The sequence below is a fragment of the Setaria viridis genome, chromosome 9, assembly GCF_005286985.2.
Source record: "Setaria viridis chromosome 9, Setaria_viridis_v4.0, whole genome shotgun sequence".
In the NCBI taxonomy this organism is placed as follows: domain Eukaryota; kingdom Viridiplantae; phylum Streptophyta; class Magnoliopsida; order Poales; family Poaceae; genus Setaria; species Setaria viridis.
Genome location: NC_048271.2, coordinates 10572929 through 10714528, shown reverse-complemented (window position 1 = coordinate 10714528; position 141600 = coordinate 10572929). Strand labels below are relative to the sequence as shown.

The following is a 141600-nucleotide window of genomic DNA, read 5'->3' as shown; positions in this document are numbered from 1 at the left end:
TGCTTCCTCTGCTTTTTACAAGTACCATTTTAACACAAGTTACCCCAAAATCCACAATGGCAAATCCTAGAGACCAAATTACAGAGACATTCTATACGACACCGTCATTGCAGAGCGTAGCACGGTCATCTCGCACAGATCACACATTCACACGCCTAACGAGGCTGAGCAGTGCATATTGTAGGTCGATGCAAGAACACTGTTGAGGAAAAGAAAGCATGTGCAGCTTCCCCGAAGATGAGGTAGAAGTTTTACAGTCGTTGAAAGCCCGCACGCTAAAAGAAACGAGGAAGAACTGCCATTCACATGCCCCGAGAACAGATAAGATCTCATCGAAACAGTAGTAGTATTAAACTTGAAGGAGGAGGAGCTGGTCAACCAAGGCAAGCAAGCACGAAAGAAGCGAAACTAGTGATACGGAATCACGTAGCTCAGCCGAAATGTTTTGCGCAGGAAGCAGCGATTGTCGTGAAGCAGAATTCGCGACCCCGTGTACGTAGGGGTCACCTACGGCGATGAACAGAGGTATAACTGACGTGAAGCGTTAAGAGAACGCGAGAACAGAGTCCCTTCCCAGCCCATGTGACGCGGTCGATGGACGCCGGGCGGCGCGCGCACGTCGCGGAGGCAGCGACGACGGGTCAAAATCCCCACGTCCGGCCCGGAGCCTCGCGGGGCGCGAGGGCGCGTGGAAATCGGGGCCGGCCGACGTGCTCGGACGAACCGAATCCTAGGCTCCGGCTGTTACGATTCACGATTTACGTACAAAAAGAGGGAGGGAGGAGGTGCGACGACGGACTCACATGTGTGGAGGCACTCGGAGATGGTGGTGGCGTCGCGGAGGAGGCGGCGGCAGAGCGGGCACGTCATGCAGCGCGCGAGCAGGTCCCGCTTGACCATGACGAGGCCCCCCCTCGGCCCCGCGGGCGCGGGCGCCGGCGCCGCGGCGGGGGAGGGAGAGGACGAGGAGGGACCGGGCCCGCCGCGGCGCCGCCTCTTCCTCCCCCTGCCGGCGCCCCTCCTCTCCTTCTCCTCCTCCCCCTCCTCAGCCGCCGCCGCGGCCACGGGCTCCTCCTTGACCTCGGCGTCGTCAGCGTGGGCCTCGGGCGCCGCCACCTCGGGCTCCGGCGGCGGCGCGGGCGCGGGAGACGGGGCCCTGCCCGGCGAGGTGGGCCCGGGCTGCATGGCGCATGCGGTTGGTAGTCGGCGCGGGGTGGGGGGAGGTCGGGACGGGAGGAGGAGGAGGGATCGAGGAGAGGAGGTGGAGGGAGACCCCCAAGGGAAAAATGCGCTGCGCCTGCGTGCGTGCCTGCGTGCTGAGAGCGACAAAGGCAGGCAGGCGGGCAAAGGGAAAAGTGGGCGGGGCAGGCAAGCCAAGTAGCAGCAAGCGGCGCGGGGGCGGGCCGGCGGGGTGGTCGTTTCACGTTGCGAGCCCGGCCGGCCAACGTGGCCCGGGTTGGAAGCCGTCGTTGTTTATTTCCGCCTCTCTAGTCTCTACAGACTACAACAACTGCTGTTCACCTCATTATTATCCGTCGGATCAGCATCAGCTCACCCTTAATCTGGCTCAAGTGGCGAGATCTGAACTACTTACTCCTAGGAAACGAATCAATCAACGCTATCGAAGTTAGCAGTAGTGTGTGGCAGTCGAAGGCTAGCAGCAGATGTAGGCGTGCAACGTGTGTGCACGTTGCGGCTACAGCTGCGCATACGTACAGCGACCGATCGGGGATTTATGGCGATCCATCTCATCGTACGTGTACGTGTACGCATGTACCCGTGCTGCCGCGCTACGTACAGCACCCCGGCGGTCGGTGCGCGCACCAGAACCCTTCTTCGCTGGTAGCTGCGCACGCGCCACCGGAGGACAAGAGGAAGGTGCCATGCTGTTGTGTACTGTGCACTAGCGGTAGCCATAAATTTGCTTGTGTGTTTGGCTCGGGATCTGACCGGAGGAGGAGGGATAATAATAAATTAATAATCCATGCGATGCGATGCGATGCGACGCGGCAGGAATGGACGGCGTGGCAGGGAGGGACAGGCAGTCCTCGAGCTGCCTGATTGGTGCTGGGGGTGCAGCGCAGAGTAGAAGAATCAGGAGCAGAAGATCCCCCTCTCGCTCGCCGTCACTGCCGTACGGGCCGTGCAGCCGGGCCGTGGGGGGTCGGGTCGCGTCTTGCATTGCATGTCGCATCCGCGGATCCGCCGCAACCACCTGCTACAGAGCCAGCGCGGCGGCGGCGGCGGCGGCGGCCCCTATGCATGGCGCTCGGCGGCAAGTTGGTAAATTTGTGACTCGGTCGGGAAGAACGGGGAGGATTGGACAGCATGACCGGGCCATGTTTGATGTTTCAGCGCGGGCGATCGATACGCCACGAGCCCTGGGTGGGTGCGACGGCCGGTGATGACTTGTACTGGTCTACTCGCAATACTCTGCGACTGACAATTTTCCCCTGCTGACGCCGCCTGCCTGTGTTGTTCCTGTTGTGCCGACCGGTCGTGGCTAATCCTCCGTCGCATCGAAGGTAACGTGTTGTCATGGCCGAATAGGATTTTTCACCGTAACCCCTGGATGAACTTTGGAGGTTCACGAGAGCAAAAGGAACTAAGGATTAGATTCATCCGAGAGAATACTTGAGTTTCGCTTGCACGCAGGCAGGGCAACATGATTGAGAACCGTAGTAGCAGTGGCAGGCTAGCCTAGCGAAGCCAAAGTGCCAAACTAGTACAGCCCGCCCACAGAGAGGGTGCCAACTACGCAAGTGGCAAGGATATATGTTTCACGCACGGAGCAGCAGCCAACGCGACCCAGCTGGAGGGCTGTTCCGTTCCCGGCTTCCCGCTGTATTTTACTTCTGTCGTCGTCTCCCTGTTCGGTGCACGCACTGATGTTTACCAGCACGTCCAATCGTCCATCATGAGTTCGTGACGCACGCATGTTATTCCACGTACTCCCTCTGGTTCGTCTGGTACGATCAGCGAGATCGATCGTAGCAGCAACAGGGGTGGCTACACCGTCCAACGCTTGGCGTGCACGCCGCTGGCTCGTCCTCGTCGTCCTCTAGCTAGTCTCTGCGCCGGGACGACGTGCCTGCCACGCACGCGCGCGTGCTGCGGGGACCGGTACTATATACTGTACCCGCGCTAGGCCTAGGCGCTAGCTACGCTACGTTGGACGTATGTACGTTGATCACCAGCAGAAGCGAAAACGGCGTGCCAGGGCCAGACCCGGCCACCGGGGACGACAGCCCCCTCACGCGCGGCTGTCGTCTATTTCGTGCGCAGAGACTACACGCCAGCGGCTACTACGGCTGGCGACGGCGGCTCTCCTCTGCTCTGCTCGGCGCCGCGGCTCTCCCCCTCCCTGCCCCTGCGCTCGGGTGCAAGCCGGCGGGGCGCGCGCGGTATGTAGCATCCGCTACCGCTTGGGCTGCACCGCACGAAGCCGTATGACCTCCTGCAACATCCCGATAGTCTAAACTTGAACACGCACAGCACCGCTAGGAATAACGACGACGCCTCACCCTCTTGTGTGCATCTCGATCCGCTGCCGACCGATCGACCAGGGCCCCTATCACCAACTCTGGCGCCAACATGACAACACCGTGTAGCCGTATAAGCCAATTCAGTTGTTTAGATGAACGAATCATATGAAGGAAAAAAGGACCGCACCGATTGATATGGCAGAGGAAATTAAGCACGGTAGGAACCACGGTTGGCTAGCTCGAGCCTTATCGGAAGGATGAGATGAGCATCAACGCACCCGAAGACATGGTTTAAAAAAAGAAGGGAGATGAGGGCAAGGGCGGCAAGAATTTTGTACGAGGCATACATCGTGGTACCAAATGTGGCAAATATATGTCGTGGTGGCATACTCGATCCGCACTAGAAAATGTTCAGGCTAGACCGGCCGCTACTAGACGATCAACCTTTAGTACCGGTCAGTAACTCTTTTTTAGAACTAGGCGTCTAACCAGTACCGCTTGGTCGGTACTAAATGCTACGTCATTTAGTATCGGTTAGTTTTACCGACTGGTACTAAATATTTTTTTGTTTTCTGTTCATCTTAATTCGTATTCATAATCATATTCATGTACGAATATCTATTTGCGTATAGTAGTCATATTACGTTAATATATATTGATCTAGCATAGTAAAGGTTACATATATTATATTTATACAATTTATATAAACTTCAAAAGTTACAAGTATCCCGAATATGCACTGCGCGTCGTCATCCGAGTTCCTGATTGGATGAAGTTGACCCACACTTGTTCCATTGTAATAAAATTCTCCCTTTGGATTTACGACCTCCTCCAAAAGAAATCCACATAGTTATTTCTGAATTGCCCTAAGTCATTCTGGGGCGATGAGTTCGTCTCTCATTTCAGAAATCTGTCACGTGCAAATTAACATCATCATTTTAAAGCAATATATGTGCAAAGTGAAAAAGTTATGAATTGTGTTTACGTACTTTGTATTCTTGGACCCTAATTTTCTTGGGACCTGCAAAGCTGTGGATGAACTCACAACAGTAGTATACATATAAGTTGTTTCCACCCTCCTGTCTCAAACACTAAATATGGAAAAATGAGTTATGAAATATTCAAGCACTCGTGTTTTTTAAAGAAATGACACTAGATGTTCAAATTGAATTCATACCGAAAAGTTATCCCTGATATGTAGTTGTTCCTTGAACTGTCCTAGGTGTTTTTTTATGAAGTGAGCCCATACCTTATTAAGCGCGTCTATGAGGCTTTGGTACTCTGCTTTTGGTTTCTTCTTCGGGTCTAGCACCGTGATGTGGCTTCGATCAATCTCGACGGCAAGCAATATCTAGTGGAAGCTGTTCATAACATATACACATACAATGTTAGATATACTTATTATTAACTTGAACGGATGAAAAAAGGGATGAATGACTCACTTAAAGTTGTACGGCTATAGTATGAATTGCATGTGATGCTGCTTATCCAGGAAGTTGAAAATAGTCTTCATGGTTCTATTTGGCCATTTCAGTAAGCATTCCTCGTTTATAACATGCAAGTCCATGAAACCGATATGATAGATATGTTTTCTCCGGTAATGTTGAATCTCCATTCTGCATGATACAAAATAAAAGAGGAGATGAGACAGCGCACAATTAATGTAGGAGCTAGAATATAGAAATAAGAGCAAACAGTTACAGAATCCATGTACATTGAATCCATGCACTAATGAGGGACTTGTCAAGGGCGTCTTGATGGTACAAGTAATGAAGACTTTCAAACTCAATCCATATGTCATCTAACCCTCAAAAGTAATCATAATCTTGAACCCGAGCAACGAACATGATCCATCTATCTGCAGCTGCCTCCATGTACCATTTATGAATTGCATACATTTTCGTTGGCAGGTGAGCCACCAACTGTGGCCGCACAAGAGGTTCCCCCAACTTAAACTCCCATTTACCAGCACCTGGGTGAGTTTGGATATCGTCCGCCCCTAGGAGTTGCTCTTTGGTGAGATTGGTCTCAGCAATCCATTCAGCTAGAATCCCATCTTCTTTTGAAAGCACTTTGAGCGGATCGATCGATTGTTGAGATTGTTCTTCGAGCTAGAGAATGGTAGACCATGATATTTTTTTCTTCTCATATAACTTTGTGATTGAGTGGTTATAGTTTGAGATGGGTCCTTTCACCAGTTTTTTAACCACCAGGGATTTAAAGTATTTCTTCGTTGCTTCATCAATTGGTGGTTCCTCGAGCTTCTTCTTTCACGCGAAGTGACCAGCAACCTCAGCCTTAGATATCCAGTTGCATTCCTCATCTGTGCATTCATATGCCAACTTCGGAGGTGCAGGCTTTTTCTTTCTTAGGACGTGGGTTTTTCTTCTACTAAGGAGGTGGTAGGATCGAAGTCTTAGAGTTTTTATTTTTAGGAAGTGGAGGCTTAGGCAACGATGGACTCATGCTTTGGTCCCTTGTAGATGGTGCATCCCTAGATGGTGGCGTTGGTGATCCGTGCCTTGACCTTTGAGGGGATGATGCGGGAACTGTGTCTGTTTTATTAGACCACGTCATTCTATAGCTTTATTAGATTGTTTGGATTGATTGCTTTCTACGAAATTTCATTTAGGAATGCACATAACTTTATGATTGCCAATCTCACATTCTCTGGTAGAATACCCTCAGTGCAACCGGAAGCAACTATATCATCAGGACATGGCAGTCATGTAACTTTAGATTTGTGAATTTCTTCTCTTTCACATTTATTATTCCCTTGGAGGAGTACACGGACGGGACCTTCATACTATTCAAGCAAACAAACATTCTTTCTTTCTCCTCTTTGTTGATAGTGTAGCTGGCAGGATATAAGTAGTGTTGTCCGTTCTCTCTCTTTTCCAGATGTAAGTCCTCTCATTGTTCCGTATGTTTCGAGTCCTGCCTTGCTTCCAATGTATCCTTTGGCCCCCCATAAACACCGATGAAGCCTAGTAGGTTCACTCAAAGATTCTTCGTCACGTGCATCACGTCAATTGCATTGTGAACCTCTAGAACTTCCAAAAAAAGGTAGCTCCCAGAATATAGACTTCTTCTTCCACATGGCTGCACGTCCATTATCGTCGTTCGGAATATGTTGGCTACCCTTACCAAAGACTACCTTCATATCCTTTATCATAGAAAATACACGCTTTCCGTTAGGGTGCAAAGGCTTAGCACGAGTGTCGGGCTCCCCTTTAAAATACTTTCCTTTCTTTCTTAAAGGGTGATTTGCAAGAAGAAATCGACGATGGCCCATATACACCTCCCTCCGAAAGTGCTTCAAATACATGCTGTCGGTTTCATCTAGATAGTGGGTGCACACCCGATATCCCTTGTTCATCCATCCCGATAGGTTACTAAGTGCAGACCAATCATTGATGGTTACAAAAAGCGATGCTCTAAGAATGAAAATCTCATGATTATCCTCATCCCACACAGGTACACTTATTTCCTTCTAAAGCAGTAAAAATTCATCAACCAATGGTCTAAGGTACACGCCAATATCGTTGCCAGGTTGTTTTGGGCCTTGGATAAAAACTGGCTTCATGATGAACTTCTGCTTCATGCACAACCAAGAAGGAAAGTTGACCATACACAGGGTCACAGGTCATGTACTATAAGCACTACCGAACTTAAACCAAACCTTATATTCCATCAGTACTTAAACCAAACCTTATATTCCTTGCGTCCTTCTCAAAGTCCGGGAATTCTTTGTCAATGTTTCTCCACTAGGAACCATCTGTGAGATGTCTCAACTTCTCATCTTGCTTACGTTCTTCTTTGTGCCATCGCATAAACTTAGTATGCGCCTTGTTTCTGAACAAGCACTTCAAACGTGGTATTACAGGAAAATACCACATCACCTTTGCTAGAACTCTCTTCTTCATAGGCTGCCCCTCAACATCACCTGGGTCATTGTTGACAGGAGTTAGCACGCCAATTTGTGAACCGCAAGCGCACAGATCAGTTGTAGCTTTTCCCTTAGAGTATTCCCCAAGGTTTATCAATTCGTGGAAACAAGATCACAGGATCTAGACTAACTAAGCATCAGGAAATATGATTCGAGTTGCAAAGTGATTGTGAATAGGCATGAATAGACATGGGTAGATAAGAAGCATAGGCAGATATGAACAAGAGGTAACTCATCTAGAGCAAAGCCTAGACTATGCATATGTTGTAGTTCTAGCTAGATGGCAATCAAACACATGGTTCTCATTCAAAGCATCTTTAAATCACCACCTCTAGTCTGACTCCTGAAAACCCCACCTTACACAGCATCAGATCCTGTCACGATCCTACCTATCAGTGCAAGCAGTCTAAGGGCATTAACATAAAGCACATATCTAGCTGTTATAATAGATCAGGCCTGCAATTCTAGTCACCGTGACTACAAAAACACCCTAGATAATCTACTATGTAAATAGATTGTAATAAGCAAACTCATAATAGAAGAAATCATAAAAGGAGACATATAGATTGCTATTGAATCAGAACCAATCTATTACTTCATCATGAATGATTGTTCATCACAAGATCTCCACCGAGGTCATACCCGTGACTTGTGAATCCTAGCTCTAGAACTCCGGTGTGGATCTTCCTGCAGGGTGATCACGTTGGCCAGAACCTAGCCTAAGCTAGCCTCCGGACAATTGCACGGCCCTTAGGTCTCTGTATATGATTGTCCCTCAAGTTCCTCAGCTTCTTCTGCTTTAAATCTGAAGTCCCCTCCTTAGGGGCGCCTAGGACGTCATATTTATACCCTTGGGAAGCCTTGGGCATGCTCCACCTTCCCTTGCACGAGCTGCTTGCTTGAGAGTTAAGCAACCTTGATTTCCATAAAATCAGACTCGCACAGAATTTTCTTTTACGCAACCCTTCCTTTCCTACATCATATCTCCCATGTTCGGACTCCAAATAGGGCAAAATCGGTGCCTAAATTGTGTAGCACAAAAAGATCTTCAACTTTGGTACTTGTTGGTTTCCCTAGAAACGAAGTTAAGGTTCCCAAAATAGCGTCGCAAGATAATCTGTCAGATTTCAAACTTCTCCCCGCAATAGGTATTTCGGGGGCCATATCTCCTATCTCCATAATCCAAATTATCTTTTCCATATATTCAAATCGAAGAGCTCAACGATAGCCACAACTTTGGTAGTCAAACTTTCTTCATTAGAGGTTTTTTATGTCTCCGAATCGTCATTGAAAGATTATGCTATCTTGGGCTGCGTGAATATCTCTAGGATTGACTTGATCTCGTGTATAACTTTCCAAAACTTCAATTTTTTTTCTGCTTAAGGGCGTGTTTGGTGGCCAGCCACAGGTGGCCACGCCACTCACGCCTGCGCCATAGCCTGTGGCGGGCTTTCCAAGCGCCACAGCCTACCGCAGCAAATGCTGTTGACTGTAGCGCGACGTACTGTGCTATGGCGCAAGTACTGTAGCTGTGGCTAGCAACCAAGCAGCCCCTAAGTCTCCTCTAATGTTCTGAAACCTTATTTTCACTTGCATGTGGGTCTGGTTTGACGATAACCTCGGGATAAAGATGGATCATGATAACTTTCCAAAGTGTCGCTTGCCTTCATCATGATCCTGAAGTCAACTTGCCATATCTTGTGAAACTTAACCTCTAAGTCATCTTGGAGGAGTCCACGCTGAAGATGAGCATGGGTGGGACCCTAGGGACCCTAGGCCAATCGACCTGGGCTCCATTGGCCGATTGTCCTAGGCCCTTTTGGGGGCCTCTAGCTTTCCTCTTTCTCTGGATCATCGCTTGTCCCGAACCTCATCCAATTATGCTCCAATTTAGTCCAATTTCCTACTAAAACAGAATGTCCTCTAAAATACAATGCATATGCGAAAACGGCTCGGTTGTTGAGTATGATGAATAGTTATGATATCATTTGTATGCCAATATTGAAGATAAATAGGGGTAAAAGTGTGTCAATAACAAGCATCAATAGTCATCTCGCCTGATCTTATACCACAACGCCTCACAAACATGACAAGCATCCAAGTTCTCATATTCTTCACCGCGATAAAGGATACAATCATTAGGACATGTGTGTATCTTCTGTACATCCAATCATAAAGGGCAAATAACCTTTTTTGCTTCATATGTGGATGAGGGAAGTTTGTTACCCTCAGGAAGCATATTCTTTACGATTTTCAATAGCTCACCAAATTCCTTGTCGGTCACACCATTTGTTGCCTTCCACTGCAGCAATTCTAGTGTGCTACCCAACCTTTTGTGGCCTTGTTTGCAATCAGGGTACAACAACTTTTTGTTCTAAAACTTCTTTGTCTCCTTCGCATTTTCGAAATCTTTCTTTGCATCTAGCAACACCTGACCTAGTTCATCAGCTGGTTCATCTTGTGCAAAATCTTCTTCAGCCTCGCCCATTTAAAAATCTGCAAAGGCAACGCCTTCAGCCCAGTCGGCTGGAATGTTGTTATCATCATCATCTTCTTTACCGTCTTCCATTACAACTTCTATTTCGCCGTGCTTAGTCTAAAGAATATAGTTTTTCATGAAACCCCAATGAAATATGTGGTTGTGTAGAGTTTTTGATTTAGAGTAATCCTTGTTATTTTTGCACATTCTGCATGGACAACACATGAAACCTTTAGGCAACTTGTTGGCCTCTGCCACTTCGAGAAAAGTCTTTAGGCCACTAATGAAAGGCATGGAGCACCGGTCACCATACATCCATTGCCGGTCCATCTGCAAAAAGTTTTTAATTTACTTCTCCATTTGTAAAGCAACAAATGCAATCCATTTGCAAAGCAACAAATGCAAAAGAAAACTTTCTAAATAATATTGTTGACCTTTTATGGACCACTTTCGATGAGCTAATTAAATCCCTACAAATTTTGTGGGGAATTTCGGAAGTAACTCCCTTTGTCCCGAATCGTCGTCAGCTTGAGCTCAACTATGTCATTTATGTAAAGCAACAAAATTAGTTGATTTTTTAACATGGTACTTATGTTATTTGTGTAAAGCAACAAAAATAATTAACACAACACATATTTGTCAACATTCAATACGATTTTCTCAATATCGAACAGACTATGTATAAATTGAAAAACTCTCCATTCATCCTCACTGTAAAAAAGCACAAATTTCTCTAGCTACAAAGCATAAAACGTAGAATACTAATCAAGAGAGAAGGGAGGATGAAGTTGCTAATTTTTAGAACAGTTGGAAGAGTGAAATTCCCACAAATCGTGAAAAAAAAATGGGCAGCACCTCCCCTAGGTCGCTCATGGAGTGAAGAAGCCCGAGCTCTCGGTCAAATGGTTGAGCTCGGGCTTGGGGAGGAAGAAGAAGCTTATTTTATAGTGTGTACATTAGTACCGGCTGGTGGCTCTAGCCGGTACTAAATTGTGACATTTAGTACCGGTTGAAGCTACCAGTCGGTACTAAATGGCTTCTAGAGGAATCTAGCTATTGGACATACGGTCCCCATGCCGCCATTTAGTACCGTTTGAGGCTCCAAATCGGTACTACAGGGACTCCGATGATAATGTGCATAAGGACCGATACTAATGTGATGGACGAATGCTCAGTTTTTAGCGATGGATCGTCACTGGTCAACATCTATAGCAGGCAACGTGTTATCGCTGGACCAAACAAGACAGAACGAGGACCACAGTCTTTTAGTTCACTCTCAGACAACAGGTAGGCATTCTGCACTCCGAGCTGGAGTAAGTCTGTGACTAGCGACACGTACACTAGTCCGCTGGCAACCGGAAGGCCGAATCAGCGTGGCAGGCAGGGTGGCCAATCCAAGACAGACTGCTGTCCGCACCCGCGGTACGTTGCAACAGGTTGCCGCGGCGATGTGTTGGCGTTGCGTTGCGATTGCGACTGGTGCTACCGATAGCCACGTACTGGTACGGCAAAATTATTGTGGGCTGGCAACCGACGTGTCAGCCCGGAAGCTAGCCCTGACGCCGCCATTCGCCACACGAGGGCTTTGACTCGTGCAATCGTGCGGAGGGAAACGATGGCCGGCCGCCGATCATTGCTGGGGCCGCACAGAGCATAGGCCACGGCGATAAGGTATCGGTCGCCGTCACGCCGTACGTGTGCCGCCGGCCCCCGCGGCGGATTCGCGTCACATGGGCCGCAGCGGCTGCTAATTGGTGCAGGCCGCCCGCCCCGCCCGCCGCGCGTGCGAAATGGGAGTTAGGAATGGGATGGGGCGCCGATTTCCTGTGGTTGGGACAATGAGTTTTCGATCCTAGGCATGCACGCATCGCATCGGCATGGTGCTTGCATAGTTCCTCCATTCAATTCACCGGGCAAAGCCGAATGCGTACAAAGCACGGCTGCGCGTCTTGAAATAGCAAAGTATCATCACGTTCGTCGTGCCGACGTGCCCGAAGCCCAAACCCCATTACAATTATTAAGCCAAAGCACTTGCCGTTACCAACAGCTGGCATACTACCTATCAGTACGTACGGCACAGCTCGACGCCACTAACCGAGCACTGGCTAGGAGGATGCTGCAGTTATGTCTACTACCTCTGTCCCAGAAAGAATGTAACTATTGTTTCCCGAGAAGTCAACTAATTTTAAATTTAATCAAATTTATGCAAAATAGTACTAACATACAAAATAGATAAATCATGTATTATATTTTTATACTAAATCTATTTGGAGACGTGAATGTTAGTATTTGTTTATAAATTTGGTCAAACTAGAAACTGTTTGACTCCTCAAGAAGCGAGAGTTACATTCTTTTTTGCACAGAGTACAAAACAGGCAAAGCCTATTATTAGTTGCATGTCACGACTGAATTAGCTCACCTAATCAACTATAGAATATCGACTATAGACTTGTTCATGGTTTTTTTTTTGAAAGCGACTTGTTCATGGTTGGATTAACTAAGATGCGCTATTTCGCAAAAAGAGGAAAACCGACGGCGCGTTTATCTGCGTATTTTAGAACAGTTTTCTTCTTCCCGTTCCAGTGGGCCTTGGCCCATGAGATACCCAACACTTTCGGCCCCGTCAATAAAGCGGCCCAAACAGAGCATGCAAATGGATGCCGCATTACACTGCATAAGCATGTTAAGGTTGTTATAAAAAAAACATGGTAAGATACTCCGTCCGTTTTTTTACAAGCTCTGATACGACTTAGTATGATTTTTCAAATTAAACTTTAACTATTCATTTATCTTATATCCTATTTTATCCGTTTTAAATTGTAGATTATTTTGAATTTTTTAATTCATAGATATTACATAATAATATTTATGAATCTAAAAAATCAAAACGACTTACGATTTGGAACGATGGGAGTATTATTTTAGTTGTAGACTTGTATCACTGCATAATATATATTTGATTACGAATCCAACCATATAAGTTTACATTTAAAAATAAAAAATTGATACGAGTCCTTTTATGAGCTCACTCGAAGCGGTCAAGGAAAGCTAATCATGCAGCTGAATCTGTTCAGTTCGACGTGTACACTTGCAAACTTGTGCTCGGAATTCTGGATAGCGGAAGCTAGATAGCACGGCTGCTGGTGCTGGTCGCCGGTCTCGCCCGGCCGCGTCGTTCTGCGTGGCGACTGGCGGTGCTTGTTCGTTCGTCCTGGCGTTGCCGCTGCCGAGACCAACCACGTGGAACCACTTGGGCACTAGCCGGTAGCCGCCACATGTACGTGTCAACAAGGGGTCCTGCTCCTGCACTCCTAGTAGAAGTCGCGAAGCCGTTGCTCAATTTCACGGACGCGGCTAAGGGACGGAGATAATATGGGAGGGGACGGACCATTCCAGTTTTTTTTTAACGGAATCATCCCATTTCTTGTTTGGATATGTGGGATGGGATGATCGTAATTCACCGTCAACCCGGGCCCCACGCGTCAGCCGCTAAAACTAGAAGGTCCCATGCGTCAGGCGCATCTTCTTCCCTTCCTCGCCGGAGATAGCAGCGGAGCAGCACACACGGACAGATTCGCATCCAAATCAATGTAGCAAAGTCATGTACGAATCGAGATTGGCATGGATCGACTTAGATTAAGGAAAGTTGATTAAAGAAATTCATGGCAATTTGGATTGAATCGGATAGGGGACTTGGGGAGACGAATTGGACAGGGACTGAAGAAGATATACGGGCGCGGTCAATGCGGTTCCGGACCTGCGCCACCCACGCCCGACCGCGCAGCTTGCCGGTGACCGCGCCGCCCGCCTGGGGGAGGCCGCCGCACCCCACCGGATCCAGCCCTGCCCCACTAGCGCACCTTGCTAGCGGCAGCGCCCGGCCATGGAGCTTGCCGGAGCTCGCCTGCAGCGCTGTTGGGCACTGCTAGGGATCATCTAAAAACTAATCAACCTCGAGCAGTGTTTATCGGCAAAAATCAACTAACCTTGCAAGACCAAGAACTCACTTAACCTCGAAGTTTCTAAACAAGCGTGTAAACTGCTTTATCCTCGCATTTTTTTTATTTCGATTCCGAGGTTAAAGATTATTTACTAATGGCTGAAGATATGAACTAACTTTTCCTCGAACGCTCGAATCTTGAGTACCGAGTCTTTCATTATATTTTCTACAGGGTCAGGACTGAGATGTACGTGTCGAGGTTGAAGGCATGAGGCTAAAGAGTCTTCTCAATGCGAAGCTAAGGTTGTGAAACTGAAGACTTAGATAAAAGAAGAAACCTCGAGGTTAAGGGCTCGAAGGCGTGAAAAGCGTGACTGCAAGGAGGTATGAGATGCGTGATTTTGTAGTAGAGTTCAATTTGTACACGTTACCCTAAAGACCTTTATGTACGGCATATTTTAGGAATGTAGTAGGTGAGAAATGGTAGTCACGGTACGTAAAATGATCTCCAAGTCACTATAAAAGGGGAGCCCTACCTCATTGTAGAGGGAGAGTTGTTTTTCAAGAGATTACAAGTTTTTCATCCATTTTATCTGTAGTGCTTGAATCCTTTTTGTAGTGCTTGAATCCTTTTGAGACCAACAAGCGCTCGCCAAGCTCACCCGCAACACCGCCTGCTAGCCTTGAGTAGGGCCGCCGTTTGCCTGCCATCGGCTGACCTCCTCCTCTCGCGCCACTCTTCCCTTGGGTCGCAGATGGAGCCAGACGGTGGCGTTCCGCCCTCGTTTGCATTGGCGCTGCTCGGAGGTCGAGCCGTCAAGGTCCCCATTGCTTGCCTGTTGCGCCCGCCCGAGCTCACCCTCTCGCTGATGCCGCTCGAATTCGTCCTCTGTCTTAACCGCACGAGGCAGATGGAGAAGACGACGACGTAAAAGAAGGACGAGTCCGTCTGCTCATTTTGGGCGGATGGGGTCATCCCGAATCTAACTGATATATTCGATGACCCGTCCTATTTGTCTTCAAACTAAACACTATAAAAAATAGAACCATCCCATCCAGTCCCGTCCTTACATCCAAACATATTCTAAGGGGGCGTTTTCTTCCGGTGACTTATTTTTAGCATGTGTCACATCAAATGTTTAGATACTAATTAGGAGTATTAAACGTAGACTATTTACAAAACTCATTACATAAGTGGAGGCTAAACGGCGAGACGAATCTATTAAGCCTAATTAATCCATCATTAGCAAATATTTACTGTAGCAACACATTGTCAAATCATGGACTAATTAGGCTTAATAGATTCGTCTCGCCGTTTAGCCTCGACTTATGTAATGGATTTTGTAAATAGTCTACGTTTAATACTCCTAATTAGTATCTAAATATTCGATGTGACACATGCTAAAAATAAGTCAGTGGAAGAAAACGGAGCTTAAAATGTTGGGCGTCGCAAGGTGGTGACTATCGTGAGTTTTACCTTCTTCGTACCTGGCAATGGAATACACTCGGAAAATAAGTACAACAACCGGGCATGGCAATTAGATAATGGGACGTACCAGGTAAGTAACTTTTTTTGGAGTCGTGCCAAGCCAAGATTTTAGGTCATTAGCTTAGAGAGCCGAGCCAATTTTTAATAAGCCAAAAGTAAATTTAGCCGGGGCCACTGCCAGCAGCTAGAATAACGTGAGATTGGCAATCCCAAAACAAACCATTTCTCAGGGAAATATCTTCATCGAGGGAGAGGGAAAAGGCGGATTCGAAATCTCTTTCTTCCGTAGCACTTCCCATGGGCAAAACAAGTCAGCGTGGGCCCACCCGAGTACCCGACCATCGTCATTTGTAGGCCTGCAAGGGGAGCGGGTCGCCCCGATCTCGAGGGTGTGTTTGGTTGGATCGTGGTTTTTGGAAAAGTTGCTGTGAGCTGTGCGCTGTGGAAAAGTAGCTGTGAGAAAGCAGCTGTGGGGAAAACAGAAGACCGTTTGGTTAGATCAGCTGTGAAACTGTAGGCTGTAAAGGAAATCATTGTAATGCCCATAAAGGCATGAGGTCTGTTTATATGCAAATTGCTCGTAACAAAATAATGTGTTCACTAATTCGCATGTAAGTGACTATTTTAGAAAGGAAATTTTTTTTTCTATATTTTCATCCATCAAAGTTTTTAAACTGGATAGTTTCTCGTCGACTGAGCCAACGTTAACTAACTGTTGTTGTTTTAGATAAAGATAAGACACGCATATTGATGTACTACGAGAGACGGTTCTTGTCCTTCGATTAAACATAAACACAAGGATTACACTACAAATAATGGATTACACTCTGAAATTCCAATCAAAGAGATGCAACTGCAACATCATCTATCCTTACATCATCCGTCGAATCCAAAGAATTAACACCACTTTTTGTCACAAATTACAACGCTCGATTATCTGGTAATGCAGTTGAACAGTAGCAGACGAGCTCGTCTGACAGCACAGGGAGCACTCCACCTCCTCGGTGATGATCCTCGGAGAGCACTGCACAGCTAGCTCATGAGAGCTGCATCCACAAGATCCAGCACCAACGTACAGCTAGAAGCCCAGCCATATGAGCCTCCACACGCACCTCTTGAGTCCCCTCACAGCACTACAGATCGCCGGCCACAGCACCATGGCCGAGCAGTTTGCTGGCAGCGGCCCATCCTGCACAAGCTGCTAGGGTGAGGTGATAATCACAACAGAGGAAGAAATCGAAGGGGGAAATGGAGTATTAATGATCGAAGAACCCCAGCCATCACCGTGGATTTAGTGCAGCTTGCTTGAGCGCTCTAGGTAGCAGGGAGGGGAAAAAGAAACAGAGGAGCAGGGAGTTGAGCGTGTGTGCCTGTTGGCCTGCTCGTTGGGCTACAAGCAAAGAAGTACGGGTACTAGTGCTTAGTGGAGAGAAGCAGCTAGCACTCCACCTCCTCGGAGAAGCGTGCGAGGTTGCTGGGCTGGAGGCCGGAGGGCGCGTAGGGGCTGGCGGTGGCCTGGCACCGGGTGGCGGGCTGGGACAGGGCGGGCACCGGCCAAAGAAGCCGAGTCCTGGCGGCGACCGGCATCGGGCGATGCCGTTGGGAGATAGAGCGGGCGGCCGGCCGGCCGAAGGGCAGGACCGGCGGTGGCAGCGGCACACATTAGCCGTCAGGGAGACTGTCCGGTCGGGGGCGGAACCAAACGCGGAAAAAGAATAAGAAGAAGAACGAACCGTTGCTCACCCAAAAGCCAATAAAAGCAGGGGAGAGAGGTGCTTTTGGGTTTTTACTACAATGAAAATTGCTTTGGTAAAAGTATCAATAGCTTTGGAACCCTTTGGTTGGCTTTCAGCTTTTGCAAAAGCAAAAGCAGGTTGGAAAGTCCAACCAAAAATATCCTGAAATTTTGCAAGTGGATCAAGCCGGTTCGACCCCAAACCGAGGAGGGGCAGCAGGGGTAATGACTCCATCGACCCCAATCGATCCTAGGGTCGAACCTCACGGCATGGCCCGTCGCTACTCCCGGCTCCTAATTCCTCGTGCTCCTCATCGCTCACCAGATCACGCTCGCGGCAGTCTGGATCGGCCTCCTGGCTCCAGGCCACCAGAAAATGCCTCCCTGCCAGTCTCATCTCATCGCCATTAGGCCATCTACCCCAGGAGCAGAGCATCTCGCCCAAGATGGGACGCGTCACGCGTGGTCCCCGTGCCCCTCTTGCATCCTAATCCTATATTCCTAATCCACGATGCATCCAAATTTTCGAGCAACGTTGCCTGCAGTTGCGAAGGGAACAATGATGTGGTGAAAGCAACAGCTGGTGCTTGCAATCTGTCCCTGCAGTTGCAAAGGGAACGATGATGTAGTGAAATTAAAGCAACAGCCAACAGCTTCCTGAATCTCTCTCTGTCCACGGATGTTCCTTGATAAAATATGTTGCTGAACTTTTAGTCATGTGAAGTCAACTAATCATAATTTTTACCATCTCTTCATCGAAGTCGACATTGAAAATAGTAATAATCGTAAAGAAGCTCTCAGTAAGTGATATGCCAGATAAACATAGAAAACACCTTAAATGTGCTGAAAGTATGACATAATAGCAGTGGTTAGTCTTTGTTCATAGTACCAGCATGTATTGCTGACAACAGATTACCACATCTACTCTTCTTAAAAGGATTAACCTAGCTAATGAGGCCACAAAGAAAACCTCCTCCATATATCTACTCGAACATGTTGTTAGAGTCATGCATTTCAGAAAATTCGTGAGCGTCCTTATGTACTTGGGAAAACCAATAGATAAAAAATTCATGCAGGTTCCTTTTGTTCTTGAGAGCAAAACATAATGTTCTTTAAAGGTCTCTTCCACTCTGAATTTACACTATTCTATCTTTGTTGAGCTTTCGTCAATCGGCATAGGAGCAATAAGGCATCAAGCAAGTGATACTGAAACAAGCTCAAAATTGGAGTCTGAATGCTATTTTGGCGCTACCATCCTAAAGCTTGGAGTCAAACATTGTTTTGTAAAATCAGTGTTACGTTGGATTGGGCTAATACTGACTGTAGGATAGAGTTTTTATTGATTCAGCTTCATGTTATCTTTATGTGTTTTTTTCTCTTAAATGTTCAATAACTGCACGAGAAATAAAAACAATCTTCCAACTTAATGGCGTAGTCTATGCCTAGTTGATCGTGTACCTTGTAGAGCAGCGCAGCCGCGCATGCTGCTGCCTGCTTCGGAGGTTCGGCCCGCGTTGCCCCGCGGGTCACTCTGACGAGAAGAAATCAGGGGCGGATCGACCCTTGACCCTGCATTTGCACAAAGGGTTCGGCGGGGCACTTTTAAGGGGCAACCCAATCCGCTCCCTTTGCAGGCCTAGTCATTTGCCATTTGGGTTTGATACGTGTGCGCACCGACGGGGAGAAAGACACGAAACTCGCTAGAAGTTCCACACGAGTTGTGGACAGAAGCCAGAATTCGGTTAGCTGGGAGGATTACGGCCATTTCACACACACGTTTGGGTTCGCCGCAAAAACGCCTACCAAAACGAGGCCAAATTCGTAAGGAATTCGCCGCCCCGGATCCTGTCAAAGCCACCCCCAGAGCAGAGCGGAGCAAATCCCGGGCGTCCCCCCCGACCGAACGGCTTGCAACTCACGTCTCGTACCTCTCCTTCCTCTTTTTTTCACTGTGCCCCCCGTGCATGCGAAGGGAGAGAGAGAGAGCTCCGTCGTTCGTGGCCGGCGCTGCGCGGGGTAAACCAAATCCTCTCCTCTCGTCCGCTCTCCGCCCCCCAGCCAGCCAGCCATCCGCCCCGGTCTCCTCTCCTCTCCTCGTGCCACGGAAAATGGCGCCAACCCCTCCCCAACCCCAATCCCCCGCGCTCTATTTCTCCCTCGCCTGACCTGGCCCCGCCCCCCAAACCCTAACCCCCCCTCCCCCCGGCCATGGCGTCGCAGCCCAAGCCGCCGCCGCGCCCCAAGACGCGGGGCAACTACAACTGCGGCCGCTGCGGCCAGCCCAAGAAGGGCCACGTCTGCGTCGCCCCCGTCCCCGTCGCCGCCCCCTCCGGAGGTGGAGCCCCGTCCCCGTCCCCCTCCACCTCGTCCGGGGCCGCCAGCGCCAGCGGCGGCGGCGGCGGAGGGGAGCAGAGGCTCCGCCGCGCCCTCTCCTTCGACGAGGCGGGGACCCCGTCCTCGCCGGAGAAGAAGCCCAAGGTGGAGGGGGACGTGGAGATGGACGTGGCGGGCGGCGAGGGGGAGATGGAGGAGGGCGGCGACGAGGACGACGACGCGGCGGTGGAGGTGGGCGGCCGCCCCGTGCCCGGGGAGGTCATGGCGGAGGTGCTGCGCCGGCTCGGGCCCCGCGGGGTCATGGCCGCCGCGGGGGTCAACCGCGGCTGGCGGGACTGCGCGGGCCGGGTCTGGCGGGCCGCCGACGAGCTCCGCCTCCGCGTCCTCGCCAGCACGGGCGCCGGCCTCCTCGGCGCGCTGCTCCCGCGGTGCCCCGCGCTCTCGCGCCTCGACCTCCGGATGGAAAGGTGAGCGACAACCCCGGGCGAATCTGGACGAATCTCGTTGGGAACGGTGCGATTCCTGACGCGATCTGGGCGCGCCGCCCTGGGATCGATGATGCGGTGACTTTTGTCGCGCGCAATTTCGGCTTACGATAATTCAATTTTTGGTTAAAGGCTGCGATTTGAATGGCTAGATTATGTGGTATTTCTGGGTGGCTTCCAGAATAATAAGACGGGTGTCTGATCTGAAGATCGGCCCTGCCACCTTTGGTCTCCAATTGGCTTGATAGGACAGGACAAGGGGATGGTGTGTACGGAATATTTATGTCTGATCTGATAAGGGTGTAGAATTTTAGTTAATGGTGAGGCTATAACAAACACGTGCATCCTCATGCTTTCTATATGAGACCATGCAACCATTGGGAAAAAGCTGTCTGCTTGTCATGTCTTGGATATGTGATCTTGTTCAGCATTTGTGTTTCTGTGAGGAGATATGATCTTGGTGCCCCAGATCATATTTGAGCATTTGTTGGGTCATTCTGCCAATGTCAGGTTCATATAGGGAAGCCTGTCTGTTTCAGATAATCTTGTTGGTGATGCTGCATGATTCGTATTCAGACCTTGCATCAGTGCTTTAGGATGTGAGTGTATGAGTTCACATCCATGCCACTAGCCTATGATGATACAGTATATATGAATACCATCAGCTTCAGAAAGAAATGTGGGACTTTAGACCGCAACAGCCAACAGACAGTGTAGCTTATGCATTGCCGTGATCTGCGGCTCAGTTTACTACTCAAAACTAGTGCAGTAATGTTAAAAACACTGGAATTTGGTTCCAGAAATTATAAGTTTTTTTCTCGAATCAGAAGTAAGGTTGTATAATAATTTGTGCATGGACATCAAATTTAGGCTAATTGTTGCCACTAGTGCTTGTTGGCTATAAGGCTTGCAAACAGGTCTATTTTTCGTGTGATACTTCTTTGTCTTAAAAAAAGGTTTCACTTTGTACCATTTTCAACTGGGCTAACAAGTGCAAACCCTGTCTTGCAGTTATGGTATAGTCTGTCCTTTTTGTTTCTACAATGGAACAATCTGATGCACTTAATTTGACACTGAAGAGGAAAATCAGTAATCTTAGGTTATTTTGATGTGACCATAGTGGAGATAGTTAATGTACCTATGCCGGTATGCGTTTTTTATGGAGAAAATAAGTAATATTTCTAACATGTATAGTATTCTTTTACGTTTGCTGCAGGGATGTTGATGCCACTAAGCTGGCATGTCTTGCATTTTCCTGCCCAAGTTTAAAAACTCTCGAGATTACGATGGCTGCCAATGCAATCAACAGGATGACTGGGTATGTTATGCTTGGTTGTAATTTAAATGATTAACATCAAATATGTCTTGGCTTGTTTCTGATGCTAGGTTCTCAACTAAAATTGCAAGACAATATCAAGGCTCTTAAACAATCGAATATTATCAAGCATAGTTCATATGGATATTGGAAGTCATTTACAAATTTACTTGTGCAGTGCAATTAGTTGATGTGTTTTTCAAGTCATTGCATTAGTCATCGGTTGATTGTGATGCTATGTGTTCCTTGCATAAACCTGTCTAGTTATGGTTATCCTGTGAGCACTAGTCATCTTCATATATATTGCTTTGTAGATTATTATATTTGCGAAGTATAGAAGCAAAATCTGGTTTCTTTTGAACTTTCAGCACCTATTTAAGCTAAGCTGATTTTATTTTGTGCACAGAGAGGATCTAAGTCGTTTTGTTTCGGAGAAGTCTTCTCTGTCAGTCCTCAAAATTGGTGGTTGCTCTAATTTGGATTTTATTAATCTATGCTCTTCAAGTCTTTCAGTTCTTTGGCTGTCAGAGCTTTGTTCCCTTTCAAAATCGGTAATACTGTGTTCTAATGCTATTCACAGTGATAGTAAATTCATTTTCTGCATTAATTCATTGCACGACTATTTCGTACAGGTCATGAACTGTCCTAATATGAGTGAGCTCTCACTGTGCTTTGCACAACAAAGTAATGATTGTACCGATATGGTTAGTTTGATGGATGCCATGGGTCGTACATGCCCTAACTTAAACAAAATGCACATATCATCAAATCAATTATCCAATGAAGCTGTATTTGCTCTAGAGAGTGCTAATCTCAGGTATCTTTATGTTCTACTCTTTCTATCCAACTCTCTTCGGTTGCCAGATCTTTTAATTGTAACATGCGGGGCTCATCAATATTCTAGTTTTGCATTATTTTTCAACTTTCTAATTTTTTTTTAATCTTGTTGTTGCTTCATCAGGGGACTGTGTATGCTATCCTTGATCCTAGGTTCAAAAATAACTGATGCAGCTGTTGCATCTATTGTTCGATTGTGCACAAGCTTGGAGTTGCTTGATTTAAGTGGGTAAGCTCCATTTCTTCACCTTGCAACCAAAATCAAATGGTCAATTATCGCAAAGCTGCTGTGTTATTTTCCAGCAGAAATTACTTATAATTAGCTGATGTGACTATCTGTTTTGATCATACTCCAGATCGAGCATCAGTGATAATGGTGTTGGAATGATCTGCAAGGCGTTCCCTCATACTTTATCAAGGCTGCTTCTTGCTCTTTGCCCGAATGTGACTACACGTAGGGCTCCAATTTCTTTCCACGGTCTATTAGTCCCGCCCCATTGAAAATAACTATCCACTAAGCCAATGTATCAACCATTCCTTATGTGATTTTCTAGGTGGGATTCAGTTAGCTACAGCACAGTTGCCACATCTTCAACTCATGGACTGTGGGATGAGCCTATGCGCTAATTTGAACAATGAAAAGGGACCAATGTTTGGTGACATCAATGGAGGCATTAGAATCATTCGAAAATTATGTGCCTCAAAAAATCAACCTATTCACCAAAAGCTTATTATAAAGCATGGTAATTTGAAGAAACTCAGTCTGTGGGGTTGTTCAGCGATTGATGTAAGCCTTGGAATTTTATTTGCATTGGTACATCCTAATGGTTATTTTATAAAGTCTAACTAAATTCACATGCGGCAGGCTCTGTATGTAAATTGTCCAGAATTGAATGATCTCAATCTCAACTCTTGCACAAATCTACATCCAGGTAGGGATGTCTTTTCATTTTTCTTCAGGTTGTCAAGCATGTAAAATAGTAGTTAAAATTGTTGACAACCATGATTGCTTGCTGCAGAACGTCTGGTTCTTCAGTGCCCAAATTTGAAGAATGTCCATGCAGTTGGATGCCAAGACATGTTGATTGGAGCAATCAGAAATCAAGTAAATCAGGTACACCCTTTGTTTTTTAATAACTGGCTGTCAGCTGAACACACTTAACTAGGCAATCATTTTCTTTAGTAAATATGACCAAGAATGCCCTTCATTAGTATCTTAATTTTCAAGCACTAACAATGAGGTGAAAAATGATGAGGGTTGTTAGAGCTAAGTGCATCTTGGGAAGCATGCCTTGGGGACTAGTGATGTCTGAAATGTTTTTGAACAAAAGCATTGCTACACAAACAACTATTTGAGCACAATTCAAGATCCAGCAGTTAAAATGACCTGGATTGAAATATCATAAATGCATGGATTATTTAGATACACGGTTGTGCATGAGTTGTACTCAACTTGTTGCATTCAAAGCATTTCCCATGTGCAACCATGCATCTAAACCATCCGAAATATAAAAAATTGAGGGAGTACAATAAAATGAGCCTCTCATGGTCATATGGATTTTCCTATTGATCATCTTCCTTTTGCTACTCACTGGTTATAGTAGTGCACGAGCCTGAACATGCAGTATTATTTTATGAACATGTTTACGTTGCTACTTGCTAGGCAGAACATAATTTCCTGTACTAAGACACATGAAGTGGAAAATATTTCTTGAGCTTCTTATAGTCCAGAAATGTTCATCGTAATGGTATATTCAACAAATTAGGCATGTGAAGAATCAAGGCAAGCCAAATAAGAGACTGAATTGAACTGGCATGAAAGTTTGATTTGGAATTGATAAAAAGTGGTAACTCATTTATAATTTGTTGGGAAAATTAATTCATTTTGGCTTTTGATTTTTGGCTCGTTTTTGCCCTCCAGACACTGATAACCTGCAAGCCACAAAACCTAAACAAGCAAATTATATGAACTGGAGTCTAGCATGGAGTGAGCAGCACTGGAGCTGAAGGTGTACCAGGCTTTGCTATAGGCATTCCATAACTTAGAAACCATTATTTTGGCTTTGGTTTCTGTACAATGTAACTGTGGTGTCCCATGTAGTCTGTACTGATGTTGTAACTTAATTCTTTCAACACACTGGAAGCAGCCATTCTGCTCCCCATAGAAAAACACATTGATAGACCTCATTGGTTCAGTTCCAGGAAACTTCACATGGCATCAAGCTCAACACCCTACATCCTGGATAGGCAGGTTATGTAGCACCACTTGTACACCCTAACCATATCTACACTTTTGAGTTATTTCTCCTGTTTTGTTTGTGCTAGATGCCTTGATCTACTGCGAGCGGTGCTATCTACCTTTTGTGACATCTTGTTATCACCCAGGCATTGCTATCTTTCAGACCCATGTTTGTGCGTGGCCATGAGTCACCTCAGGGCCAGCTGCACTTGTGATCAGGTGGCTCTGCCATCCATGGATGTGGACATTACTGCTGGTATATACTTTGTCGAACTGTTAAACATGAAAAGTAAAATATTTGGTTTGTTTTTCTGTCAAATGCTCTTAAAAATGTTTGAATTGAGCATTTGTAAATGGAGAAGCCTCTTCTTGTAAACTGAAATTGAGACCATAAAGATGCTTTTTACCAGAATTGCTCTTTAAGAGAGCATAATGTTGATGATAGAGATAGATTTGGTTACAGATTGAAATTTGTTGGTGCTTATATAACAGGAAACTTGAACCAAGTTGTAGTGTGGTTCAGTAATTTCAAAGTTTCAAACAAAGAGACAAAGCAACTAAACCTAGAAGCTACAATGCCCGCCTCCTAAAGAAAGGGAGGACTCCTATTTATTGCATTCACAAAAATCAACTGACAGTTATGAAACTTAACCAATTTGCTTCGTCTAGTCTTCACGTGAGCTATATTTTCATTACCAGCATAGACTGGGCCCTCTGTCTTCCATTTTTTCCAATATATTGCCAAATTTTCGCCAGGTTCTGAATGAGTTCACCGCAGCTGAATCATCTCTTCCATGCAAGCTGCTAGCAGACGGCTCAAAACGGGTTCAACTTCCCCAGTTCCAACAACATCAGGTAAAACTCCCATCTTGCAGAGCTATGCCTGTCCCCCCAAGTCTCTTAACATTGGTCGCAACTCGCAAGGCATTATCTAGTACCTCTTTTTTTTTTACCAGCCGCCGGAGGATGACAGATTGTTTGAGTCGAGCCGGACCCAGTGCACCGTGCATCTTCACATCACCAGAGCCAGTTAACTGAACAATTGTACACACCCAATTATGTGGATCATGAACCGCATGACATTATTAATTCTTTGTGTAATTGTTGCATTGCCTCAGAACCTATAGTGCTTGTTGTATAAGTTGCTATTTGCTGCCACGGACTTCTATGAATTCCATCCTTTTGTGTTTATATTGTAGAGCAATAATTTGTAACGATGAGCTTGTATTCTCTTGGGAATAATAATGATCCTGGTCCCTAGATCCTCTAAACCGTCTACTATTCTGTTTTTGTTATGAATACTGTTATGGGAAAAAGGCTTATAGAACCATCCGCAAACTTTTTGCCAAGATAATTGGAACTTGGCTGAAGAATGAAAAAGGTAAAATGACCTCCATTGCTTCTACTTCCCCGTTCCAAATTGTAGGTTGTTTTAGCCTGTTTCAAATTGTAGAGCGTTTTGGTTTTATAGGTTCGTATGTGTTTGTATGTATCTAGATATATACTATATTTATATGCACACAAATATCTATGAACTTAGAAAACCAAAATTTTGGACGGAGGTAGTACGGGGGACTATACTCCATATGCATAGTATTCTGCTTTCGTTATTGATTTGTTTAACTGGCAACTTTGAGTTTGTCATAGACAAGTTGTCCTGTATGAAGCCAGCATCGTTTCGCTCTCGAAACACAAACGACCATAACAAATATGAATCATCGGGGTTCACAAACCCACTCGTCGCCGGGAGGCATTTTCCACCACAAACCACAAATCCTATGCTGATTCTCAGCTAGGCAGCAGCGGCAAAGCCGACGTCCTCGGCACGCTCGCAGGCCATGGCTGCCGGGCCGCCGCAGCGGCCGCTGCGCGTCGTGCTCTTCCCGTGGCTCGCGTTCGGACACCTGCTCCCGCACCTGGAGCTCGCCGAGCGCCTGGCGTCGCGGGGCCACCGCGCGACCTTGGTCTCCACGCCGGGCAACGTCGCCCGCCTCCCGCCGGCGCTGGGCGTCGACTTCGTGGCGCTGCCGCTGCCGCGCGTCGACGGGCTCCCCGACGGCGCCGAGTCCACCAACAGCATCCCCCACGACAAGCACTCGGTACTCTTCCAGGCCTTCGACGGCCTCGCCGCGCCCTTCGCCGAGTTCCTGGCCGCCGCGTGCGCCGACGAGCGCCAGAGGCCCGATTGGATCATCGTCGACATCTTCCACCACTGGGCCGCTGCCGCCGCTCTGGAGCACAAGGTACGTTATTCCACTCCCCCCACACGACTATTGCTACTCCATCACTCTCGATTCCGGATCTCAGATCCTGCTTGCTGGGGCTTTCTTCCAGGTGCCATTGGCGGTGTACCTCCCAGCCGCCGCGGCTCTGGTCAGAAACCCGGCCGCCGTCGTGCCGCGCTTCGAGTCGGAGCAGGGGAACAAGCAGTATAATTCCGACCATGGCGGCATGTCCATGTCCCAGCGCTTCTTCTCCACCCTCGAGCGGTGCACGCTCGCGGCGTTGAGGAGCTGCGTCGAGTGGGAGCCCGAGTTCTTCCCGCAGGTGGCGCCGCGCCTCCGCAAGCCGGTCGTCCCACTGGGGCTCCTGCCACCGTCACCCCGAGCGAACGGCGCCGAGGACGCCGTCACCGTGCGCTGGCTGGACGTGCAGCCGCCGAGCTCGGTGGTGTACGTCGCGCTGGGGAGCGAGGCGCCGCTGCCCGTGGAGCAGGTGCACGAGCTGGCCCTCGGGCTGGAGCTCGCCGGGACGCGCTTCCTCTGGGCTCTGAGGAAGCCCAGCGGCGTCCCCGACGACGGCGACCTCCTCCCTCCCGGTTTCCAGGAGCGCACCCAGGGGCAGGGGCTCGTGACCACGGGGTGGGTTCCTCAGGTCAACATACTGGGGCATGGCGCCGTGGGCGCCTTCTTGACGCACTGCGGGCAGAGCTCGTTCGTTGAAGGGCTCCTGTTTGGGCGCCCTCTGGTCTTGTTGCCCATCTTCGGAGACCAAGGGTCGAATGCGCGCCTCTTGGAGGGGAAGAAGGTGGGATTGCAGGTGGCGAGAGATGAGGACGACGGATCCTTCGACCGCCATGCCGTCGCGAGCGCCGTCCGTGCCGTCATGGTGGAGGAAGAAACAAGGGGTGTCTATGTAGCAAACGCACTCAAGGCGCAAGAGATTGTAGCCAATAAGGAGCTTCATGAGAGATACATCGACGAATTTGTACAGCAACTGAGATCGCATACCGCTGATGCCAACTCCACTGCTGCTGTCCCACCTCAAGCTGAGGCTTAGTTCCCCGACAAAATGGATACACAAATGAAGTAATGTCATGTGAGTCGAATAAGAAACTCTGTGCTTGTAGTGTGGTGGTTGTGATGGGCTTTATCTGTGGCAGAAAATCTCAAAGAATTATTTTGAGTTTTATTATGCATTTTTAAAAGAAAGATAGGATCATTACTTATACCAACATAAGATTACGATATGTTTCCATTAGGAAAGTGGCTCTAATATAACGATCTAATATTTATCCAGTAGCTAGTCCTTTTTTTTTATTTTAAAAATAGTGGTTAGTCCACTCTCTACGTCATTTCTTCTACTTTTAGACGTCATAGCTAGCTGTACATATCGTTATTCCCCCTCCCCCACCACCCAGCTTGGCCGCAGTGGCATCACCGCTAGATTCTCTGGTCATCTTCTCTCCACATATTTTTCGTGCCACCGCCACCATCCCTACCCTTGAATGTTGCTAACCATCACAGCCTCAATGCCCCCTATCCAACCACGGTCCTTTGCTGCCCCCGCGACCACCTCCATCGCTTGTCCAACGAGCTTTCCGACAATTCCTCTAGAGCTAGAGGCCACAATCCCCAACCACAAACCCTAAACCCTAAGTTCGGTGGTGTGAACTCAGTCACCGGTGTCCATGGCAAGGTGAGCTCCATCATTTTCATCCTTTCCTTTTTACCAAATTTTGCTCTAATAAGGGATCGACCATGTATGCTTAGGTGTCATGAACACACTTAATTCTAACTGACCAATACAATACTATTAGATATTTAGGCAAATCCACATGATACATGAGTATTTGAGATACAAGTTTGAAGAAGTCTACATTTGTTTCTGATATATCAGACACTGTGATGCGGGAACTGTTTGTAACTGTTTAATATTTTAGACGGGTGTATAAAGCAGTCATGAATTATCTCAAATAAAAATCGTGAGAGTGTGGTGTCGGTCCCTTTAGTCCCTAACAATTGTCTCAATTCTTATGGCATTGTGTAATAACTCTTGTATTTTTGTCAGGTGCGGCGTGAGAGGAGGACAAATTGTTTGGATCGAGCTGGACCCACTGCACCGTACTCCATCCATCAAAAAGACCTGTTTGTTTAGCCTCAAAAACTTGTCGACTGTTTATATAACTTTCATACCATCTAATAAAAACCCTCGTAATACCTTCTGGTCTAGTTAACGAATCAACCATTTACTACCATCATTGATGTCCGAGCCAGATTCGTTAAAGAAGGAAGGCTAATAGGTCCGACAATTATTGCAATCGTGCATGCATAATTAATTCTACTCGGTAATCCATCCGATTAAGAAGAGTTATTAGAGACACTTTGGACTTTTTAGCATTGCTACTATCTTGTCTCAAATTTTCTAAACGAAAAATCTTTATGGAACGGAGGAGAAAAGTCTTTATGGAACGGAGGGAGTACATTTTACTTCAGGGCAATTGTACACAACAAATTATATATGTGAATCGTTGCTACTTTTGTGTGTAATTATTGCTGCATTGCTTGTTGCCTCAGAATGATTGTACAAGTTTTTTGGGTATTGCTTGAAGCATTAAAATGTTAGTCGAATGACTTGTATGAAAAATGAATTTGTTTAGGAAGCAACTTTGAGTTTGTCAAAGACTTGGGCGTTTTGGCACAATATATATACAAATGATTGCAAAAAATCTGAACAATTCAAGTTCTTGGTAACAACTGAATGCATTTAAAAAGATGATCCCACACGCTTCGTCCTTCAGGCAGCTCAGAAATAGAAAACAAGGACACGTGAAGCTCCGTGCACCTCGATTCACACACACTGGGAAGCCGACCTCCTCGGCACGCTCCCACGCCATGGCTGCCGGGTCCTCATCCCCGCCGCCGCTGCGCATCGTCATCTTCCCGTGGCTCGCTTTCGGCCACCTGCTCCCGTACCTGGAGCTCGCCGAGCTCCTTGCGTCCCGGGACCACCGCGTGTCATTCATCTCCACGCCGGGCAACATCGCCCGCCTCCCGCCGCTGCGCCCCGCCGCGGCGCCGCGCGTCGAAAGTTCGACCTCCTCTTGCAGGCATTCGACGGCCTCGCCGCACACTTCGCCGAGTTCCTGGGCGCCGCTTGCGCCGACGAGCGACAGAGGCCCGACTGTATCATCGTCGATTGCCTCCAGCACTGGGCCGCCGCCGCCGCTGTGGAGCACAAGGTTCCACCTCGCTCACACGATTGCTACTCAACGTTGACTTGCTACTTGCTTTGGATTCCACATCTCAGATCCTGCTAACCGGGGCTTTCCTATAGGTGCCATCGGCGATGCTTCTCCCCAGCGCCGCGTATTTGGCTACGAGTCAGAACCTTCACGAGTCGAAGCGGAGCCCGCAGCATCTTTCCAACCATGGCGGCGACATGTCCATCGCCCAGCGCTTCTTCTTGACTCTGGAGAGGTGCACGTTCGCGGTCATCCGGAGCTGCATCGAGTGGGAGCCCGAGTTCCTCCCGCAGGTGGCGTCGCTCCTCCGAAAGCCGGTTCTCCCTCTCGGCCTCCTGCCGCCTTCACCCGACGACGGAGGCCGGGTGAACGGCGAGGACGCCGCCGTGCGCTGGCTGGACGCGCAGCCGCCGAGCTCCGTCGTGTACGTGGCGCTGGGGAGCGAGGTGCCGCTGCGCGTGGAGCAGGTGCACGAGCTGGCCCTCGGGCTGGAGCTCGCCGGGACGCGCTTCCTCTGGGCTCTGAGGAAGCCCAGCGGCGTCTCGGACGACGACGCCGGCATCCTTCCTCCCGGTTTCTATGAGCGCACCCAGGGACAGGGGTTCGTCTCCATGGGGTGGGTTCCCCAGGTCAGCTTGCTGGCGCACGGCGCCGTGGGCGGATTCTTGACGCACTGCGGGCAGAGATCCCTCACGGAAGGGCTTCTGTTCTGGCGCCCTCTCATCATGCTGCCGATCAGGGGGGATCAAGGGCCGAACGCACGCCTCATGGAGGGGAAGAAGGTCGGATTGCAGGTGAAGAGGGATGAGAACGACGGGTCGTTCGACTGCCATGGCATCGTGAGCGCAGTGCGCGCCGTCATGCTAGAGGAAGAAACCAGAGGGGTCTTGGTAGCAAATGCCCTCAAGGCGCAAGGGATTATAGCCGACAAGGAACTCCAATACAGGTACATCGATCAACTTACACAACAGTGACGTAGTTTGATTTGCAGGGTATGTAATTGTCTGCTCAGAGTTTCAAACTCTGTTCATTTTTATGATTTTTTTTTTCCAAATTACTCCCTTCAAATATACTCCTAAAAATATATTTTGGTTCAATTTACCCCGTAAACTATACTAAACTTGCTTCATAATGCAATTTAGTCTTTTTATTTCTCCATACTTGAATTTTTATTTGAGACGTTGTAGGGTGGTAGTGGACATCATAATCTATATTAAAAAATATTTATGATTTATTTATCATTATTTTTTGTATAATTTTGAATCTCAAGGATAGAATCTATTATCAAATATCCTACCCTATCAAAATAATGATAAAAAATTTATCATATATTTTTCTAAACATGTCTTATAATGTCCGCTATCATCTTGCAAAATTTGAACTCAAGACTCCACTTTAGCATAGAGAAAAAAAAGATAAATTGTGTTAAGTGGTAAATTGAACCAAATGGGGGGGGGGGACTGAACGAAGAAATAGTCCTCCAGATCTCGAGCATGTTCAGATAGAGGTTATCATGGATCATGGCTCTCATATCTCCTTCACAATCCAACTTAGCTCCAAATCATATAGTATTTTAGCCCGGCCCTTATTGAACCTGATCCTTAAATTTGTTAGGCTAAATTAAAGGACCCTTTACAACCTCTATGTCCAGCAGATCCCCATTCCCCAATACAACTACTATATTGGAAGAGTTTATAAGAAAATAATGCTCCTTTATTTCAGAAAAATAGAGCTTCAGTAGTCTCCCTTTACCTTTTCCTTTTGCAAATAATTATTGAAATAACCCAATAATTCACCTCAACTTCCTAAATAAAGGAGGAGTTGTGACTTGGATTGGAATGAGATTATAAGACTGCTAAAACAACTCTTCTAGTAACGGTAGTTATTGAAAAATATTTATTCGGGGCCGCAAGATGCTCTAATAAATCCAGATTTTTGGAGGGAAACCAGGATCACCTCCTTAATCACTCCCTTGCTCGCTAATAAATCCAGATTTCCGGAGGGAAACCAGGATGGCATTAACAAAAAGCGTTTTTCTTTTAGCATGTCCGTGCTCCGGAACTCCACAAATAGTAGTGCTGTGGTTTATATTTTTCTAAGAGTATTTCCCGCAGTTCCCCAATTTCCAATTCCCAATTCAACTACCGTATTGTGAGAGCTGGTTAAAAAAATAAGTGCTCCAATCTGATAATTCACCCCAACTCTCCTTAAATAAAGGAGGAGTTGTGACTCTTCCAATACAGTAGTTGGATTGGGATGAGATTATGGGAGACTGCAAAAATAACTATCCCAATAACAATGAAATGTATATTGAGATATTCTCATAAACTAGTTATTGGGAAATATTTTTTGAGAGGATGCTCTAACAACTTCATTCGCTAGCACGAAATGGCTCAGTCTGTAAGTCTGAATGCCACCGTTTAGGTTGATCTGAATGTGGATATTAGATTAAATCACGACAGACACCTTTTCTTTTAGACCATGTCTAAATTCAACATTTTTGACACTTAGATTCAACATTTTGTAAAAACTAATTTCAACACTTAATAAATAGTATATTCCAATGTTCATTAAAAACAAAAATTTAAAAAATAATTAATACTCAAATTGTTTTTTCATTTATTCAAAAGAAAATGATGGTTCAAATGAATTAAAAAATGGACCCACATTTTGAGAGAACAATTTATTAAAGTTTTACATCAAATAAACTAATTAATCACCAAACCTTCTCCCTTAATAATCAAATTATGCATGTGTCCTGCATATTGATTGTCCCCACCACACCAACCCCCACTATCTATGCCATATTCATGTTGTGGTTTAATGCCCATTTATAGCCCATCTAAATGGCCATATGCGTCAATATCTAAACCACCTCTATAGGACAGTTAGGCCCAATAGTACAGTTCCACATTGCCTTTTATTGTGAATGAGCCTCTCAAAAAAAAAAAACCATGGGATGAGAATAAAGAACCAGTTCGGCACTTGGCTCGTTAAGATGCAATTTATTTTATATATATAGCTCGGCTAGTTAATATTTAAAGCTCAAATAAGCTTTGCTTTTTGTTAAAAAGCTAAGCTTGAGTGGCTCGTTTAGAACACAATCATTTAAACTCCAGTTTCCAAAAAAACAAGTATATTTAAGCTCTTCAATAATATTTGAGTATGTTAATGATATCTAAATGTTGACGCAAAATCTGGACTTCAGTCTTCTGCATTGAACAATATGGAGGACCTGGGAGATCTGCTTACACCAGTGTAGGCTCCAAATCGGCTCGCGAAGGTGCAAGGCGTGCCAGTCAAATTGATCTGAAAATTGACAAGGTAAACATTAAATTCCTGAGCCGATCGGCGGCGAAGCCTTTTGAACTCATGGGTAGACGTTCTTAGAATAAACACCAAAACAGACATATATTCAATGTAATCATGTGGTGTAAATAAATAAAGCATTAATGGTATGTGCCATCGGCTGTAGGAGCCGATGGGCTAAGATTAAACATTATAAAACAACAGCCATAAAAGGAGCACTTGCTAACCATATGCACATCAGATAGATTAACGGATCCACTCAATGATTTGATAAGTGTAATTGAACTTAGATAAGGTAACACGAATGAGAGCGCATTGACATCAATCTATTAACCTAAAAGATTAGAACACGACAACAAGGATCTCTTGCCTACTGCTTACGAGCTAATTAAGCTAACAGAATCTAATCAATATCATGACTGTGTAATTGAACTTAGACAAGATAACATGGTGAGAGGGTTAACTAAACAAGCTTGCGGTAGCAAGGCCTCGTACGCAGACCTATCGGCTTAATGACGTCATCACGATTCTATGAGATGTGGATGATACCCAGCCGACATCGGCTCTCAACAATAGCATGCGGATGTCAAAGGCTCGACGGCTAGCAATACGAGGGGTAGGGGTAAAGATCTATCGGACCTAGCATACGTAAGCAATAAAAGAATGCGATATCTAGCCAGCCTGATACGATCAGATAACTGGTGAACGCTTAAACAAGATCAAGGAGCCGATGAAGACAACCTAACCAGATCTAAGCCGTTCGATAACTTTGAGCGCTTGATAAAACTAAGAGATCGATACGATGCAACTTAATAAAATCAAACAACTCTATAACTGTGAGCAACATCAAAAACAAGCAGAATATTGGACAAAATCTGAAAAGTTCTACTCACAATCTAAGATAACTCGATAACCAGCTACACAACTAAATATCACAATATAACTTAGAAAGTTGTGGTAGAGGCTATAATGATCGGGTGACGGTATTTACATACTCGCCTGAGATTGAAGCCGATGCAGCCATGCGCGCACGAAGAAACTCGTCGAAACTACTCTGCTCGTACTCCTAGGGTTTTGACGGCGTGGCACCGAAAGGTTGTATTGATTGATTGATGATTATTCGTTACAAAGCTCATGGATTTATATTTATACCCCCGGAGCAAGCTAAAATCCTAGTCGATTATGACATGACTATCACAACTATTTCTAAAAACTACTAAAGATAAATATCCACGCTTTCACTTATTTGGTGGAGTCGATTGCGCTTCGGATCGGGCTTCGTCCGGTGTTCTATCGGCTTCTGGAACCCTAGTCTCCTGCGGCTGGTTTTGGTCAACGCGGAATCATCGACGGTCCCTATTCTCTCTCCTCCATCGGCTATCAGAATCTTATCAATAGCAGTTGACTCTGATAAAAAACCGATATCAATACAAAAATGACAACTCATGTTTATGTTGCGAGCATCTTCTAATATATACCAATAAGACAATAATACAAATAACATAGCAGTTGTGGTACTAATAAACATACATTTTGCACAGATGAGACTGGACTTTTGTTTTATAGCATGCTGACCTTGACCAAATAGACTAATATCACTATAACATTAGAATTGAGTTTCTGATTGACATATTTAACGATATTTTAAACTAGTTGAGCAGCTTTGTTGTTGGGTGGCTCACGAGCTGACGTTAAGAAAATGTGAGGTAGAACGAAGCTCGCATTGGCTAAATTTGTTTGAAAAACCAAATCGAACTGAATTGAGCCAAACTTGGTACTCGAGTCAAGCTGGATTGCAAGTCGCAAGCCTTGAACTTTGATTTTTGCCAATCCTCTTACATTAAGATGGAGGGGAGGGGGATCCTACTTCTATTTACTGTTAATTCTTGTCCTGTAGACAACAATGTGATCAGTAAAGAGAAACGCTATGGAAAAGCGCATATATATATACCCACTTATATTTACAGTTAATTCTTAGTTTATTAGGAGCCACACAACAACTTATCAAGTGGGTGCAAATTAGTCCAACAACTTGTAAAATGCTTAATTTTAGTACAATAACTTATCAGGTGGGACGGGTTGGTCCAACAACTTGTAAAATACTTAATTTAGTAATAACTTGGCAAATTGGTGCACATACAATCTAATCGTTACGATGACAACGTATTAAGCAAAGTAGATGGACATGTGAATTTTCTTCCAACCAATAATTCTTAATTTTTATCAATGAAAGTTGTTGATTGTGTCCAAGCGGCTGCTTCTTAACTGTGTACATAACTCCTTTTTTCATTAGTTAAAATTAGACAATATTTTAGAATTATACCATTGGTATTACCGAAAGACTAAAGTCTCTAAGAGAGACTCTGGAACCTCAGGTTTTTTTCTTCGCTTCTGCTGCATGTTTGTCTCTATTCTTTTAACTCATTTTCCCTTTCTAAACAATTACATGATGCTTTAAAAAATATTTATAACAAACTCCTAAAAGGTATTGTTAGCATGTATTAACATATTGATTTTTTTTGTGCAGATGAACAATGCATATGGTCAAATATGTAAGAAATAGTGAGGGTGTTATCAATATTGAATATGGAATTAAATATTTCTAATCAAAGTTAAATCACTATATAAAAAATAATTAATATGAAGACATAACAATTAATTTCCTAAACATTGAAGGTTTTAATCTTGGCCAGATACATTGTCGTTGCGATGCGAATATTAATAGTCAAATAATGCTCAACAATTATTCCAACATAATATACTCTGACCCGACATTAGCAAATATGTTGCCGTTATAACATTTGGAGTGCGGATGGACCAATTTGTCAAGTTATTGCACAAAATTGAGCATTTTACAAGTTGTTGGACCAATCCGCACCCTTACAGTTATTGTACTAGATTGAGCATTTTACAAGTTGTTGGACTAATCTGCACCCACTTGCTAAGTTGTTGTATGGTGGGTGCAGTTTACTCTTTTATTAGTGGGCTGTAACATGATTTCACAACTATCTGCACGTGGTATTCCATTTTTACCTGTGTACTTTCTCTTGTCGTAAATACAAGTCCTTTAGGACATTGATATTATCTCGTAGTTAGTAATCTATATAAAAGTTTAGAAGTTGAATATTTTGATTTAAGACATATTTAGATGGACTTATATATATTTAGTATCCTCTTTGTAAGTTGCTGGGTGCGTATAAAAACCAGCCGATTGCTTGCTGCCTGGGAATGAACCTGCCATCATTGCAAGGGGGCACAAGATCCCCAAAGGCAAATATGTTTTGCATAATTTAACATAGCTTTATCAAACAGGCATGGACATGTGTGAATACAATGTTCTGACGGCCTGAAAACCGCAGGCAAAGTCCGTATACAATGGTACCACCTTCCATTCCAACACTGGGTCTTCTGCCAACCTTGCACTTTCGTACAAACGAAAGCAAATTATGAACAAAGCAAGTTCTAAACAACTGAAACGTACCTAGCATTTTAAAATACATGATCCACTATATCCATGTATCTGGATGCACATGGCATGCTCCTTCCTTTAGTTGGCGCAGGCATATAAATACAAATCATGGAGATGCGCGGGCTGTGTGTGCACCACAAGCATTGACCCTGTTTCTTGCGGATGCAGTCACGCAGAAAGCCCTGAAGAATATAATGCCTCTCATTATTGGATCCTAGCACCAGTTAGGCAGATAACAGCTTGATAATTGAGCATTCCTGCTGTGCAATTATCATTTGCTCAACACAAGCATTGCGGTAATTGAACGTCGCTGCTAGACAAACAGCAAGATCCCTTCGTTCTTCTTCTTCTTCTTCTTCTTCTTCTTCTTCCTGTTGTTGTTGTGCTAAGAAGGTGACAGCATCCCTGAAGATGAGGTATCGACAGCGATAATAGCATTTTTCAGTTTAAAAATAAAGTTGATAGAAGAGGCGCATATCGATCGATCACACCATCTTTGTTACGTGTATATATATACTTCATATAACAAGATGAAACTTAACCACAATTATACATGCGTGGAGTCCCTAAATTAAAAGAGAAGAAGAGAAGAACACACTAGTACATGAACAACACGCCTTAACCGAGACGACGACACAGGCTTTCAGGGTAGTAAAACTCAACAACATTATGATACAGAGAGGAGCGGACGCGTATCCGTCCTTGCAGTTAATACTGGACGCTCGCGATGCCTTCCTCAGCAACTGTTCTTGCACTTCTCCATCGCCCTGGGAGCTGAAAATGTTAACAGGCCAGACAACAAAAATGGAAGCATTTCGTTAGCATATCAGCTAGAAGCTCTCAAGTGAGTGAGAAACATCTCGTCTATGTGACTGACCGAGGCCGACGGCTTCGGATCCTTTCATGATCCGGAGGCGCTTGCACGACTCCACGAACATCCTGCAGTTTCCCAACAGAGATTCTGATGGTAAGAACATCCTCGGTTGTACTACTATCTCTGATCAACCAGAAAATATCAATTAAACGGCGGCGCTTACTCCCAGGGCACGTCGCCGACGAGCATCCAGTCGCCGTCCTTGTCCTCGTAGGTGGGCACGTACTCGGAGCCGCTGAGCAGGTCTGCCAGCTTGGTCTCGTTCATGCCCTTCATCCCCTGCGACCCGCCGCAGCTGCCTGCTGAACAAGACATTGACAACAACATTATTGCAGTGCCAGAGTACTGCCAGTGAAAGAAACGAAATCTGGAGATTGCAAGTTGCAAATCATGGATCAAGTTGCTAACATTTGAACTATATGAAAACCTTATCTTGGTATGAACGTATCTGTCGATTAAGCAACTGAACTGATCAATCATACAGCATGTATGGTCAGGTCAAGCCGTATCCCACCGTACAGCTGGATCGGATATACGTACATGCCGACACCGTACGTATACGTGCTCGTGGGTGGGTGGGACAGTGCCAGCCATGGCAAGCAAGGACAGAAGATAGCTAAGGACCAAGCAACCACCGTACAAGCAAAAGGCAGCTGAACATGCTTGCAATCAGAATCAGGCCGGAACCGTACGGAGGATGTATGTGTACGTACCGATGGTGAAGGAGCTGAACATCTTCTCGAGCGCCTTGGACAGCTCCTGGTAGCTCCCGTACATCCTCAGGTCCACCTTGCGCAGGTACGGCGCGCCGTCCATGCTCACCTTCACGAACGCCGCCGCGCCGGACTTGCCGTCGTCCATGTCGCCGCCCCCTTTCTGGCACGACTGGACGGAGAGGATGTTCTTGCGGAACGACCGGACGGGCGGCCAGCCCACCGCCTGCGCCCTGAGGTGCCATCAGACGAAATCCGTTCAGATCACAGACACAATTCAACATTATTTATGATCCACGCACAGCTTCTGCTGATGATGACCGGGTAGTGAAAAACAGAAACATTTTGCAGGAACTGAAAGGCTCTTCTATTTAAAAAGAAAAAAAAAAGGAAAATTCATGTCGGCAGCAATAGCTAAGCTGGGGTGTCCTGGACCGTGCGGACCCACATGGTGCCCGCCTGTCTTATTCTCTGCGCTGTTCTTGCTGTTCATCCATCAGGCCGTCAGTCCGTCACTGTATGGGTGTTACGAGTGTGTCCCGTCTTGCTTGATGTCAAGATCCAAATGACCCCAAAAGACGCAGACCCAAAAGGAGACTTTTTTGTGTGTGGAATGCATAAATTTTATAGCTACGAATTCATATATAGCGCGGCGTCACAAACGAAATGGATAAAATTCGCTGCAATTTAGATTCGCGCTTGACATTTCAGAGGCTAGCCAGAAGGAGAAGAGACATGCAGAAGTAATGGAGGAGGGCGACGTGACATACTTGGGCGCGCGAGGCTTGTCGGCGTCCGGCTGCGCGTCGGTGGTGACCACGCTGCTCTGGCTCGGCGACCTCTTCATGTTTGCACCGCCGGTGGCGGCTGCTGCCGGCGACGCGGCGGCGGCGACAACGTCGGCCGCCGCCGCTGCCTCATCCTCCTCTGCTTCCTCCTCCACGCGCGCCGCGGGCGACGCCGCCGGCTGCCTCAGCTTCAGCTTGAGGTCGATGGTCTCCTCGAATCCCCTCTTCCTCGCCGCCGCGGCCTCCCCGGCGTCGTTCCCGCCGCCGGGCAGGCCGAGCCGGAGCTCGGTCTCCTCGAACCCGAGGCCCGCCATCAAGTATTTCTCCCGGCGCCGCTCCAATGCGCGCAGCTCTCGTTGGCTTGTGTGTGTAGAATGGAAGGCTCTGGCTTTTGGTCTGTGGGCGCACGCCGAGACAGAGAGCAGAAGGCCTGGCTGGCAAGATGCAAGAAGGAGAGAAGTGAAGGGGAGCGAGCGAGATGATAATGGCAGGTGGGTGGTTAAAGAGGCTCGGTTCCCTCTTTCCGGGGCGGCGTATATAATACCAGGGCCATCATCGTGTCATCCATAATGCAAAAAATGCCGTATTTTTGCTTTTGCGCCCAAACTTTGGACACAGAACGTAGTGCTGTGGTATTTCTGGATGAGCAAAGGTTAGGTCATTCTCAACGGTAATTTTATGGACAATAAATGAGCTGTCATGTAGGCAATTACGGTGACATACCACACTATTTATGAGGTGAGAGAAGATACTAGTTTCATGAGGATGAAACCATGTATACACTATTTCCAAGATGTTTGTGTCTTGCATATAGTCTTGGAAACAAAAAGTATGAAACAATGCATTGTGTGATCTATATTTCATCCATGAATTAAATACACTTTTGCTTACATGACATACATGAAACATTGCAATGAGAATGGCCTTAGAAGAAGGGCCCGCTTGGATAATAGCAGTCCTTTTTGTCTAACTTTGGAAAAAAGAGATGATTAATTATTTCGTTTTGGCTAAACATCACGTTTAGTTTTAAGGCGGCGATCCAAATCCACTTCATCCAAGACTATTTTAATTTCCATCTCATTTTTATCAAAAAACATGCGTTAGTTGGTGAACTGTAGAAACATATAGACAATGATAGTGCATTGGTAAAGCGATGTGAAATTAATTTAGTTTTGCCATTGCTTATAAGCAGCTTGAGTTAGAAAATATGAATTTGCAACCTCTACCTACCTATAAGCAATAGTGAAAACACAAACCATGATATTCTTTAATTTTTTTTATCTCCAAGCATCCTTCTATTTTAATTTTTGGGGAGTATCTATTGTTTCTGGACTAACTTTTGTTCCGCAATCGTTAATTTTTCTAACTACTGAATTGAGAACTAACTGCTCATTTTCACCCAGCTCTCCTTTTGCTAATGGCAGGAAAGTCAGTGAAATGACGAAAGAAAAAACATGCCAGTCTCCATCTGGACCATTATATTCACTTGGGACAACTTTGCTTAGAATGAGACACTATTGCAAACTTGCCAAACTTTCGTCCAAAACAAAAAAAAAGAAAAATCTGCCGACAGATAGATGCATGGCATTTCTCTCTCTATCTCTCTGTTTTGTTAATGTGTAGCTAGCGCGAGGTACTCGTGCCTAACGAGCTGGTTCTCCAGCTTATTTTGAAGGGTGTAGCTGAGCCTAACTCGAACAGTATTTTATTTTATTTTTGAAGGGTGTAGCTGCTCAGCTTTTCAAGCTAAACCGGATTCGACTTAATAATAACATTATCGAATTGATTCTAATAAGCTGGCCGGAGCCTAACCCGGCCGGCCCTTATCACTATCAGCACGAAAGCAACTTAGGCTAGCTTTTGGCGTTGGCACGAGCCTGTACTGAGGTGAACTAATGCACTGTCGGGTGCAATCAGTTGATGTGTACCTTGTCGCCGCACGCGCGTCCCCTCCCCTGCCCGTGCCCGTACCAACCCGAGCACGGGCGCCTGCGCATGTGGCGCACACGTACACCACCGCCAAGGTACGTACGGAGGCCCCTGCCCCTAGCCTGCCTCGTGATCGATTGCTGTTTGCGCCGTGCCTCCTCCCTCTCCCGTCTCATCTGTTCATGCCATATGCAACTGCGCGTGTAGCGAGAGAGAGAGAGAGAGAGAGAGAGAGAGAGAGAGTTTTGTGTTCATCTCGCTTGAAAACTTGCACACTCTTGCGTGTACGGCCCTTGGAGTCACGACGTACGCTGATGTAATGTCATGTCTGCCACGCTGCCTATACGTTTGCCATCCAAAAGCCAACAAGCCTGTGCGCCCGACTGTCGCTTCACCTTCACGTGCACGTGTGTGTAGCATATTTTTTGAGCATCTTCACATGCATGCACATTCGGGCGTGTCAGCCTTTTGCAACAGCGTTACTTACTTTTGCCTGCCAGCATGTCTATATGTATGTATTGCTTCCTCTCTCTCGTAGTTTCGTCTCTATACTCGATAGCATTCGTCGATCGGATCCTAACATGAACCAGGCAGAAGCTTAATTAATTGATTAGCGGAGGTGGCTGTACCCTACTCACCAGGGACCAAATATCACGTTTGACGCCATGTGTGACTCGTTAATAAATAACACGGCGACGTGTCTAGGACTGTCACGGACTAATTTATTATAACTTTGCACTGCAAAATGTCTAGGACTCGTTAATAATAACACGGCGATGCATATTTGGAAATCCAAGAACATATATACCTCATATGAAAACGTCTTTACTTTTCTAAACACAATCTAATCCTTCCAAACAAAAAAGATCCTATGGGCATGATCCTCACTATCTTGCCTCGGAATCTTACTTATACTAATGGAGGCTCGTTTCAAAATCTCCATGTTAATCTCACGAGACATTATAAAAAGATAAATTAAATAAATTCTCACAAACTCATCCGGTAAACTTGAATTATCATTGACAAAATATATTTTTATCATATCTTTTCTGAAACATTACCCGCCTATGACATTATTAAAATTATCTAAAGTAACCCCTGACCATTTTAAAAAATAACATAAAGTAACCTCTAATATTTATCTAAACTACTCACTAATGCCATCATGAAAGTAATCTAAAGCAATCCCCTAAATTTGCATCTAAGTTACCGATATTTATTATTATTAAAAACAACCTAAAGTGACATGAATCTGCATCAAAATTATCTGCATATGTCATAATAAAACAAAAATTCCTATCTACACCAATATATGATTCCAAATCACCTATTTCTATCATTATAATATATATAATACTCTTCAGGCATAACGTATCTCACCATGTAGATCATGTATAAATGTATGCAGCAAGTGATGAGAGTACCAATTTCATTGTTAAACACATAGCTCAAACTAAGGATTCAAGTAAACACATACGGATGTGTGATGCGATGTGAAAAAAATTATGAATGTTAATGACAAAATAATGCATAGAGTAATTTCTAACTAAATTCTATCACAATTCAAGTGAATTAAGGTATGAACAAATACATGTATATGAGTATTATGTTAGAATATTCAATAAATGAGAGAGACCAAGATAATAAATTTTGATTATTAGCTTTGAGACCTAATTTGTTAACGAATTTCTAATGCTTATGTTTACCAAAATTACTAGCCCGTGTGGAGCATGGGTTCATGGACTTGTGCAAATTAAGGTGCACCCTAGATGCTGATCACTCGTGTTTGAAGTAGTGAACATTGCACATTTTCACGTACTACCTAGTACTAAGTACCAAAATGGTTAGCTTCTTATCTAGTCCAAAGTGCAACTTACTGTAACAAACAATTAAACAACCTTAGTTTGTACAGCTTAGGAACAAGGTAAGAACATGTTAGGACCAACCAAGCTTTATCTTCCAGTAATGAGCAGTCGTGTGTGCACATTTGCTCTTAGTGAGCCACAATAATAGTCTCAAGCATAACCCATACCAATCGATCTCCATTCTTTGCTACAAGTTTTGATTGAGGCTAGGCACCTTCAGTATCGATTTGTTGTGCTGAGTGCTGACACAATGAGTGTATCTTGCTGTCGTCTTCGTCCTTTTCCCCAAGATTGCAGACACACATAGGTGGTGCTACACAATGTGAGTCTACGTACATCTCAATGATCTCATCCCAGACATCTCACTTGCTCGATCTAGCACCATTGCCCACACCCCATCTTAATGTGTGGGTGTGATGATCGTGACATGGACACTGTTCATATTCGCCTGTCTCCATAACCATCCCACGAGGGTTTGCAGTCGTCCAAGTGTAACTATCCGACAGTTATAGTCGTATAGTTTGATCTTTGAAATTCTTGTTCTGAAAACGCTATTTAGCAGGCAACGTTTCGATCAGCTCCAGCATGGAGAAAGACGGTGTGCCGCCACTATTTGATATTGATCCACACCATCAACTTAAAAGTTTCAATCAATGCTTGGATGTTAGGATGAAAGCTACAAAAATTACATTTGCAAGTTGTGGGATCAATGGATTAGCATTGCGGTTTAGGCGTCTAGAGGGCCAAGGCAGTGGCGTCCTCTGTTCAAAAAGAAGGGGGCATATATGTAGAATATATATGATCCTATAGAAGTCTGCTACATTAATATATTTTTTTATTTTTTTTACACTTTTGACGTGATGCAGAATATAGTGGTACTTAATCCATGGTCAATGGGAACTTAATCTATGGTCAATGAAGCATACAATTGGCAAAAACAAGGAGAAAGGTTTAGTTGCCATCTAGTAGGTACCTACTTTAGTAGTGGGGACCGGCCGTTACTTCCTTCGAGAAGCAGTTTCTGAAAACGGGATGCGCAGACGCATTGAACAGAGACTGAAGAAAGTTGAACACACTGGACAAGGGAGAGAATATGAATAACTGACCAGTACATGATTCATTACAGTAGCAAAGAAGAAAGATCTCCATACATGGTTCACACACCGGCAAATGCATTTGTTTATACGCTCGATGCGGGAGGTTATTGCGACACATGGCATCTCTTCCAAACAGAAAACTAACTGAACATGAACCTTTTGCTCTAATCGTGGGAACCCAGCTGCAGTATTCAATACATCGAGCGGAACAAGTCCAATTGCACTGCATCGATCAGTGCCAACACTTTAGTCGGTGCAGCTGTCAGAATCATATGCAATGCATATGCAGCAGACCGCCTCGAATCCAAGGAATTTTCTTCTCTGTTGGCCGGGCGACATCAACAGCAGGCCGGCCAGGTACACACATCACAGCTTGATCGAGAATATAGCATTAATTAAACTTCTAATCGTGTAGTACGGTTGAAACGCACATAGTTTAGGAGCCCAATTATCAGAAGCGTTAGCTCTTGCTACGGTTTCTGCTTGTGCCTGCAAGAGGTTGCAGGAACAGAAGGCATCGCCAACAGTCAAATGGTACTGGGAGGGCTTTGATCTAAATGAATGCGTGCACCCAATCATATGACAGGGAATCAGGGATTGATTCTTGCGCGTTATATAATTAGGTGAGGAGCTTCATCATTTCAAGGCAGTTACCACCAACAAACCGGTCATCATCATAGCTAGCTTCGATAGATTGCATTTGGATCGATTAATGCTGACAAAAGGAGCATATCATATGCAGCAGCATGGGATAGCACACACGATCGACCTTGCTAGCTGCAAAAAGAAATCGTGTCCTGCATCATGGAGCACTGCGCATGTGTCGACATCAGGAGCATGATCTCAAGTTCTCGGCGCCTAAAGAACACAAGGAAGTCAGATTAGCTATAAGCTGGGTAGCGCTACTAGGTGTCGACCTATTTAACTTAGTTGTACCAATATTTGTTTTACTTTGATTAGTTTTTGGACCGTACGTTACGGCTATCAATCGCCCGAGACGTTTGTTACCTTTTGTTTGGCGCCTGTCCTTGGCATGATGTTCGTCTGTCACATGTGCGTATGGTTAGACCTGGCTTGCCAATCTATATATCTGTCACAGTTCTGCCAGATTAGGGCTCCGGTATCCCCCGGGCTTACATGATCAACATGAGGTTGATGTCAATATGTAGATATTATGAAAAATACAAGCTCTAGGAGATGTTTCCCACTTAAAAAGGAGTTAATCTTGATATGGTTTTGAAGCACGCGACTACCATGAAAAGATTCTCATGTCCTGGCGGGTGCTATTACATGCATCGGATTTTCTTCAGAAGATTTCCATACATGGGTTATATAATTCATGTGATTTTCTTCATATAAACATGAGCCAAATCCTATAATATACACTAAGATTCCTATTAATCTCAAAGAGATCTAATAGAAAAAATTGAGACATGAGGGGTACCATGGCCGGATGCCCCTGCCAGCCAAGTGTCCTTCTGTGTGGAGAGAAAATTAAAAGTTGCTAAGGAACAGCTATTATATCTGCGTAATTAATCTATAGATGAATTTCTACACCATGAGCAGTAGCCTTTCATCTTGGTGCTGCTGTTTGGCGTTCGGGCCAAGTTTGCATAAAGATTACTGTTGTAATGTTGTTATTCCCGTTTTCTTAATTAATAAAATATGTGCACTTGTATATTATATTCTTGGAAAAAAAGTTTTAGATGATTTTGCATATGCTTTATACACCGAATACATTTTTAAATTTAAATTCTATTGATTTCCTATTCCAAAGGTTTGAACTCTGAAACTTGAATATCCTTCTTTTTTGTTTTATCACTACTGTAGCAGTAGTTATCCCTGCACAGGATCTGGGTTTTTGCACCAGTTGTGACGGTGAGTTATGGAAGGAGCAGCATTCATACAGTTTCTAAAGACATTTACAAATCATCTTATGTTGATTAGTAAGTAATCAGATGGATTGTTGCTTGTTTGTATGAGTGGGGATTAGTACTCTTCAAACTGATGACAAAAAACTAATTTCTTCACCATTGTCTAGAAGGCATTGGAAACAAGCCCTTAAATACTGGAGGACATGATTTTACCTGCATCGTACAAGACAAGCCTGCTCCCGAAAGCACTAACCTTTTGCTTTTTCTAGAAGTGCCCGTTAAGTGCGGTTTCCAAAAGGTATGTAGTTTGATTCAACTAGTCCCAACTCCCATGATACCGTATTATGAGCCAAATCTTTTAGGCAGGGGGACCATTCGGTTCTCATCATCAAATTAAGGAGAGTGCACTTTATTTAGGGAATAGCACAGCCCAACAGTATGATTTGTGTGAAGATTTTCAAACAAATAACTCTCCCACTTGGCTTTGTTGGACCTTTAGCAAACCAAAAGGTGCAACAGCAACAGCAAGAGAGATTTGCTGAATAACAGTATCTCATTAGTGGTTAAAGAAATACGATGGTGGGGGAAGTGAAGTTGACGAAACTACTAACAGGATACAATTATGAACCATGGATGGTCGAGCTTTAATTTTCACGTCTCATGGTTGTTTCTTAAAAGTGATGTTTCTCTTTTATTTGCCTGCTAGCTAGTTTTAGAACGCCTAAATTTCTCTTTCGAAACGCCATTTAAATGCTGGTCTGACCAAAACAGCGGTGCCAATTTAAGTACTTTGAGTCATCGACCATCATTTTTCCGGTGATCGTCAATTGCATGTATTTGAATTAGATCTAACCAGTGCGAAAAATTCCTTCATGCTGTCTAACCTTAAAGTCTAAGTGCCAACAAGGTGATGCGCAATGATAAGCATTGGGTGTAGTTTACTCAAAGATCTGTGGGAAGCGGAGAAAGAGATGCGTGTATGCACCCAAAAGCAACGGACCACTATGCCAAAAAACAATTTGTGCAGACACATTGATTTTTAATCGTTGGTGGGCCTAATTGCTACCCGCCAGCGCAAAGGATTCCGGAGCCGGCGTGTTAAAATCCGCTAGCACAAGCACAGATGCATTTGTGCTAGCGGGTCACCAGCACAGATGCATTTGTGCTAGCGGGTCACCAGCACAAATGCTTTTTCAATTTGCATTGTTGGTAAGGACAAAACGTGTTTAACTAGTCACAAAACTTTATTTTACATATTAGAATATATTTTTGTTATATATTAGAAGACATATGTGTTACCATGTAGGAGCTTCAAAAATTTTAGAAGTCATTTACTATTTTATAAGATTTAAATGATTATAAGCATACTTATTGAATTAATTCATATTTGAACTAAATCTTCCACATATAAGATACAAAAAATTTCAGAAAATGATGTTAAGGACCAATGTTCCATTTTAGCTCAAATTATGAAAGTAACGAAAGGTTCACAAAATATATTAGGTGTATTTATCATTTGTATTTAAATTTTTGGTGAAACCAAATTCTAAAAATATCTAAATTTGATCTGAAAGTCTTATAAATTGGTAAAGAATCATTTTATGAGCGCACAACCTTGATACAAAAGTTCCAACATGTTTTAAGAAAATTGGACTATATATTGTTAACAAATGGTTACATTACTTATAATGTTTCATAGTACTCAACTAAAACGCTCAAACTTGTGAACTAACTTGTAAAAAAATCACCCTATAAATCTCAATAATATTTGTACATATATTAGACTACATATATACATTCTTTTGTACGAGTTTCAATAATTTTGAACACATTGACTTGGTTTAAAAATATTAAAAAGAAAATAAAAAGTTTAAAAGGATTTCTGTTGGCGGGTGTGTATGTCACCTGCCAACACACATTTGTACCCACCAGCGCAAATAGCATAAATGTGGTGCGGGAAACGAAAATTTGCATCCGTGAGCGCGAGCGAAACACACTCCTTCTCTCCTTTTCTATCTCAAATGCTCTCAGTCTCTCCTATCCTCACATCTCTTTCCTCTCTCTCCCCCTTATCTCTTTCCTTCCTCCCGTTCACGGTGGCGGAAGCGGATGAGAAGCCGCGGCTGATGCGAGCAGCGATCGGCGTGAGTGGCTAGAGCCACAGCTGGCAGAGGTGGGGCCAACGTGGGTCGGAGGAACCGTGTCCATCGCGAGCCAGCAACGGAGCTGCAGCTGGCACGGGCGGGGATCCGCTACAAGCGCGGGCGAAGGAACCACGGGTAGTGCGGGCAAAGGGGCTACAGCCAGCGCGGGCCACGACGACGGCGAGCAGCGGCCGGTGCAGGTGACCGCAAGCTGCGGCTAGCGTGGGTGGTCAAGAGGAAATCCTCGTTGGTTTCCCCGTATCGATCTCCGTTGCTGCGTTCCAGCTGCCAAGGTGAGTGGTTTTCTTCCTTCCCTTGCTTGTTTTGATTCTTCCTTCTGGCGTGAGATTTTGTTTTGTGATTTTTGGTGATTTATTAATGCGTTATGGTTTTGCACAGCTGGTACGAGCCGGCCGACCCTTCCTCATCTGCATCCTCTCCTCTCCTATCTCTCTTGCTTATCTCTGTCCTCCGGCCGGCCCAAGCAACGACGAGCAGCACCGGCTGGCAGAGGAGCAGCAAGCATCAGTTGAGCAGCGGAGGAGCAATTGCCGATGCATGTGACGGCGAGCAGTGGCCAGCTAACGGAGGAGCGGGTGCCGGCGTAGACGACGGCGAGCAGCAGCCGGCGCCGTTGGCGGTCGAGCAGAGCTGGCCGTGCGGTTGTGGTGGGGCAGGCTGCTGGTGGCTACGACCACTGGCAGCACTATTTTTTTTGTGTCGTACAACTATCAGTGCTGACGGGTGATAGAAGACACCGCCGATGCAACACCCGTCAGAGCAAATGACGATATATGCTGGCTCAAGGTTGCTGGTGGGTATCCAATCCGCCAAAATATGTTTTGGTCGCCGGTACAAATTTTTTGTGACGCAGTGGACAGTGCCCCTATATTCCGTGATACATATTAGATAATGCTCCATGCGATCGACAGGGCCGAGAGGGAACAGCTCATAATGCGCAAGAGATGCTCCCCCAATATCTCCAACCATAGCATCGTAGTAATCATTCCACACTTGTTTTTCTATTACCCCTTGATCATCCTATTGTTCATCTATAGAACCGGCTTATCGGCTCAACACCCGGTTTCGCAGTTTCAAACCGATAAGCATACCTCAGAAATGTTACACATGCATCTAACCTGATCGAGTTTCAGTTCAGATCAATGCACCCAACTACTAATCCGACCGAAATCGGATCATGGGTCCTAAGAACCGAAACCGTTTCGATCGACAACCCGTTAACACGCCATGTGCCCCCTTGAATTCAAAATCAACCCGGGACCCGGAAAACCGCGTATCCAGCCACCCCATTTGGTCCAACTAATGGAGGAAATTAGATATGTGTGCGTATCATGATTGAAGGTCAGATTAAAGGTGTATAAACATATGTAGACTATACACTATAGATATCATATATGTATATCCTCCAGCCGGGTGGCGGGCCCCGCCCACATGGGCTGCCGCCGGGTCCTACGGCCCCGGCCGGCGCGCCGTGTGACCCCGTCGACCGAGGAATCCATGTCGCCGGCCGGCCCGGCAGGCCGCTCGTGGCTGCGCCCCCGTCACCCTCGCAGCACAGCCTAGCCCACGCCCCCGACGTCGCTGCATGCATGTGTCCGTGTCGCCTCTCCCCCTCTCCGTCCCGGCTGTCCAAGCTCCTATAAAACACGCGCACCCAGGCCATCCATTCCATCCCCAAGGCAAAACACACCACCTCATCTCATCTCATTCTCATCAGCGAGCAACTCCTCCAACTCGTGACAGACGTGTTAGAGACGCAGAGGCAGCCGCAACCGGAGAAAGACTACCTCGCCGTCGTCGTTGCCGGGCTAGCTTACTCAAAAGTTGGGAGATGGAAACCGTCGTGGGAGACCTCATGGCCACCGAGCTCAGGCTTGGCCTGCCGGGCACAGCCGACGACAGCCAGCCCCAGATGATGAAGGCGGCGGTGCCGTCGGCGCCGTCGACGCCTAGGGGCAAGAAGCGCACCACCACCGACGCTGTGGAGGACGCCGCCGCCGCCGAGGAGGCCAGCAAGCGTGATGCCGAGGCAGCACCTCCTGCAGCCAAGTGAGTAGTAGCCTTCATCAGGCTCTCAGTTCACATGCTAAGAACTGTCTCTTGGAGCTCCGGTTCTTACAAGCTACATGTCTACTCTTGCAGGGCCCCCGTCGTAGGTTGGCCACCGGTGAGGTCCTACCGGAAGAGCTGCTTCAAGGCGAGCAGCAAGCAGATCAGCAAGGTGACCAAAGAGGAGGCGGCGCCGGCCAGCAGCAACGCCGCCGCACCGTCCGCGGCCGCAAGCACCACCACCGGCTCCTTCGTGAAAGTGAGCATGGACGGCGCCCCCTACCTGAGGAAGGTGGACCTGAGGATGTACAAGGGCTACAGGGAGCTCCGCGAGGCCCTGGAGGCCATGTTCGTCTCCTCCAACAGCGGCGGTGCCAACCTGTCCGAGTTCGCCGTCACCTACGAGGACAAGGACGGCGACCTCATGCTCGTCGGAGACGTGCCGTTCGAGTAAGTACTAAGTACCAAAGTCCTTCATCTTTTTAGATGCAACTTAAGATCTTTTTTTGATGTTATCAACAAGAGTGCTGATGGTCTCTTGTACTTTTTTGCAGGATGTTCACTAGCACTTGCAAGAAGCTGAGGATTATGAAGAGATCTGAAGCCACAGGCCTGGGTTCAGCAAGACAATAAGAAGATCTATCTGAGGGCCAGACAGCATGTCATGAGCTTCTTTTTTTTTCTTCCTTTTTATTATTTTTGTTCTACTGGTTGGATCCCCAAGCCAAAGGATGAGCTTGGGTGCGTCAAAGCGCATACATGGATGTGTGCAGCTTTGATTCTGTAAGACAATTAGGTCTTTTAGCAGCACAAAGGAGATGTGCTGAGGTTGTTTCAGTTAACTCTCCATGTGTTTGTACAAACGAAACACAGTTATATTGATCGTTGATTATTACTTGATATCATGTTGCCGGCCGGGCAGCCAGAGGGAAAAGCTCTGGTCCTCGTGAGCTTTTCCCAGCCTTTTGTTGCTCTGACGCCTTCGTTTTCGTATTTGGATGCCAATTCAGTCCATGGCGTTAGACCATTAATCTTGGTAGTTGTGTTTGGATGTCATAATCATTCTTCAGGGTGACTCGAAGGAAAATTAATTTTTTTGATGAAGATTATACAGAAGAGAAGACGCATTTAAACAAAGATATAGCGCAAAGTCTGCGAATATGCAAATCAATTCCTCCTATGTTAGTTTGCTCACAACACTTGGAATTATTAAACAGGTCATTAGATTCACAGCAAAAGAAAAGGGCAACTTGTTCTTGTTGCAGTACCTTAACCTTCCGCCCCCTGCACGTTCTAGAACAAATTGACTTGATATGAAAAAGCTTTGAATCTTTGATCCAAATCCATCGGTGCCATGCCCATGCGCAACCCGAGGATTAAAATTCGATGTTGGCTGATGCCAAGATCCAAAACCAATGTGACCGAGCCCATCAGTCAAACGAGAAAAAAGAAGGTTATCACCGAGATCGGTCAAAGGAAGCACGTACAGTGGCGGAGACACAACGCCGACGGCCTGCCTGCGTTTTGTTGTCAACACATGCACCGGTCGAGGCCCCGGCGGACACGAGGCATGTGGGTGCACATGAGAGCTGCATCGAGGAAGCATCCATTGGCATCAGGGAAACTAGCTAGTCCATCTGTACTCTGTAGTAGTAGTTGATTATTGGTTGCCACGTCTTTATCCGGCCCATCATCAGAAGGAAAAAGAAAATATAGCAAAGTCAATACCCTCCCCTGAAATACAATAGAAATTTGGGAGTCTTTGCACTTAGCAGGATCTTGTGTACCTTCTGGGATGCTGCGGGTTGTATGGTTGCTGGCGTACATGACGCCTGGAGATACGGCAGGTCCATCTGCTGCTGGCAAAGAAAATGCTTCAGCGCGGATTCTTCAGACCACGTCCAACAAGGCAAGGGGGTACCATGATACTGTACGAGATATATCAACGCATACCTTTGCTGTGCGGCATGACCAATGAGACACAGAAGGTGCATGATTTGGATGTAGACTCAACGCGTCAGAACCTCCTCTCTGGTTCAGGGATATCTAGCAAAATTTATCTTTACCCATAAATATCTAGCAAACTTTCGGTTGCATCTAGTCCTTGTCCCTTTGGTTTTCTTGCTCTAAACTTCGCTACAGAAACCTAAGTTTAGAATTATATATGTGCCTACTAGTTCAAGGATATTGTTTGTCTCCCTTCCTCTTCCCATGTGTTCTGTTTTTTAGATTTTAGGTATTACAATATAATGCTCTAAAAATTAAATAATCTGAGTTATGGAAGCAGCTAGATCATTCAAACATGGAGTACCATACAACTCCAACTCTTCCTTCATTTTTACGAACACCAATATTTCTTTGACAAGAGGAGCCATGCCCAATACTAGGAGGACTACAACATCGGCTAGAATCACTACCCCTATCAAGCTTCTTGACTCCGCCACATAAAACATACAATCATCTATAAGTAACCAATATTTCAAACCTTTTTCTAACTCAGTGGCGGATGCAGCCCGTGAGCCTAGAAGAGGCTCCCTCTTATTCCTCCTCCTTCCTTCCCTTCTCTTTTTCTTCCTACTTCCTAAAAATCATGGAGGGGCTTAAAGGGGGCTCCATTATCCGAGCGATGGTAAGGGGGCTAGAGCCCCACCCGCCCACCGCTAGATTCTCCTCTGTTCCAAGAAATCTATATAGTTTGATCTTTAGAAAGAAGTTAAAGATAACATCCTACTCCGGTTCCATGTTATTGATATTAGTGTCTTTGTGGGTGCTAAATGTGACAAGTAAAGAAAACTAGATGTAGATATGAGAATTTATGTAGAAAAAAAAGGAAAAATAAAAATAGTATTACTGTGACTACTCTATGGGATCATTTGTGACCCATAAATGCCAAACAAAAAAACATAAAGGGGAAAGAGACTACTTAAGATGGCTTTTCTAGACCAAACAAACAAGACGAATACAAAATGACTTATTTTGCCCATCCTTTTCAAAACAGAAAAAGGGACCGGGAGTAAGAAGTTTCCCTAACAATTAACAGATGCTTAGAGTCCCAATTTCACCATCTCTGCCTTGTCATTGGTCTTGAAAAGAGAAATGGCAGAGTTGGATGAGAACCAATGGTAAAAATGCATGGTTTAAACTCTTGAGAAAACAAAGAAGATCAATTAAAATAAAATAGCACAACATTATACTATTTTGAGACCTGGAGTAAAGTATACAGTAGAGAGGTAGTCAATGAACAGGAACACACACGCACACACTAGGGTCGAGGCCATAATATCAGAGATTCAAAAGTCATGTTTATATGACTAATTGCATACCTATAACACCATTTAAAATTCACCAATGTACTACATTGATCCTGCTACGAAATCAATATCTGAACAGTTCAGTACGAGCTAAACAGCAAACACAGAGGATGGTCACTCAAATAAAAAAAGCAAACACAGAGGATGTAAACATAAGAGGACAGGGCCATGCAGAACCATCAAAGCTTACACATGCTACTTTCCAAAAGACAAATTTCTGAACAAAACTATCAATTATTTGATTGCATTGCAAATGGATAAAGGGTAGTTCAGCAGCAGTGAGGAGTTTGTAGCAATGAATGCCCTCATCTAAGTGCAAGCAACTATTTCCCCGTGCCTTCAACAACAACAATCACTGTTGAATATTCAGATGACTTGACCAAATTAGACAATAATACCTTATTAAATGGATGAACATTGAGAATGCAGTGCTGGGACTTGAAGAGCAGGACGACACTATTATAGTCTGACGAGCGAGCCAGTGAAGAATTTCTACCTGACATTACTATAATATCTTTTAGTGGACTTCTATTACCTTTTGTTTTCTGTTTCCAACACTGGTTTTAGATATGCTACATGTGCAACATCTATGTACATCAAATGTTGGACTCAATGCATTTTTGTTTACACGATCTTTATTTTTCTAAAAAAACTATACAAACTAAATGCAAATGTACTTTTCCATGAATATGTTATTTTATTAAAAATATTTTAAAGAAATATTATAAGCATGTCGGTTCCTCGTATACGTCGTGGCCACAAGTTGGTCTCCCTATCACCATTACTCTCTTCCAGCCTACATTCAGCCATGTCTATCAATAGTTTCATCCATGATCTTGTCATTGATCCACCACTAGCAACTATGTTTATAGTATATCTAAAACCACATCTTCATCCATACCCTAGTCATGGATCCAATCATGATGCTTAATCTAGCTAGGCCTTGATTAACGTATCATTGGATGCTTGCATTGCCAACATTACCATTCTTTTTTACTTGCCCGTAGCTCTATAGTATCCAACCTAAATTTGCATTCTTATCATGGCTTCTACCGTAGTAAGTAATGTCTACCTTTTGCATGCTAGCTTTTGCTTGTTAGATTAGTTTTTGATTGATTTATGCTGAACAAATGAAAATCGCAACCTTGATGCTTTTCACCGCATCTTGCGGCAAAATTCAGCCATACAGCTATGTATCCATCTCATCTTGCCATCGATGTATGTCATTGCACACGACCTCTCCCTTTGGTGTCACATATCCATGATGCCATTGGCTACTACATCCCAGCTGCGAGAATACCTCCCAAACCCTCGTAGACGCTGGCCAGCTCGCTGCCATCCGTATTCCTCTCCAACTTTCGAATCGCCACAATGTGACTGAAGCTACGGCCCTCAAGTTGCTCCACCGCTGGACTGATTGCTCTGTTACTTGATCCAACTGCTACGCCATCCAATCAACACTCTCTCTTTCTCGCGTTGCTGGCTGGTCCCCTGGTGTGGGTTTTGTGGGACACATTACCACAGGAATGGATACATATTTTCATCCCTGGTTTGACTCCAACTGCTTCCTCAACTACTTGCCACATGGGAACAAACAGCAATAGTCAATTTCGTACTCCGCCGACGTCAAGACCGAGGCGTCTCCCTCTCTCTCCAATTTCTTCTAGAAATGACGTTTTAACTATGAATATATCATAGCACACGGGTAGTGTGTCTCTTTTGTTGTCTCTGCCAACCTAAACTCTTCTGTGTTGATGTTTTTCCAACAAAATCTTTTACAGATTAAATTAGGATCGAGGGTACTGTGATTGTTGTGCTAGTCAAGGTGTGCACAATGGAACTGTCTGTGATGGTGATGGCATTCGTGCTTGGAATCATTTTAATATGGGCGTGGTAGGCGCCGGCAGCCTACTAATCATCGGGCGGCTGCCATGGTGCTTTTTAAGATTTGTCCCTAGTGTTATATATCCTCCTCGTGTGTTCCTATGGTCATGGTCACCACCTCACCATCGCCTAGTGTTGGCTCGCCTAGCCCTCTTTCAAGATTATTTTACCTTTGCAATCATTTGCAAAATAGCTCGCATTTTCTAGCCCCCAACATTGCATGAAGCTGGCTCACACTCATAACACAACCAATGTTCAATGCACGCGCTGCCCCTTTCGGCATCTTGTGTGTGCACCACCCCTTTCGGCATCTTGTGTGTGCACCTCTACTCTTCTGTCTCGCAGAGCTGCTGACTGAAGTCCATCAAGGAGCAATACTTTGGTATGGTACGGAAATAGTTTATTAGGTGAGTTTTTGGAACGATTGTCTTCTCCTATATTGAGTAAAGATGTATTTCCAATGAAATTTTTATTTCCATGCCATACAGATAGCATAGTCCATGGAAGGTTCAAACACATTCTTATCTTCATCGCATACCATATCTTGTAAATAATTTTATTGCCTTTTTTATTCCAAAAATTATATATTATATGTTTAATTTATCAGCTTTATTTTATATGGACTCTTTTTTTAGTTTTACGTTTATATGTTTGTCAGTCGTATTTTGCATGAACTCTTTGAGCTAGTATAGACCGTTAGATCTTCATAAATCCAAAAATATATATTTTTCTTTTTTTAGATTAATGTGGTAATTTCTAGGTCCAAGACACCTTTGGTGGCTTTTTTAATATTAAGAGTTTCCAGCTCGGTTTCTCGAAGGTGTTACGTGTGTGTATGTGAGTACCTGCATGTGTAGTATGTTTCTAAAAAAATAGTTTCTATTCCGAATTGCTAGCGGAGGGATAAAAAATCACATAATTGCTATTCTTTTTCGAAATCACTTAAAGAGAGAAGTATTGGATAGTTGAAAATCCATATTCAATACATGTTGCTAGCAGAAGAATAAAATAAATTACTTAAAATAGCTAGTAGATAGAAGAGAAGCACAGGGTACACGAAGACTATGTCCTTCAGGTTACATAACGTGTATTCAATATGGAGGGATAAAAATCACATAATTGCTATTCTTTTTCGAAATCGCTTAAAGAGAGAAGTATTGGATAGTTGAAAGTCCATATTCAATACATGTTGCTAGCAGAAGAAGAGAAGCACAGGGTACACGAAGACTATGTCCTTCAGGTTACCTAACGTATATTCAATATGGTATAAAAATATTATGCATTGCTAGCTTAAGGATTAAATTAAATAAGTGAGCACCTAAAGTCCGGATCCAACACAATTAGAAAGATTATAGTCGTAACTGATATGGACTTCAGGCAAGAGGTGTTAATGACTTTTTTGATATTATATATATATATATATATATATATATATATATATATATATTGCTTGTATTGGATATTGACTCCTTGGGCTAGTGTAGACCATTAGATCATCATAAAATCCAATGGTGTATATTCTTCTTTTTTTAGATTAACGTGGGAATTTCTAGACCCTCTCGGCGAACGTGGTGACTTCTTTTAACACTATTGTATTAAGATAATAGATGTGAAATATTATCAACTCAACGTAGATAGGGAACGGATCGAAACTCATACATATACTTTAAAAAAGAAAATAATTGAAAATCTTTCTCACCCAATTTAGGCTCATCATACCCCTCACGTTGGACCCACCTATGAGAAACAGTCCCTAACTCGCAATTTCTATGGATCTACACCCCCTCCCGCGCCACTTGACCCTGACAGGTGGGTCCAACATGAGGGGTACGGTGGGTCTAATTTGGGTGAGAAAGGTTTTCAATTGTTTTCATGAGGGGTACGGTGGGTCTAATTTGGGTGAGAAAGGTTTTCAATTGTTTTCATTATAGATGTGTGTAATATCATTTTCCTTCTTAATACAACAGAGATGGTTACATAGGTAAGTTCTTTTATACCTACGCAGATTTTATCTGTTCGATCGCTTATATTCATGCGTGAATTGCAAGTGGGATGTGTGTTTTCCCTTTTCTTTTTTCTATTTCTTTATTTTCATGCTACCCATATAATACTAAGGTGTAATAGCTATTTTTGCTCTTAAACTTTCTCAATTCGTCCCTGAACGATGTATATGTCAACTTGAGGATGGGGGTAGGCTACTGAAAAATTACACGGAAGGTATGGAATGGAACGTTTAGTCATCTAATTGTAAATATGTTCATAACAACATTAGTGGATCATTTAATAGTTCGATTATATAAGCAAGACACAAGATAGACATGAACGAAGGATATTTGCAGCATGTAGAGGGTAGAAACGGGATTTTACTTGTGTACATAACTGAATTAAAAACCTGAAATGACTAGATCCTGGTGTGGCGCGCCAACATGACATGACACATAGGACAAAGGACCAAATTGACCCGCATGAAGAAGTCTGGGACCGAAACAGTCGCTTTGGTATAGTTGTAACCATTCTCGTTTTCGAAGCAAATGAAGGTCTGGTTTGGTTCGTTTGCTTATTTTTAAGCACCCGTCACATCGAATGTTTAGATACTAATTAGGAGTATTAAACGTAGACTATTTACAAAATCCATTACATAAGTGGAGGCTAAACGGCGAGACGAATCTATTAAGCCTAATTAGTCCATAATTTGACAATGTGTTGCTACAGTAAACATTTGCTAATGATGGATTAATTAGGCTTAATAGGTTCGTCTCGCTGTTTAGCCTCCACTTATGTAATGGATTTTGTAAATAGCCTACGTTTAATACTCCTAATTAGTATCTAAACATTGATGTGACACTTGCTTAAAAATAAGCAAAGGGAACCAAACGCCCCCGAAGGCCCGGCTGTCTGATGTGCTGATAGCTGTGTCTATACATAGGTTAATGTGAAAATGGAGCGAAGGTTTCTCCAAAACACGTGCGTGCTGCACGTGCATTTTACTAGTTAGTCCAAATCGAGCAATAATAGTGCATTTTACTGGTTAGTCCAAATCAAGCAATAATAATATGGTATTGGCATGCAAACCTGAGGATACCATTTGTTGTCCTCTTTTCCTACCCTGACCATTGTTGACGCTCGTTATTGACATACTTTTAGTACAATTTAACTAATATTTTCATACTTAATCTTATACTAACCCGCCACTTGGCACCTGAAATAACCTCATTATTACATATATGTTGTATTTTGAAGTATATTGCATTATGACATGAAATACGACATTATCAAGGGGGTTTGCATAAAAAGTTTAATGGATATTTGGACATGGGTCATCAAGGGAAGCTAGCACGAGAAAGGAGAGGATCAGAAGAGATAGGAAGGTCCCAGGCTGATCGGCCTGGGACCCTCTAGGCCAATCGGCTAGCCCATTTCAGGGCCCAGTCGACCTCCCGTTTCTTCAGCGTGAAGTCTACGATGATCTCTAGGTTTTTTTCACGGACATTGACCCAGAGCCATCGCCTATGGGAGACTATAAATATCCCCTCATGGACTACAAGGAGGGAGAGTTGGATAGAGAGAAGAAAACACCACGCAAACACCATCCACCGCCACCACAAGGAGGAAAAATGGAGAAAAGATTGGATCTACGAGAAGTCACACGAAGCAGAGCACCAGAGGAGGAAGGAACCTCCCAAGCCGATCGGCTTGGAGATGCCCAGGCCGATCGGCCTGGGGTTTTTCTGCCCCTGTTCGTCGTTCCCTTCGGTCCAGTTAATCTACAGGGCGATCTTTACCCATAATTTTATCAACATGTGTGAGATCATGGGGTAGAGTCTCTATTTGTCCTCGGAGTTGTATAGAGATCTTGATTTATAATCGCTAAACCTTTTATGTAAGATCTGTTTATTATTTATCATATCTTGATGATGTTCCTTTATGTTATGGCTGGCCCGCTACTTTAGGTTGCTTATTTGCTTACCTAGAATGATCATCAAGCCATGTTCTTATCGTTCAATATTTGAGTACCCTCATGTAGTGATAACGTGTGAGAGGGAAAGTATTGTGCATGGTTCACATCCACTCATGATAACACTTAGATCTAGTTCTTTCATGCACGGCGATTACATCTACAAATGATCCTAGATCCCTGGACAAGCATTTTATCTATCTTGTTTACATCCATACACTCTATCCGGTTTAATCTAAGTCACTAGTTCTTTTGTTAGATCAATCTTATCGTATACAAAGAACCTTCGGTTACATAGATTAGTGCTTAGTTAAGCGTGCAAATTCACTTGTTTCACGGATTGATAAACCTTGGGGATACTCTAAGGGAATAGGTACAACTGATCTGTACACTTGCGGTTCATAAATTGACGTGCTGACTGCCGTCAACAACCGTATCTATCTCTACAATCGAATTGGGAAACACATGAACCGGAAACACATCGGGAAGGGTCTCAGCATGTTTCAACAACAAACATCATGTATGCCATAATGGTGCCACGGTCCTCAGCCATGTGGTGAGCAATGCTGGCAGAACTGCGTGACGTGCTTGTAGCCTCACGTGTTGGACTTCCAACCTACAAATGAAGGCGGTCAGATAAGAGGTTTGTGGTTTATTGGTTGTCCCAGTGTGGTAACAACAGATAGAGTGGCAGAAGCAACATGTGCAAGATCTTGATGCTAAGATTAGCATGATCCAATGGTGGCAGGGGCCCATCAATCTTCTACGCTTTCTAGAGCAGTTGACATATGATCCCATGCGACTATCATTCTCTTCAAACAAATATGACATTAAATCTGCTCCTCACTTTATTTTCTATTATTCAATTCAAGAGCTTGGTTGACAATTAAAGAATTATGGAACTTTCATGTACCTTTTTTAGCTTGCACATTGTATCTTTCCTTTTTTTCTTATAAAAACTCGAATACTATACACATTGACAAAATACTATTTTGGAAAATCGCCAGGTGCCATTATGATATATCTGAATTTCCAAAATATCATTCAACTTTCAAACTTGTGGCTCTCTGAAGTACCATTATAAGCAAAATGTGACTAACATGAGAAGCAAATACAAAATATACCCTCATCCTTTACAAGGTTTCCATTGGGTGTTGTATGTTTTCGGACTTGAACTTTTAGGAAGACTTGTTCCAATCAATTTCATGGGTGATTTATTGTGCTCCATGCTCTTGGATCATTTGGAAGCAAAGGAACGACATCGTCTTCAAACCAAGGGCTTGAGGTAGCTAGGAAGTAGTCTAGGTAGATGTTAGTTTAATATTCATAACGGACATGAATGCAAAATTAAAACTATGTTTCTTCTTCTTAAAAAATGGCACATTGTTCTCTTGCGTGTTCAAGAGAAAAAATGACCATCTTGGCATGATCCTTTTTTATCTCACCTAGTAAACATGAATTTATAATAAAAGCTTTAAAGTTTCTCATGATCCGTGTTGGTTCTTATTTGGCAATGGTCTATGAACTAATGTCCACTTGTCTTCTATGTTTCACAAAAATTGAAGCTCACTTATTAGTTCAATTTAAGTTATTTTTCTTTTTTTGTGGAAAAGTATCGGGTTTGTTGTAGTTTTATGATTTCTTTCAACATAGACCTGTAGAGGTGTGAGAGTTTTGTATGGTTCCTAGTTTATGTTTGTACATCGCATAATCCCGCAGCTTTTGTGTAGCATGTGTTGACTTCTTTGGAGTTCATGAGGGACGAGGCAATTCTGAGGTTTTTTCGTTGGAGCTATGATTTCCAGAGTCTGACACCGGAGGAGTATAATGCAGAAGCATAATTTTAAGTCTACTCAAGCCTAATTAAACATAGATTAGTGAAAGAGGAGTGAAGGACCAAGGTCCTGTGAGGTGTGAGAGAAGACTAGGATATATTTTGTGACAGTGCTCAAAGTTCTCGATGGTTCTATAACACACTTTTTCACATGTACTATTTATTTGTTTTTTCACATTATATTGTGCCATGAACAGTATTGTTATCAGTACTTTGAAAAATTTATTTTTCACATGTACCATTTTTCAGTTTCTGCGCATTGTAGTCCTTTTTCACCCATGTTCCTCATGACATTTTGTGAAAAAAGTATCCTACCACCAAAAAAATGCCATCCAATTAATTGACAATTCTTCTTGTAGTTTTATTGGGGAAAAGGGTAAACGTCAGCATAAAATATATAGTAAATTTCAACACGGTGTAAATTTGAAGCATCCAATCTATATAAATCTCAAGCATCACCAGGAATGTTTGTGAACAAATTCAAATTTTGACAGTTTAGACCACCGAAAATTTACACAAATCAGAGCAACAAGGATTTATTCTCTCCACGAACGAATATGTTGCAAATCACGACAATGAAATCAAATTTAAGGTGCAAATGGAAGCCCATGGAAAAAATTTTTTGGAGAAGGCACATTTGAAGGAAAGGAATGACATCATTTTCAACAACGAATCTTCACCCCCTCCAATGTCTTTTGCAAATTTCATTTATTATTTCTTCTTATCACATATTCACTAATTACTACTACTCGAGGATCGACTTCTAGTACCGATCAGTAACCCTCCTTCAGTACCGGGCGCGCGACCGGTATCGCTTGGTCGGTACTAAATGCCATGCCATTTAATACCGGTCAGCCCAATCGGTACTAAATACGCCATTTAGTACTGGTCGGTAACAACAATCGGTACTAAACTGCGAGCCACGTCGCGCTGTTGCGGATGACAGTTTAGTACCGGTTGGTTTTAAAGTTTATTCCTTTTCTTTTTTTGTTTACCCTTTTGTTTTAATTTGTATTCGTATCAAACGCAGCTTTTGCTAATAATATTACATTAATATATCAACCTATTCAAATCCAAGTATCACAAGTATCAATCCATTTAAATCATTACACTCAATAGTTCGTACATCAATACATAAGGTCTTAGAGAAAACAAGTTCAAATCCATAAGAAAAGGGTACGATAGGAGTACATCCATGCATGCAACATATTTAATAATTCGCTTCGCTTATGTAGATATGCCACATAGCTTAAGTCTTCAATCATAAAGCCTAGAACTTCATCAATATATGCTAGAGCATGAATTAGTGCACCCTCTAGCATTTCACAAGGACGGTCACAGGCACTACTATAAATCTCGAACAATGGAGACGACGTCAATTGAAATGGCCTGTAGAAAGTGAGATGAGCCTGGAGCTTGAAATCTCTTGGGTGTAACTATAATTCAACACATCCAAGACTTGAGCCTGAATCGCATGAAAGCTCATTGCCACCAAGATTTGACCAAAGACATCCTAAAAGAAGAGAATAATATGATGAAATTTAAAAGATGTAATATAATTAAAGATAAAAGGATGATTAAATATGTTCCATACCATGTCATGTTGATTCAGCTGACAAAATCTCTCAGTAGTTCTAATCACATTGCTTTCTCCCTCCTGGAGCGTCTTTTGAAAATATGAGCATTCTGGCACAAAGTAACCATGATCGTTAAGCTATTGTAGGCAGAACTTCACGGCAATCCTTTCAAAGGTTACCCTACTTGATGCTAATTGACCCCATGCGGCAATTGAAACTATCGGGATGGGCTAACTGGTACTCTCATCCGGTTGGCTTGTGTTTCTCGAACAAGTACATGAAAAGAGATTTTTACTCTTTTAAAATTCCATGGACCAACTATCTCGGATTGCACTGAAGGAGAAGTACCTACTAGAGTTTCGATAACATCTTTCAGCCATCTAATATTGTCTATAAGCTACATTTATGTAAGTAAATTTAGGAATTATTCATGTGTAGTAAAAAAAACTAATTACAAGAAGGAAAGAATACTACTATGTTGGGAATTATTCCTCTGCTTCGATCATCTTTTGGCATGTCAATGACGCAATTAGAGAAGTGAATTTCTAGAGGATGAGCCAACGGTGGCTCCTTGAAAATATAGTGTCCACGACCACCACCACCACGGCGGCCACCTCCGCGGCCGCCACCACCACGGCAAGGAGAACTTCCACTTGCCATAGTTAGTCCAAACTGTCCAAATAAAATTGTGATAAGATAATTTACCACCATTTTTCTTAACTAGTCAACTTTACCACCAATAGTACATTGTCATATACGCATCATATACATTGAAATAAATCTAAACAATCATTTCAAAACCATCCACAATTCTATCACAATGCTACCCGTGAATATCTACATGTCCTCTAAGAGATATAGCTTTATACCATAATTGTATCACAAAAAATAATTACTTAGCATCCGATACAAATTGGTATCCATTTCAAGCAAAATCATAGCCATTTTAATCCAATATGGATAACAAAATCATTTTAATGCATCAAAATCAAAATTATCAAAAAAAAGAAAACCTAGCTAGGGAGGGTGCGTGGGGGAGGCGCGACGGCGCGGGGGAGGCGGGAGTGGGAGAGGCGCGGTGGCAGCCCACGGGGGAGGCGGGGAAGGGAGAGGCGCGGCGACGGGGACGGTGGCCGGGGATGGGGTGGCGGTGGTCGAGGATGGGGTAGCGGTGGTCAGGGACGGGGCAACGACGACGACAATGGGGATGACGGGCGATGGAGCCGGGGACGGGGCCACGGTGACGGTGATAGAGCCGGGGACGGGGCCACGACGACAGCGATAGAGCCGGGGACGGGGCGACGGGCGACGGCGACGGGGACGGTGGCTGGGGACGGGGTGGTGGCAGTCTTGGATGGGGTAACGGCGATGGAGATAGGGATGCGGATGGGGACAGGACCGGCATGGCGGCGGTGGGCGACGGTGACAGTGACGGGGATGTGGCAGCGGCAATGGGCGAGGGTGACGGGGATGGGGCCGGCGCAGCGCAGAGGGAGGAATTGCTAATTTTAGAAAACTGCTAAGTGTTTTGAGAAGACGAAGTGTTTGTAGGTGGGACACTTTAGTACCGGTGCTAGCCTTTGCCTAGTACTAAATTCCTCCATTTAGTACCGGGAAGGGCTCCCAACCGGTACTAAAGTTGCTAAATGGTGAGATCTGAAATTAGGGGCATTTAGTACCGGTTTCAGCCTTTGCCCGATACTAAATTCCTCCATTTAGTATCGGGCATGCTTCCAACTGGTACTAAAGTTGCCAAATGAGCTGGACCTGAAATTATCCGCCTCTCATAGTTTTCTTTCCCACGCACACTGTCTTAATTCTAATAAAATGTTTCAATCATTACGACAAGGTTGTCACACACACACACACATATATATGTATTTATATGAAATAGTAGAGATAAAAATTCATCACAAATATTAACTAGAGTGCATTACATACAAAATTCATAATATTAAATCTTATATAAATGAGATACTTAGAACCTAGGATCGTCCACGTCATGGCCATAAATCATCGCAACATACAAACTACGATTTATATCGATAATGTCGATTCCTAAGAACCTATCGACATAATCTAGTGCATATATGTATGCACTATCTCTAGCCTTGTAGGGCAGGTGGAATGTCTCTCCAATATTCTCACCGAAGTCATGGATGATGATAAGATAATGTCAGCTTGCCAAACCACCACGTACTTGACCCGGTGTAGGACTTCTTTTAGACCTCCGTTGGTGTGCATGAAGCCATGTTAGTACTGGTTGAAGATACCAGAGTATTAACTACGAGTCCTCATGACATATGTAGAGTATTAACTAGAGTAAATTATATATATGAATAGTAGAGATAAAAATTCATCATACATATTAAGTCCTACATAAATGAGATATTTAGAACATAGGATCGTCCCCATCACAACCGTTAATTTGGGAGATAAAAAGATATACCAATCCTAAAATAATGGTACAACATGAGATCTACGAGTCCACCTATTCTAGTTGAATATCATAAAGGAATCTTGAAATAATTGTCCAAACGTCTTTCGAAGCAACTGCCACATTTTCATAATAGAAGTATGGTGGCCCAATAGTCTGTCCAGGCAAAAGACCTGTTCACTGAGTATGGCTCATTTTTGCAATCCAAAACCAACCATAAGCTGACGGGTCAAGGTCAGTGAGCAAATCTCTACCTGAACCGGCTATTGGCCACCATACTTCTATTATGAAAATCTGGTTCCAAAAGGTGTTTGAAAACTATTTCAAGATACTTTTATTTGTTCAGCCAGAGTTTGTGGACTCGAAGTTCTTTTGTTCTGTGGTATTGGAGGAGCGGAGGTGTTACATCCATTGTCGGTCCATTTGCATCGTATTACATGAAAAATGGACATAGAACTTCGTATTAGATAAATAACTTGATCAAGATTAGGTATGGGAAAGATAGAGTAAATGTGTTTATAATATTTAGTCCTCACTCTAAAAACCTTTCCATTCTTCTTGTTCTAAAAGATCAATAAGTACTCCATTTGTAACATAAAATTCATTCTAAAAAACTCTCCATTCTTCTCACTGTAAAAAACTCTCCATTATACTCGTTCTAAAAGATCAACAAGATAGTACTCCATTTGTAACATAAAACTTATTTTAAAAAACTCCCTATTCACCTCACTCTAAAAAACTCTCCATTCTCCTCGTTCTAAAAGATCAACCAGTACTCCATTTGTAACATAAAACTCATTCTAAAGAACTCTCCATTCTCCTCACTATAAAAAACTCTCCATTCTCCTCACTCTAAAAAACTCTCCATTCTCCTCCTTCTAAAAGATCAACAAGTACTCCATTTGTAACATAAAACTCATTCTAAAAAACTCTCCATTCTTCTCACTCTAATAAAGTAACAAGTACTCGATTTGTAATAGCTCATTCAAAAAAAACTAGAATACTATGACCAGAGAAGGGAGAATGAAGTTGCTAACCAGTCTAGTGAAGAAGCTAGTCGAGTGAAGAAAAACAAAGTTCGAGCAAATGGTTGAGCTTGCTTGGGGAGGAAGCTAAGGAAGCAGCTTATTTATACATAGAGCAAGTGGATGGCATTAGTACTAGCTGGTAGCTTCAACCAGCAAGTGGCATTCTCACCATTTAGTACCGGCTGAAGCCATCAGCCAGTACTAAATGGTTTTCTGAGGAATCTAGCTATCGACCACGCGGTTCACGTGCTGCCATTTAGTACCTGCTGAGGCTCAAACCGTACGTGACGACCGCGCGTTAGTACCGGACGGAAGGCTCTACTTGAGTAACAGTGGGAGTGGGAGTCATAACCAAGTCTAACGTATGCATTTCTTAGGAAAAGGACAACTTTTGGCAATTGTACGCATAAGGATACATAGCACCGTACACCTAAATAGGTATTCAGGGTTGGTGGGTATTCCAGACTCAGATATAACGGCTACATATGAATTCAATATTTGGGATTACCAGCTCATGCCTCTCAGGTAGAACCGCAAACAATCTGCGAAGAATCACTTCATAATCTACGGAGAGCTCCTCAAAACACCCACCACCTTTCCCCGCAGGAGCAAGCACAAACAGTTTCCCGTTAACCACTTTAAAATCAGCGTGGAAGCTTTCGATCGCATGGCCACAGAGATCTGATACACGGGTGTGATGTGTCGCCCTGGAGGCTGGAGCTGGCTAAACTGACCCCACCTCCACCTGGTGGCCAATCCCATCGCAGCCCTTGATTTCATCCGGTGTCCCGGACGTGCCGTGCGCAAAATTCTTCCGTTGCCGGCTTGCTAAATGCTAAGCTATGCAAATCCCTGGTTTGTATGCCTCGGCGGCCATCGTGCTGCGACACTGCAGTGGCCACCGGCGCACCGTCTCTCTGATCTTGTGCAAATCACAGCAGCGTCACCATTAGCAACCTCAATCGACCCTGTTGCAACATCAGGCAACGTGATGAAACAGTCAATGACACGTGTTCTTGAAGTCCAACTTGTAAACTATGGCGCTCGTTTATCTTTGCTGCAGCATGGACAGCACATCGCTCATCTACGTATCATGATATTTGTGAATCATGGCTGTGGCTTCGGTTCATCACATCATCCAGATCCAGGAATGAAAGCATTCAAAGGTATTCGAAAGCTTTGGATCCGCTGTAGTTAGGATACCTGCCTCTGCCTCACAGACAAACATGGGTGGTAAAATATAAGTGCCCCCAGTTTACTTCTTCACGAGTGGTCACAACTCACAAGTCAACTCAGTGCAACAGTTTAGTTTCACCGTCGGAGGTAAAAGATCATGTCACAAACAAGATCACACTCAACCAACCTACGTTTTACGATGTGCCAAACGACTTCTGTTTATATGTTTGCCATAACTACACTAGAGGCTACTACAAAATACTACGGACCACCGCACGTCCACATCCGTGATAAACCTTCCAGAGCCCAGATATGTACATCAAAAGTACAAAACTGTGACAGCACTCATGGACTACCCCGATAACACGCTTTCGACATAACAGTTAGCCGAACTGTAGAATGGAGTGTGCGAGGCTTCCTCCTCCATGGAGACTATCGGCTGCCATCCAGTGTCATGAAGTCGTCAGCGTACATATAGGAGACTGGTTTTCTCTCATTGTCTTGCAGAGAACCCATTCTTGAGTCCAGAACTGCCAGCTGAGATATAACCCAGTTGGGGTTGTTCCTCCCATCAACCCACAGTGCTTCTCCAGTGTGCTTATGCTTGAAGTCTGGATACCTTGGGTTCTTCTGTTGAAGTCATAAGCCAGATGTATTTGACATCATCAAACAAACCAGCAAACATACCATAAGATAGACAAATTATTGAAGCAAATAAATAAATGCATCAATAAGAAATGTGATAATCTTTAATGATCTGTGTGAAGTCTGAAATGGCGATAATATTTGTTTTTGAATATATAGATGATATTTGTATATCTAGGCATCAGTAAGAAAGACCATTAAAGTCTGAAATAGTACTTGATTTAGTCCACCTCTATATAAAAGGCATATAAAGTGCACGGCATTCTCTAGACTATATCCTAAATCTTTTTTGATCTTTTGTGTTTTTAAAATGCACAGCATTCTGTAGACTACATCCTAAATCCTGTCTTGACCTTTTGTGTTGTTGGAGCCCTGACACAAGTAGTTGCATGATTACATCTAGGTAGTAGTTTAAAATATATGTCGCAAGGTATACAATACATAGATACACACTTCCTTGCAATAAGTTCAAGTTCGAATTATAAAGCAAACGCTGAACGCAAGTATATTAGTGTTATGTGAGACACAACAGGTTTTTGAACTCTTGATGCCAAATTGAATTATATTTGCTATTGGTGCTAAATTTGCTTATCACTCTGGATGAGTGACTTTCTAATTCTGATTGGCATATAGGACTGGCATTGAACCACTAAAGAAATAATTACATGAGTTAGACAGTAGTATGGCCAGTACGTTGATTAAGCTGTGGCTTAGGAAGATCTGAACTTAAGCATTAACTCACTAGTAAAAAACAAAAGAAATATCTTTCCTAACCACGTTTGGCTGCTTATCATTTTTGTTTCAATGTTCATCCACAGTCCACAAACCACTTATCCCTCTCCTTCAGTAAATATTTGAACTTATTTTGATTGGTTCTAGACTTCTCATGTGTCCTCTGGTATTTTCTATTTCCATTTGAAAACTGGTACACACTAAAAAAAAGGTTTAAGTCGCTTACATACAAGATAGCTGTTACCTGTAGGCTGTAGAAGGATAAATTGATACAGTTTTAAACAATCCCAATGAACAAGATAAAGAAGACATCTAACCTTATTTGTCCTGTTATCCCACCAGTCAAGTGGATTAGCAAAGAAAGCTTGCCACAGCTCTTCAGTTGATCGAGAGGACGAACTGATATTATCCCTATTCTTATCCTCAGATGAACTAGAGGTAGAATCAAAATAACCACCACGGCTTCCACCTTCGGTTCAACGAAAAAGGAGAGTTAATCTTACCTTTTTATGAATTTTCATTGCATTAATAAACTGCTATCTAGAAACTAGTTATGTGCACCATTGGGTAGTGAAACATTTTATAAAAATTGAAAAAAAAGTCAGCTACATTAATCAACTGTTTCTGCAAGAATGATTCAGGTAAGACTACTTGAACACCTTGCTATTTTCCTAAAAATAAGATTCACCTCGAAAGAAATTTATAGCATGTTGCACATTCTACAACATGTCAATACACATATAATAATCTGTTTTTGTGATCTTCTAGAGGTGACTACCTACACTGCAGAATGTGCAAAGAAAATTATATTTTGAAACTTAGGCAAATATTTTCGAGAAACATGCCATCTAATAGGGATCTATCATAAGTGATGTTTATTTTCACATACATATAAATGAGGGGGCATAGTGGCAACATTAACAGCATATAAAATTATTACAGGAAAATAGTAGCCATGATACTAAAAGAAACTTGGGTTCATTTGTACATACTCCTTCCTTTTTTAAATAGATGGCGTTTAGGACAAGCTAATTAGTTCATTTTGAACCAATTAGATTGTCCTAACATCATATATTTAAAAACAGAGGGGACACATGACCAACAGGGAGGCACCAGGTTGTTCACATAAGGCATTTGGTTCATGCCCTTGCAATTTGGCTGCCATTGGGATTACCACCAAACTTTGGCAAGCCAATGGAAGAATTGTCCCTCATCCTCACTATACTTATGTTCTCTACTGCTCTCTCATGCATGATCAGCAGCTAATCACCGCTATGAAGTACTACTGAATGTACACACAGTGGATGCAATTGATATGTGCTAGTCTAGGAACTTGCATAAGCTATAATTCATTACTTGGTTAAGCTTCAAACTAATTAACCATGTATGCAATTATGAGTTCACTGCTAATTAGCAGAAAATTAAAAGTACATACTAAATTCAAATCAAACACTAGCAATCAAGAAGTTAGCAAAACTAAAACAAAGATTGGCCATGAAACAAATGGTAGCCCAAAAATATTAGTAACAGCAATCCAAACAACTTTACTAATGTTTACAAAATTGGAACAAATCACCAGAGACAATATATCTCACAGAGTCACAGGAATATGAGCAGAAAGAATGGAAAATGCAGCAATTTCATGATAACAACAGAAGGCTTCACAGCCTAACTGAGATCCATACCTGGGTTATCATCGCTTGCCTCTGGTTCATACAACCGAACTGGCTGCATGGACTCGATGAAATTCAACTGTTGAACTGCAACCTGAGAAAGAGTGTACCCATCAATCCACCATAATCACAGAAAAGTAGGATAATAATAGCATGTAGAGCACCCTAGCAAAGATGATACCTTGTAGTAAACATGCCGCTTCTCAGGCCCCTCATCAACAGTATCTGACACAAGCCGTCCAGAAACAAATATCCGGTCACCCTTCTTCACATGCTCAGAGGCCACAAGGGCGAGATCATCCCAAAACTGTAGAGTCACCCTGTAGTATAATCACCCGCATTAAACAATAAATTTTTAACAGTAATTACTACAAAGCATGTATTTTTCAGTTACCAAAACATTCCGTCACTTTTTACTCTGAGAGGATGTAAAAGGTAGTATTATATATCTGCATTATAAATATAACTGGGCCTGTTTGTCTCTTAAGTCTTAATTTTTTGTTTTTTTTTTGTCTAGCAAACAAATATACTCATTACTCGAATGTCAATTCACCATGGAGAGCTCAGAACTCACTTTAATGCTTAGTCTGTTTATACGGTAAGTGTTCAGAAATCAAAGCTCATTTGTCTGTCATCATAGTAAAGCAAAAATAGGTTACTGAATATTGTCAAGTTGTAAAACAAATGCATTCTTACTAAACACCTAAGGAAACTTATGCTTAAATTTTCACTACTCCAGAACAATGTTCCTGTTTAGCAATAAAGGTCTGTTCCACAATTCGTTAGAATCTCCTGACCTCAGTATATAAGCTGCAAAACAAGCTTCACCTCATGGTCTCAACAATCATATTGCTAAAATCCACCAACTACCCCTCCCTCCCTTCCTCCCTAAACACACACTAAGCTACATGCCTACAACGAGTGACCGCCAGACACGGTCGAACTCGCTGCCGGACCCGAATAATACGGTAGAAACACGCGACGCCATAAATGGAAGAAAAGTTAGCATTGCGTAGCACCAATCAAATTAGGAATACCATGTAGTCTCGGTGGCCGACTTCCAGACGGCGAGGCGCCCCCGCGCGACGGCGGAGCCGCTGGGCAGCTGCCGCAGCTCGACTTCGGTGCCCACCGTCCCGATGAGCCGCACCGAGTTGCAGAACTCCCTGCTCCAGGGTATCTCCGCCGGCCGCGGCGTCGTGGTGGGCGGTGCCGCGGTCTCGCCGTACTGCGCGGAGCACCAGAGGCGGCGCCCTCGTGGCACCGGCGGCGGGAGGCGGAGCAGGGAATATGAGAGGCGCCTGCGGCGGGGGTCCGCGGGGCTAGGGTTTAGGGTTTTGAGCGGGGAGGCGACGGCGAGGATAGCCATGGTGATATTTTTGGGCTTTCGCCTTTCTCTGCCGGAGATGGGGGAGCTCGTGAGCTTATTTCAGCGTGGCGTGGGTGTCTTTTCAATCACTGCAAGTGGTCCCAGAACCTGCGGCAGCGGTGACCGACGCGTGGACCCCCACAAGCTACCGACGTGGCTGTCATGCTGGCCCCACATTGCCCTTTCTTCAGGATTGCTGTTCCAGACCTCCAGTGTTCAGCTCACATGTCACAACCATGCTCCTTGGCTGGAATTACTGTCTCTTGAAATACTGCCCCCTTGACAGGCTTCCCAACCGACTTCACCGACGGCTTCTGGGGTGCGATTGGTTGCTAGCATCACTCCGGAACCGAGCTTCCTGCATACAACCTCCGGATGATTGGTTACCTGGACTCCCTCCTGGGCCTGGCCCGCAGGGTGCAAAAGGTGCCCCAAAGCCTGGCTCCCGTGGTGCGGCCAAATTCATCGTTTCCCCGGAGCCAGTCCCTGGATGCAACGACAAGCGCTGGCGGTGCATCTGCTGTTGAAAATCTATGTACATGCATGCAACCAATCAGTATCTCCTTAGAGTCTGGTTGGAGGGATTCAGCAACCAATCATGGTGATGTTGCACGAGCTGAGCCCGGCTCCGGCCAGCCTGGTTCGCTGGTGCGAACCTGGCTCGCCAGGGAAGGCAACCAATCACGCCCCTGGTGAAGCCCCGCTAAGTAAAACAGCTTCTCCACGAGAGCCACCACAAAATCCGCTCTCTGGAGCGATTTAATGGAGCAGGAGAAAAAAAAATGGCTCCCCGCGGCTCCATCTCATCCGCGGGGTGAAAGTTCTCGGTTTGCCCCCAGAGAAGTTGGCGGAGGGAGACGACAGGGTGGCACGAGCGAGGCTCACCGACGGACGGCGACGGGGCGGCGCGGGCGTGGCTCCAACGGAGGACAGCGGCTCCCCGCGGCTCCATCTCATCCGCGGGGTGAAAGTTCTCGGTTTGCCCCCAGAGAAGTTGGCGGAGGGAGACGACAGGGTGGCACGAGCGAGGCTCACCGACGGACGGCGACGGGGCGGCGCGGGCGTGGCTCCAACGGAGGACAGCGGCGGCACGCCGACGGACAGCAACAGCGCGGTGCGGACGGAGGATGACGGCAGCACGTCGACGGACGGTGATGGGGCGGCTCGAGCACGGTACCGATGGACGACGACTGGGCGGCGAGGCCGCAGGGGTGATGGCGGCGCGGGGCCAGAGAGGGTGAAGGACAGGGCTGGTGTGGCGGGGCGCGTTTGCCGGAGGGGTGCTCAAGATAAGCCTCATATTGAACAACATGACATTTTTCACAGAAAAATTGTTCTTCCCGGGTACAAACTACGAATAATATCGCTACTTGGCAAGGTGATCAAAACAAATGGGCAGGAATTTGCTGGTAACTCCAGAAGCCCAGAATACAGTTGTACATACAGAGCCCTAACAAATCTTGATAGATCCTCATGTGCTCTCCTTGCTACTTGACGATGCCTCAAGCCCCTTTTTCTCCTCCCCGTCGCCTACCGCCGTGGGGGTTGCAGGTGGGGGCTGGTCGCCACCTTCCCCAGGCTCTTTCTTCAGTTCAGTCTCAAACTCCTTAGCTGCCTGAGAGAGAAGTTAGACAAATGGGTCAGTAAACAATTGTACAATATGAAAAAAAAAGATTGAATGGACTGATTAGAGAGCTTGATCAGTAGTTTGTCTTCAGAAAACCGAACACAAACTGCACACACCCAGGTAGCCTTCAAATAGTGCAAATCAATATCGCACACTAATATGGATCAGTCCTATCAAATTCTTACAAGTGAGGCCAAAAGGAAGTTCAAACTTTTTGTTACTAAGGAATAATCAAACTACTGCTGACATAGTTGCCAAAGCTCTAGTGAGCTTCTTCACACACTGCCTCCTAAAAACAAGTTGAACTAACTGTTGACATTACAAAATGAAAACACTTCTCAACTTTTTGTGAGCTGCCCTTTGTAAGCCTTGAAATCACTTCTTCTCTGCAGCTTTTATCTGCTACCAAGTAGATTGGGTAAACCATAAGCCTTAGCATGCCAAGCCAACAACAACCAAAAATAGATCATAACACATAAATCACCTTAACTTTTAGACCAGAGACCTGTTTGTTCCTGATTTTGTTAAAAGCAACAAAGACTTAGAATGCTGGGGCTACTAGTTTACAAATGTAGAAATATATAGTCAGGTCAATCTAAATGGGCAGTAGTTTCATTGTTCAAGTATGCAGAGGCAAAAAATGTTGGATGGCAACCACAACTATATACTAGATAATGTAATGTAGCAAAGCAGATGACAAAAACATATACACATTTGCACAGGACAAAGTGACAAAGCTGATAAGGTAGCAATGAATACACAAGTAATATCATGTGCTTTAGCCAATAGGAATACAGCATGTTCCAGTAAGTGCTATGGTGGTATGGTCTGAATGTTCAGTTTATTTGCCTATCTGACTTAGGAAGCTAAATCCAATCATGATTGCTATATCTCTGTTTAACTGTTTGTTGAAGACCACAGAAATTAGAAGAAAGTATATTTCAACAGTCTCATCAAGTAAGTTCATGCAATAGGTAGCACACTGGCACCTGAAGATTGCAGAAAGTATCATGCATACTACAGCTCTAACCTCTCTATATGACATGTTTTGTCAGAAACAAAAATAACTTATCATAATCTGCAGGACTCTGATAGAGTGCCCAACTGCAAATGCACAAGAACGGGCAATACCCTTTCAGTTACATCACAAACAATTAAATTGGGAGAAGGTACCTAAACGAAAACTATGTCCTACTTCCCCTTGCAGTTCAAAAAACATGAGCTGTAGAAAACCTCATCACTCCAATCACACATTGATACATCCCTGAACCCAAGGTCACTCATCACGCTGCAATAACAATCAACAGGACTCTTAAGTCAAAATGAGAAAGCAATGTGGCCACATTTCCTTCCATTGGTATTGTCCCACAAAACCGCATGATAACACCCCTGAACGTCACTATGTTTTATAAGCCACAGGGTACTAAATTGAACATTCTCTAGAGTCTAGAGTACCAAAATCTTCAGAATTTCTACGAAAACTGAAAGTGCTAGCAAAGCAGATCCTTGTAAATTGGTAAAGACGGTAGCTGCACTACGAACAAGACCTACGCAGCTACGCTTTAGCATCTCGAGCAAAAGTGGATCACTTGTTTCCACAGCTGCTAACCACCAGTCAACAATTGCCAGTACCAGTGTACCACACACACTCATCCCCGGTAATTTGGAGCTTCTGTTCACAACGCCGTTAGAGTTACGCCCCAATCCTCACCTGCTGGAAGCTCTTGACGGTCTTGCCGATGTTGCGGCCGATCTCGGGGAGCTGCTTGGGCCCGAACACCAGCGCGGCGACGCCGGCGATGACCACAAGCTCGGGAACCCCCAACCCGAACAGGCACTTGCACCCGAGCGCGCCGCCTCCCCCCGAACCGGCTCTCCTCGGCCGCGCGGCTATCGAGGCGGCCGCCACCGCGAGCCCGCCTCCACCGCCCCCGACGAACGAGGACGCCCTCGAGGACATCCCGGCCGCAGCGATGTGGGCACGGGCCGGTGCCCTCGCCGCGGCGGTGGCCCTCGGCGGCGCCCCGAGGTAGGAGGAGGAGGAGGCCGCCGCGACGGTTGCCACCACGGCTATCCCCATGGCTGCTGCTGCTCGAGGTCGTCGTGGGAGGGATATTTTTCTCTGAGATGGGATAGCGTTCTATGGTGAGGTGACGGAGGAGCAGTAATGTGACAGGCTCCCCACCTTTTTTGACACGTTTTCGTCTCGTGTAACAACGACGATGCAGCCCGTGTTGGATGCAAAGTGGGCCGCCACTGCTAACGTCCGTTTGGGCCGAGCCATACTGACTTGCAGAGGTTGGGCCTACAAAAGGCCTAGATCGTGAATTTGCAGAGTTGACGTTGGGCTTTGTATATTTGCATATATTTCGTAATTTTCTAATTCCTGCTATGGTGTGTAGGACTTGCATGAAGCGTGTTGTTTACAATTATGTTTCTTAAAGGGGGGAATATGAAGATGAAGAAGCGTGTGCATTTCTAGCTGCTTCTACCACCCTGAATCCTTTGATTCGCGCTTTCAATCAGATTCCAGAGCATGCATGCGGGACTGTTCATCTCTGATTGTGACCACCTGCACTTTCTTTTGGCTGTAATAAGGAAGAAGTATAAACCTTTTCTTCTTGACATCCAATGGGAGGTGAGACGCCTAGACACAGTTAGACTAACCCAGTACATGGTAGCAGCAAAACGACAGCAAGTTCCGCGGGTAATGCAGTGCAGGGGTGTTAGGTAGAGTATCGTTCATCTTTAGTTCTGGATTCCTTGGCGTTGACTGTAAGAAACAGGAACTCCTCCATCCACAGAGTTGGTAAAGTTGCAGTGCATCTCCGGACTCCGGGTCAGACTTCTTCGCTAGCTGGGCGCGAAGCATGCTTTTCATAGGAATATTCTTCTCAGAGGATGCGTGTGCCCTCGTGCGTATATGCAGATTCATGCATGCTCCAACTGAACTTATCATCGTCACATGTGTGTTGGCCGCATCTTTTGGCTAGCTCCAATCATGGTGTTCTGAGGGCAGGGATGAAGTGTAAGAGATGGTGAGGTCGAGAAGAACAATGCGACTCTGCCTATCGTAAGGTCTCTTTAATTCAAAACCGACCTACTGTCTACTGACGAAGAGATGAGGACACCAAATGTCGTTTGACATATACTCCGTACTTTTCTTGCACATGTTGTTCCATCGGATCTTCTTTTTCCTGAATCTATGTCCCACAGCAATCAAATTGAAGACATCTAGCGAAACCTTCAAAACATACTTAATTCACTTTCACCACTTTACAGGTTGTTGGGGACGTCAGAATGGAGAAATTGCAGCTGCGGAGCTCATGCTGTTTATAAAGAACCAATTATCCTGAAGAACAACCGAGATGGTACAGAGTATAGAAGACCGCCTATACAACCTACTTGCATTGTCATTCTGTGACACAGCTGGTTTTTATCATGTCAAGATCACTACTCCCTTTTCTCCTCCTCCTAGATCTTACCCATTCTCGCTGACGTCGGCATCGAGCACGTATCCACTTGCGCGCTACTCTAGCTAGCTAGTAGGCGCAATTTGCCGATACTTCAATAGTTCAATCGTTAGCAAGTTCAAGTGGCTGATGAACTCAGCAGGCTGTGCACTGCGTGCCTTGTGTGTGTGGGTCTGCATTCGAGGTGTTTAATAAGATGACTGGCGTGGTTTCTACCGAGTTCTATATCTTCATCATGGATCCGGTGCTGCCAAAATTAAAGTCGCTGAAGATGATGCCATTGATGTGATTTCAGATTTTCCCCCATTTAAGTTTCCCATGCATGTACCTTCCACTTGATCCTGCACACCATTTCATCTCAGTTGGAGACGATGCCGACTACGACTTCCACTAATGAATTTTCGCAGTATTTTAGTCGGCCTATCTGCTAAAACCATACCTTTTGTGCCATGGTTTTCTTCGTTAACAATAATTAGGATGGCATCTTCTTGAGCACAACAAGATTCAGCAGCACATTAATTTGGACGGACTGAAATGGTTACGGAAGAACGCATTGACTTGATAGGCAACGATGGGGAGGAGGTGACAAGGGAGATGAGTGTTGCTGGCTTGTTGCCTAGCTGGGTGGCTACAGGGGTAAGAATGGACGGTTTTCCTGCGGTTTGGTTGCCCCTGTCAGGGGAAGGCGATGAGTCCAATGCGAGGGCAGGGGAATGTGCAGTGTCAAGTCTGGTGGTTGACTGGGCCAGGAGCAGCACTCTTGCAATTGCAGGGGTATTGATACACCCTGTCACATCGGATGTTTGATACTAATTAGGAGTATTAAATATAGTCTAATTATAAAACTATTTGCACAGATGGAGTTTAATTCGCGAGACGAATATATTAAACCTAATTAGTTCATGATTTGACAATATGGTGCTACAGTAACCATTTGCTAATGATGGAGTAATTAGACTTAATAGATTCATCCCCCGAATTAGTATATGGGTTCTGCAGTTAGTTTTATAATTAGCTCATGTTTAGTCCTCCTAATTAGCGTCTGAACATCCCATGTGACCCTCCTACTTTAGTACCTCGTATCCAAACACCCCCGCAACCTGCTTCGTATTGCAATCGACTCAAAGCTAATACCACTTTTGGGGTGCTTGCATATGCTATGCATACCTACTGTAGAGTAGCCATCATGGCAGTCTTCTTTCGGAAAATTTTCCTGTTACTCCAATGCTCTGGGATCCAACTGTTTCCTATCAAATTCTAGCGAGCATGCTGTTGAAAAACTGCCCAAGGACCGGAATGGAGAGACTTGCTCCAACAAATCAAGAATCCCAGAACGAAGATCTACTATTTACGGTATATGACAACCTACTTAATCATGACAAGCATCACACTTTAGATTGAACTACCAATCTAGTTAATTTCCAGCATTACAGTGCGTCCTAATCAATTTTCACATTGTACACTTGCTATACAAACACTTTCCGTCGATCCTAGGAAAGAATTCTGATCATGCAGCTTCCCATTTCCGCCTGCGAATCAACCTTCTTCGCAGACGTGCCACGCCGTGACCACGTCGCCGAGCTCCACCCTGAGGTCCTCCCACCCGAACGCCTCGGCCTCGTCGCCGTCGCCGGCCTCCAGCCTCAGCTCCACGAGCATCAGCTCCGCCGACACCTCCAACATCTCCATCGACATCGCCACCAGCCCCGACAGGCCGCCCAGCGGCAGGCGCTCCGCCCCCTTCTTCCCCACCATGAAGTAGCCGAGCTTCGCGCCCGCCTGCCCGAGCCGCTCCACCGTCTGCTCCGGCGACGCCGTCGTCATGAACCGCTTCTCCCGGGTCCGCCGGCTGTCGCCGAACAGCCCGGACAGGTCGAGCCCCGGGGACATGGAGATGATGTCGAAGGCGTTGAGCGCCGGCGGGGCCTGGAACGCCAGCTCGCGCTCCGCCTGGCCGCCCAGGAGGCCGCCGAGCTGCGAGTCGACGCTGAGCGAGCGCTTGAACCAGGGGTGGCTGGCGAGCTCCGCCACGGCGAGGCGCGTCGCCGGGTTCGGGTCGAGCAGGCGGGACACGAGGCGGCGCGCCGGCTGCGACACCCACCGCGGGACGACGTACTCGCGGCGGTGCGCCTTGCGGCACATGTCGGCGATGTTGGCGTCGTCGAAGGGGAGGTGGCCGGCGAGGAGGACGAAGAGGATGACGCCGCAGGACCAGGCGTCGGCCTTGGCGCCGTCGTAGGCCTTGCGGCGGAGCACCTCGGGGGCCGTGAAAGCCGGGGTGCCGCAGGCCGTGTGCAGGTGGCCGTCGTCGCGGAGCGAGTCCGGGAGCGCGGCGAGCCCGAAGTCGGAGACCTTGAGGTTGCCGTCGGCGTCGATGAGCACGTTCTGCGGCTTGACGTCACGGTGGAACACCCCGCGCGCGTGGCTGTAGATGAGCGCCGACACCAGCTGCAGGAACACCCGCCGCGCCGCTTGCTCGGGGAGCCTGCGCGTCGGCAGGGAGGCCAGCCGGGACAGGAGGTCCCCGCCGGGGGCGAGCTCCATGACGAGGTACACCTTGGAGCGCGTGGCGAGCACCTCGTGGAGGCGGAGCACGTTGGGGTGGCGGAGGCGGCGCATGGCGGAGACCTCGCGCAGGACGCGCACCGCCATGCCCGTGGCGGACAGCTCGGGCTTGTCGAGCACCTTGACGGCCACGGGGTCGCCCCCCGCGAGGCAGCGCGCGTGGTAGACCTTGGCGAAGGTGCCGCGGCCCAGGAGGCGGCCGAGCTCGTACTTGCCGAGGAGGGGCGAGCCGGCCTTGGAGGACGACTTGCTCTTGGTGCCGGCCATGGCGCGCGGCACCAAGGCAACGGGCAGGGGGTCAGGGCCTCAGGGGCAAGGCAAAGCCGCCTCTTTGGCTTTGGTGCGCTTGCTGCGATGGCGGTATGGTTTACAGGGTGAGCTTGTGTTTGGTATATAAAGGGTGGAGTGGTCGACTCTGCTACGCTGTTTGTGTGTGCCGTTCTGGCGCCTTTGCTTGTTCCTTTCATTAGCTTTCTGTATTTATAGTGTGAAGTTATGATTACAGATTGCATAATTAGGTCGATGGTAAATAGTTTAATACTTATTTGAATGGAAGAAAATATATTGACTTTCAAGAAATGGAGTGGTCTGGTTCCAAAGATGCCTTCTCCACAATGCCACATTTATAGTTGCGAGAAATGCCGTTCTCCCTCTGATCACAGTCGGATATATGTTGATTTGAACAGTAGCACGTGTTCCACAAAGTTAAAAAAATCACCTACAATTTGTATATAAGTGTGGCGTTCATAACTGAAACAACTATATGTTGTCAACACATTTTTAGTTTTGAATCTACTAGCACCAATCTCTTGTTTTAGGTAAAGTTAATTAATAAATCCCATAACAATGTAGTACATGTACAACTGGAGGGAGTAATATTGTGGTACATGTGCAAACCCATTAAAAATTATGCATTTTCAAGGTATACACAACTACGATCAAAGAGTTGAAGCGCACGTCGTCAAGTGCATCATCAACCAGACAACTGAAGAATCCAGTGGCCTCCGTGGCGCCTGAGATCTTTCCTCTCTTTTTTTTTCCCCGCACAGCACAGCTAAGCAAGCCTACGTGTCGAGTGTCGTTGCTGAATCTGCGCAAAAAAAATTAAAAAGAAGAAGAAGAAGCAGCAGCTACGCTACGCCCTTTCGATATTTGGAAGGGCCAGCAGCCAACAAGGCCACTCGCCCCGGCCCCAGAAAAGTGGGATCCCGCAGTCCTGATCCTGGCCGTGGCGCCGTGCGCAGGTGAGCGACGCGCGCGGGACGACGCCGCGCTATTGCTGTTGTTCGCGTCGTCGCCTTTCGCAACTAGGACAACCTGGAGGCCGGGATCGCCGGATGGGACGCGGAAAGGAACCCGCTGCCGCGGGGGATGCGCGCGCGGAAGAAAAAATATCGGCGGCGGGCGGAGCGAGTTGCGCGCTCCCTGACGGCTGCCCCCCAACTTTTCCGGGGAAAATCTGGCGGCCGCGTGTGGTGGCGGGGCTGGCGCCAGTCGTGCTCCAGGGTGAGGGAGGGTGGCGTACATCAGATGTCAAGCGCGCGGCGGTGTTCCCGTCCCCTGTGGCAACAGGAACATTCGGGATAGCGGCAGGAATGGCCCAGATAAAAACCGGCCGGCGAGGGTGCAGGGCTTTGCTACTTTACCACGTAAAATTCAGAGTTAAACGCGTCGTTAGTATATACGGGTGCGCTTAGATACATCATCTCTTAAATTGTTCATTTGGGAAAATAGCTTGGCAGGTGGGTGCGGATAGATCACCAAGACGACACATGGACAAAAAAGATATCACGTAAGTAGCTTATGCGCACAATTAGCACTTACGTGTGCAAATTAGTCTTTTGTTTATTTACTCCTTTTGTAATTGGAATTGTGTGTAGATCGCACGTAGGCAGCTTTTATTGCCGAAAAAGTTTTAACGGTGAACAGGGAGGGACACCGATAGCAGAACAGGGAGGGACACCGATAGCAGTCAGGATGAGGGGCGGCAAGCAGCAACAGGCAGAGGCTAGAGTAACACCAGGAGCTGTTGGCCACCATTAGCAGCACTGGAGTGAGAAGAAAGATGTGTGCCATGGATAAACATAAAATAGGGAAAGTCGAAGAAGAGGGGTGGAATCATTCCCATTCTATTTCTGTCAAGCGTCAGGAGAGAGGATAAGATTTTAAATTATTTCTACCAACTAAACTTTACGTACATGTAACTTCATGATTTGAGGTTCAAAACTACAAGTAAAAAGTCAAACGAAATAGATTCGAGGAGCTCTCCGTGTCACATCCAGTTTTAAAACAAAATCAAGTGCTATCTATGCCAGATCAAGTTTCATACATATAATGACATCATCAGTGAATAGTAACAGTATAACGTAAAGGAATATAAATTATGACTTACGAGTCTATAAGAGATATACAGCTTAATCCTGGAAATGGAGGCTCCAAACTTCACAAGCAATCGACTTGGGGCTGCGTACGCCTAGAACTCAGCATCATTTTAAAAAAACTTCACACACCTTCCTTTTCTGAGCAGCAGTAAGCAAGGGTGAGTACACTTATGGTTGGTACTCAATAAGGTCACAAGAAATAACCAAAACAACGATTGAAGTTCATCTTCAAGTTTGTTAATCATGTGAGAGTCTCGGCCGCTCTTGATCGTGAGCACGGCTGATATATCAGTTTTACACTCTGCAGAGGTTGTACATTTTCACCATAAGTCGTGTAAAAGTTCAAGAGAACTTTAGACCCAACCATGCTATGCAAAAGTGGGCACTTATCACACTACCGAGGTGTGACTGTATAGGGACGCTACGAAGCCTTTACAAAGATTCCCTAGTAGGTAGTAGTCCGCTAAGGTCTCGACGATTGCGTGTGCATAACCCTCCCCTAAGATGAGTATCTACATATAGAATACCACTCAAAGGGGCGAGCTATACCCCATCACAAGACCCCCTCTTACCCTTTCGGTAAGACCACCACAAACTAGAGTTTCTAATTAGTAAGCTAAGACCAGAGCTTGTTGGTCTTATGGTTATACTGTTTTCCTAGATGGTCACTCCATGTTCCAATTAATACATGGTATTCTTGTAAAATAAGCATAGATAGAAGGATGGTTGGGACACTTGCCTTTCTCCAAAGAAAAGTTACTCTTACTTCTATTCAGCTCTTACTCTCTTGAAACTCTTAATCTTCAAATCTTTCAAACAGCGATCCTTCTACTCGAAGCAATCACCGGCACAAACATACAAGCAAACAAATAAGTACAACTAAGAACAATACACCAATCAAAGAAAAGCTTTAAAAGAATGTACTAAAGGATAGGCTTGATTCTAGGATCGCGAGGACGCATGAAACACTTAAAAACGGAACTAAAGTTGAAAAGGCACAACTATCAAGCGATTTGAATTATAAAAGAAAATATAAGAGATGCATGCTTCATTTATTTTAGTTGAGAAAAACAATGTAAAGATATTTCAGAGAAATACCCTTAATTGGAACTAATCAAGTCATATTTACATATGAAAAGATGATGTAAAGCCTAGCCCAATTTTATTTATAAACATTCAAGTACAATTTATGCAAATTAAACATTTAATTTGAAAATAAAGTATATGTAAACATCTAAGCGCATAGCTTTATGATTCGGGTTGAACTAACCAAATATAATAAAAACACATTTATATTTACTTTAGTCAAATTAACATTTAATAAGGAAAACCCAAGATATAACCTATGTAGCTTCTATTCGTAAAACAAATTAAATAATCATTAATCAAATGAGTTTAATTATGAAAATGTCGAGGTGTAGCTCTAATTAGCTTTTAACTTGGAAAAGTTGTTTAAATAAGTATTAGCCAAATTTACATTAGTTATGAAAACGCGGGGTTGAACTCTAATTAGATTTTAATTAGAAAAGCAAGTATATAAGTACTTAATCATATTAATTTTTTGAATAAATTACAAAACAGAGAATATGATCAACACTGCTTCTAATGCGTAATTTAAGTTGATATGAATCTAACGCCGGAGCTAAAACGTGAAATCTATGGATTAAACAAGGTTCTAAGGACCTAAACAGGATTAACTATAGATCTCAGGGGCTAGCAGAGAAGATTGGCAAGGCACATGGAATAGTGCTTGCCATTAGGTCAAAGCCTAGGGTTAGATCTGTTAAAGTGCTCCGGTGGGGCTGGTTTGCAAGGATTCAAAAGATGTAGGGGGTTTTATGGGAAACTCGCAAGACACAAGAAAACTTCTAAACATTAGAGGATCTTCCAAGGGCCAAAACGCAAAAGGGTCAGGGCTTCTTCTTCATCTCACGCGAGGGCGGCTCTGGTCGGCCAGCTTGCCGATGCTTCGGCGAGCTGGGGACCAAGGCGAGGAGGGGAAACGAGAGAGGAGGTTGAGGGGATCTCCCCGGTGCTCACAGGCGGAGTCCGGCCGGAAATTTAGCCGGCGGCGGACAGCAAACGGTGGCTGGCACGGGGTTCCATGCGGTGGCGGCGCTCCGACGACGAGCGGCGGTGGGTGTGCAACTTGGCCTTGCGGAGCTCATGGTGGCATCGGCTAGTCTGAAGGCGTCCACGGGCACCGAAACGGGCGGCTGGCGGCGGTGCCCTGCTTCCACGGTCCCCGCAGGTGGCGGCGCAGCGCGGCAAGGCGACGGCGGGCGAGGACGGTAGAGGCGTGAAGGGGAGTCGCAGGCACACGAACTCACCCTTTTATAGGTGCGTGGGTCCGCGTCTGCCTTGGCACGCACGCCCAGGTTCGGCGGCGGCAGCGGCGCCCAGGCAGCTGCTCAGCCAAGGCCGCTGGTGGGCGAGCCCAGGTGGGCCTGGGCTAGGCTAGAGATTGGGCCATGGCTGACGGGTTGGAGCGGATCGAGCCCATGAGATCGGCCCAAAAAGATAGGATAGATTTACCATTTTCCGAAATTACTTTTCAGTGCGAAAAAAAATCTAGAAAATTCTAGAAAATGTTTTTAGAGCACAAAAATATCCATAAAATCCCTAAGATTTCAGGAAAATTCCTAGAGATAGATTGGGATGTGAGGAGTCCAAATAAAATACTTGGAACTCGTGAAAGAGAATTTAGAGCCCTCTAATAAATAGATTTAGCTCTAGGAAAAATGAGAATGAATTTCAGAAAAAGCTAGAAAATTCTCAGAAGGGTCTGGACATCATCTAAATGCATATTAAAATATTTTGCACTCAAGAAACACCAAGATGCATCGGCATGAATGCAACACACACAGAACAATACTATTTAATTTTGAAAAACAACCAATTATTTTTCCTATAATAAATTTCCACTCAAGAAAATAAATGTTAGAAAAATTTTAAAATTATGAGAAAATTATTATTTAATTATTATTTTTAATCATATCCTGAAATCCAAAAATTTCAGGGTGTGACACTCCACAGCCTAGTTTCCAACTGTCCATTTGAGTAACGAATCAAAAGATCAATATTTTGCGCTTATACGATGCATGTGGTAAACAATGCACGTGGTAAACAGAAAATATTCCTTATTCTTTACAATATTTTATTTCACCTCATAAAAATGGGCTATTTTTCATGAAATATATGACTTTTTTTAAGGTTTTACAACATTCCGAGGTTAAAAGAAAGCATGGTATGAAACCTGGAAAGGAATGTAACTCAAATAAATGATAGGATTAGCAAGGACTTTTTTTAAAAATATTTGCTAAAGCTGCATATGTGGTATTCTTTTACCCACGTGTCATTCGAGTGACTCATCCGCACCCACTTGCCAAGTTGGTGTTCCCAAATAAATAATTTGAGAGATGATGTATCTAAGTGCACCCACTCGCCAACATTTAACTCTAAAATTCATGAGGATAATATTTGCCGGTTTATTTTCTTCTCTTCTCTCTCTTTTTTCAAAAAAGATAGAGTAGAGACTAAAGACCCTTCCCTAATTAGGTAAATGGCATTTCTCGATGTGATATCCATTGATAGCATGCTGTATATTGGGTCATTCGACACTGGGTGTAGAGGATGGAAAAACTGCAGTTAGAACAACAATGATCCTAGCCTCCTAGTCGCTTGGCTTCCTCTTACTTCCTACTTAAACAGCGTAGCAACACTCCTGTTTTGTTTTTTTTTCAAAAAAAAGCAGCAATGATCAATTAGATCGTCGTACTTTGAGTATACCGTACAAACAATTTTGGTCCAATGAGCTCAAACCCTGTGTAATATGTCTAATTGATATTCTTATAAAGACGTTTGCGGTGGCCAGAAATATTGTGGCATCGCTGATCAAGTCACTATTGAATTGGATTAAGTGAAAATCGACTGTAAAATATTACGTAGAAAAATCCAAAACCATATATATTAGCTTTATTTTGAGGACGTGTAGTCTCATACGTGATTATCGGAAAATCAGTCTGTCCCGTAGCATTGTTAAGATTGTCTCCAAATTGATGACCAACAAATTGGCTGGGAAACCTGTATCAGATTGTATCCAGAGCGCAAAGTGCATTATATTCATCAAGCGAAGAAGCATACAAGATAATTTTCTCTACACCCACAATATCATCAGAGAACTGCATAGAGCTGGAACACCAACTCAGTTTCTTAAAATTGGAACCCAACCAAGATAATGTCCTGATTTTGGCTTGGCAAGAATTGGAACCCGACCAAGCAGGCTCTAAATATAAAGAATCCCTAGAAATTTTGTGTCCATATATACTTAATTTCCGTAGCTCGGAACATGCAGATCATTTCCACGTACCCTTTTTAGGTAATGGAAGAAAGTTCCGCTTTCAACTTTTTTATGGAGAGGAATCATTCCAAAATTGTTAGATACTTAGATGTAAATGCTAGTGCTTCACAAACACTGCAGGATACACAAAAGAAAACATTTAGAATTAACGCCCAATTCTAATAATAAAATGCCATCTATGGGAGCACGAAGAACTGCATTGCCGCTGAATTAAGAACGCGGCATGATTGAGTCAACAACTCATTTCGGCCGTCACTCTGCTGCAACTGTAGTACGTCCCTAAACAAGACCTGCAACAATAATTTTGGTTTGCATTTATCAAAAAAATATCGTTCCTTGTGAACCAAATTAATTACCCCGCAAAACGCGACTGCCCTGTCAATCAATTTTCACCTACATACTTACCTTTTATTTTTAAACGAACTAGATAGGAGAGCAACCAATTATATTAAAAAAAGATAAAATCTAAACCGAGCAAACAATAGTGCAACAAGACCTAATGGATCAACCAACGATACGTGATCACCACGAGACTAACAAACCAAGGTTGGTTTATTAGTCTTGTGGTGGTCTCGTGATTAGTCGGAGGAAGCCACGGGCGGCGAAAACAATCGCGGAGATTAGTCGGAGACAGGAGCCGTTGTAATACATACGCACGCACGGACGGATCGCGCATAGATAAACCGAGATGTATGTACGCTTTGGTCTTTGCATTGGCGCACGCCGGAGTCGGAGAGGTCGTAGCAGGTAGCGCGCGCACACGGACTCGTCGCTGGCCGCCGGTCACCAGCCGCTCGATCGTTTGACTAGCGAGGTTGCTTCTCATCAGCTGCAGCGAACGAACGGGGGCGAGCACGCGCAGGCACGCGGGCGATGTGTGCCAGCGGACGGCCCAGGGGGTCGGGGTCGTGGAGGGTTGGCCGAGCGGATGGATGATGGATTCAAGCTGGATCCGTGTGCTCGGCGCGCGTCCACCGGCGCTGACCTGACGCGCAGCGGTGGGATGCGCTTGTACTTCTCGCCGCGTGCTTGCATTGATCGATCGATCGATCTGTCGTGCTAACCAACGGCTACCAGCCCGGCAGCCTAGCTCCAATTCGCCGAGCCTGTCTGGCTGTCTGGTGGGGTACATCAGGCCTCAGCTCCCAGGAGGTTTCCTCGGTAGCTTGGGCGGTTATGCTACGCAGCACCGGCAGCTGGATTCCGTGTCGTCCCTGCACCACCACCCGGGCGAGATGAGATGCTGCGCCCGTACCAGCGACGACGCGCGGCCGCGCTCGCCGACAGTCAGGCGCTAGTCGGCTCACGGTGATACGAGCACATGCAATTCCGTGTTTTTTCTCTAGCTAGGATTCTTATTAAGCTTGCATGCATCCCCTTTTGCTTTTGTACATTATTAATATCATCACTAAGAAAATTGCCCCAATCATGCATACGTGTTCATATACATTGCGCCCCATCGGTTCTAGAATGCAGTTGATGCGCGGTCTGCTCTTCAAAATTAAATCAGACTCTCTTTTGTGTTGAACTCCAGATTCAAGCTTTACCTATTGTTTATTCGAGAACATAACATCGATTTGTGTAAATCTAGTCACATAATCTTCACATACTCAACATAATAATCATAGTTATATGAGGTGATTAACGAAACATATATAATTTGACTTCTTTGAAAACTAAGATACGCCTTTTGTGTATTTCGACTGAGCCGGTGCCTGTTTACCTGTTACAAAAGTTTGTGGACGTGCATACATATTTGATTTCCTTAGGACTGTTATATTCTGGCATATTTCACTTTTTCGAGCAGCTGCCGGATACAAGAACATCTTTCATCAACCTTATAAAGTGTCTACAACGTTTTTTTTACATTTATATACTAAGAAGATGCTATCGTAATTGAAAGCTCCTTTTGAAGCCTCCAGATGAAGCCACATAGGTCTAAGTAGACACTCTAGAAAAAAAAGAGAGAAATCCTAAAAATTCTCAAAAAAAAGCAAAACATCTTGTCATCAATTGGTAGACTCAAATTATCATAACCATTGGATTGTTGACCATAACTATTGGATTGTTGACGGCAGTTAACATGTCAATTTATAAACCACAAGTGTACGGATCAGTTGTAGCTCTTCCCTTAGAGTAATCCCCCGAGGTTTAAAAATCGTGGAACAAGTGGATTTGCACGCTTAACTAAGTACTAATCTATGTAACCGAAGGTTCTTTGTATATGATAAGATTGATCTAACAAAAGAACTAGTGATTTAAATTAAATAAGATAGAGAATATAAATGTAAACAAGATAGATAAAACACTTTTCCTAGGGATCTAGGATCACTTGTAGATGTAATCACCATGCATAAAAAAACTGGATATAAGTGTTATTGTGAGTTGATGTGAACCATGCCCAACACTTTCCCTCTCGCATGTTGTCACTAAATGAGAGTACTCAAATATTGAACGATAAGAACACAACTTGATGATCATTCTAGGTAAGCAAATAAGCAACCTAAAGCTAACCATTACATGAAGGAGGATCATCAAGATATGATAAACAACAAATAGATCTTAAACAAGAGGTTCAACGATTACAAATCAAGATCTCCATGCAAACCTGAGAACAAACAGAGACTTTACCCCATGATTTTACACATGTTGACAGAATTCTGGGTAAAGATCACCCTGTAGATCAACTGGACCAAAGGCGACGACGAACGGGGGCAGAAAAGCCCCAGGCCGATCGGCCTAGGCACCTCCAAGCCGATCGGCTTGGGAGATTTCTCCTCCTCTGGTGCTCCTCTTTGCGTGACTTCTTGTAGATCCAATCTTCTCTCCGTTTTTCCTCCTTGTGGTGGCGGTGGATGGTGTTTTCTCCTCTCACTCGCCGACTCTCTCCTTGAAGTTCATGGGGGGGGGTATTTATAGTCTCCCATAGGCGGCAGCTCTGGGTCAATGTCGGTGAAAAAACTCTAGGTATCATCATAGACTTCACACTGAAGAAACGGGAGGTCGATCGGGCCCTGGAATTGGCTAGGACGATCATCCCAAAAGGTCCCAGGACGATCAGTCTGGGCCCTTCCTGGCTTTTTTGGTCCTCTCCTTCCTCATGCTGGCGTCCCTCGACGACCCATATCCAAATATCCATTAAGCTCTTTATGCAAACCCCCTTGATTATGTCGTATTTCCTGTCATATACAATATACTCCAAAATACAACGCATATGCAATAATTGGGTTATTTCAGGTTCAAGTGGCATGTTAGTATAAGATTAAGTATGAAACACTAGTTAAATAGCACTGAAAGTGTGTCAATAACGAGCGTCAGCATGGATCTATTATATTTTCTAAAAAATTATCCACCTATGCCATTATGAAAATAGCCTAAAGTAATCCCCTAAATCTATATCTAAATTATCCACCTCTACCATTATATAAAATAAACTAAAGTAACCCCTAATCTTCATCAAAATTACCCACTTATGCTATTATAAAAATAATTTAAAATAACCCCTAAATTTGCAACTAAATTGCCCACCACTTATACTTAAAAATAACATAAAAGTAAACTCATAAATTTGCATCTATATTACCCACATATGCCATTATTAAAAATAACGTGAGGTAACCCTAAATTTGAATCCAAAACGCCTTAATTAACAATATATACTAATATGTGATTCTAAATCGTCTATTTCTTGCACTATTGGTATATTGTATAATAATTAAGGTATATATGCATGTTGACGGTCCTTAAGTTCAAAATCCGTGTACTCAATGAATAAAGAAAAACTAACCTTTCTTACTCACATATTTAGTTATAATACCCTAGTTCCACATGTATTAGCAAATAAGTGATTTCAGAAATACAACTCTGCATAAGGAGAGAAACATGTGCAAACGCTAGAGAAACATGCCGAAGATCATTCTCCACAAAGCACAAATATCAAAGGGCCCACATGATAGGGCAAACCAGCCCAATCCAGCGGGAGTCCACAAGGAAAAGGTCCAAGGCTCACTAGGGATCCCACCATGCAAAGGCAGTGAAGAGGTGGCCCAGTCAAGAGTCAAGGGTCGGCCGAACCCTAGTTTTGGCTGAACCTGGACAAGCGCTCCTCATCCTCATCCTCCATGTGGCAGTCCCCGTTGACTCCCTATGGCGGTGGAGGAAGATTCCTCAAAGATGCCTCTCGGGAACCGCCCCTACACACCTATAAAGAGAGGAGGAGGAGCTCCCTCTCACACACACCACACTTAAAGCCTGTCTCTCTCTTTCTAAGCTAGACTTGTAATCCTTAAGCTAGTGGAGCTAGGCTAGAGCTTCTCTCTTGTAGTGCTAAGCTATTCTCCGAGTCAGGTGGGGATGTAACCTGTGGCTCTCGGTATGGCTTTGTACTCAACATATCAGTATCTTATTCATAATATAGAGTATGGTTGTTATGCTATTCCTATAGTATATCATGTCATGTCTTGCTTTATCACAAGTTATGCAATGTATGTGGATAGGTTAGTTTATCTAAGTTACAACATCGGTTCATTGTGCCTTCAGTCTTGCTCTAGCTCTGTGCTTGTCGATCCAAAGGGTCGGAGTCCTGGGGGAGCTAGGGTAGTTATCACATACACGAGCGTGGTGCTCAGTACGGTGGCAACCTTCGGATATGGCTATGCCCCACGGTCTGTAGGGGTAGGTGGCAGGTGGTGACAACCCTGTCCGTCCTTATATTCCCCCACGTTCAGGTATGGCGTAGGAGTTTTGAAGGATACCTTGCATTGGCACACACAAGCCATAATGTTGTATGCTTAGAGCTAGTCTCAACCCCCTGAATGCCTTGCTCCTGCTAATCTTAAGCTTATTTGTTTATTCTTTATTCATGAGATTGGTTTGTGTGTGTGTCACATTACCCATGTATCTTTATCATGGCTTACCCCCGTATGAACTCTGGTCTATAACTTACGTTTATTGTCCTAAATATGTATCTGATAAGCCCCATTACACTAATGCCATCCTTTGGGAAAATATAAATAACGATACCTTGAATACTCTCTGGGTGAAATGCTACAACGGTATATCCGTGCGCTTGCTGATTTATTCATAACGTTAAGAAATACCAACGATGCATGATGTATTTCACCATTTATAAAGATATAGAGGATTTGATGAGAATATAGATTTCTATGTTAAAATTATAGCTCAAACTTAGGATCTATTAAATAAATTCAAGCGCATACCTAGCGATGCGAAGTGAAAAGTTAAAGATTATAAATATGGATGAAAATATTATAGAGTAATTACTAATAAAATCTATCACAATCAAATGAATGTAATAAGTATATATATATCTATATAAGTATTGAGTTTGAATATTTACGAATGAGAGGTAGCAGACCTCATTTTGTTTTTAAAGGAGACTCCATATTGGTTCTCACAAAAGACACGCTAGAAAAAATACAAATCCTAGAAAATCTCGCAAAAATCAAAAACATCAAACATCTATCATGTAAACTCTAATAATTATAGTCATTGGTCTATTATATTTTCTAAAATATTACCCACCACTATCATTATCAAAATATTCTAAAATAAATCCTAAACCTATATCTAAATTACCGATCGCTGCCATTATAAAAAATAATCTAAAGTAAACACCTCATCTTAATCTTTTTTTTATGTGAAACTGTGGGGGAGTTCCCCACATCATTTCATTGCTTTTAAAAATAGAGAGTTTATGTACAAGAATACTTAAAGGGGAAAGAGGGGAAAGAGAGAATGGTTACAAAATACTATATATTTAGCCATTGTCTAACTATTGGTCTAAAGTCGTGTCAAGTGTAGGACGATTTACTCCTTGAACCTCACGGTAATTACTAATTAAAAATCAATCTATAGGGTCTAACTATAGAGTTAAAATTACTAATTAAAAATTAATCATAAGTTGATAAAGATAAGTATATATCTATATGAGTATTATGTTGAAGTATTGAAATAATGAGAGAGTAGTAGGCAAACAATTTTGATTATTAGCTATGAGTTTAATTTCTAAATAATTTTCAAATACATTGGCTTTTAAAAATATTACCTGTGGAGGAGCACGTATTGATGAACTAGTATAATAAATAAAAGTTTTTTAGAAAATTAATTCGGTGTATATTTTATCATTTTTCTCTTTCTCGAATTTTCGCTTCTACCCCAACTTCTATCGATACACAACCAAATGGAAATTGCAGCGGTCAGAGGATCAGATGCTCGTACTACTGGAGTATGTCTTAGCTGTTCACCTCTTCCACAAAGTGTTGGGGTTTGGGAATATTAGGTTTCTTAATATAACAGTATGTTCTATACGGAAAATCTCTGTTTGGAGGAGTTGTCGGTCGGAAGAAAGGCTTCGTCAAAAAGCTTCCAATACCTTTTCTATCCATGCATTCCACGCCTATACTAGAAGATGCTGAACTTCACAATGTCCTTCCAAAATTTACGCTGAAATCCGTAGCTTTTCTCCTGTATCGATCTTCTTCGAGATACGGATGTTTCTTTTAATCTTCGGTTTTTTAAACCAGGACACTTGTTTATCTGCATCATGCCACTTTAACAACAGCACACGCGTACACAATGCAAAACTGTTGCACTACGCAAAAAGACGAACTGAACCGTACCATGCATACACATGACTAGCAAAGTGGCAACTTTACACCAGCTTATACAATAATCATATGACACAACCAAAAGATCTCGCACTAGCTGACACTAAACAATCGAATGGTATTCATCTATTGCCCCTGCATCTAATCCCACTAGACAATATATTGCAAAAAAAACGATCGAACACATGCAACTCCAACACGTACGAGTACTCCAGAGCGCTTATCAGCAATCATATTGTGGGCTACACGAAGTCTCGTTTACCAGCTGACATCTTGGCTCATTGCCATAGAGTTGTATTCATTTGGGTGCTCTACCCCCACACACATCGAGATGACGTTGAAAACCCTGACATATATCGAGCTAAAGAACATACACTTCTTTCGTAGCTTTTGTGTTCATGGAAAACACGACACGATGAACAAATAGGAGACGATATTTTCCTGGTGAAGAATCTTGCTAGTCTTCAAGATGATGATAGTCTCAGTTGGCTCCAGTGCTACTGTGGGTGTGTTTGGTCGCCTGGCTAACTCAGCTCATGCTTGATTGCCTGTATACTAATGCAAGGAGGGGGGCTTAGCTAGGCTTGCTGGGACCGCCCAGATCCAACGTTTCCACGGAGCCCGGCTCCGCGCAGGCACCCCCTCGAGTTGACTCACCTCCCGGTCTTCTCTTCTCCGGTGTTCTCTTCACTCCGCCGTCACCCGCACGGAGGAGGCGACCTCGCCCCCGCACAGCCGACGATGGCCCCGCGTGGCGGAGCTCACCCACGGCGGCCGGCGACGGCCCCACACGAAGGTGCTCACCCGCGACGGCCCCGCGCGGAGGACCTCACCCGCGGCGGCTGGTGGCGGCCCCACTCGGAGGACCTCACCTGCGGGGGCTGGCGACGGCCCCACGCGGCGGACCTCGCCCGCACATCCGACGGCAGCCCCACGCAGCGGACCTCGCCCGCACGGCCGGCGGTAGCCCCGTGTGGAGGAGCTCGCCCGCAGCGGCCGACAGCGGTCCCACGTGGAGGACCTTGCCCGCGGCGGCTGGCAGCGGCTGTGCGGCGGGGGCGGGCCTCACCTGTCAGGAGAAGTCGGGCGGGAGGAGGAAAAGGAGGGAGGTAGAGGGCGGTGGTGATGAGGAGGGTGTGGCCGAAGGTAAGGGAGAGGGTGTGGCCGAAGGTGGTGGAGAAGAGAGGATGAAATAGGATGGTAACTTCACATATGCCTTGTACAAGGTCATCATAACAATATGTACAACCAACCAAACAAAATCTTATACTAGCCAAGCTTAGGTTGACAAGCAACCAAACACAAACATATTGCACTGCATTAGACAGGCTAGCCCCAAACACAAACATATTGCACTGCATTAGACAGGCTTGGGCTAGCCTGGCTCCACCCTGTATGCTGTGTTGGCCAATGTGCATGTATATCTTCTTCGCTTTTAGTGACTCGAAGGTGAAGTGAATTCTGCCTGCCATCACCTTGTGTCCTTATTGGCCCATCACAATCAACTTCGAAAGTTGAAACAACTAGTAGACGGATGGATTGCTCCAACCTCAGCATACGTGTAGCTTGCTCTGTGGCTTAAACTATCTCGGACATTATCATTGCCAGAATTATTTTGGGGTATTGATTAATAATGCATTTTAAAATAATACAATATTTTTCTTTTAGAACAAAAGTAAAATTACCTAAAGCAAGTCTGGTTCTAAGCTCAGCAATGGAAGACATGACTCATAAAAAAAAGTGAAACAAGTTTGAAATATTGACCAATGATGATAAAAATAAGAGCTCTCGCACAATAATCAAGCATCTATATCTACTGGATCATTTGTCATAATGGAATTAATTGATGGAACTGCTGCCGTGTATTTGTATTTTGAAACAAGCACATCTCCACCAAGGAAAAAAAGTTTTCCTATAAGGCTATAATCAATCGGTTCAAGTTTTAATGAATTAATTGCAATTTATATGGCTAAACTTGCTAAGTTGTCCACCGGAGGTCCAAATGTTCCTAATCACGCTAATTTGCCTATTGGGCATCCCTTAAGGTGGTAACATCATCTTGTTTCATGTTCTCTCTCCAGTTCATGTGTTTTTATTAGCATCCACCTCAGCATGAAACAGCAGATTGATAGTTTAACTTAGGGATCTAGATGGTACCCATGGACAAGTTCAAAAGCCCATTGGTGCATTTTACTCTATGTCTCTAAGGAAGGTGACCTATTGGCTATTATGTGTTTATCCACTTTCAGTTATTATTTCAGGATATTGACATGTGGATGGTCTTTAAAATATGTAATGGCATACAAAACTAGTGGAGTGCCAGCTATAGCCTTTATTTCATTTTAATTATAAATCAAGTAGGACAAGTCAGATCCATTGTTTGAATGGACCAGTTTAAAGAAAAAGACAGTGACAATATATCCCATATGTTTCACTTCCTAATATATTGTCACTTCACCATATTAGTTTTGTTTTCATGAAAACAACACTGTCATCCAGTAATCTAATACAAACCATTCATCCCATCTTGCATTAAAAAAAACCATTCATTCCATCATTTTTGTTTTTTGTAAGAAACCGATTTCTTTGTCGAGGGGTCCCCCCATATTATAGACCCAATGCAGTTCAATATATTGAACCTATAAGTAATAAACAAAAAACTTTACAATTAATAAAGGTATCCCAGTTGTTCATCATTGTAGTATTTATCATCATTTGTCCAACATCCATGACTCCGCATATAGCCATCAACATTATATTTGTCGTTGATAGTATTGATATTCCAATACTTTCACCTATTAGAAGTCATTAAAGTTTGCATTTTTTTCAACCCAAGGTTCTGTTGAATTGCTGATGTTGTTGATACCCTTCTAAAGAAAATTAAGAAAACTGAGCATCTTATGAGTATTTTCTTTTTGTTGTTGCATGATTGCTCCCTGCTCCCAGGCTTGCCTCACCCGCTTCGGTTGCCCCCACAGGTCAACCACAAACTCATGAAATTGGTGGGACCAAGTGAAAAAAGTGTGGGCCCATGGAAGGCGCCATTTCATATTTAGATTCCCAAGGAGCCACTAGCAAGAAAGGAACATAGTATCTTCCTCTACCTGAGGCTGTTTGTTTCCTAGGGATTAAACTTTAGTTCCTGTCACACCGAATGTTTAGATACTAATTAGGAATATTAAATATAGGCTAATTATAAAACTAATTGCATAGATGGAGGCTAATTCGTGAGACGAATCTATTAATTAGGCTTAATAGATTCGTCTCGCGATGGGATTAATTAGGCTTAATAGATTCATCTTGTGAATTAGCCCAGGGCTTCTGCAATTAGTTTTATAATTAGCTCATATTTAGTTCTCCTAATTAGCATCCGAACATTCGATATGACAAGGATGCAAGGATCCAAACATGCCCAATCGACCTGTACCGTTCATGAACAGCATTTGCAAGCCCATCGTCCTACCCGCAGGCTGGGAAGTCGTCTGGCTTCTTGATGTACTGCAGCTTCTTGCCTTGATTAATTAGGATTGCATTATTGTGTGTTTTTTTTAGGTACAATGATAGCTACACACGTGTCACCGTAGCCCGAACGCCAGTGCTCGTGCCGATAATCTCTGATCAAACATTTGTGCCACTGCAAATATATAAATTAACTTTTCAGCGCTGTATACTACTCCTTTGTGTGTAACTAATTGACTTGACACAAATGTCATATATTTAAAAATATATTTAAAAACGGTAGGATTACTTTAGTTGTACAATTTATTTCATCGAAATCTTGTGATAAGTAAGAACTCCGTTGATTCCTCTTTCCTTTCTAAACCAATCAAAAAAATTGCAACGATCCAACCGTGTAGGCACGGTTGCTTCGGCAAATATACCAATTTGCAAGCTACAACTAATCAAATGATTGACAAAATTCATAACAGCTGCTACTTATTACTTATTAGTATGCAGTATTTTTTTTGCAAGGGGGATTAGTATGCATTATTGCAACCTTATTATGAGGCATGTGGAACAATGAGACCGTTCCCTTCTTAATTTTATTTTTTTTTCTGAAAGTCCATGAAGTTAGACACTTAGACTGGGCTTCTGGACCATGAATTTTGCCCCGCAATACACAAGGTTGCACATGATTCATGTATATTCCAGATAACAAGTATATCTAAATACTCCAGAAACAAGGCAAGCACCTGAATGCTCAAACACAAAATTAATAATCATATAGCTAGATATCTAGGGGGGCCTAGTGATTAACGATTACGACACATGATAAAGTATATATACTGTTTTTCACCAATGGGAGTATAGAAGTTGTTGACGACCAAAATTGCAGGATCTGTACAGACCGGTCGTTAAACCAGTCAGACCGGTCAGACCAAAGTCTCCAAAACGTAAATTGTACTTCATCATTGTGTAGCTCTCGTCGAGTAGATCAAAATGCATATGTAGAACGTCCGATTTGGAGTTCGGATGAGAGAGTTATGACTTCGGGAAGATATGCACCCAGGAAAACCGGTTAGACCGGTTAGCCAGGGCGGTCAGACTGGTTTGGTTTATGTAGTCCAAGTTAGGAGTTGTATTTGATATGGGATTTGTTAGGGTTTCGACTTCTAGTAGGGCAAGACCTCCCCTTCCTATAAATATAAAGGGCAACGGCCGATTGAGGGCATTCAATTGATCAAAAACATTATCAATCTATTATTTTACCTTTTTACCTTTTCTTTTTGCCCTACCTTTTCCAATCCCCATCTACTATTCTTCCTTCATCTATACAACGTCTGAGGACATTCTAGGTGGCTTGCTGATCCTAAAACAACCCAATGTGCGCCTGGCCTGACGGGGTCCCTCCTGGGTGAGCGTTCGTTGGTCTCTTCACCGAGCTCGCCTGCAAAACCGATCTGACCGGCCACCCACACCGGTTTGACCGGCGCATGCAGAGGAGCTACAAGGAGCCTCTCCGTGCGCCGCACATTCAAGTGTGTTCATATGTTGGCCTAATTTTACCGCCAACAGAAGTATCTTAATCTAGTTCATATATAAGGGGGTGTTTGGTTCTTTTGGAGGTCCTAAAATTCCTACCACATCGAATGTTTAGATACTAATTAGGAGTATTAAATATAAACTAATTACAAAACCAATTGCACAGATGGAGACTAATTTGCAAGACGAATCTATAAAGCCTAATTAGTCCATGATTTGACAATGTGATGTTACAGTAACCATTTGCTAATGATTAATTAATTAGCTTAATATATTTGTCTTGTGAATTAACCTCCATCCGTGTGTGTAATTAGTTTTATAATTAGCTCATGTTTCGAATATTCGATGTGACACGAACTAGACTTTAGTCCATGGAACTAAACACTCCCTAAATTCTTCTAGTATGCACTCCTTTGCAGTACCAGACACGGTCCGGAAATTTTCTGAAAATAATGATCAACCAACGGATGAGAATGCGCGCACATTTTTTTTAGAAAAAGTTTAACATTTTTTTCAGATAGTACTCTGACAGTGACAATCCGGTATAAGAATTTCCAGGTTCAGCCTAAACTACGCCTCCCCGTAGGCCATGATTTCACCAGACAGTGATAGCCAATGAAAGGACAATCCAGCTTTAGATTCGCCATTCGCCATCAGGATGCTAGTTTAATAGCAACGGCCGATGCAGACAGGCGTTTGTGCGGTGATAATTGTTGATATCGTTAAGAACTGATCGAAATTCATCTGACGCCCCCACCTGGATTAACTAGTTCGCGGTTGTTGAAGGGGTGATGCATGCATTCGGGTAGATGTGCTGTATATGTTTAGGTTTGTACTATACGAGCTAATCTTTTGTCTGTTTTGTTGAGCTGTTTTTGTTTGTTCCAAATCGGTTCAGATTTCAGAGTTCTGAGCTGACCTTTCAGTAGTACAGATGACGGTTGAGATGATGCACCCGGATTTAACTATTTGATGGTCAGCAAAAGCAGAAACGCCTGTCAAATATTCAATTTCCTAGAGCTGGAAAAATGGTAGGTATATTTGATGTTCAAAGAGCCAATTCGTGGATACTCCCTCCGTTCCAAATTGGAGGTCGTTTTGACCTTTTTATATTCATAGATATTATTATACACAAAGACATTCGTTCTAAATTGTAGGTTATTTTAGCTTTTTTAGATTCATAGATATTATAATGTATCTAGATGTTTAGGTGAATAATAATATCTATGAACCTGAAAAAATCAAAACAACCTGCAATTTGGAACGGAGGGAGTAGCTTCTAATGTTTAGATACAGCTCAGTCTTTGAAAGTCAAATATTGGCCACGCACACTTGCTGCTAGATGTGTGTACCGAAAGTAAGGTAATACACGGCCACTACGTCTTCCAGAGTCTTCTGATGGATCGCCAGAGAAACCCAAGAACATTTCTCTCTAGGATCCTTGGAGAACCTGAAAAAAATGATTGTTGAAGAACATTTCTGCCTTTCTGGATTGTTCCAAGTCTGTAGGAGGCTATTGGTCTGGGAGCTAGCAAACTGGTCCACGAACCAAACATTCCCAAGAAAATGGACGAGCAAACAAGCCTTGTAGTAGGCTTGTACAGATGCAGCCATTTCCATTGGAAATCTGTAGCTCACTTCCGGAAAACAGAATCCGAATTCATCTCCAAAAGCAAATCTTGGTAGCAACAGCCAACATATATGCAGTCACTGTCCACGCACTGCACGGTAAGAGTTATGCCATTTTTGGTGCGCGTCGTCTCACGAACTGCTCAAATATCTGAACCTAGGGTTCCAGCACGACCTAACTTATGGAGCCCATTACGATTCGTTCGCTAATGCTAATGGGGGCACTGTTTCAGCTTTTGCTTAAACGACCAGAAAGAATGGGCCCGGCCGCGCGCGTGATCGCTGGCAAAAGTGGGTCGATCGGGTTCTTTCTTTGTTGAAAAACTCTATGTTGGTTCGTGTCTCGTCAGTATACTTGCATTTTGGCCTACTTGAGCAATGGGCCATGAGTTTTCGTTAAACCAAGACAAATGTTGTTAGAGAGAGTAGGGACTGTCAAGGAAAACAAAGATCAAGTGGAGATAGCACCTCATCACCTAATAATGGTTGATTTCTCGTGCCACTGCTTTTTGGTTGTAGTGTCCTACGATCCTTTCGAAAAACAGGACAAATGTTGTTAGATGGAGTAGGGACTCCCAATTAGAGTTTGCATATCTTATTGCATACCAGAGTCAGTTATGAGATCAACCTGTAGTCCTGTGTTGAATACAAATACATCTGTGATCTGTGCAAATGTGCAATGTACGCCGTAGGGCATTTGTACGCTTTTTACAACCATAGTACTCTGCCGTCCCAGTCTGCCACTGCTCGAAGCTTGCCGGTACCGTGGATTACTGCGCTAGCTCACAAACTCGTGCACGACACCGTTCACCTCGATCATGCTGCACCCGGGCACCTTGCCCACGCCGGCCTCCCTCATCTTTCCCCTCACGCCCGCCGCGGCGGCGCGGCCGGCGTCCCCGCCCCGCACCGCCACGCTCGCGGCCAGCACGTACGCGCCGCTGTCCCGCGGGTCGCACCGCACGGCCTCCCGAGCCGCGCGCGCGCCCAGGTCGGCGTCGCCGTGGAGGCGGCACCCGGAGAGCAGCGCGCCCCAGACGGCCGCGTCGGGCGCCATCGGCATCGCCTGGATCGCGCCCTCCGCCTCCCGGAGCCGCCCGGCGCGCGCGAGCGCGTCGACGAGGCAGCCGTAGTGCTCGATCCCCGGCTCGACCTTGTGTTCGTTCGCCATCGATGCGAACGCCGCCTTCGCCTCGTCGGGCATGCCAGAGTGGCCGTAGGCCGTTAAGACCGCGATGAAGGTGACGTTGTCGGGGCTCAAGCCGTGCGATTTCAGCTCGGAGAACAAGGCGATCGCTTCTTGCCATTGCCCGTGCACTGCCAGCCCTTGCATCATGGAGTTCCAAGACGATAATTTGGCCAGGCCCTGTGACCTTGCCATGTCGAACACCTCGCGAGCCTTCTCCACGGAGCCGCACTTGCAGTACATGTCGATCAAGGCGGTGACGACGAGCGTGTTCATGGCGACGCCGTGGCGGTCTATGTACGCGTGCACCCACGCGCCCTGCTCCAGCGCGCCGAGCCCCGCGCAGCAGCCCAGCACGCTGACGAGAACGTTGGCGTTCGGCTCCACGCCGCCCTCCTGCATCGCCGCGAAGAGCGCCAGGGCCTCGCCGCACCTCGCGGCGCGCGCGTACACGCTCACCATGGCGCTCCACGTCGCGACGGTCCGCTCCGGCATCCCGTCGAACACCGCCCGCGCCTCGTCGACGCGCCCGACCCTCGCCAGCGCCACGATCGCGCTGTTGCACGCCACCGCGTCGAACTCGGGGCACTGCGCCAGCAGCGCCAGCGCCTCGTCCGCGGCGCCGCACGACCCGTACATGGCGATCGCGGCGTTGCGCACGTACGAATCCCCGGCGAGCCCGAGCTTGAGCGCCATCCCGTAGAGCGCTGCGCCGGCGCCGGCGCCGGCGCGCCCCATGCGCGCGCACGCCGCGAGAACCGACGGGAGCGTGCGTCGCTCGGGCGGCGTGGGCGAGCCGAGCATTTCGACGAACAGCGCCACGGCGGCCTCCGGGCGGGCCCCGTCGGAGAGCGCCCGGATAACGGTGTTCCACATGAAGGAGTTGGGCCTCGGGTGGTGCCTCACGATGCGCTCCGCGTAGGCGACGTCGCGACAGGGGCCCGCGCAGAACGCGACGGCGCGGCTGGCGGCGATGGGGTCCCTGGCGAGGCCGGACTTGACGAGCGCAGCGTGGAGCTGGCGCAGGTGCGCCATGGAGGCGCATCGCGTGTGGAGGAGCGTGAGGGCGGGGTCGGAGGCGATGAAGGCGGAGATGGAGGAGGAGGAGGGGAGGAGAGGGGGAAGGGCGGTGGTCGGGGTGGGCGAGGGGGAGTGGCAACCCTGCAGTGGCGCCATTGCCATCCTCCCTCTTCGCTTCGGCTTCGCTCGTGTAGTCGTGTGGTTTTGGTGTTTGCGCGCTACAGATTTTTGGATAAGGTGGCTTCAATTTTTTTTTTTAGGAGCCTAAGGTGGCTTTAATGGGAGGGCTTAATTGGTCTGTCTCATGGGCCAATTACAAGGCCCAATGGGTCGAACGACTCTATTTATGAGTCCAGACCATCCATACTTTTTTTCAGAAAAAGCATGTTGCCATGTCAGATCTTTTTGGTGTCATTGATGATACAATCTCTGAAGTCCGAAACCATGCATTCGGGTAAAGACCAAAGAAAAAGGATTGCCAACCAACAGAATTCAGTACAAGGAACTTCTCAGAACAAAGTTTTAGCACTTCCGAAATGCCGGCTTGTCTATTCCAGAGTTCTGTTCTCAGGTCATTCCTTGAACCTAATCCTTCAACAGAGTTGTGATGTCGAAAGGAGCTACCTCCTTGCCTCAAATAGCCCTCTATGCTGGGGGAGACTCGATATACACTTCAATGGTAGCAACAATTGCCTCTTGGTGTTTCACTTGAGATTATTGCCATGGATCACAAAAACCAGCATTTGCATCTGCGCAGATCTTGTGGACCTTCAAACCACCTATCCCAGGACTGATTCACAGGTCCAGTAGTTCTGCAATAATGGGGGTAACCAAACAAGAAAAGACATGATAATGCGAATATGGGTTGGATGCAAGCAACAAGAGTGTTTTTCGTTTTCTTACACAGGAAGTAGAGGATCTGCTTTGCTTTCCATCGCTGTTAGAAACCTGGTTCAAGTAAACAATGAAGTCAATCTCGAACGACAAGCCACATCAAAAATGCTTTCAGCGCATAAGCACAATAGCAAAATAATGGAATTGATCCATTTCTTCCAAAGGTGGTACATACTCTTGCAATGCCGATGATACCTTATCAGTTTTCTGAAGCTCTTCAAGTTCCTCCTGCATGCAGTCACATCGGCCACATCAGTCTTCTAATGCTGAGAACATCACTACTTTGGTAAGGATGGAAGACTACAAAAGTTTGAACAATAAATACATCTTGCCAGCTGTGCATAATTATATATTACGAAAAAAATTCTGACAGATCTGACATACAATGTCCAGAATGAAAGGTGAGGAAATGTAGTCTATAGCAATGATACAGAGAAATTTAATATGTTGTCAGTTGGTAACTTGTGCTTTGCTCCGATGCGCAGCTTTGTTTATTTGCGTATTTATGTTGTAAGGCCAGTGCATAAGCTGGGCCTTTAGATACAAAAACTGTAACTACAGATTCTCTTTTATATGTACACAATGTGCGGTTGTGCACTTTAAATCTGTAATCCAATCTTTACCCAAATGGAAATGAAAACAGCCTAAAAAATAAAGCCAGAATCATCGCAATTTGGCAATAAAAAGTGAAGCTTCTGATAAGTAGTTTAGATCATGATTAAAACTAGTGGAATTGCTACATGGGAGCCTGAAATATTCATATTATATTTAGTAGAGTAACTGAGTGTTAAACACAAAACTCTGATACCTTGCCAGGCTTGAGTATGCACATGAAAACTCAGTTAAGCAGCGTGAGATTCAGAAACAATTATGGTCGATACTCCATATTCTAAACAGTTCAGAACTTCAGATTATTTCTTAGTGCCATTTAGTAGGGATAGAAGGCCAAAAATGTTCGATGGAAAAAGATATCAGCTCAGTTGTGTAGAATTGCATATTTCAAGTACAAAAAGAAAATACTAGAAGATCTGAAGATGATGATGTGCCATATAAAAAGTGAGGACACCTAATATGTCACGCTATATTTAGAAATCTAATATGATTTGATTGGCAACTTCTGCTTTCTTGTGCTGTGCAAATAGCTGTCTTTTGCATTTCTGTATTGGACATTCAGAGAATGGGGTAGACTATTAGAAATAAGATTGTGAACTGTAAAGAGGATGGCCCTTATTTATACATTTATATCATATCTATTCAAAGGAAAGTGGTGAGTAGATAATAGCGTAATATAGCAAGCTGCATATTGCTCCTAATAAAATTGACCGATTTACGTGACATAGCAATAAAAAAAGCTTGAACTAGCATCCACGATTAGAGCTTACCAATATTAACAACAAGGTACACGATTAACTCTGATAATTGGCTCAAGTACGATAAATGTTGATATAACATTTCTTTTCTGAAAGGTAATCTATATGTCAGAGCCAGCTTAATGATTAATAAAAAATAAAAATCCCCAGAGTGAGCAGGAATGAATATGCAACTGCAGTACTACATGCTTTGAAGGTACTTATGTCCTTAACTCTGATGGCATATGCAGTTATTTCTGCTTCCTAGCAAGAGTGCAGCTGGAAGTCAAGAGCAGGATTTGCCACAAATCAGAACTAGGATGCTATTAAAACTTATTGTGAGTTTTGCATGCTCTAAACTTGTACTAGTTCTTCGGCGGAAAAGGAATAAATACAAAATTATCTAGCAATGCCAACCAAGCAAAAACACTCATCTTGCAGGAGCACATTGCTGATCCAACATACCAGCTTGTCAGTTGTCACCTAGCTATTAGCATCAGTGCTCAAGCTTCAGACGGAGCAGAATGTCAAAGATAATGCATAAATTGCAAAGACCCTATGCCTTTAATAAAATCACTTTCGATGATTGTTTCTGCTCTGTTAATGGTTTTGTACCCAACAGGCCAACACTGCCATCCCACAGGTTAGTACTATATTAAAGTACAGGGACTGCATCTCAAAATTTAGAAAAACAGCTTCCCATGCCCACAGGTCCCCCCAGAAAGGGGCATCAGCGAGCCACATCAGAAGTTCAGTCTTCAGTACACTGTCCCCAATCATTTGATGCAGAAGAATTTTCAGTTTTCGTTTTTCTTTTTCAGCTACAGACCACTATATCCACAGAACTACATCTAATCGGACAGAAAAGAACTGCGTGCTTGTCCTCATCAGGAAAAAGGCCCACAAAAAGGTACGGAAAATGAATCTTTCCAACAAGAAAAAATGTTGCAGCAGGTGAAGGCAGCAAACAAGAAGCACATGGAGCGTGCACATGCACATGGACGCTTTCACCCAACCCAACTCACACGCACCTCCATGGCAAGAACCAGGGTCCTGGGACAGCCATGGCAAGAACGTACCCCTTTGAGAAGGTTTCGTCACAGATTATACGAGGTAAGATAGGAATCTCGGAAATTATGCACGGATTGTTCTACACTTTTTCCTTTTGAGCGTCACAGACCATTGGGTTAAAAAGCTGCATGCTTCGCCAAGTTAGGTGGGATGAATGCTGCCTTACGCTGCATTTCGGATGACTGCTCCATCCTTTTCATCTTTTCTCACTGGCAATCACAGCAAGAAGAGCCTAAAAGGAGTAAACACGCAAAGAAACTTTTTTTTAATGTTTTGACAGAATTGAAAAAAGACTGTTCTTTCCCCTGAAACGCAGAAGACCAGAAGAGTAGGCACGCTATGGAATTGAAGAAACAGGAAGCAAGGTTGAGAGGTAGTGGAGGCTGGCAGGCGCACACGCACCTCGAGGAAGCGCGCTTCTTGCTCGAGCTTCTTGAGCTCGGCCTGGATCCGGTGGCGGCCCCGTATGTCTGCCGCATCCCCTCCTCCGGCGCCGCCGCCGCCGACCTGCATCGCCGTCCGAGGAGCGGAGAGGGTGGGTGCGATCCGGCGGAGCGGGCGCAGGAACGGGCGGGGGAAGCGTGAGTGGGTTGGGGAGGCGCAAGCGGGGAGGAAAAGGACGAGGAACTGTCACGGAATGCGGGTGGCCGGATCAAAAAGGTTCTGCCTTTTTTTGGGTTAACGAGAGGGGTTTGAGCTCTGACAGAGGAGGGTTTATTCTAACAACTGTACTAGGCCATCTCTGGCTCTCTCTCTCTGTTTATTTCTTTTTCCTTTTCTTAACAACACTAACGCCTGCTTTGGTTCCTCTTGCTTATTTTTAGCACCCGTCACATCGAATGTTTAGATACTAATTAGGAGTATTAAACGTAGACTATTTACAAAACCCATTACACAAATGGAGGCTAAACGGCGAGACGAATCTATTAAGCCTAATTAGTCCATGATTTGACAAGGTGTTGCTACAGTAAACATTTGCTAATGATGGATTAATTAGGCTTAATAGATCCGTCTCGCCGTTTACCCTTCACTTATGTAATGAGTTTTGTAAATAGTCTACGTTTAATACTCCTAATTAGTATGTAAACATTCGATGTGACACGTGCTAAAAATAAGCAAAGGGAACCAAACACCCCTAACGTTCTTGTCTACAAAACAATGAATTTGTACAATACATTAGTATACAATTCTATTTTATCATCTGAACTGCATCATCTGCATCAAAGCATACATAGCATGTCATGATGAACTCAGAATCCACGCCTCATTTGAGATACTTTCGTCAAGATTTTCTTTTGAACTAGTACGGGGGAGATCTCAATTCAGGCCTAAACATTTGAGACGTTATGGGAAATCAAATAAAGTTTGTGCACGTCAGCAAATACGGTCATTAGCGAATCATAAGAATAAATTTTTTTCCTATAATTTATTTTATTGTTTATCCATGTGTCAGGAATGGCCCAATGATTGAGCAGGTTCATCCACAAGATGACATGCCATGGCATGTGGGAGCCGGTCAAGTTCCTGACGGGACGGTTTTGGCTGCATCCAGACGTAAAATTAACAAAAGGGTTTGCGATGCGATATGAAGCCCCAGATGATATAACAATGCATGAAATCGATTCTCCTTGCAGTGGGTTCCTAACATGCATGCATGATTGTTTGATGTGCTTCATGTTCTCGGGGTATTGTACTCTTAATCTAATGTATACGCCATGTGCACTGGAATACTGGATAATAAGGGATGGAAGGGAATGCGTATCAGCATGTACAGTACAGAGTAGGGTTCATCCACATTTTCCTGCATTCACGAGTCAGCTTACCGTGGTGATCTGTAAAAGAGCAAGCACTTGGGAAGAGGTTTTCTGCCAAAAAAGAATTTATTTTGCGAATTGCCGCAAGATTTTCTTTGAGTCTGGAGTACCTCAGAGGGGACAAGCAAACTCTTGTCTCCTCGGGGATCAGACCATGTCAGTAGTTGGCAGCAATCTCTGGACTCCTTAAAGATTTTTATCTCTGTCTCACACAGACACACACTCGATCTGTCACCAACAGTAGGGAGTGCTACTGAATGTTGCATCTCCTATATATTTTGTTTAGAGATTGGTTCTCTGGTGCTTAAAAGAAACTTCAATGCTAATCCTACTTTATATTATCTGATTAGATTAAGAATTGTGTGAAAAATTCAGGGTTGATGGTGCTGCATGGGGTATGCCAATTCAGAGACGACGGCGAGTTATGAATCCCATATTTGGGACTACCAGCTCACGCCCCTGAGGTAGGTCCGCAAACAATCTGCCAGCAACAACTTGATAATCGGTGGAGAGTTCCTTCAAACCCCCGCCATCAGCTTTGCCCGCAGGAAAGCGCACAAACAGTTTGCCTTTAACCACTTTGAAATCAGCATAGACCTCCCTCAAGAAACCGCCATCAAGTTTCCAAAGAACATTTGAATTGACAACCTTCTTCGCAAGCATAGTATCATACCGATCACGATTGGCACACATCTCCTTAATCTTTTCATCGGCGAATTTGTTTATTCCCAATTTGTAGGGCAGATTCGCATTGTTGGTACGGTGGATGTGCAGCACCATGTTCTTGAACTTGTCAAAACGGCTAACCTACTCGTCATGCTCACGCTTCTGGTTAAAAGCCTTGCACCAGCGTTCATACAGATAGTGCACCAGAGTCCGGTTCACTATCAAAATACCCCTAATATGTTGTCATATGCTGCCGACGAATTTATCAGATGGGTTCAGAGGAGCAAAGGCGTCGTGTTTAATGAAATAGTGGATTCTCGCGTGCTTGGAGAGGCCATGTCAGTAGTAGGCCGGGCCGAGTCAACTGAACCCAACACAGGTGGCCCATCTTATTAAAGCCTCCACGGTCCACCAGCAGCTTTCACACAAGTCATCTCCTACTACTAACTGGGCTGTCTGGATGTACGAAAGCAGCTGGGCCTCCCGATTATCCTGGCCGTCTAATGGTGAGGGAGAGATATGGTCGGGCGGTGCATCGGTGAAAGCATGCCAAGCTCAGAAATCCAATTGTATCGAGAGGATTGGATGGTTTGAACAAGCAGAGAAATCCAATTGTATCGGGCGGAGACGACGACTAGAGGTAAGAGGAGTTTGAGGTCTTGTTGGGTATTGGTGTTTGCCGATGATGTGACATGTGACTATGAGCATCGCCATTGTAGTTTTTAACGGGGACGATACTAGGTTGGCGACAGGGAATTAGTTCCCCGCCGTTTGTAGCAGGAGAGATCGTCTTGTTACGTGACTAAGTGAGGCATCTTTATAGCTACGGTGATCTTCGTCAAGCATGGATGGTCGTTCTTTAAGAGGTTTAGCACTTGATTAGTCGCACCCTTCTTAGTTTGCTTTTCGAGAGCTTTTCTTTAAAACTGCTCCATGCTGTAATAAGAATTGGTTGTGTGCAAAAATTTTGCAGAGATCGGAATAAAATTCCTTTTTTTCTAAAAATGCGAGGCATCCATGATAGCGAGGGGCAGACATCATCTAAGACATCATCTATCCACGCAAATGCGTGGCCCAACTTGATCAGTAGTAGTAGTAGTCAGAGATGAAACATTATCTTCTAAGTCTTTCTTTTTCTTTTTATTTTGATGGTTGGGACCTATAAAACACCTACAAAGGTACATCTTGCAAACACATTAGTTTCAATAACTATGTTATCATTAATCACCAAAATCATTATGGCCTAGGGCTATTTTCCTTACACCGACCAAGGTAAGCAAGAAGGAAACAGTGCTTCCGTGCTTGAATCAGATTCCACAGGCGATGGAGAGGAATTAAAGATGAGAAATATTTCAGGAAAGCAGCAAACGATCTCTCTGCTCTCCTTTGAGTTTTTTATTAACCTACTTTCTCATCACAACGCCATTGCCCCCAATACATTATCCCGACCACCGACAATCTCGGCACTGAATCTCTCTCTCACACGCGCTCTCAAACACACATAAGCGCACGCTATTCTCCCGAGTCCCGAGCGCACGCTGCATCGCTTGGAGATGGAAGAAACAGGCATGAAGCCTTTCTGCGCCGCCATCGCCATACAGCTGATCTACACCGGCATGTTCGTGATATCCAAGGCCGCCTTCAACCAGGGGATGAACACCTACGTCTTCATCTTCTACCGCCAGGCAGCTGGCTCCCTCCTCTTGCTGCCCATAGCTCTTCTACAGAGGTATTTTTAATTAGCACCAACTACTTATAACTATCTAAAGTAAAGCTATGCCATGTTACAATGGGCGTCGATCATCTGATGACTTTATAAAAGAGTGAGATTATTCCCACGTCTTGATCTTGTATGAAAAATGCACGGCCCATTTCATCTCTGGTGCAAGCTCTTCTTTCGTGCCTTGATCGGGTATGCGTGCATGCTTGCAGTGTTCAATTTTTGCGAACGAAAGAAGAAACAGGTTGATGGTATAATCGATCCGCAAAGGCAAAAACAAAAGTTCAGCACCTAAATTGATTTACTTTTGGTAACTGATTTTCAGGATTACGCTTGGCGTGAATCTGTACCATGTAAGCCTCAAGTTCACCTCTGTGACTGTGGCATCTGCAGCCTACAGCTCCATGCCTACAGTCACCTTCTTCCTCATGGTGCTACTAAGGTTGTATACTACAGAGTATACTACTAGAAGTGTATCATTGTCATTACTGCGAGTTCGACTAAAGCCTAATTACAGAACTAATTAATCTTTGACAGAATGGAAGATGTGAAGCTGAGGAGCTGGTCAGGCATCGCCAAGCTCACCGACGTAGCGCTCTGCCTCACCGAAGTATTCACCATCGCCTTCTTCTCCGGGCCTTCGATAAGCCCTGTCAACCATCACCGTGCCTTTGCCTCCAAACCGCCCAGCTCAAAAGCAGCTGTTCCCAAGGGGGTATGGATCAGATGGACCTTCCTTATGGTCGTCGCCAACATGTGCTGGTCTCTCTGGGTAGTTTTACAGGTACACACTTCTTTTTCGAGAATGTTCATCAGCACGTGTTTCGTTAAGAAGAAAAGAATTGCAGTGACCAAATCCCCTCGATTCCGGTGAGAGAGTGCTTAGGTTCCATAAAAAATAGCTCGTGACCACGTAGACCAGCACTATGAAACACACCTAACATAGCAAAGTAAATTCTAGCTAAACCACCTAAACACTAAGTAATTCAAAATAATTTTGTGTTTCCTCCTCACCCGTATCTTGCATATTTTTCCCTTTTCAAACTAAGGGTCATTCTGCATTGTGGGTTCTTTGATTCCGAGCTATTCTTCCATGTCTGTCTTTGTCTGCATTTGGTTCCAAATCTGAATTGTGGCTGGATCTTGTGTGTTGACTGTGCAGACTGCAGTGCTGAAGGAGTATCGAGATAACATGGTTGTGAGTCGTGACTGTGGTGCAGTGCCTATTCAGCACGGTGCAATCGTTCGTTGTCGCGATGGTCGCTGAGCGATACTTCTCCAAATGGAAACTTTAGTTCAACATCAGCTTGTTGTCCGTCTTATACTCGGCAAGTTTTGCCTTCTTTTCTTTAATCCCTTTCTCTCAACGTTCCTAGAGGTTTGATTGCACACATCTGATTGTTAAATGACTGGTTGCTTCAGGGTTTTATGGTGATGGGAGTGCCCTACACTCCTACTACCTACAAATTTGGTGCGTACAGATGAGAAGCCCCATGTTCTTCGCGGCCTGGACCCCACTCTGCTTCGTATTCACGCTATTTTGCTCGTCATTCTTTCTCGGAGAGATTGTTCACCTCGGCAAGTTACCAATATGCTCATTGTCGCATTGTCAGTTGATGAATTGCAGCATCTCAACAAATCCATGCTAAATCTTTGTTTTTTGCACTCTTCTTATGAGGTAGAATCGTCAGTGGAATTTTGCTAGTTGAAAGTCTTTACATGTGATGTGCAGCTCCTATTTCACCAAATTTGGAAACCCATTAGCTCATTTGTTATGCCAAATAAAAGATGTACATGTTGTATGCTGAAATTAAGGTTGTTTGCAATATTATGGAGCTCCGAGGGTAAATATGAAAAGCTACCATTATATAGCTCTTCCCCAACTCAGGAATAGACAGAGAGTTGAGTTCTTATTCTTGGGAGAGAGCTAGAGTTAGGGAGAGGAGAGAAGAGGGTTAGATCCACCAAATCCATCCAATAGAAAGTGAAATTTGTGGGGGATTTGGAGCTTCCCCATCCTTGTTGGCTCCCACCTCTTGTATTATTTCTTCATATAGTGGATTGCTCGCCACCGCTCGTGGTTTTTCCCTGCAAGGGGTTTCCACGTAAATCTTGGTGTCTACTCTTGATTTGGTATTTTCCTTGCCATATGTGTTGATTAAGTCACCATCTTGCTTGTTATTGATCCATATGTGAAGTGCTTGCTTGTATGGATGAGTTGGCATGAGAGACATATGTATGTTCTTTCAAATATTGATATGAGATGATGGGGATTAATATTCTAGTGAGCTAGCTACTGCAAGTATTTTTTTATTGAATCATTGGATAGCTTGTGGTTTGAAAGTTTGAAGCATAGTTGCTGTTTTGTTCATGCTCACAAGATGTTCGGTGAAATGTTTGTGACAAGTTAGTTTGCTAATTTTATTATTCCAATGCTCCATTATTATCACAAAGCTATTAATTATCAAAGGCACAAATTAATCTTGCTGATTTGGTTCACTATGTCAACATTAGAAGTGAGCAAGTTTGATGGTAATGGTGACTTTCGATTATGGCAAGTGAAAATGCAATCTGTTCTAGTTGAGAAGGGTTTAGATATTGCTTTTTAAGAAACTGATCCAGATTTGACTAGCACATCAAAAGAAGAGTTGAAGAAGATAGATAAGAAGGTAGTGGCACTCTTGTTGATAATGTTTTGAGGTAAGTTTGTGAGGAAAAATCTGCTATGGCACTTTGGAAGAAAATGAAATATTTCTATTTGGATAAATCACTCTTAAGTCGTTTCTACTCATGATGCGCTTGTTTAGGATGTGTATGTAAGAAGGCACTCCTATCAAGCAATATATTGATAAGTTCAACAAGGCGGTGCTTGATTATCATAATGTTACCAACTCTATGGATACAGATCATTTGGCTATTTTGTTCTTGTGTTCACTCTTAGATTGTTATGATAGCATCAAAGATCAGATCCTTTATGGCAAAGATTCTATTTCTATGTATGATATCACTTCTATCCTTTTGTCTAAGGATTTGCTCAAGAAGTCTCGTATGAAGAGTCATGGCCAAAGTGAGGGACTTGTTGTGATTCGTGGGAGATCCATAGAGCGTGGTCATAGTAGTGGTAATGCTGCTGGCAATGGCAGGAGTTAATCTAAGGGCCGTTCAAAGTCACATTCGAGCAGCAAAGGCATTCAGTGCAGGTATTGCAAGGACTTTGACCATTTCAAGTAGGATTGTCCCAAATTGAAGAAAAAGAGGGAAAAGCAAGGTGATATCAGTAAGGGTGAGAATTCTTCAGCAGCTAGTTTGGCATTTGCAGATGGTGATTTAGTTGGTTCTGTTGAGTTACTTGTTGTCAGTGCAGACAGTTCTTCAGTTGGGCAGTGTGCTTCTAGTGTTTCAGCTGATTGTGATATGAGCTTCAGCACTGGTTGGATTCTTGATTCAGCTTGTTCTTACCATATGTGTCCACATAGGGAGTGGTTTGCTACTTATGAGCCATTGAATGGTGGTTCAATTTCTATGGGCAATGACACAAAGTGCAGAGTTGTTGGTATTGGCACAATTAGATTCAAGATGTTTGATGGTATTGTTTGTAAACTCACATATGTTCATCATGTGGTTGGGCTGAAGAAAAATTTGATCTCTTTCAAGTCACTTGATCGGAAAGGCTACAAATTTGTGACTCATAGCTATCGGATCAAGGTTTTCAGGGGTTCCTTGTGTGTGATGAAAGCTCTTACTACTCCAGATATAGATGACTTGTATTTCTTGCAGGGCAGTTTACTTACTAGGTCAGCACCAATGGCTTCTAGTTCCCATGTTGATGATGACACTATGACTACATTGTGGCGTATGAGATTGGGGCACATGTCAGAGTGTGGTAGGCAGAGTTGAGTCATCGTGGTCTATTGGGCAGTCGAAACACATGTATTTTGCAGTTCTGTGAACATTGTATTTTTGGGAAGCAAACTCATTTAAGGTTCAGCAGGTCAGTTCACACGACGAAGGCCATTCTTGACTATGTGCATACAAATTTGTGGGGTGATGCACCAATAACATCTATTGGAGGTGGAAAATATTTACTAACCTTTGTTGATGATTTCAGCAGGAAGGTTTGGGTCTACATCTTTAAGTCCAAAGATGAGACATTTGCTTGTTTTCGTCAGTGGAAGGCTATGGTGGAAACACAAATTGAAAGAAAGGTCAAATATTTGATATCAGACAATGGCACTGAGTTTCGCTCAGGAGAGTTTGAGAAGTATTGTCGGGACACCGGCATTATTTGACACTACACCACAGTTGGCACTCCACAGCAAAATGGAGTAGTAGAACATATGAACAGGACACTATTGGAGAGGACTCGTTGCATGCTCTCTCATGCCGGGTTACCACATAGTCTTTGGGCAGAGGCAGTTACCACAGCATGCTACTTGGTTAATCGCTCTTTCGACAGCTATTGAGTGTAAGACACTAGAAGAGGTGTGGTCTGGCAAGCCACCTCAGTATGATCACTTGAGGGTATTTGGTTGTCCGACGTATGCACACATTAGCCAAAACAAGTTGGAACCTCGAGCTTTGAAGTGTGTCTTTCTTGGTTATGGTGATGGAGTTAAGGGGTATCATTTGTGGTATAAAGATTTTAGACCCCCTAAGGTGATCATCAATAGAGATGTGTCTTTAATGAGATGGCGATCGTTACTCCAGCTTGTCGGCAATTGGAAGAGACTTCCACTTTAGGTGGAGCTTCTTCAGGTGGTGGTTTAGGAGCAGAGTAGGTAGCACAGAGGGTAACATTTGAGGTGGAGACTACAGTGACCGAGTCTACTATAGTTGACAGTCAGCAACAGCAGTAGCCATTGTTGTCAGTCTGCAGATGGTGTTCAGAGTGACAGTTGAGGCAGATTTTGAGTCAAATGCAACGTTCAGTTAGTGGATACAGTTTCAGGTAGAGCTTCAGATGCTCCACTCTCCTATGGTACGTCATTCACAGATAGAGGAAACCAACAAATTTCTATGGAGAGTGGGTCACACCAGTAGCGAGAGGCAGAGGTACAACTGCCTTTGTTTTGGCAGTTATTGAGGATATTGTTCATGATGAGACTAGCACTTACAGAGAGGCAATTAGTAGTTCTCACGCAGCTAGTTGGGTCCAGGCTATGACATAAAAGATGGAATCATTGCATAAAAATAATACTTGGGACTTGGTGTTGCCACCCAAGGGGCGCAAGATTGTTGGTTGTAAATGGGTGTTTAAGCTCAAAGATGCTTCTCCGGATGTTATTGCTTCGAGGTACAAATCTAGATTGGTGGCTAAGGGCTTCAGTCAGAAGGAGGGAATTGATTACCATGATGTATTTTCTCCAGTTGTAAAGCATACTTCAATTTGTGCTTTGCTAGCTTTGGTTTCTCTATTTGATTTGGAATTAGAGAAAATGGATGTGAAAATAGCATTTCTTCATGGTGAGCTTGAGGAGATCTTTATGGCACAGCCAGAGGATTTTGTGGTTGAAGGCAAAGAAAACCACATTTGTTTGCTAAAGAAGTCATTATATGCCTTGAAGCAGTCTCCAAGGCAATGGTACTATCATTTCGATTCTTATGTTAGTAGCCATGGTTTTGAAAGAAGTTCATATGATGCTTGTGTGTTTCAACAGGTGTTTGCAGATGGCTCAATGGTATACATGTTGCTTTATGTTGATGACATCTTTATTGCAGGAAAGAGTCATTCTGCTATTGATGAAAGAAAGGCCATGCTCAAGAGTGAGTTTGAGATGAAGGATTTGGGTGCAGCCAGGTGGTTGTTGGGTATGGATATTCACCGTGACAGGTCTATGGGCAGACTTGGCTTTCACGGTGTCAATATATTGAGAAGGTTATGCATCAGTTTCACATGTCACAAACAAAACCTATTGCTACTTCTTTGGCACTACATTTCAGGTTGTCTACTTCATCAGGGCCATTAGATACAGAGGAGGAAAGGTACATGTCTAAAGTTCCTTATGCTTGTGCTGTTGGCATTTTGATGTATGCTATGGTTTGCACATGTCCGGATATTGCACATGTAGTTAGTGTTGTGAGTCGTTTTATGTCAAATCCAAGCAAAGAACATTGGAAGGCAGTACAGTGGATCCTCAGGTATCTTAGAGGCACAAGCAAATAAGGTTTGATATTTGATAAAAGGGTAGCATTTGTGGGTCTTGTGTTAGCTGGAGGGCAACCTTGCAGCATACAGTTGCTTTATCTACCACAGAAGCTGAGTTTATATCTTTAACTGAGGCAGTGAAGGAGGCTATTTGGTTGCATGATTTTCTTGGTGATTTGGACATTGAGCAAGTTGATCGTGTTGTCTTTTGTGATAGGCAAAGTGCGATTCACCTTGCGAAAGATGAAAAGTTTCATGAGAGAACTAAGCATATTGATGTGTGAAATTCCTTTATTCGACTTCATGTGAAAAACAAACTTTTTATGTTGAGAAAATTGGCACAAAAGACAACCCGGCTGATATGTGAACCAAGGTGGTCCCAAAGGTCAAGTTTGAGCATTGCTTGAACTTGGTTGGTATTCGTTCTTGCCCAATTTAGCTCCCAAGTGGAGGATTCATGGCGGTGTGTTTTTTACATGTTGATCATTCACTTGAAGATAAAGCATTCGAAGATTGAACTTTTTAGCATCAAGAAACTTGATGTGGTTGCTCTGTGGTTCATTTGTCATTGAGGTGGAGAATTGTGATGTGCAGCTCCTAATTCACCAAATTTGGAAGCCCATTAGGTTATTTGTTATTCAAAACAAAAACTATACATGTTGTATGCTGAAAATGGGACTATTTGCAATATTATGGAGCTCCAAGGGCAAATCTGAAAAACTGCCATTATATGGCTCTTCCCCAACTCAGGAATAGACAGAGAGTTGAGTTCTTGTTCTTGGGAGAGATCTAGGGTTAGGGAAAGGAGAGGAGAGGCTTATATCCACCAAATCCATTCAATTGAAAGTGAAATTTGTAGGGGATTTGGAGCCTCCCCATCCTTGTTGGCTCCCACCTCTTGTATTGCTTCATATAGTGGATTGCTCGCCGCCGCTTGTAGTTTTTTCCCGCAAGGGGTTTCCACGTAAATCTTGGTGTCTACTCTTGATTTGTTATTTTTCTTGCCATATGTGTTGATTAAGTCACCATCTTGCTTGCTATTGATCCATATGTGAAACGCTTGTTTGTATGGATGAGTTGGCATGAGAGGCATATGTGTGTTCTTTCATATGTTGATATGAGATGATGGAGATTGATATTCTAGTGAGCCAGCTAGGGAGGAGCGGTCCGAATGGTGAGGAGAGGGCCGCCAGCCAGGGAGGATGGGGGCTGCCGGCGTACAAGCCCCGCTGGCCGCCACCGCACAGGGGATTCCTTGCCACTTGCTGCTCTGTTGTATTTTTGCCAAGCCGAGACAAGAAAAAGTAACGAAGCGGTACGCGCATAATGGATGGCAGGTGGGTAATTTTGAGGGAAAGCTACCCTCACAGCCCGAAAAAGCAAGGCTGAACTTGCTGTGGAAATTACACTTTGCAAAAGTAGCTTTGGGTACCCAAGCTCTTTGGTTGACTTTCTACTTTTTAAGCAAAAGCAACCTCAAAAGCTCAACCAAAGGGACCCTGACTCTGCAAATCTCAAATACATGAGCCAAATACTGATACATCAAAACCAAAAAGGTCAGCAACATCCCCAATTCCGGAACGCGCCCATCAAGTGCGCATCTAAATTTGAGATTGAATACCTCCTGTTCTGCTTGTCTCCAAGTAACCAAGAGATGCACAAGCATTTCGATGTGTCTCAAAACTAGCCAGCTCTAAGCATTAAGACAGAAGTCTTCCAAAGACGGACCAAATCCATGAAATATGTCGCGTGGCATCTCCTTCTCCGCATGCATGGCCTTTTGAAACCTGCATATCACCTGTGGGAAGGCCGCGCTAAACATGTGCTGCACCTGACCATACTCAAAGAGCTTCACCTTCTTCTTTTGCCCCTTCTTCAGCTCGACTTCTCCAACAGAATGACGATGAATATTCCCATACAAGTCCCAAAGAAGTTTCAGCAACCCATCCCCATTGTTCTCATAATCAGGACCAATTGAATCAATCTGAAGGGCTACAAAAGGTTGTGTGCCACCAGGTGCAGCAGGTGTTGACTGAACTTGAGCAGATAGAGGGCCATTGGGTTCGAGGATTTTCATTAGAAATTGATTGTGTTGACATCGCAGCTTCCAGTGGTCTTGATCAATCTTGCAGTATGGAATCTTGGAAATAATCCTATTGTATTTTGCCGAGTCTAGCTTGGAAACCTGTTGAAGTATGGAATATAGGTTTTCAAGCAGAAAAAGGCTTGAAGACTCTCACTCAGCAGTGATGGGTGGTTGCGCACCGGATTCCCGTAACGTCTCTTGTAGTGTCGCAGCAACTAGAGCAAATGCTGAAAGTCATAAGGCATGTCACCAGATCCTTTGAAGATGCCGTTGTGAATCACTTGAGCAATAGCTTCCATGTCTCTCTTTCTCCGCTTGATTTTGCACTTTTTTAGAAGCTTCATCCTATCATTCTTCACCATGAGATGACCCCAAGGTGAGAGGAAAAAATCATCTACTGAGATCTCACCATGGAGCGACCATCCATGAGAGTGAAGATCGACAATCCACTTTATGACTCCAAGTGCTGAAAGCCTTGCCAGATCAGTGGATTTCAAGTGTATCTCCTTTGGGTACGTCACAACCCAGAACGTCAACCTCAGTCAAAGAATCTTCCCCTATGAAGTAGTCCAGCAGTTTAGAATATTCTTTGGATTCTCTATCAGATGCGAAGAAATGCCTTAACCGTTCCTTGGGCAGCATTGCAGCAGGTGGGACCTTCCTGGAGGATCTTTTGCTGCCCATATCTGAAACAAACAAGAGGAAGAAAAAATATGAACAGCAATGAACTAGCAATACTCATTAATTGGTAAAATAAGCAACCAAAATAGTTACTGTTAAGCAGAAAGATCTTTTGCCAATTCAGTAAGCATTTGTCGTAGCAATCCAAATAAAATTCTCATGTAGACTTCTGTTGGCGCTAGAAATCGGCTAACCGAATCCCCAGCGTCGGACACACGACCCGGGAGAATCTGCTTAACTCCTATTCGGGTGATCGCCCTGGTGCGGTTCGCGCGGCGTGCCAGCCAATCTGACCTGTTGATTGGCAAGGAAAGAAACGTGTCAGATCCCAGAGGTTGCGATCGGCTAAGTTTCCGATCTCGAGAAAGCTTATCAGCGAATCGGCCGATTTGCCGTAATAAAGAAATCGGCTATGACACAGCCGATTACCAGTCAGCGTTGATAAAGAAAACTGCTGGAGTAATCTAAACAATGCTACAGCAATAACACTAGGAACAGATCTAATCGGCTATGCGTAAAATAAGTAGATTAAATGACGAAGTACGAGAAAAGCCGAAATTGCCGATTCCTAGCTGGATAACTGGTGATAAAACTAGAACAACAGGTAAAACCTAGAATTCTAGTGAATATCGATAATTGATGAATAAATCTAAACGAAACGATAGCGATGCGCCCGAAGTTAAAGCTTAGAATTTACTCGATAAGCGGAACTTACAAGATCGGCCGGAGGTCAAGTTGATGCAGCCCCGCCAACCCGTACGAACTCGTGAAAAAGAAGAAAAGTATTGGCGAGGTCGCCTGCTTGAAAGTAAGTACGAAGAAATAGTAGTTTGTTGTATTGAGTTGATGATGATTACAGATCTACAAGGGTGGCTATTTATAGCCCCGTACAAACGACTTCTTATCCGACTAGAACTCTATCCCTAAATTTAAACAGAAAACGAATATTTACAAGTACGATTCGTACTAGGTCGATTATCACGCGCTTCATGGGCTGATTCCCTCTTCATCTTCATAATCCTTTTTAGGCCCACACCGGCCCAACTATTCCAGCCTCCTAATCGGCTGATCATCTCATCGGCAAGGGACAACCGATTAGGACCCACACGTCGGGGCTCAAACTACTCCGACCCTGGAAACTAAGGTCGGGCGAGGCGGAGCTCCAAAGGTCAATCGGCCGATCCTCGACTGTAGCATCAATCGGCTGATCCTCGACTGTAGCACCAACCAACCGATCCTTGACTGTAGCACCAATCGACCGATCCTTGACTGTAGCACCAATCGACCGATCCTTGACTGTAGCACCAATCGGCCGATCTCCAATCGTCGCCCTTGCACCTTGCCGCATCTTCTAATTTCTTCCTCTCCTAACGCCGATTTTACTCGTGTCGAAATCTGTCCTCAACAACTTCCCTACCTTCTTTTGTGTAGTATATATATAATTTTTATAACAGAACTTATTAAGAAGGATGAATGAAAACCCCAATCCAGCGGTGTGGCTAAAGGCGCTTGCATTAGATAGCATAGTGCTATGACACGCACCACTGCATATGGTTGTGCATCATCATGCCAATTGCAAACTCCAGATCACAACAACAAGGGCAGCATTAATCTAGGAAAAAAATATATGCTTGCTACAGAATGAATAATGAAATAAAAAGCCGTGGCCATCCTGGCAATTGCTTGCTGAGCGTGAGCTATACCAGGTATACATCTATCTAGTTCAACTGATAGAATCACAAGTTGCAAGTAACAATACCACAGGGAAAATACCTGATGGGGGACTGAGTGACTAACACGCGTGGGCAGGAGCCTAGGAGAGATGGGTAGAGTGATTCACAGTTTGAGGCAGCAAGCCAAGTCGGTAAAGCAATGCAATTTGCTGCGCCAGATGAAAACACGAACAGATTCAGTGAGTTTATTCAGAAACAGCGATTCTGGGTGGCAAGTAAAGCACAGGTAGGCAAAGATGGCAGCTCCAAACACCTTGAACAAGGGAGGACGAGTAGACCGGAGGAACGTGCCTGACGACAAGATAAACGCGAAGACGGCGGGCGCTCAGGTGAACAGCCTATACGGTTGATCCAAGGAGACCTACGCGACGCCAATGGTGAAGACGAAACCCTACGACATGAAATCGGGGAAACAAATGCCGGGGGAGAAGAACGAAGCTAGATTTCTCGGGAATCTATACCCGAATATGATACTGACCTCCTCCCATCTTCCTCGGTGAGTCGCTTGCTGCTCGTGGACTCGCCGTCCTCCGCTGCCGGTGGCGGGGGCGCTAAGACCAGGACGGTGGCTGCTGCCTGCCGTCTACACGGTTTGGGCAGCGGCGGCGACCCGTTTGTTTGTAGCCGACCAAATAGAACGCAGAAAAGCCCAAACAACTCCAACCAATGGGCTTTTAGGCTGGTGTAGATAAGGAAGGTTATAAGATTGGCACAACATAGGCCGGTCCAGTTTAGATTTTGATCGTGGCGCCCTCACAAAAAGGCCGAACGTTTCCGTGCTTTCAACCACTGTGGTTGTAACAGATTTTTTTAAAAATAAAATAAAATTTCATATGATTTCCTTTGTGGAAAAGAAAAACAATTAAATAGCTGCTTGCTTTGCTTGCCACCCAGAATATTGCTGCGGTTGTACCAGTCACTGGAGCTAGCGTCCTTGACTCCGAAGCAGAAATTTCAGTCACCGTATTAAGAAACAAAAGGACCTGCCTGGGGCCGAAAGAAGCAACGCGAAAAAACTCGTCGGAATCCGAAACGGGGTCGCCGGCCGCTACTTTAATCTTCCCTTAAAAGACGACGGGAAAAGCAACGCGTGTGCGTGCACACAGACACACAGCACACTAGCTAGTTGGGCGGTTGGTACGTTCCTCGTCCGGATCCACGATGTCTTGTTCCTGCCACGACACCGTCCCTCCCGGCGGCGGCGACGACCGGCGCAGCACCACGACCGGAATTCCCAAGCCGTACGGGCGGAAATGTCGCCGTCCGGCCCGCCAGCCATGCCCCAAGTACCGAGCGCCGGGCCCCGCTCCGTGCGCGCGCCGCGGCGCAGGAAACAGGGGTACGTGCGTGCGTGCCTTGCCAACACTTTGCCCGTGCTACCGCGTTGTCGACGCGAGATAGGCGTACGGGTATTCGAGCGATGCCGTCCGTACATGTACAGCAGCAAGAATGTGCGAAGCAGTGACTTTGGCCACTGCGTGGATGGCATCATGCATGCGGCTGTTTGCTCGACGCAACACAAAGGCGCTCTCGGCGCCGTCTGCCTCGGCAGGTCCGGCCTGCACGTCCAATCCGATGTGCCAAAAGACCTGCAGTGCAGGATTGCGCTCCGGCACGCAGCATCTGACGACCTGGATGGAGCGGAATGAGGACCTGAATGACCGACCGAATTGACCTCGCTGCCTTCCGGATCCCAACCTTCGTCTTCCTCCTCCTCCCCCGGTCCCATCCGTCTTCGCTGCATCACAAGAGCCTCGCCCTGCCAAGACTCCTCGATCCTCGATTCCTCGTCGATCAGCTCTCTTTCCTTGACCTGACGGCGCGGCTCTTTTACCTCTCCCGAGCAAAGTAAAAAAAAGCATCAGATTCTCTCTTGCCTCGGTACCCAAGGCTCGGGTGTTGGCGGTGATCATTGAGCTTCCTGCCCAAAGCGAGCGGATGCTGATGCGGTGACGCTGTATCCGTATCCATCCACCCCCTGTGCATCGGATCAGTCAGATCCGCGCTTCAAATCCCGGTCTCCGATCATTCCCTTTCTCTCGCAGTATTTTACCTCGGATTCGGCAGTCGTCACTGCCTCACTGACACTGCTCACTCTGTGTGTGTGTGTGTGTGTGTGTGTGTGTGTGTGTGTGTGTGTGTGTGTGTGTGTGTTTCCTTGCAACAAAAGCTGGGAAAGGAAAAAGATCAAAAGAGGGATCGATCTTTGGGTCACCGATCTCGAGCAGGGGGAAGAAAGAAAGAACATCGCTCGCGCGCGCACTCATGAGCTGCGGCCACCAGCTTTTGTGTATACTCACAGGGCTCAGACTTTGAAGCAAGAAATATACTGCAGCCGATCGAGGCGATCTTGAAGATCTCGACACCCGTCTCAGAATGTTCATACACTGCAACACCTGCACGCATTACATTACATGCCGCTTCCCACAAGAGAACAAAACCTGAATATCTCGCACCTACTTTTGTGTGCTGAGATTGGTATGGCATGGTCCTGACCCCCCGAGCTGTCCAATGATCAGGCGCGTGGTCCTGAAACCGCCACCGTTCGGAGCTGCAAGTTGCTGTGTGATCGATCGCGAGCTCCAGGGAGGAAGCGGGAAGAGGACAGCGGGGAGTGGAGCGGAAGGGCACAAGCGCAACCATCCTCCCCACCGGCAAAACAAAACAGGATCACCTGCGTCCAGAGCGGCGCCGGGGCCCCAGGGAATTCATTGAGGCGACGGACAAGCCTCGCTGTCGCTGTTGTTGCCGCCGGGGGGCGGGCGGGGGCCATGGCCTCGGTCTCCCTCTGGGCTCGGCAGGATGATGGTGAAGGCACGGGGACGGAGCACCTTTTGCTTCCCAGTCAAAGATGCTCAGAGCCGCAACGGCCACCGTCAGCGGCAGATCGCTGTGGGAGCGTCTTTCGGAGATGGATTATACGTTGGAACAGCCAATCAACATGCAGGAACAGGATCAGTCTGCGATGGATGGGATGAACATGTGCTTAATTTACCCGGTGATTACTACGGTAACTACAGAGTTACTTGCTACTACCAGAACAAAGCACTTATCCTTTACCAGCTACAGTTCCAGTATGGCCACACCCCAAACCCAACCAGAAAAAAAGAAACAAAAAAAAAAGCAGCAGCAAAACTTACAAGAGAGACAGAGCAAGAGGGAAGAGCACAGGCAACTGCGTCCTCTCAATCTCACTCCGGGAGGGAGGGATGGCACCCCATGCACCGGCGTCGCATTCCCCGCAAACCAACACCGCAACCCATCGACTCACTCACTTCAATCTTGCGCCCTAACAGCAACAGCAACAGCAACAGGATCCCCCTAGCTACATCTATCCTGTGGGGTGCACCCCCCAACGCCCATGTCGCTCTGCTGTGCTGCCGTCGACGGCCTCTCGCATCTACAGCCTAGCAGCAAACAACAACCACGGGGCGATGATGGCGGGGCCCAGGCCACCGCGGGGCGGAGAGCGTCTGCAGGTTGGCGACGACGATGGCGACCGTCGAGGTCATGGCGGGGTCACGCGAGGCGCTTCCGGTCGCCGGCGATGGTGAGGAGGCGCGCGACGCCCTTGGTCCACATCTCGTACTCCCGCTGGCTGGTGCACTCGAACTCGATCACACGGTGCTCGGCGGTGCGCAGGCCGAAGTAGCGCCGGTGCTCGCCGTCCTCCAGCAGGTGCCGGCCGGGCCACGCCGGGACGTCCCGGCACACGTCGATTACCACACCTGTAGCGAACGGCACGGACCGTCGGTAAACAGTGTTGTGGACGATCGCAAACATGTATTTTGATTGTTTGTTTCGCTAGCCGCTTACTTTTCTTCTTCTTGGTGATCGTCCCCGCGACATGCCGGCTCTTCATTTTCAGCATCACCTGGAATAACAAAGTGCCACATTTCCCGGTAAGCAAAAGATCACATCAAAGTTTGCAGCCAGGGTTAAACAGAGAGCATTATTTACCAGGCCCATCCGGTTGATGTACACCGACACAACCTTCCAGTGCAGTGCGCCTGTAAAAGGGTAAAACGAGTAAAAGTAAAAGGAAACATCAGTGCATCCGTTCCATTTCCAACAGTACATCATGAACCGGAATGATTGCGGCAGAAGCCGTTACCTTTCCGGGTGCGCTTGAGCAGCTCGGTGCCGCGGGCGAGCAGCTCCTGGCTGCAGATGCCCAGGAAGTTGTTCTCCTCCTCCAGCGAGACGTCGTCGCTGATGCTGCTGCCGTTGCTCTCCAGCTTGCGGTGCTGCTGCAGCTTCGGCGGCGCGCCGTGCTTCTGGTGGTGCCCTCCGCCCCCCACCGCGCCCTTCTCCACCGGGATCACCGCCGCGATGTTCCACACCTCCTTCAGAGCCCTCGCCTTCAACGTCGCCGCGCCTCTCAACGCTACAATAATGGTCACAACATTAGCAATTACACAAATAACTTAGGTCAGAGGAAATGTACAATATTTCATTTAGTGGCGATCGGTAACACACCAGTTGCAGCAGCGGCTGTGACCGTGACGATGTCTCCAGGCGTCCGGACGTTCACGGCGGACCCAACGACCGCCTCCAGGTGCTCGCGCTCGGCGCCCATGGACTCCGCAGCCTCCACGCACTGCGCGGCCACGAGCGTGGCTGCCGACGCCACGGCCATGTCGGTGCGCGCGGCGCGGTCGTCTTTGCCGGACCCTGAGGCCGCGGCTGTCGCGGCAGCCACAGCCGCCACCGCAGCGGCCACTGCAGCCACCGAGACGGCAGCGTGGACCTGCGCGTTGTGCGCCCGCGTCTCCTCTTTCTTCTTCTCCTTCCGGTCCTTGAGCCACCGGCCCACCGTCTTGTTGCCCGGCCGGTACGCCTGCGGCTTCGGCGTGCTCACTGCTCTGCAGTACTGCATCATTTTCCAACTAGTCCAATTAGAACATCGCTAAATTTCCCCCAAAAAATGGTCCTTGTTTACATTTACGAGTGATTTATTGTGATTCAGACAAAACAAAGAGTAGGGCATCCCATCAGCATGAAAAATGTGGAGAGGGTACAAATTCCTTGCAGTGAAGGTGTTGTGTCAATTCTCAATTGCAACAGCTACAACAGGGGTACACCTTGACGGTGACAGAACGGTTCCAGTTTCCAGAGATGGGGCCTTAACCCACAGTGGCGAACTAGTGATCATTAAAGAAAGGTGCAGTTCATCAGCCAGTACCCCAAACCACTATTCTTAAGCACTGCACCACAATGCTAACCCACCACAGCCTGGGACAAAACAAACCCAAACTTATCCATGAAAGCAAAAGCCTGCCAATATTCCATCTCAGACATCACCAGTAAACAACGGCATTACACAAGAGAGCCACAGGAGAGAAGACAATGGACACAATGATGGTGCAGCAAGGGGAGGATAATGCTCGCCCTAGATCGGCTAAAGAGCGCATGATTACGCTAGGATTAGAAAAGCTGGAGGGAATAACACTCGATTAGGGGCCGAAAAGGCCCAGCCAGCCGGCCTCATGATGCCGCGACGGCACGGACTGCGAGCATGCCATGCCTGCCGCCGCTGCCTTTCACCCAGAGATGGTGATGGGCAGAGGGGGGGTAGGGTGACATGGGCCTGCCAGCCCCGGCAGACTGGACACGCTGCAGCGTTTGCTTGCGCAGGCAGGAGACCGGCGGCAGGCGCTGAGACGGGTACCGGGAATCAAAGCTTCTTTATACTATAGTATAGTATAGGCTGGTGGTGCTCTACCACGCCTAGCGAGCAAACAGCAAAATCCATTGGATCGTAGCTCTGATGAGCTGCTGCTGGGCCTGGGAGGTAGGACTGTGATTAGCGTAGGGGGAAATGGCCAGAGTGCCTAATCAGATCTTTGACCATGACATCTCATAAGGCTTTGTCTTTCTTGGGGCATGTGGAACGGCTGTGCCGTGGGGGCAATTCTTGGGCCATTCTGTCCCTCAAGAACCAAAGGAATTGGATGAGCCATGGTGGGAAACTGCTGAATCTATGGAGGCATTTCACATTGCTTTACAGCATGGTTGAGTTGGTAGAGGTTCTTTTCAGGTTCCAGATTTGGAATTTGCCAGGTGACAAGAACCAACTCAAAGGCTTCAGGATCAGGTCTATCTGAATGAGTCAAATAATTGGGAAGTTCTCTCCTTGTAGCACAATTGTTGTGATTGCTTGCGAAAAATCATCGAGGGAGACTTTCATTCATTTCGGAGGAAACATGCTGGGAGATCAGAAAAGGAAATTGGAACAAGCAATTATTGGCCCAAGGACATCCAACCACTTGTACAGTGGAGGAGGTACACAGACAGAGGAATGAAGCACACAAGGTGAGGAGGTACACAAACAAGAGCATGGAAGAGAGGGAAAGGAGACGCTTTTCTTGACCGACTGATTGCTACAAGGATCCTGCATCTAGGAAAAAGGAGGATTCTTGCCTCAGACCACGAGCCCCAGCTGAATAACATGTCTATATCAACCCTACAAATGTGTAGGTAAACGATGAAGCTGTTTGCTTCTTTGTTCTGGTAATCAGGGCAAAATATGAAAGTGGAGATTTCATTTGACTGTGAATGTTACAAATCATGCAGGGTTTCATTGAAGAGGAAGGTCTACACCATCTTGATCATGTGACCGGACAGGGACGTCGAGCTGCAACGCAGGAGCTGTCGGTGTGGGGAGAGGGAAAGAGACGCCTCCATGACAAAAGATTACGCTACTCCTCACTCCTCAGCATCACAGACACCGTGGGGCAGCGCCGTGACGGCGAGAGCTCACAAGTCGCAACACGAACTCTCAGGGGGGTGAAGCACGACGGATTGGGCGAAACAAAAGCTGTGGGGAAAAAGCAAAGGGCTTGCAAGTCAGGGGTTTTATCGGAAGGCGCGAAAGGCACGCCTACGAAACGGGTTCTTCTTTGTCTAGCTTTCTTGCTCTCTCTCTCTCTCTCTAGAAAATTGGAAGTGCCCGGCACAGGGAAGGCTGCAAGGCTGGTCGCTTTGTTCCAGGCAGACCCACAGCTTCCGATGGCTGGTCTGGTCTCTCCCTTCTCTTGAAGAGAATCATGCTTGGGAGATCTTTTTTACCACAGGTGCCAAGTGAATCCCTCTGCCACACTCTACGGAAATGCAGGCAAAACTAACCGAAGCTGCGTTGCCTATTGTCATGTCCTCTCTAGCATAAATCGTGTGCAAATTCTATTTTGACATCTACTGTTTACCTTAGCACACGGTAAAACAACAAGACTTCCTTAGTACAAAGAGACAGAAGGTATGCAAACAGAAACTATTTACTTTTAAAAAAAGAACAGAGCAACAGACTGGGCAACCTGAATCTATTACTCTACAAAGATAATATAGCATATATCAAACACAAAAAATAAAATAAAAGCTTGGCATAAAAGCTTCATTCTCTTTCCCTTTTAGTTAAGAGTGTGTGTGAACCGTGGAGCACAGAGAAATGATTTCCCTCCCCCTAAAGAGAAAGCACACGCCACGACCATATGCGAGAAGATGTAAAGAATCTCACGCATCAACACGCAAACAGTGCGTCCACTAGCCCGGCAGTAAAAGCAGTGCCTTGGATTATCTCCACCCCGATTATTCTAAAATTAACACATTAAAAACAGCTAATCTAATCTAATGGCTTCTAGTACCGCTCAACGTTCAACGGCAAGTGAGCCAAACAAGTGCTGTAAGAAACTGCAGGTTACTGCCAGATCAGTACAGTTCTGGCAATTAAAAACTGCTGAGAAGCTGTACTGTTATCTCGGAGGCACCACACTGCCGGTACTCTCATATGAGGAACAAGAAGGTGCCAAGGCGAGAACGGACCTTTGCGTCATCGATCTCCGGCGAGACCGGCGGGCTGTCGGAGAGGGAGCCGCCGCCGTTGAGGGGGCCGCTGCTGTGCGAGAGCCGGCCGGAGGTGAGCGGCGCCACTTCCTGCTGCAGGATGGCAACACAACAAGCACGTTTCAGACATCATGATTCAGAAAGGCATCAAGTTCGTGTCTTGGTGAGAGCAAAAACCAAGTGAAATCTTGTTTTCTCAGAAAAACTCAAAAAGCATGCTGGATGAATGAGGAATTGATAGGTGGCGCTTAATGGAAGAGCCCTGATCATTAATGGCGACTAAGCTGCGTAATTAACTGAAATTGGTGGGGATTACACTTCTTTCTCCGGCCTTGGCAGAAAAAAATCTCTCCTTTGGACGTTTCTCCTTGTCCCAACATGGGGTCAAAGAGAACCCAGGAGGAGAGCTGAAGTGGGAAAGAGTTGATTAGAGACAAAAACTCCAAGCCAATCAGATGTGCAGACGAGGGAAAGATCCATCAATTCCCATAAAAGTTTACAGGCAGAGGAAACCAAGATGTTTGTACAGAAACAGATAGAACCAGCCAGCCAATCTGCAGCGAAATGCAGTTCGGAGAAAAGAAGAGAAATCGGCAAATAAAAAATGACCAAAGCACATATCTTTCTGGTTTTTTAAAGGCGTCCAGATATTACCAAGAACAGAAGGGAGATCCCTCGAAGCGATTGAAAAAGATTCAATTTTTTTCTTCGAAACGAAGAGCGATTTGGAGGCGGAAAAAACAACAAGATGGAGAGGAGGGAGGATCAGGAAGAGGTCAAGGCAAGAGGAGGCACTCACGGATTGCGCGAGGATCCGTTCCATGATGAGCTGCGACGTGGCCGCGGACGCGAAGGAGAAGGAGCTCCCGGACGCGGCGGCGACGCCGCAGTCCTCGAGCTCGCACGCGGCGTCCTCGGCGATGGGGCTGACGAGCGCGGCCGGCGGGGGCGTCGGCGGCGGGGGCGCGAACGCGCGCCCGGACGCGCTCCAGGACCGGGAGAGGAACTCGAGCGGGTCCAGCGGCGGCTCCGGCGGCCGCAGCTCGCCGGCGGCCACGGCGGACGGGCGGGCCCGGGGATCGCCCATGCGCGCGGGGGAGTTATGGAGTGTGATGCGAGGGAGTGAGGGGGCGCGTTACCAGTGACCGGGAGGATAAAGAGGGAGGGAGGGAGAGACGGAGAGTGGAGCGGGTGTTTAAGGCCTCCGGTGGTTTTATAGGCTCGCGATGCAAGGCCTTGCTCTTCGTCTTTGCAACTTTTCAAGTCGTGCAAGCAAACATTACGGTTAGTGATGATGCAAAAGGCTGTGTGTACTACGTGATCCATCGTACTGGTACACAGCACAACCATGTACTATACCAAACGTTGTTGGGTTTATTTCTACGAGTACAGTCTACTTCTCCTCCTGATGGCATAATGGCACTGTTCTCCGTATATGGCCACACTGACAAGAGGCTATGCTCTGTTAACGGGCGAGTTGAGCTTTAGGATCCAATTGCAATGTCTAAGGATTTTATTTACGATGGTTACTTTTGCAAGTGTGCTATTCTTGTGCTGTTACTTAAAATCGTGAAAACAATACTGGTGACGTTCTGCATGCATGCAACGAGGATAAATAGTCAATCTTCTAAAGCGGATCCCGACAAAGAAAAGAAATCTCACGGCTTTTTTTTGTCTTTGCTCAAGGTTGAACCGTTGAACTATACAATTTTGTTTGTGATAGGAGTTTAGGTAAAGCCGAGCTGCTTACATTTATACGGTAGTTGTCCTTTCCGTCAAATGTCAAATCTAAAATAGACTTGTCTTGAAAATCCATTGCATACTTGATGTCCATATTCATAGGAAGCATCTAAATCGAGCTTACATTTTTTATGTTGTTGTTATGCTATCTACATAGGGTCTTCAATTATTTAAATTCGTAGGGAGCATTTCACGCGTACTTGAGTTACTTCATTTTTGCAATATATATTTGTTTTTTACCGAAAATATAGTAAAACAATGCCGACAGCTATTTTAGTTTTCTTCATCAATGCTTAAATTATTAAAAGAGTACTCTTATTAAAATTTGCTTGCGGCCAAGGTAGCACATACATTTAGGCTACAAACTTACTTCACACAAGCTAGCTACCGGTGATCCAACTAAAACCAGGAAAGGAGTACAAGACAACAAAGGAATGTACGCTTGCACGGAGAATGGTCCATTAAGCTTTTGAAACAGATAAAAAAAAAGTTCTCAGAGACTTATTTTGTCCATGATCGATGTTTGAAATCATCTGGATCATGTTGTGGCTGGGACTTCAAGGTTTGACTACATCGTCCAATGTATATGAGAGTGGTTGCCAAAATGCAAAATCAGGAACATATAATGTCACAAAATGTTAATAATTGAGTTTAAGAATATGTGCCTACTTACACCAAATTTACACGGATAAAGACTAGAATTTTTTATAGTGTACGGAACCAAAACCAATCATAACTATGAAGCATAAGGCATGTTATCAATATATGCCACACTAAGATGATTAATGCCATAAATGTTAACCAAAAATAGTGACATCTTAAATTTCGTATTGGTGATTATAAGTACTACTATTCATCAAGTAAAATAATGGGGAGGAGGGTGCCAGATGGAAAAAATTTAACTCGTGTGTAGCAAGTTGGGTGGATCTAGAGAATAAACAATTGGTATTTGTACCCAAATTTTCTTTTTGCATAGAGAGCCCCAATTTTTCAGGTTTGTTATAAAAAAGTAACTTCTTTTTTCATTTTTTGTGAAAATGGTTCGTTAGAGCTGTTTATGATGAGTACAAAGGTCTTGCATTTATTTTGAAAAAAAAAACTATGCTTAGTTTATTCTTCTCATGTCAACTACAAGCACACAGGTACGTAGATAAAGGGCATGAAGCCAAGGGTGCTTTGTCGATACAAGTTTTCAGCACCATCCGGTCTCTGTTGCATGAACTACCAAAGTCGACTGCGTTTCTACCAAAATGTGACGTGCGACGGTTATCACCTTTTGTGAACGGAGTTTGTCTCGTCTCGCTCAAGGCCGTTGGGTTGGGTCTTCACTCTCCGGACCTCACTCTCCTGCTCACACCTGACCTGGACGCCGGTGGGGGGGGGGGGGGGGGGGGGGGGGGGTTGACCGCCATGCCCTTTGGTCGGTTGCTCACTTGCTCTGCCTGACGCTAGCAGTGAAAAGGTGTGCTTGCTACGTGTCTACGTTTGCCTTGCCGGGGGGTAAAAAGTAAAAAACCCAAACAGAGGGACAAGGGTCGCCGCTGATTCTCACGCGCTGACTGACTGCATCAGAGCTCACAGGGATCAGGGATGACAGACGAACCAAGATTATGTACGAGGGCTTTCAATGCCTCGTTTTGCGCGGTCCCAGCCGTCGTCCACGCCGTCGCGCGGGAGGCAGCAGGGCGCACGTGGCCGCGGGCGGCGCGCCGTGGCAGGGACGAGTGGCGCAGCTCGAGGGCGCATCGGAGCCGCTGAAGCCCGGGTCAGCGCGCGGAACCGCCGGATCCGGGCGGCGCGCGGCGAGGCTGCCAGATCCGGGGCCGCCAGGCACGGGGCTGCGGCAGCGGTCAGGCAACGGCCAGGGCGCGCAGGCGCAGCGGCGTCCAGGTGCGGCGCGCGGCGGCATCCAGGCGTCGTGCCGCGGCGACCGACGGGTGGCGGCCGGACGCGAGGAGCGGCGGTGGCGAGGCGGTCCACGGCGGGGGACAGGGGCCGGCGCACGCAGTGCCACGGCGAGCGCCATGCTCGGCGCGGCGCGGAGGGGCGGGCTCGCCCGCCTGCGCGGGAGCAGGCCGGCGCTCCGCACGTCAGCGGTGGGTGCCAGGCCGGGGCTCCGCACGTCCGCGGCCTGCGGGCGGCGCCCGTCCATGGCGCGAGGCCGGGACCTCAATCGCTGGAGCCGCGCACGGCATGAGGCTGAGGCCGGCGGGCCATGAAGACCGGCCACGGTGGCGCCCAGATCCGGTGGCCGGCGCGGGCGGCGCGCAGGGCCATGGCAAGGCCGGGGCCGCCGCCGTCCGGCGTGACATGAGGTGGCCATGGGATTCTTCTTCTTTTTTCTCGGGTTGTACGAGAACGGCAGGAACTTCTTTTTTGTCGCTCAATTTTTCTCAGCACCAATCAGGAGAGCGTGCAGGCGCTTTGGAATGGAAAATTTGATAGGATTTTTTTTGGCATCGGCAACTTTTTTGCTTTGCATTGACAGTGCTCATTAGGTCAGAGATGAAACCGATTTGGAGGGTTTTTCGTACTCTACATGGCATAATGTTTATCGTGAAAACAGTCTCTTAATTCTTGTATCCAAACACATATATAATATTTGCTCTTCCATGCAAAATTTGATTTTCTTTTCAAAGTTTCCTCTCCATAAAAATGTGATTGCTCGGAACATCCTCTAGCAGCGTCAAAAACTATTGTTAAAAGTTCTTAGCAATGAATTTGTGGTTGAGCAAACATGTGAGCTCGGAACATCCTATGTGCAGCGTCAAAAATTACTGTTAAAAGTTCTTAGCAATGAATTTGTGGTTGAGCATGTGCACCACACTATAGGTACATCTAACGTACAGCGTGAGACACCTGTGCAGGTGTTGTGCAATGGTAAAAGCCTTGATGCGCAGGGGGTGAGCATGTGTAGTACCCACCGTGTACATGCATAATCAGATTCTGCTATTTTGAAATCTGAGCAATAAATATTACACAAGAGGACATGAGATGAGCATGAGCAGCTGTATTTTCTGTCCACTTGCATAAAAAAAGATTGTCATTTACTATCCACTTGCATTTAAAAAATATGCACATATGTATGTAAAGGTGCACCTTTGTCCTTTTACAGAGGTATCCGAGGACCTTTATGTCTCTTCAACTGAACACATACGGTTCACAAAATAAGTAAGATATGGGAAATACGTATTACCCGACCCTAGATCGACGTTCAGGATTGAACCCACCCGGGCTTCAGGCGCATTTTCGATGACAGTGTCAGTGTTTGACGGTTGAGTGTTACATTGTGAACTGGTATTTGCACCTGTACCCTTGTGCCATCCTTGATTCTTGAGTGGAGGTGGTGATCTGTTCGCTTGTGGCATCTTGAGTGGGGGGTGATTTGTATCAGGTGTATTTGATTTTTCTTGGAGCACTAAGTTAAAGAAGATTAATTCTAATCCTCCAATCGATTTCGATTTTGCTCCTTTTGCATATGTTTCGTAAATCAGGCCTTTTCCTCTGCGAGCACTTGTTGCTGGCTCAAGCTCTGTATTGAATGCAGAGATCGGAAAGTTACTGGGGATTATGAGAATGCTTGGTTGCTGGCCGCAACGGCCAAGCTGGTAGCTAGCTGTGGCACACCAAAACATGGCAACCAACCAAGCAGCACCTCTTTGTGGCTGCCTAACTTTGTTGTGGATGCCTAACTTTGTGGCGTGGCAAACGTTGGCTGGCTCGAAAAACTCGACAGAACCGGTGGCACGAGGGGAAATGAAGCGCTACAAACAGTGATGGCTGCCTGAAGAAGTGAACATGGCATCAGCAAGATTGTTTTACCGGGTACCTCATCATTGTTGCACTTGTCTTGACTCAATTCTTCTGCTGTCCTAGTCCTACTCAAAGTACTCTTGGAACTCGGAACAAAGTAGAACTCGGTGCAAAATTATTGATGAACTATGGTATGGTAAAGGGAGGAGACAAGAAGCCATCTACGTGACGCGTCACTGTTGTGGAGTTCGGAATTGCGCGTTCCGTTTAATGCATGTCGCGCACGGCCACGGCGTGATAGCTGACAGGGCATTGCGGCCCACGCCAGGAGAGAGTTACTTCAAGTGGAGCACAGTAAATGCTGACGCTCAACAAGACAACAAGACAAACAGGAGTAACATGAATGACGAAATTATCCGGTCCAAGCAAATACTTTTACCAAGACGATCGTTGTGTTTTGAGTAGAAATCTCAATTGCATCACCTGTTAGCTATTTTTACCTAAATTTTTCTTCCACGACCGTACATTGTTTTATATAAAGGCACCGTTCGATACCAGGGCTAAACTTTAGCCCCTATCACATCGGATGTTTAGATATTAATTAAGAGTATTAAATATAAGGTAATTACAAAACTAATTGCATAGATGGAGGCTAATTCGCGAGACGAATCTATTAAGCCTAATTAGTCAATGGTTGACAATGTGGTGCTGCAGTAACCATTTGCTAATGATGAATTAATTAAGCTTAATGGAATTGTCTCACGAATTAGTCTAGGATTTCTGCAATTAGTTTTATACTTACCTCATATTTAGTCTTTCCAATTAACATCTGAATATTTGATGTGACAAGGGCTAAACTTTAGCCCGAGGGTCCAAACACGCCCAAAGTTACATTGTGTCAGACCTGCTTAGTAACTTCTGTTTCAATCAATGGAGGATCGAGGAGCTACCTGGGAAGTGGTGGCTCAAAATTGAGGGCGACGATGCCACCGAAACTGGTGGTAGCAATAGTATTCATTTCCCATCCTAGCGATCGAGCTAGGGCTGCAGGGGGTGGTGGTGAATTAGGGCATTGTTTTGCTATCTAACCATGAACCCCCGCTAAACCTTGAGAAAAGATGGCTTGCTAATTTTTGGATGAGGGATTCCTCCGCCTTTGTGTTTGGCCCCGTGTGGAGCGCAGAATGGCACGCCAATCTCCGGCTTCGATGGTCAGCGGCCAAGGAATTGGCTGTGCATACGCAGGAAATGATGTAAACATGACATGAGTGGCCCGTAGAGCTTGAGAGGATAATTAAGGCTCCCTTTGGTAAAGTTTGGGCTTCTTCTAAAACGACTCTAGCTCTGGCTTTTTCGGTGGAGCGGCTTCATAATGAAGTTGAAATTGTTTCGAAAAACATTTAGCAAAATGACTTCGTGAGATACTTCGCGCGTTGATTGAAGAGGAGAAGCCAGTATTTCTAGCTCCTCATGTGCAGTGGAAGTCGAAAACGGCTTCACAAAGTACTTCAGCCGTGAAGCCGTTTCTCTTTTGGTCATTTGGTACAACTTCGATTGAAACCTTTTTTAAGCCCCTCCAAAAGCTCTGCCAAAAGACCGTAGGATGAGTTGCGCGATCTCGCGGAACACCGAACGAACATCCAATGAACGGAATTGAAGACACAATTCTTATGGGGTGTTTGGATCCCCGGGCTAAATTTTAGCCCCTGTCACATCGAATGTTTGGACACTAATTAGGCCTATTAAACATAGGCTAATTACAAAACCAATTTCACAACCCCTAGGCTAAATCGCGAGACGAATCTATTAAGCCTAATTAGTCCATGATTTGACAATACGATGTTAAGTAAACATTCGTTAATGATGGATTAATTAGGCTTAATAGATTCAACTCGTGACTTAGCCTAGGGGTTATGCAGTTAGTTTTGTAATTAGTTCATGCTTAGTCCTTCTAATTAGCATCCGAATATTCGATGTGACACGGACTAAACTTTACCTTGAGAATCCAAACAAAACAGCTACCTATGTTCTTGAATGCTAAATATCTAATACTGAACAACTCATGTAGAGTAGAGAGTACGTGCAGTCGTACAGCATCAAATCCACGCATCCATAGACCTCACCATACACTCCTAGGCACGTACGTATCTATGGGCAGTTGGGCACACACGCGCACGCCGTCCGGTGCCGCTGGCCCCGCCTCGCCCGGCGGCCACGCCGTCCGGTTCTTCCGCGGGCGACCAGGCCAGCCAGGGTCCCGCCTGGTCGAACACAGCAGGCGGGCGGTGGATGCGGATTGGATTCTCTCCCAATCCCATCCCCCGCGGCAGGCCGCTGCGGTTGCTTGCCGGTCCCCTTCCGTGGACGCCCGACGACGGTGCCGTGGCCCGTAGCCGTGCCGCGCGCCACTGCTGCCACGCCATGCATATGGCGCGGGCACTGTGCGCGTAGGCCCCGGCTACAGGCCACAGCAGCAGCAGTTGGGTGCAGTGCCTGTCCGGCGGCAGCGGCCCGCCATCCGGGGTCGGGGATGGAGTGACCTCACGAGATCTGCCGCACAGTGCCCCCCGGCCAGCACGGACGCAGCGGCAGCCCGGCAGCAACGGGCGACAGCTATGAGGCTCGGATAAGACAAGGGTTGCTGTTGCGCCTTTGTGGTAGAGAGGGGGGTCTGGTGGAGCGAGCTGCCTGCGACCGCGATTGCGCGCGGCGGTGGCCTCCGTCTCGGACAGCAGAACACGGGAAGAATGACCGAATGGGCACGCTCGGCCGGCGCTCAAAGCGACATCCGTCGTGCGTGCCGGATTAGATAAGGTGGCCACAGAGGGTCTGCTGCTGCCGCCTGTTGGCTCGGATACGGGTCAATGTAACCCTAACCCATGTTCGCATACCTGTAGCTGTAGCCGTAGCCGGACTACGTACCCGCAAGGCAAGCAAAATACTCCAAACCGCTGACGAATTCAATGCAGTTGGTTTTTGGCCGTCCGGCCCGCCGGTGGTTGCATCGTTTCCGTAGGGACCGGTCTCGATCAGAGATCAGACGGCCACGGTCGAATGAAACGCCGGAGAGCAACCATCCGTATGAGGAAGTGAGGCCATCGAATCGCGACGCCGCATCGAGCCTCGCTCCGGCAGCGCGCATTCAATGCCCGCTGCCGTCCCCAACTTTCCCGACTTCCGATGCAGCACGGCCCCAGTGCGCAGCCAGCCAGCCGCAGCGCCTCCTGCACCGGCAGCTGCTGTCCGTCCGGCGTAGGAAGTGACCGCGGCGCAGTAGGCTAGCCACAGTGGCCTCCCAGGCTCCCACCGTAGCGTAGCTAGGCACAGACACGACAGGTTAGCCCGTACGTACTCTGTCGGCGAGAGAGCTCGAGGAGAGAGAAATCGGCATATCGCGCCCGGCGCCCGGCGCCCGCGCAGGCCGCGAAACCACGGTCACCGAGGAGCTGCACTGCACCGGGCCATGCATTGGCGCCTACCGACTCTACTACTCCTACGTACGTACTCCGTACTCCACTCATGATCCAATCAATCGTGTCGCGGGCCCACTCGTTCCGACACGGGTCCCACTCCACAGCTCCTCTACCCGACCGACCTGCGTTGTCATTTGTCAAGCTTGACTTGCGAACCTGCTAGCGCTAACGTAGGTCGGGAGATGCGTGTGCCATCACTCCTCGCATAGTTGCATGGGATCGCCGATTTTCAGCGCCCAGCAGTGCGCGCCAAGACCTGCTCGGCATGCACGTCAGCACGTAGTAGTAGTACGCATTTCTCATCTTGCCCGTCCGTGACTGTGTCCCGGTCAACGCTACGCTTTACTACAACTCTAGAAGGGTGCATGTGCATGTCCGCTTGGCGCTTTGGCGCTTGCGTCCATCCATTCCATGGCAGCATGTCAGCATGAGCATGACTAGTCCTCGCGGCACCAACCAGCCACCGGGGTCACGCGCACGTACGGCGCCGGGACGTCGATCCTCTCTATCCTTTCCGTGGCAGAGGCGGCAGGGAGCCATGCAGGAAATAAAGCTGCTTGCAGTGGCAGACCGAAGACAAGCAACCACGTACGCACGGGGGTTAATCTGGTCGTGACATGCATATCAGATTCTCAGCACGCGAACAGAAGCCCAATGCAATGCAAGGTCTTGTTTACTTCACCCCCCAAATCCCAACTTTGGTACTGTGCAAAAAGAAAATTCCCTATCACATCAAACTTGCGATACATGCATGGAGTACTAAATGTAGACGAAATTAAAAAATAATTGCATAGTTTTATTGTACTTTGCGAGTTTTTGAGCCTAATTAGTCAATATTTGGACAATAATTCACAAATACAAATGAAACGCTAGTGTTGCTACAGTAATTTTGACACCCTAAAGTTGGGCAACTAAACAAAGACCAAATGCTTATCAGCAGCTGACGAATCCCGGCGATGCAGAGATAACGTACGATCTCATAACTGCTCCCGTTGCACGGTCATGGTGAAGGCGTGATCACTGATCAGGGACCATGCATTCAGTAGATCTGGACCGTACGCATGCCTGCCTGCTCGAAGAACCAGTGAGGGACCGGATCGGAGATCCAAGAACAAAGAGATGCTTCTATATGGCCCTATGGGGGATGGGGCCAATGCAAGCTTAGGCATGCATCCTACACGACGTCATTACTAGTAAGTACTGGTAGTAACTAACTACAGTAACCACCAGAGTACTTTGCCTGTTGTCTGAACTCTCAACTGACGAAGCCCGCCTGCCTGCGTGCGTGTTGGTAGGTACGAATATTGACCGCGCGGGACCCCATTGGACATTGGTAACGAAATGGTGTTTCAATTCATGCATGTGTCCTGCTGCTTGGTGCCAAACTACCACGCCTTGCGTTGTATGGAGCACAGGGAATAGAACCAAAGAAGCTATGCTTGGTGAGGTGTGGGGGCATATGCAGTTACCAAGAGAGAAGGATCCCCGTGCCCATGTTCTCGCTTGCGTGCTCTTGGTTGGCTAGTAGCACCCTCGACCAGGCGGGAGGGGACGAACACGTACGTGCTCATCTCCTGGGGAGAGCGACAGGCAGGCCGTGATATCTTGGATGCGTAGAGCGCATGCTTGCCTGCATTGGTCGCTATGATTTCCGTTGGTGCCTTTGGATGCAAAGAAGAACATGCAGGCATCGTGGTGTCACCAGCACGCGCGCGCGGCTCGCTCCATCCCTGTCATCACCTGCAACTGTTCAAAACTGTTCAAGCGACTACTACTCCTACAGACAAGCTAGCTGTAGTTTGTTGATAAGGTCGTTGGCCATTAATCTCTGTACGTGCTAATTTTGGCCCGTTCGAGGATTGACGTGTGCGGGCAGATGTAGATCGATGCAAAGGGGGCCGTTACCGACACGCCGATTTCTCCTGGGTGTGCACCGCCCAGGCAAGCAGCTGTCAGTCTTGATGCTGGAGACTGGAGTACTGTGAATCTGTGATTAGGGAGGGGGATCTATGCATAGCTATTCCGGCATGTGAGCGCATTCATTGCGTGTTTCCACTGTCAGTCCTCTCCCCTGTGTCAAGGTCACATCGACCGGAAGTTAATCTCAGCGGCTGGTTACTCATCCGTCGTCTCCATTCACCTACAGAACGCCCACCGCTCGCTCTCCCATCGACCGGCCGGCCCATCGGCTGTTGGCACAGCGATTCTAGCTAGTGATTCTAGTAGGCCTGATCATGGCTCTGACAGCGCGATTAGCAAGCTAGCTAACTAACCCTGACGACCACCGCGGGCTGCACGGCCTCGCGCGCCCTGTGCCGCAGCAGTGAGGTGAATGCATGAGCGAGACACCACCGAACAGGCACTGTGCGTGCGAGTGTAGTGCTGCGCTCGATCGAGATCTCCTTTTTGTTTCCGCACTGTGCCACTCTCGGGGTGGAGACAAGACACGGCGGCAGGCGTCCACCAACCGATCTGATCGGGCAAAGTTGCAGCAGCAGCAGCACGATCGACGTCGTCGCCGTCCGCCGGGAGGGCGCGCGGCAAGATGATTCGCTGCAGTTCCCGCCGTTCCTGACGCCGGACGGAATCCTATCGGTCGGCTCGCTCGTCATGGCAAAACGCAAGCGCCGTTGCCGTCCCGTGCGAGGCCACCCTTGCTTGCAATTGCAAGGTGCAAATTACCGGAACCTGCCGGTAGTAACAACGGTTTGATTTGACTGGAAAACCTAACTACATTTTTTGTTGTGTGTGTTTGTGTGAGTGGGGTGGGGGTTGTCACTTGATTGATTGGACCAAGATTTAACCACTTTTCCAAACAGACCCTTGCTAAGATGAAATCGTGGTCAGTTGCTCGTGAGAAAGAAAGGGAAAGATAGCTAACCATGTTTCGTTGATGTGCCCCTCCCACTAGTAGGAAGATATCATGAGGCATTCTGGTGGTGGACCTACGAGTAGCTCCTCTTTGGTCACTTCTACGGTGGACGGCCAAGCAAGAAGCAACAGCGTGGACAGGCAGAGAGCTGTTTGACACCTTGGCAGAGAGGCGGCAGCCATGGTGCCCCCCTCTCAAATCATGGCGTCCAACCTTGGCTCAATAGCATCCTTATCACCATCAAAGCCGGCACTCTTGCAGTCTCCCTCCATTATGCGTCAGTGGAATTTGGCAGTGTGGCCAGTGTGTACTGTGTAGTAGTGTGTGATTGATTGATAATAACATAAACAGAATATTCGCCCAAGCAACAAGCAATATGCATTTCACGTGCGCTCTTGAATTCATTTAGGTTTCGGATAAGGGGCGGCTTTGATTACAGAAACCAGCATCCAATGTTCTCGTGTATTTATTTAGGCCTTGTTCCGTTGTTCAGGATTGAATCATGGAACGGATTCAATTCTGGAGGGGAATGAGTGGATCCAATTATGTCAGTCGATCTTGGAGAGTTTCGTTCCGGAGGTCAAGATATGTGATTGATTTCGGGTCGCTAAGAGGTCGGAATAACTAAAATGAGATGGAATAGAATCAAGGCCGGTTATATTCCGGTACGAACTGAATGGTTAATCAATCTGTGTGGAATAGATCTCGTTCCGGGTGATTTCGAGACAACCAAACGAGGTCTTATTGGGCATCAAAATACGTCTTCTCCGCATAAGTTTTATGTTATATATGCACCATCCATATTTGGGGCATGTTGTTTCTCTTCTGCATGGTGATGGTGACGAGACGCAAAAAAATGTTTGATGAAAAACGGAATGCCTCGAGTTTGGGGGAATGAATTTCAATCGATGGGCAGGGGTCCATTATCGATTGGTATCCACGAGATGATATATACTCCCTCTATTCTCTTAGATGATAAGCAGGATTGTTTTTCTTAACCATTGTGTCAGTGAGAAATATTCTATCAAAAAGAGAATAGTGGGGTACCTTCGAGCTGTTGATCTAAGCCAAATCCCTCCGATCAATCTACCACCTCGGACATACCCCTCGGTTGATTACCGGTTTAAGCATGGACACTCGTCTACTAGTCTTTTATCCATGATATCCATGGCGATCTAGTTAACCTTAGCTGAGTCACACTAACCTTCCACATTGCTGCACCCGTACACGAAACTAATAAAGCGTAGTCCCATTCCATCACCTGCCGGCCGGTGCGTGCATCTGGCAATGATTGGGCTAGCTAGCTAGACACAGGTCGGCGTCACTAGTGTCAATGCGCGCAGCCGGTCTTAATCTACGGTCCTGCCCATGATACGGCTTATAATATCTCATACGACCCGAGAGCCGCAGCCCCCGATCGATCGTCCTCCTTCCTACGTGCGGTGCGCGCGCGTGTAGTGAGTGACAGCACCACCGCACACGAACGACCCAGCGGCCGCAGTGGCACAGTGGCGTGCGTGCGCGTGGTTGGTGCGTCGTCAATTGGCCAAATCCTGTGGCTCGATCGAGATCGAGAATCCCGTAGTCCGGCCGTCGCTATGCCGCTACAGAAACCGAACGCACGTACGGTTCTCGAAGCTGTTGTTTGTTCATTGAGCGTGACGGATGAACCCATGATGCGGCGCCGGACTGCCGGTGCCCCACCTGCCCACCAGATGAAGCTGTAATTGCCGTCTCTTCTAGTAGCTTGGCTGGGCTCGGCGGCACCGGCGCGCCTCCGTGCACACGTGTGGGCCGACCGGCGAGCGGCGGCGGCGGGTGCGGGACTGCGGGTCGTTGGTGGCTGCACCCACCTGCAGTGCACGCACGAGCAGGCGGCAGGTCGTTCGCTGCTCCGTACGGGGACTCCGGCGGGTGACGTACGGCTGCGTCGCTAGCCCATTGATGAGGAGCCAGGCAGGCAATACGATACAAGCTGGCCGCGGGCCGCCGATGTGGTGGATGGATTGGTGTGTGTCCGACTGTCCGTGGAAGGATCAGGCGTGCATAATTGCGCGAACTTAATCCCCCCGCTGTCGGCCGCGCAGGCGGGCGTACGGCACGTATTCTCACGCCGTATGGGTAGCCTGTCGCTTGACGTACGCGTACGTACAGTTGGATCGACGGATCCTTTCAATAGTATATGCATTGGATGATCTCACAGCCCGGCGCCGCGGATTACTGAGCGATAAAAGATTGGGGCAGCAGGACGGCCAGACATGCTTTGAGACGGTGGAATCCGTACGCTCATACTCGGGGGATTCAGGCACGTGGTGCTGTTACCGTACTCCCGCCTCTTCTCTTCAACTGGTTGCTCCTCAATGTACTCCGACTCCTTGTTATGATGGTAACAGGTGGCCAGGTGCAC

At 45.6% G+C, this 141600-nt stretch overlaps 11 protein-coding genes and 2 pseudogenes across 18 annotated transcripts in view; 5 read left to right on the top strand and 8 right to left on the bottom strand.

Moving 5' to 3' along the window:
• The window catches only part of LOC117839827 (E3 ubiquitin protein ligase DRIP2), a 6013-nt gene extending 4691 nt beyond the window's left edge, over positions 1–1322 (bottom strand). The window contains exon 1 of the mRNA XM_034720255.2: positions 804–1322. Within this exon, the coding sequence (XP_034576146.1) occupies positions 804–1185 (382 nt within the window). The 5' untranslated portion in view covers positions 1186–1322. The remainder of the gene's footprint in view (positions 1–803) is intronic.
• Positions 1323–18962: 17640 nt separating this feature from the next.
• On the top strand, positions 18963–25547 carry LOC117835689 (F-box/LRR-repeat protein 17). 7 transcript variants are annotated; one of them, XM_034715029.2, is made up of 11 exons: positions 18963–19878; positions 21113–21214; positions 21618–21762; positions 21844–22028; positions 22173–22277; positions 22405–22502; positions 22603–22835; positions 22914–22980; positions 23068–23162; positions 25044–25142; positions 25244–25547. In XM_034715029.2, exons 1-11 carry the CDS (start codon positions 19286–19288, stop codon positions 25319–25321), a joined length of 1800 nt encoding a protein of 599 aa, XP_034570920.1. In that variant the 5' UTR covers positions 18963–19285; the 3' UTR covers positions 25322–25547. The 7 variants fall into 7 exon arrangements, with proteins under 7 accessions (XP_034570920.1, XP_072147286.1, XP_072147288.1 ...); XM_072291185.1 differs by lacking the exon at positions 25244–25547 and adding an exon at positions 24434–24543; XM_072291187.1 differs by lacking the exons at positions 25044–25142; positions 25244–25547 and adding exons at positions 24245–24299; positions 24434–24543.
• Positions 25548–25996: 449 nt separating this feature from the next.
• Positions 25997–27698, top strand: LOC117835691 (UDP-glycosyltransferase 91C1). Its single transcript, XM_034715032.2, has 2 exons — positions 25997–26530; positions 26622–27698. Exons 1-2 carry the CDS (start codon positions 26126–26128, stop codon positions 27564–27566), a joined length of 1350 nt encoding a protein of 449 aa, XP_034570923.1. The 5' UTR covers positions 25997–26125; the 3' UTR covers positions 27567–27698.
• An 879-nt stretch (positions 27699–28577) lies between these two features.
• LOC117835692 (UDP-glycosyltransferase 91C1-like) lies at positions 28578–31082 on the top strand (annotated as a pseudogene).
• Positions 31083–37006: 5924 nt separating this feature from the next.
• LOC117835693 (auxin-responsive protein IAA11) lies at positions 37007–39425 on the bottom strand. Of its 2 annotated transcripts, none has more exons than XM_034715033.2 (5): positions 38887–39425; positions 38117–38349; positions 37567–37705; positions 37407–37468; positions 37007–37303 (listed from the first exon to the last, which is right to left on the bottom strand). In XM_034715033.2, the coding sequence occupies exons 1-5, from the start codon at positions 39216–39218 to the stop codon at positions 37266–37268; spliced, it is 804 nt and encodes a 267-aa protein (XP_034570924.1). In that variant the 5' UTR covers positions 39219–39425; the 3' UTR covers positions 37007–37265. The 2 variants fall into 2 exon arrangements, with proteins under 2 accessions (XP_034570924.1, XP_034570925.1); XM_034715034.2 differs by having other exon boundaries at positions 37567–37702; positions 38887–39424.
• Positions 39426–49493: 10068 nt separating this feature from the next.
• Positions 49494–50783, top strand: LOC117836540 (auxin-responsive protein IAA12). Its single transcript, XM_034715989.2, has 3 exons — positions 49494–49883; positions 49977–50333; positions 50438–50783. The coding sequence occupies exons 1-3, from the start codon at positions 49666–49668 to the stop codon at positions 50514–50516; spliced, it is 654 nt and encodes a 217-aa protein (XP_034571880.1). The 5' UTR covers positions 49494–49665; the 3' UTR covers positions 50517–50783.
• A 16418-nt stretch (positions 50784–67201) lies between these two features.
• Positions 67202–71551, bottom strand: LOC117840371 (protein OSB2, chloroplastic). Its single transcript, XM_034720880.2, has 5 exons — positions 71173–71551; positions 70317–70455; positions 70148–70229; positions 68780–68931; positions 67202–67715 (listed from the first exon to the last, which is right to left on the bottom strand). The coding sequence occupies exons 1-5, from the start codon at positions 71502–71504 to the stop codon at positions 67518–67520; spliced, it is 903 nt and encodes a 300-aa protein (XP_034576771.1). The 5' UTR covers positions 71505–71551; the 3' UTR covers positions 67202–67517.
• A 1254-nt stretch (positions 71552–72805) lies between these two features.
• LOC117840665 (sec-independent protein translocase protein TATA, chloroplastic) lies at positions 72806–75295 on the bottom strand. Its single transcript, XM_034721184.2, has 2 exons — positions 74843–75295; positions 72806–73119 (listed from the first exon to the last, which is right to left on the bottom strand). Exons 1-2 carry the CDS (start codon positions 75209–75211, stop codon positions 72976–72978), a joined length of 513 nt encoding a protein of 170 aa, XP_034577075.1. The 5' UTR covers positions 75212–75295; the 3' UTR covers positions 72806–72975.
• A 2678-nt stretch (positions 75296–77973) lies between these two features.
• Positions 77974–79621, bottom strand: LOC117835875 (CBL-interacting protein kinase 7). The gene has a single exon (XM_034715195.2). It carries the CDS (start codon positions 79434–79436, stop codon positions 78141–78143), a length of 1296 nt encoding a protein of 431 aa, XP_034571086.1. The 5' UTR covers positions 79437–79621; the 3' UTR covers positions 77974–78140.
• Positions 79622–99730: 20109 nt separating this feature from the next.
• LOC117835256 (pentatricopeptide repeat-containing protein At2g42920, chloroplastic) lies at positions 99731–101608 on the bottom strand. The gene has a single exon (XM_034714624.2). The coding sequence runs from the start codon at positions 101517–101519 to the stop codon at positions 99930–99932; it is 1590 nt and encodes a 529-aa protein (XP_034570515.2). The 5' UTR covers positions 101520–101608; the 3' UTR covers positions 99731–99929.
• A 204-nt stretch (positions 101609–101812) lies between these two features.
• On the bottom strand, positions 101813–105349 carry LOC117835046 (guanine nucleotide-binding protein subunit gamma 1). The gene is made up of 4 exons (XM_034714397.2): positions 105074–105349; positions 102427–102479; positions 102261–102305; positions 101813–102169 (listed from the first exon to the last, which is right to left on the bottom strand). Exons 1-4 carry the CDS (start codon positions 105182–105184, stop codon positions 102085–102087), a joined length of 294 nt encoding a protein of 97 aa, XP_034570288.1. The 5' UTR covers positions 105185–105349; the 3' UTR covers positions 101813–102084.
• A 3355-nt stretch (positions 105350–108704) lies between these two features.
• Positions 108705–110596, top strand: LOC117835254 (WAT1-related protein At5g64700-like; annotated as a pseudogene).
• An 11886-nt stretch (positions 110597–122482) lies between these two features.
• Positions 122483–128554, bottom strand: LOC117839663 (VAN3-binding protein). The gene is made up of 7 exons (XM_034720057.2): positions 128155–128554; positions 127335–127448; positions 123996–124389; positions 123631–123903; positions 123477–123526; positions 123333–123390; positions 122483–123244 (listed from the first exon to the last, which is right to left on the bottom strand). Exons 1-7 carry the CDS (start codon positions 128440–128442, stop codon positions 123036–123038), a joined length of 1386 nt encoding a protein of 461 aa, XP_034575948.1. The 5' UTR covers positions 128443–128554; the 3' UTR covers positions 122483–123035.
• Positions 128555–141600: the final 13046 nt, after the last annotated feature.

Excerpts from the sequence above, each read along its gene's own strand:
- LOC117835875 (XM_034715195.2), bottom strand. The coding sequence starts at position 79,436 with ATGGCCGGCACCAAGAGCAAGTCGTCCTCCAAGGCCGGCTCGCCCCTC.
- LOC117836540 (XM_034715989.2), top strand. The coding sequence starts at position 49,666 with ATGGAAACCGTCGTGGGAGACCTCATGGCCACCGAGCTCAGGCTTGGC. Across the intron at positions 49,884-49,976 it reads GCAGCACCTCCTGCAGCCAA|GGCCCCCGTCGTAGGTTGGC; the intron begins GTGAGTAGTAGC and ends CTACTCTTGCAG. Across the intron at positions 50,334-50,437 it reads GTCGGAGACGTGCCGTTCGA|GATGTTCACTAGCACTTGCA; the intron begins GTAAGTACTAAG and ends ACTTTTTTGCAG.
- LOC117835689 (XM_034715029.2), top strand. The coding sequence starts at position 19,286 with ATGGCGTCGCAGCCCAAGCCGCCGCCGCGCCCCAAGACGCGGGGCAAC. Across the intron at positions 19,879-21,112 it reads CTCGACCTCCGGATGGAAAG|GGATGTTGATGCCACTAAGC; the intron begins GTGAGCGACAAC and ends CGTTTGCTGCAG. Across the intron at positions 22,981-23,067 it reads TTGCACAAATCTACATCCAG|AACGTCTGGTTCTTCAGTGC; the intron begins GTAGGGATGTCT and ends TGCTTGCTGCAG.
- LOC117835256 (XM_034714624.2), bottom strand. The coding sequence starts at position 101,519 with ATGGCAATGGCGCCACTGCAGGGTTGCCACTCCCCCTCGCCCACCCCG.
- LOC117835046 (XM_034714397.2), bottom strand. The coding sequence starts at position 105,184 with ATGCAGGTCGGCGGCGGCGGCGCCGGAGGAGGGGATGCGGCAGACATA. Across the intron at positions 102,480-105,073 it reads AAGAAGCGCGCTTCCTCGAG|GAGGAACTTGAAGAGCTTCA; the intron begins GTGCGTGTGCGC and ends GACTGCATGCAG. Across the intron at positions 102,170-102,260 it reads GCAGATCCTCTACTTCCTGT|AACTACTGGACCTGTGAATC; the intron begins GTAAGAAAACGA and ends CCATTATTGCAG.
- LOC117840665 (XM_034721184.2), bottom strand. The coding sequence starts at position 75,211 with ATGGGGATAGCCGTGGTGGCAACCGTCGCGGCGGCCTCCTCCTCCTCC. Across the intron at positions 73,120-74,842 it reads CCGTCAAGAGCTTCCAGCAG|GCAGCTAAGGAGTTTGAGAC; the intron begins GTGAGGATTGGG and ends CTTCTCTCTCAG.
- LOC117835691 (XM_034715032.2), top strand. The coding sequence starts at position 26,126 with ATGGCTGCCGGGCCGCCGCAGCGGCCGCTGCGCGTCGTGCTCTTCCCG. Across the intron at positions 26,531-26,621 it reads CCGCCGCTCTGGAGCACAAG|GTGCCATTGGCGGTGTACCT; the intron begins GTACGTTATTCC and ends GCTTTCTTCCAG.
- LOC117839663 (XM_034720057.2), bottom strand. The coding sequence starts at position 128,442 with ATGGGCGATCCCCGGGCCCGCCCGTCCGCCGTGGCCGCCGGCGAGCTG. Across the intron at positions 123,904-123,995 it reads CACAGCCGCTGCTGCAACTG|CGTTGAGAGGCGCGGCGACG; the intron begins GTGTGTTACCGA and ends CCATTATTGTAG. Across the intron at positions 123,391-123,476 it reads ACATCAACCGGATGGGCCTG|GTGATGCTGAAAATGAAGAG; the intron begins GTAAATAATGCT and ends TTGTTATTCCAG.
- LOC117835693 (XM_034715033.2), bottom strand. The coding sequence starts at position 39,218 with ATGGCGGGCCTCGGGTTCGAGGAGACCGAGCTCCGGCTCGGCCTGCCC. Across the intron at positions 37,469-37,566 it reads GTCGGCGACGTGCCCTGGGA|GATGTTCGTGGAGTCGTGCA; the intron begins GTAAGCGCCGCC and ends GGGAAACTGCAG. Across the intron at positions 37,304-37,406 it reads ATCCGAAGCCGTCGGCCTCG|CTCCCAGGGCGATGGAGAAG; the intron begins GTCAGTCACATA and ends TAACATTTTCAG.
- LOC117840371 (XM_034720880.2), bottom strand. The coding sequence starts at position 71,504 with ATGGCTATCCTCGCCGTCGCCTCCCCGCTCAAAACCCTAAACCCTAGC. Across the intron at positions 70,230-70,316 it reads AGCGGCATGTTTACTACAAG|GTTGCAGTTCAACAGTTGAA; the intron begins GTATCATCTTTG and ends ACTCTTTCTCAG. Across the intron at positions 68,932-70,147 it reads GGCAAGCGATGATAACCCAG|GTGGAAGCCGTGGTGGTTAT; the intron begins GTATGGATCTCA and ends GTTGAACCGAAG.